At 38.2% G+C, this 144,179-nt stretch overlaps 1 protein-coding gene and 1 non-coding gene across 2 annotated transcripts; both read right to left on the reverse strand.

Moving 5' to 3' along the window:
* Window positions 1–9,850: 9,850 nt before the first annotated feature.
* Window positions 9,851–9,957, reverse strand: LOC139180242 (U6 spliceosomal RNA). Its single transcript, XR_011564578.1, has one exon. It is a non-coding gene; the product is annotated as a U6 spliceosomal RNA (small nuclear RNA).
* Window positions 9,958–27,160: 17,203 nt separating this feature from the next.
* Window positions 27,161–112,716, reverse strand: VEGFC (vascular endothelial growth factor C). The gene is made up of 7 exons (XM_019953582.2): window positions 112,423–112,716; window positions 55,102–55,315; window positions 53,215–53,405; window positions 39,021–39,172; window positions 31,125–31,231; window positions 30,505–30,838; window positions 27,161–27,651 (listed from the first exon to the last, which is right to left on the reverse strand). Exons 1-7 carry the CDS (start codon window positions 112,567–112,569, stop codon window positions 27,537–27,539), a joined length of 1,260 nt encoding a protein of 419 aa, XP_019809141.2. The 5' UTR covers window positions 112,570–112,716; the 3' UTR covers window positions 27,161–27,536.
* Between the last annotated feature and the right edge of the window lie 31,463 nt (window positions 112,717–144,179).

Here is a 144,179-nt window from a genome sequence, read left to right on the forward strand (position 1 = left end):
TTTTTTATTCCCAGTTGACCTAGAAATCACACAGTTCTATCACGCAAAAAGGGTTTAAGAAATTTACTCATGTGTGTGTAGTCGTTGTTCTACAAGAAGCTGGTGGCGAGAACACACCAGGTGCTTCTGAGAGGTTTCTGCTTTGTGGCTGCACACTTAAAAATCAGAGCCAGTTTCCCGAACTTTGAAGCAGAGGCCATGAATCCATACCTGCAGCATCATGTCCAAGGGATTCCCATACCCTTTAAAAAAAATAATTTTGGGCTGTGTGGGGGTCTTCGTTGCTGTGCAGGCTTTCTCTAGCTGCGGCAAGCAAAGGCTGCCCTAGGTGCAGTGCGGGGGCTTCTCACGGCGGGGGCTTCTCTTGCTGAGGAGCATGGGCTGTAGGGTCCGTGGGCTTCAATATTTGCAGCACGTGGGCTCAGTAATTGGGTTCCTGGCTATAGAGCACAACCTCAACAGCAGTGACACATGGGCTTGATTGATCCAAGGCAAGTGGGATGGTCCCAGGGCAGGGATCAAATCCATGTCTCTGGCATTAGCAGGCAGATTCTTGTCCACCGTGCCACCAGGGAAGTCCTCCCATGCGCTTCTTTAATGTGGATCCATCCACTGCTCAGGTTTGAAACATGCTAGTCAGTGCCCATTCAGAGATTTGCCCATCAGCTAGCCCATCAGCTAGCTTTGATGTCTTGCCCCCATCTTTTGGGTCATATGGATCCTTTTAAAGATGTTATCCTTTTAAAGATGTTAAAGTTTTAGAGAAACTTCTGTCTCTCAAACTATCTTCCTTTTTAGAGTCTTTTCTGATTCAGAGTCTTTTAAAAATATTTGAGTATTATTATTATTATATGATAAATTAAATATGTTCTTATTTGGTAATTGTTAATTGTAAATTAATTATATACTAATACTGTAATTAATAAATTATTAATTATTAAATACATGGTTTAGGTGACAGGTTTTCTTATCTGTTTTTCTTACACAAAACAAAATGTCATATAAGATTTAACTAAGTCACTGAACATCAAGTGAATTTGCTTTTATCCCAATAGTTGTAAACAGACAAAAGTTGCAAAACCAAAGTATATTGCTAAGTGTAGACTGATCTCTGTGATTGCATGTTGCACTCCTTGTTCAGTGCTGAAGGGAACACAGAGATGCATGATATGCAGAGAGATAGTCAAGGAATGAGAAGTGAAAAGATATATATTAGCTTGTCTATAATGTGGTATTTAATGGAAATAAAGCTTATGCTATATTATATATAACATGATTTATTTTCAAAGTTTATATCACAGCAAAATTTACTCTGTCAAGGATGTTACATCAAAATATTAACCATGAGTATCTCATGATGACAGGATTAGAATGAATTTAAATTTTATTCCCATGTTCATTTATTTCTGAGTGTTTTAGAATGCAGTTATATTCTTGTTATAACCTGGTTTTATGTGAAAATAGTTTTTGAGAAGTTGTGGTGTTGCTAGGAAAGATAGTGACGTCACTCAGTCGTGTCCGACTCTTTGTGACCCCATGGGCTGTAGCCTACCAGGCTCCTCAGTCCATGGGATTTTCCAGGCAAGAATACTGGACTGGGCTGCCCTTAAAGATAAGCTATCACTAAGGTAAGCAAGAATCCCCAAACAGGAATGTGTAATGGTGGGAAAAGTGAAGGATACTGAGGAGAGTTGAGGTCCAGTCCAAACTTATCAAAATCTGGAAAGTAGTGGAAAAATGCTCTGGGGATTTTTGTGGAGCACTCTGAATGCTAAAGAAATGATTCTGCTTCTGATCTGGTAGGCAACATGGTAAATGCTTAGCAGGTAATATATTCAGAGTAGGGTTTTAGGAATATCAGTCCTAAAACATGGTATGAAATACAGTGAAAAATGTGGGAGAGGAGACTGATCAAATGATGCTAAGTTATTTGTTCTTATAAGGAGAAAAGATATTTAATTATGTGCAAAAACTAATTTGAGAGATCAGTTTTACAGAGGGTTTTGTTGTGTTCAGTTGCTTTGTCGTTTCCGACTATTTGTGACCCCATGGACTGCAGCACACCAGGCTTCCCAGTCCTTCACCGTCTCCCAGAGCTTGCTCAAACTCATGTCCATTCAGTCAGTGATGCCATCCAACCATCTCATCCGCTGAAGTCTCCTTCTCCTCCTGCCTTCACTCTTTCCCAGCATCAGGGTCTTTACTGATGAGTCAGCTATTTGCATCAGGTGGCCAAAGTATTGGAGCTTCACCATCAGTCCTTCCAATGAATATTCAGGACTGATTTCCTTTAGATTGACTGGTTTGACTCCTTGCAGTCCAAGGGACTCTTAAGGGTCTTCTCCAACACCACAGCTCAAAAGCATCAATTCTTCAGTGTTCAGCCTTCTTTATAGTCCAAATCTTACATCCATACATGACTACTGGAAAAACCATAGTTTTAACTATATGGACCTTTGTTGGCAAAGTAATGTCTCTGCTTTTTAATATGCTATCTAGCTCTGTCATAGCTTTCCTTCCAAAGAGCATGCACATTTTCATTTTGTGGCTGCAGTCACCATCTGCAGTGATTTTGGAGCCCAAGAAAATAAAGTCTCTCACTGTTTCCACTGTTTCCCCATCTATTTGCCATGAAGTGATAGAACTGGATGCCATCATCTTCTTTTTTTGAATGTTGAGTTTTAAGTCAGCTTTTTCACTCTTCTCTTTTACCTTCATCAAGAGGCTCTTTAGTTCCTCATCTCTGCCATTAACATGGTGTCATCTGCATACCTGAGGTTATTGATATTTCTCCCAGCAATCTTGATTCTGGCTTGTGGTTCAGCCATCCTGGCACTTCGCATGATGTACCCTGCATAGAAGTTAATAAGCAGGGTGACAGTATACAGTCTTGATGTACTCCTTTCCCAATTTGGAACCAGTCTGTTGTTCCATGTCCAGTTCTAACTGTTGCTTCTTGACCTGCATATAGGTTTCTCAGGAGGCAGGTAAGGTGGTCTGGTATTCCCATCTCTTTAAGAATTTTCCACAGTTTGTTGTGATTCACATAGCCAAAGGCTTTAGTGTAGTCAATGAAGCAGAAGTAAGGAGGGTAAGGAAGACAAATAATATAACATGTAACATCTAATCATACTATATTCTCCCTGAATTAGAGACTTGCCTGTTTCTCTGTGTGCACATGTGTGCTCAGTCATGTCCGACTCTTTGAGACCCCATAGACTGTAGCCTGCCAGCCTCCTCTGTTCATGGAATCATCCCAACAAGAATACTGGAGTGGGTTGCTTCCAGGGAACCTGCCTGACCCAGGGATCGGACCCCTGTCTCTGTGGCTGCTGCACGGGCAGGCGGGTTCTTTACCGCTGAGCCACTTGGGAAGCCCATGCCTGTTTTTCTGTAGACCCTAGGAAGACCACCTTACTTACACAGGAGTTAGTTTCTATCCTCTCAGTTTTCCTTAATAAAGGCTTTGTCAGGTAGAACTAGTTCTAGTTATAAAAAACTAGTAAAACTTCCGTCTTAACTTGTTAATTGACAAAGCATTTGTGACTGTTACTTTGGATTACTAGTGACTTGGAAATTGAAATACAGCTCTCAGACCAGCAGGTCTTATGTAGCTTGAGTTCTTTTACTGAAAATAAACTGGCCAATAAAAAGGAATGAGCAAAGAATCAAAGAGAATTTAGACAAAACATCTAAATAGGAAAATAATTTGCATTTATCTCTTAAAAGCTGATTTAAAATTTTATCTTAACATGTGTGAATCCTCAATCATTTATTTATTCATAATCATAACTCTAATTTTTTAATTCACCTATGTTTCCAAAAGTTAGAAAATTTCCAAAAATTAAAAAAAAACTTTAATTGGGAAATCAAATTTTAGTTTTCCTCAGTAATCTAATTCCAAATCCTTTCAGCTTTTTTTTTTTTCCTTTCCAAACTCCAGTGACAGAAACTAGCTCTGTGCTTCCAAATTTCTGGAATAGTTGCAGATGAGTTGCTATAAATGCCAACTTTCTGGTCTGGTCTAGTATGATAATTTTGGTGGTAGTTTTTCATAGCTGGTGTTTTTGAATCCATTTACAGGAGAAATGTAGCTTTTTTTTTTTGGAGGAAATTGCACTTAAGCAAGGCATGTTTTTCTAAGCATTTTTTTTTTTTTCAGTATCTGTGGAAAAAAAAAACCAAAAAACCAAAATCTAGAAACATCTGTTTTCCTTCAAATCTCTGTGACTTTCCATGTCCATTCCTTAGTTATTACCAACAACTGAGTGTAAAGTGGGTGATTTCTCTAGGATGCTCTGTACAGAAAAACAGGAAAAAATAAACAGGAAGATAATATTTCTGAACCCATAAGATATGCACTTTGGATTGGCAAGCAGCTCTCAGTTCTTAAACCAAATTGTGATCTAGGTTAACTTGCTATTTGAATTTGTTTGGTTCCTATCTCATTTCAACAAAATCTCCATGCATTTTAGGGTAGAAAATTTTGGAAGAGGTGAGACTGACCCTGAAGGTAGTATTATGGCTCATGGATTTGTGTATGCCTTGGGGCTTGCTCTACAATAGGAGATGACTCTTCTGAAATTTTTCATATCCCGCCATTAACTTATTTAGTAATCCTGGAGAAGCTACTTAAATCATTCTCTTAATTTCATCAACAAAATGCGAGTAATTAGACTTATGTACATCATTGAAATTTTCTGAACTATGAAAAATACAGGAATTAGTAACTTACTTGGTGGCTCAAATGGTAAAGAATCTGCCTGCCAAGCAGGAGACCTGGGTTTGATCCCTAGGTCAGGAAGATACCTGGTGAAGGAATGGCTACCCACTCCAGTATTCTTGCCTGAAGAATCCCATGGACAGAGGAGCCTGGTGGGCTCCACTCCATGGGATTGCAAAGAGTCAGACACAACTGAGCGAAAACACTTTGTGATTAAAACCAGAGTCTACTTTCCAAAAAATAAGATTGTTCTATAAGTATAGTCATAGCTCATATGTAGTTTTATAGAAGAAGGGCAGACAGAGCTTGGGGATTTCTTTTGAGTGCTTGTTAGGGAAAAAACATAGGATGAGATCCATTTTACACTTAATTCTCACTTAATTCTCACACAAACACTATGGAATATGTAGTATTTCCTCCTTTCGCCCCCAAATGGAGTGTGATAAATGGATACATCTGCCACTGCAGAGTTGGTCAGAGACAGAAGTGGAACTCAAAGTATGCTTTGACTCTGAAACTCAGAGCCTGTTGACAGGTCACAGTGCCTAAGAGCTGATATTGATAGTCGTACAGGGAGGGCTGAAAGTCAGTTTGAGACCTCCTTTTTTTAGCAATGTGGTTCCACTGATGTTAGGATGACTAATTAGTTCACCTGGAGATAGGGAGATGGTGAAGGTGGCTGAATAGTCACATAAGCTTTCTCAACCTTCTCCAACTGGTTGTAAAAGAGAAAGTCACAGTGATTCTAAATGTGAAAGGGATGCTGTGTGAGGGGAGTTCACCACCCCTGAGAGGAGAGTCCTCTAGAAGGAAGCAAATGCTGCTAGCAACATGAACAGGCTTAGAAGCAGATTCTTCCCCAGGAGCCCTGATGGAGTCCAGCCCAGCCAGCCTTAGGCATCCAACCTGTGGGACCCTGGGTAGGGGACTCAGCCCCTCTGGACTTCTGGCCTTTGGAGTGTAAGTTAATAAGTGGGTGTTGTTTGAAGCTGCTTGCATTCTGATAATTTGTCTTTAAGTAACAGAGACCCAGTGTGCACTTGGTGACATGCTAGTGTTCCTCTCGATACAATTCCTTATTATGAACCTGGCTGCCTCCTTGGATAATTGCATCCATTTGTTATTATTCCTTAGGATAAGGAGGCTTGCTCACCTGGAAATCTTGTTCCCCTTAATTTGAGCAGGTACACGTGTGTCAAATCAGAATAATACACTGATTCTGTCACCTTGTAAAATGCTGTTTATAAAGAGGATATAGTTTGGTCTAAGACCTTGTATTTCTTACGCACAAAGAGTGCACCAAGTTTGCAGCAAAAGATGCGAAGACCTAGTCAGTAGTAGCACACTGTCTGCAAAGGGCGTCCATGTTTTTGTGAAGGAAACATATTATCACAGAAAAAGCATCTTGTGTGCTGTTAGGAATTTAAAATGCTGTGAGTCCATTGGAATATCTGGCAACTTTGCTATGAAGTCTTGTTTTCATTAAAATGGTTTGGGCTGAACCTTTCTTTGATAGTTTAAGATTCCTTTCCATTCTCCCCTCTCCCCACCTCCAACCCCCTCTCTTAAAAATCACTGGTATTTTGGCAAATCAGGCAGACTTAAAAACAAACTTGCTTAACATTTTGCCAAGCATCTCTCTAATAATGACACAGAAACATTGGGGGGCATGCTTCCTCCATGCCGCTGTTGTGCATGTGTTTGGTTTTCGCATGTTAATCATGAACTGTGTATATTGCATGGAGAACTAATGGCCTCATTTATCCATTTCCAGGGCCTTTATATGTCACGAAAGCCCACTTGCTGATGTTGTTGAGGCATGTAAACAAACTCAGTTGTAGTATTAATATTTGTTTACCTCTCCAGCATTTCTTTAGTCACTTCTTCCTTGATTTTGTCCTCTTTGATCTATTCTTGTTTTGGTTACTGTGTAATAAAATATCTGTATTTATTACTGTAAAACTACAATACTTGTATTAAGGTCACTGATTCTACTGGTCAGGAATTCAGATGGGGCAGAGCAGGGATGGCTTGTGACTGCCACATAATGTCTGGGGCCTCCGCTGAGGGAGTTTCAAATATCTGAGGGCCAGAGTCATCTGGAGGGTTCCTCACTCAGATGTCTGGTGTCTGGCCTGGGGTGACTCAAAGGCTGGACTCAGCTGGGACTCTTGATGAGGGGCATCTACCCGATCCTCCTCCATGTGGGGTGGGAGACACATGGCACAGTGGGGAGGTTCTGGAGGAGGACACCGCGGAGGCAGAATCCAGAGAATGAGTCTCAGATGACCTGGACCAAAAGAGAAGCTGGATGAATGAGCCAGCCTCAAGGTCAGGTGGCCGCACCTGCGCTGTACTCGATGGACTGAAACCAGCACAGGCCCATCCAGACTGAAGGAAGAAGAACAGATTGCACTTCTGTTTTCTTTTTCTTTATTGACTTGGCTTAGTTATGGCACGTGGACTCTTTCGTTGTGGCATAGGAACTCTTAGTTGTGGCGTGTGGTGTCTAGGACCCCAACAAGGGATGGAACCTGGGTCCCCTGCTTTGGGAGTTTGGAGTCTTAGCCACTGGACCATGAGGGATGTACTTAGATTGCATTTCTTGATGGGAGTGTCACAAACACATTTCAGAAACACATTCTGTGTGGGATACATTTGGTGCCCATCTTCAGGAAATAGAATATGCTAAATTCACTGTCGGGCTACAAGAGTTCAAATCTCACAGTCTGCAAAATACAGTCACTCTCTTCTGAGACTCCAAAGCCTCACTCTATTTTGGCTTCTATCTCGGGCTCAAGCTCCAGATTCTTGTCATCTAAATCAGGTGAAATGTAGATAAGACACCTTGGATGCAATTCCTCAAGTGTGGTTTCTCTCAATCTGATCTGAGAGTGAAAGAGTCAGGTTATCTGACTCCAGAGAGCAAACATGTGATGGTCAAACAGATTTAGGATAACACTAATAGACTGTCCTATTCAAAAACAGAATCTCCTGTCCCTAGCAATTCTGAAATCCAGCAGGGCCATGTTACTGGTTCCTTGATGAAGGCTCAGACCCACAACCTAAGAGATGCTCTCTGTGGCTTTTGGATTCATCCTGGGCCCTTCATTCCTCTCCCAGGACATTCTTCTTTTTCATAAGTGGTAGCCCACATTTATAGCTGAGCAGATGTTTGTTTATTTTGCTTTCATCCTGTATTTTGTCTGTAGAAGCTTGAGGAGTCAAAGACTCTTCATTTTGTGCTATCTCTGTTGCTTTCAGTTTCAGTGAACACATTTCGTTAAAACCCTGTGGGTTTGCTATATGTCAACTTACGAACCTAACCCTTTAGAGGAAAATCTATATCCACACATCTCTTCTAAATAAGCCCATTTCTGCACTGGGCCACTTGTACAACTTCTGTGGAATCCTTAAGACTGAAAAAAAAAAAAACAAACCTACTTTTCCCCTTAACGGAGGCAGACCCTGAAGAGCATTAGGAAGCTGTCTGCCCATCTGAATGCGTCCGCAGATTATGAACGTAAATCTTTTTGAGGCCTTCACGAAGGCTTCCCAGTCACACATAAAGTTTCATCTTGACATCTCGACTCTGTGACAGTGTTTTTCTGTTAGCACTCTGTTTGATATTTGAACCGAAGATCCTTTCTTATTTAAGGTTTTTCTGTTGTGAACTGCTTTCCTACGGTCTCTACAGTTGCTCTTGAAAACCGAATATAGTTAGTTTTTCAGGTCATTGCTCTGCTGTGACCTTCTACCACAAGCTGCGAGAGAAGCCACGGGCACCAGCTCCTCTTCCAAAGCCTCGTTACCCGGCTTGCTGAGTTCATCAGTGTTTTCCTGATTTCCCCCAGGACTGTTTCCTTTCCTCTAGCTTCCAACAGCAATCTCCCCAGGCCTTCATGGATTGTCTGAGGGCCACCTGCATTCCGATGACTGTGCTAACAAAATACCACAAGCTGAGTATTTAAAACAGAGGTCCATTCTTTCACGGTTCTGGAGAACCAACCTAAAACTGGGTTTTACTGGCAAAACCAAGGTGTCAGTGGGGCTCAGTTCCCTCTGAAATCTCTCGTGGAGAATCTCTTCTTTGCCTCTCTCTCTTCTGTAGCCCTGCCGCCTCACTCGCATCTCTGCTCGGGTTTCACATGGCCTCCTCTCTCTGTGTACAGCCTTCCTCCTTCTCCCTCTAATAGGACACTGTGACAGGCCTGGATAAGCTGTAAATGACCGGTCACAAGATCTTTCATCTTTTCTTCTGCAAGATTACACAAGGTTATATTGACAGGTGTCTCCTCAGGAATGGGGATGTGGGTGTCTCTTGGTGCTCATTTTTTAGTTTACCACAGGCTTTTCAGAGTTCTTGAAGAAGGAAACGGCACCCCACTCCAGTACTCTTGCCTGGAAAATCCCATGGACGGAGGAGCCTGGCGGGCTGCAGTCCATGGGGTTGCAAAGAGTCGGACAGGACAGAGAGACTTCACTTTCACTTTAGGGTTGGTTTTTGACAGTGTTTCATTTCATGACATCCAGTTCTATTTAAATTACTATTATTGCCTAAACGCAGCACCTAAGACTTTGCACCCGTACCCCCCTCCCCCCCAAGAAAAATTCCCAGTAGACGCCTAATTTCTACTCGGTGATATCGGGGGCCTCTGCTGGGGCTGGTCGGAAGGACCGCCGTTTGGAATCAGGCATGTGTCCGCTGCTGGGCTGCGCGCAGTGAAGGCGGGCTCAGCGGGAAAGCGGACGGATCACACGTGCGAGGCTTCTCCGTGTCGCTCAGGCTTCCCGTAGCGTGAGTGCCCTGGGGAGCTGTTCAGCTTACTGTGCTTCACTGACTCAACACAGTCACAGCCCAACCAGGCAGAAGCGGGTGGGACCCTCAACGGGGGCGATCGCACAGCACGGTATGGAGGACGTGGGAGGAGAGAGATTCCCACAGCCGTCTGTGAAAAATGCACACAGGACAAAATAAGAAATAGCAAGTACTGAAAACACAGGTTATGTTATTAACTCAATTTTATTATTATTATTTTTAATTTTATTTTTTAAATTTTATTTTATTTTTAAACTTTACATAATTGTATTAGTTTTGACAAATATCAAAATGAATCCGCCACAGGAAAAAATATGGAACGCTTCACGAATTTGCGTGTCATCCTTGCGCAGGGGCCATGCTAATCTTCTCTGTATCGTTCCAATTTTAGTATATGTGCTGCCGAAGCGAGCACTAATTTTATTTTATTTTTAAACTTTACATAATTGTATTAGTTTTGCCAAATATCAAAATGAATCCGCCACAGGTATACATGTGTTCCCCATCCTGAACCCTCCTCCCTCCTCCCTCCCTATACCATCCCTCTGGGTCGTCCCAGTGCACTAGCCCCAAGCATCCAGTATCGTGCATCGAACCTGGACTGGCATCTCGTTTCATACATGATATTTTACATGTTCAATTTTAAACTTACCTACTCCATGGCTAAGAGGACGCACATCCACACACACAGACACACACACAGTATGTGAGACCTTGAATCACGGTCTCATCAATTCCTTATGAAACAAAGATCTGAGGAACAGCTTGGTGCTGCCAGGTAGAAATGTGTGAGGGCTGTGCATTCATAAGAGGGTGACTTGAAAAGCCACTGAGGAACAAAAAGGAAATATTTTAAGAATACCTGAGTCATAAGTATTTTTTATTTTTTTGTCTCAATAATTCTCTGGAAGCTGGACTGTTTGGGAGGCGGAAACAACTCCCCAAGATGCCTGGAAGAATTCCTTCCACTTCGTTTATTCCTCAGGGTTAACTTTTTAATGACTTTGATGAGTAGAATTATTTCAACCTGGTGTTTTTCAATTGCAACTTTTAGAGAGGGTTTGGATAGTGTCCTCTGTCTTTATTTCCCCTGTGAGTAGTTGCTGGCAGAGAGCAGAGGGGCTTCTTCCATCACTTGGCATATTGTTTCTCTTTGCAAATAGGAAGGAATACTCTTATCATGGAATCAAACTAGAACAAGGCTTCCAACCACTCTAAAAATAGAGTGAAAATTATGATACTGTGAAAACTATTATATTAATGGGATTGAAGAAAAAAGTGCAGAGGGGGAAATATTGGGAAGAGCCATTTTCAGAATTTCCAAATGCAAGGCTTTACACTTTCTGAAGACTTAGATTAAATTTTTCATTTCATAGGAAGCTGGCCTCAAGCTTTGGCACTTGTCACACCTTTATTTCGGCTGGCATCGCTCTCCCTGTGGGTCACTTGGTTGTTTCACCTGTGTGCTTTCTTCATGCAGCCAGAGTCTCTTAGTTTGTTTGGTTTGTTTCCTTCCGTTGACATGTCTGAGTATCCTGATAGCCCTAGTTCTGCTGGGTGGTATGTGACTCTCAAAATGCTATTCGTGTACTTTGCGGCCAAAACACCATGGAGCTGAAACGGAACATTGTTTTTCATGATTTATAACAACATGGGAGGAAGATTAGATATCTCACATAATTATTTTGGATTTGGCAGGTTCTTGAACTGGGTTTTAAATGATTAGAAGAAAAAAAAAGCCCCCTTTGAGCAAAATACTGCTTTGTCATCTTGATTTTAGAGTGTTCTTGCACTCAAAGCAGCGAAATGTGTGGAAATGTAAAAAGGAATACATATTTCTGAGCTTTAAGAAATTGCCTCATTTTTTTTTTTTTTTTCATTTCTATGGCACATTATTGGTAGGTAGGAAGTTGTCTGTTTCTGTAAAAACACCTGGAGGAATTCTACCTTCCCTGGACTCAAGGAAGATTCAGCTTTTCTTTTTTTCACTTTGGGTCAGATCAGTAGTACAGGACTCGGGCAGATTGCCCCACAGGCCTCCATAGAGCCCAGAAATCCAGGCTATTCTCAACATACTCTGTTTTTCAGTATTTGTCTCCAAAGTAGGATGCTACTCTCCAATTTCATGAGTAGTTAAGTGAGAACCCCACCTCTCTACCATTTCTCTCTGCCAGAACCTCCAGAGAGCCAAAGCCTTAATTCCATTCTATTTCATGTAGATCACTGTTTTCAGTTCAGTAGAGGCAAAGAACTTCGAGTTGGAAACAGTCAGAGAAGAGTGATTTTAGATCATCAATTTTGCAGCTAGATGTTAGAGAAAAAAAAATATCTGACCCTTCAATCTTGGAAATAGAAAGTTATAAAATATGCAACATATTGCTCAGCAAAAGGCACTAACCTATTGGTATCACAGCATCTCCACATAAAAGATAGCAGTCTAATTCCCGCTGAAAACAATTCTGAATTAAAGAGATTAAAACTGGAATTTTGTTGGCTTTTCAAAACCTAACATGTAAGGGGCAAGTCAATTATTTCATGTAAATTCCATGATATGGAAAATACTCAATCTGGAGACCTTTTCATCTCAATAAAGTTTTTAATAGCTTTTTAAAAAATGAGGCACCTGTTACATCCTAGGCATTACACTAGGTATTTTACAAAATTAAAAAAATAATTTCTCCCAATTCCTAACATTTTAGTTATAATTGTTCCCATTTCAAGATTTCTCAATTTATGCATAAAACTGCAAGAAAGGACAACCACCTTTGAAGCTTGAATTCTTTGATTGGAAGATCAAGTGCAAAAATATTTCAAGACCCAGAAGAAAGAAAATATTAAAAAGTTGAAAATCAGGATAGAAAGGATAAGGACTTGAAAGGATAAACTTATGAAGCCAAACATGTGACTAATAGGAATTGTAAAGAAGAAAATGTAAAATGGTGAAAATACAATAAGTAACAATATTGTGTTAATTATCTATAATTCCTAAACTAACTTGTCACTCCAGTGATAAAAGATGCTACACGTCAATGCAAGATATTCACACCTCCCAAATAAGAATGGTATCCACTCTCTTTTTCCAGTAGTTGAACTTTCTTATATTCTTTTCTGTGGCTTGAGCTGATATTCAGTTGTGAGAATTTCATTTCTAGCTAAATCAGAATCTGTTACATGCAATAGCTCTATCAAGCAATGTACTGAAAATGTGAAACATTTCAATGAAATCCATCCTTTAGTCAAACAGCTGAGATTTTCATCTTAGATATTATCTCAAAAGTTAACTTATTGAGTTTTCTTGGCTATGGAGAAAACATTACAGAGAATATGCAGTTACATGGACATGTCCGGTTTAATATAAATATAAATAGACCTTTGTGGCACCGAAGCTCATGAGACCACGGGGGCTGAAAGTTATTCTAGAAAAGGAGGCTTGGTCAGACTGCACACAGGAAAGAACAAAGTCAGCCAGAAAAATGTGAGGATTGACAGTCTGGAAATATCCTTGCTGGGCCTGACAGGACACAAGATGGAAAAGGTGCTGTCTGAAATCCTGAAATGGCATTTCATCTGCAATAAACTTACAGACAGAATGAATAATCACATTCCTTTGGTATAAAGGAAAAATTGGCAAAATGTACTAAATATTTGTTAATTGAATAGATAAAATTAACCTTTGAATATTTCAGTTTACAGGACAAGCACAAAAATAAAATAGTGATTAGAGATTTATTAAAAATTATATCTGAAATCAAGCTTGTCTTTGAAATCAAGCTTAAGACTACTTTAAGCAATGGCGCCCCAGCAAATGGATGCACTCTGAGGTGGCTGCTTCTGAAGTTTTCTCAGAAGGTGAAAATGAAAAAAGAGGAAGACAGGCGGGCAGGAGAGAAAATTAAAATTTGAGGTGATTTGTGCTAAGTTTCTTCCTTTCAAATATGACCATTGTTTATAACATTATGTGAAGAAAAACACATGTCAGTCTACCATGTATAGTGTTTTAAATTTACTCTGTTACTTACAACTTATTTGACCTCTGTTTGGAAAAGGTATATTCATTGTTACTGGAAAAACCATTTCCTGGTTCAGAGAGGTCAGAGGTTACATTCCTGTTCCTTTATTATTTTTTATCCTGGGTAGCATTAGCTTTTAACAGGCATCACTCAGCTTTTAAGCAGGCACTTTATTTTATAGTCTCCTAGGTTTGATAAGCTTAGAGCTGCCACTTAGGAGTTGAGGTGAGAGAGTAGGGTGCAGGACATAAAAGACTTGGGAACTAGAGGTTTGAGAGAAAGTAAACATGTTAATCCAGAGCATGCTCCGGGCACTAGAAGTCACCAGAAAGATATAAAATGAGAAAATACAGAAAGACCACTAGCACTTTCAAATTTAAAATGTTAGTTTTATGTTCTCTGCTTACAGGTGCTTGACTTGATGTTCTTGTTTGTATTTCCTTAGGGGCAATCTTTTTGAAGACTGAAAGAGTAATTATTTGAAGCTTCACAGTCCATAGTTCAAAATCTTTTAATCACACAAGTGTCTATTTTAGTTATAAAGGGAATGGCTTTTCTCAAGTTTATGTAATTATATGATCTAAACTTGGTCATCTCCTTATGGTGAATTACTCCATGAAATGAATGAATGTTTATTCAGTGTTTCCAATTAAAAACCATAATATAGGGAAAAATTGTTATGAATTATTAAAAAAAACTGAATGCTTTGGAAAGGCTCAGCCAAGGAGAGTCAGTAAAAAAACAATGTGTCCGTTTAGGTCTGGGAATGCCAACAACGGTCAATGTTTAGGGCAAATGTACCAGAAGAATTTTTTTTTCAGATTGCTTTGCAATTGACTTTCTCAATTCTTTTAATGAAATAAAAACTGCCAAACATACAAAGCATTTAAGGATTTGTATATAAAACTGATATCCAGCTCCAAAGACAAGCTCTTGTTTTTACACCAAAAGCCTAGTGAATCCATGTACATGCATAAAAAAAAAGAAATTATATTTAAGGCACGATTATATTATACTTAATTATCCTCATTCTAACTTTGTAGGTTAGCCAACCACCAACTGTGAGTTATGATTAACTGTGGTCAAATCTTTCCTTCCAATAGATTTCAACCTTGAGGCACAAATTACACCACAGGCAGAATCTAAAAAACTTCCTATTTAATGTCTTTAATTTGTACAATAAAAATTAAGCACCTCATGAATTCCATACCTATTGCTAAAGTTAATGCCAGGGAGGGTGTATAATTTGACAAAAAAGTCTCCGTTGAGATTCTGTTAACATTTTCATCCAGTGAAGTGAAATTTGCTCAGTCGTGTCTGATTCTTTGTGACCCCATAGGGTCAGTGTTTGAATTCTCCATGGAGTGGGTAGCCTTTCCCTTCTCCAGGGGATATTCTCAATGCAGGGATTGAACCCAGGTCTCCTGAATTGCAGAAGGATTCTTTACCAGATGAGCCACCAGGGAAGCCCAATTCATCCAGAGGGTGCCATTTTTCTCACTCTAATTCTCCTCCCACCCAAATTGTTTTTTGCTTTAGCATAAAGATTTTATATATTTATCTAAAGATCGACAACCCAAAATGCCATTAGAGAGGAAGAAGTAATCTTACACATTTCTTAGGAGAAAATGTGTTCACAAGGATTCCTTGACTATTACCTGATTGGTGATGACAAGTGCGGGTTCTGGTCCTGCAACCATCTCTGAGTGTCCCTCCCATTCAGAAGTTGTAAGGCCATCTCCAAGTTCAAGTGTGCTCATCCTCAGCATGACAAGAGGACAGATTGTAAGATGTGACTTCCTCCAATAATCGTGTTCCATAACCATGGTCTGAAGAGGCAGTGGGACTTGGGGTTTAAATGTCACCTGTCCTCTTGGAGTCCATCACTCTTCTCAACTTTGTAATCAAGTTCCTATGAAGACCACTAATGAACGACACATGATAGGCAGTGTCTGGGAAGAAGTTACCCCAACTAGAGGGTTGAATAGTTAGATTTTTTTAAAAAGCTGGTGATCGGCCCAGTCTTTCACCTTCTGAGATAACACAGGCAGGTGGACCTAAATAAAATAGAAAGTCATGCTGTAATTCCTCCATAGAGTGACAGTTAGTTTGAGAGTTTGCTAAGGCACCAGGTAACTCTCCTCTTCTGTCTTGATGCTAATTTTGAAGTGAGTAGGCCAATATTCTCCCCTTGCTCCACCTTCATACATCCTTCTGAGATTATAATTTCCAGGAAATGCCAGTCAGGGAGGTTGTGGGATGACTGATAGTATGTCTTAGGAGACAGAATCCCTGTGGTTTTCAGGAGCTAAGAAAATTAGGCAAAAGAAGAGAAAGAAGGAACATTGTTGTACCTGCTGCTGCTGCTGCTAAGTCGATTTAGTCGTGTCTGACTCTGTGCAACCCCATAGACGGAAGCCCACCAGGATCCCCTGTCCTTGGGATTCTCCAGGCAAGAACACTGGAGTGGGTTGCCATTTCCTTCTCCAATGCATGAAAGTGAAAAGTGAAAGTGAAGTCGCTCAGTCCTGTCCGACTCTTAGCGACCCCATGGACTGAAGCCCACCAGGCTCCTCCATTCATGGGATTTTCCAGGCAAGAGTACTGGAGTGGGGTGCCACTGCCTTCTCCAGTTGTTGTACCTAACAGAGATTAAAAATGTTTCAGGCTAAAATTTCACAGCACTGATGAAAGAATAAAAAATAAGTGGGTAAAAAAATAGACAGCCTTGGAAGCAACCAACAGTACATAAGAAAATAATACAAGGACTTCCCGGGCAATCCAGTGGTTAAGACACTGTGCTTCCAATGCAGGCGGTTGGGTTCCATCCCTGGTCGGGGAACTAGGATCCCACATGCTGCATCCCCCCCCCAAAAAAAAACCCACATAATTGATACATAGAATAAGAACACATACACACACACTCATTCACCCCACATGAGGAAATAATTATTCAAAAATATCAGTAGGGCAATTGACTAAATTATTGGGGCAAAAGTTAAATTAAGCCATACAGTAAAATAAGTTTTTGATGACTTAAAAAGTTAAATTTTGCAAATTCTACCATTAAGGAACCATTTAGTTTTTTATAGGACATTCTTTTTTCTAACGTGAAATAATTAACATTTTATGTCACAGATTCTCTGGCAAATTTATTTGTAAGTTGTTTTTCTCCTTTGAATAGTTTTATTTTCTTATACAGATATTCTACAACTCTAGGGATTTTATATCTTAGGAACAAAGGAGGTTCAATGAAATTATCATTGGGATTACAATTCAAAGAAGCATCTGATTGCTTGACCAGGGCAGTCAAATGACTTCCTTGTAAAACCATGGAAGGAAAAGAGACTTGAAGTTAGACTTGCCTGTAACAAGTTTCCCCTCTCTGAGAAGTAATGACCTAGTTCATGTCCCAGGTTCATTGTTGTAGATGTTCCTTAGTGATACCATTTTCTCCATCATCTTCATAATCGTCAAAAATCTTCTGACTACTGTAAAGGGAAGGAGGCTTAACATAAATGACATGAAAAGAGCAGATAGAAAAAGTGGTTAGACTCCATAATATTTTTGGACAGAGAGACAACATAAACTCCATGACCAGTCCAACAGCAAACAAGGAGAGATATACGTGAACAAGTAGAAACATCAAAATTTAAATAACTCTTTAAAAGTTCATACAATTTGATAAGTAGAGGAACCTGATAAAAATTGATGAAGACTGAAGAGGATTGTCACAGAGAAATTATTTGTTAACATAGGGAAGTATATCCCACCTCACCATTACCCAGCCACCTTCAAACTGAAATATTATCTTCAAGTTTTTGTGGTTGTCTAATCAAAATTTTTTAGATGAGTGTTTTATTTCAAGTCCAGCTTAGTTCCCTGATGTGTGCAGACTAGAACAGTTTACACACATGGCTACATTTTACTGGCTACAGTAAAATAAAAGTATCATCCAAAACTTGAATCTTATTGATAACATTTAGGTTTTCTGAAGATTTGCAGTATTGAATACATGGAGGATTATCTATATTTTTATTAATATTATAGTAGGAGAAGGCAATGGCACCCCACTCCAGTACTCTTGCCTGGAAAATCCCATGGACGGAAGGGCCTGGTGGGCTGCAGTCCCTGGGGTCGCTAGGAGTCAGACACGACTGAGCGACTTCACTTTATTTTTTCACTTTCATGCATTGGAGAAGGAAATGGCAACCCATTCCAGTGTTCTTGCCTGGAGAATCCCAGGGACGGGGGAGCCTGGTGGGCTGTCGTCTATGGGGTCATACAGAGTCGGACACGACTGAAGCGACGCAGCAGCAGCAGCAGCAGAGTCCTATTTTACCTTTTATCACCGGAGAAGGAAATGGCAACCCACTCCAGTATTCTTGCCTGGAGAATCCCATGGACAGAGCTGCCTGGTGGGCCATGGTCCATGGGGTTGCATAGAGTCAGACAGGACTGAAGTGACTGAGCACATTTTTACCTTTTAATTTGCCTATTGGTATTTTTTTTTTAATCTTAACTTTTTAAAAAAATTATTATTTTTTTTTACTTTACAATATTGTATTGGTTTTGCCATACATCAACATGCATCCACCACGGGTGTACACGTGTTACCCATCCTGAACCCCCCCTCCCAGCTCCCTCCCCATACCATCCCTCTGGTAAAATTATATATCACACACTCTTTTTGGTCTGGTGATTTTTATAGTTTTATTTTAACATTATTACCTCCCTTCCTCCAAACTCTCATAATTCTACACTTTAACCTTTCACCCTTTTCAACAAACTATGCTTTCAACAACCTTGATTGAGACTTCTGTTGTTCATCTTTTAGAAGAGGTACTTAGGATTTCTATAGATCTCTATAAATTTATTTTCTTTTGAGGAAAGAAAAAGTAAAAAAAAAAAAATTCCAATCTGCTAGAAATGGATGAGAACTCCCAATATAGTTATTTCTGAGTTTTGGTATTTTTTTCTCCAACAACTGTTTAATAGCTACATTCAATCTTATAAGCAAGTTATATATTAAGGACACATTTTTGCCTCCTTTGTTCAATTTAAAGGACAGGAATTTTATGCATTTCTCAGTGACATTTTCCAGAGCATGTTCCCTTTAACAATGCAGTAAGAATTCTCTAGTTAATGTTTGAGAAGTGCTGATTTAAACTGAATTTCTAAGGTTTATGACTAAGGTTGTTGTTGTTCAGTCACCATGTCATGTCTAACTATTGTGGGAGAAGGCAATGGCACCCCACTCCAGTACTCTTGCCTGGAAAATCCCATGGATGGAGGAGCCTGGTAGGCTGCAGTCCATGAGGTTGCTAAGAGTCAGACACGACTGAGCGACTTCACTTTATTTTTTCACTTTCATGCATTGGAGAAGGAAATGGCAACCCACTCCAGTGTTCTTGCCTGGAGAATCCCAGGGACAGAGGAGCCTGGTAGGAGGCCTTCTATGGGGTCATACAGAGTCGGACACGACTGAAGCGACTTAGCAGCAGCAGCAGCAGCAGCAGCAACTGTTTGTGACCCCCTGAACTGCAGCACTCCGTGTTCCTCTGTCCCCCACTATCACCCAGAGTTTGCTCAGTTTCATGACCGTTGAATTGATGACGCCATCCAACCACCTCATCCTCTGCTTTCCCCTTCTCCTTTTGCCTTCAATCTGTCCCAGCATCAGGGTCTTTTCCAGTGAGTCAACTCTTTGCAGCAGGTAGCCAAAGAATTGGAGCTTCAGCTTTAGCCCTTCAGGGTTGATTTCCTTTAGGATTGGCTGGTTTGATCTCTTTGTAGTCCAAGGGACTCTCAAGAGTCTTCTCCAGCACTACAATTCGAAAGCATCTGATTGTTTGGTGCTCAGCCTTCTTTATGCTCCGATTCTCATATCTGTACATGACTAACAAGGAAACCATAGCTTTGACTATATGGACCTTTGTTGGCAAAGTGATGTCTCTGCTTTTTAACATGCTGTCTAGGTTTGTCATAGCTTTTCTTCCAAGGAGCAGACAACTTTTAATTTCATGTCTGCAGTCATGGTCTGCAGTGACTTTGGAGCCCAAGAAAATAAAATCTCTGTAACTGCTTTCATTTTTCCCCTTCTGTTTGCCATGAAGTGATATGACTGGATGTCATGATCTTAGTTTTTTAATGTTGAGTTTCAAGCCAGTTTTTTCATTCTCCTTTCACGAAAGTGCATTTTATTAAAAATGAAGGAAATTCCTATCTCAATGATACAGGAAATGCTTAATCAAGTAGACATTTGAGTATAAAATTTATTTCCAATGTAATGTCATTAATATTCAGATGACTTTGAATTATTTCTTCTCATTTGTTTCCTTTTTCTTTCTATCTGTATGTTTTACAAAAACTCCCACATTTTAAAATTAAAAATGACCATTTCTCAGAACATTTATCTTGATCTCTCAAAGCTAGCCTCCAGTAAACTCTTTTACATGTTAAAGAGTGAAGGGTTGGAATTGATATATTTAAAGTACAAAGTTTAATAACCTAATTTGACAAGATATATGATTGAATTCTGTATTACAACATTCTTTTGTCACAGTCACAAGTCGTGATAAATTCAGATCCGAAAAGTTTATGCTTGGCTGAATCCTGACATTCTCTCAAGTTTTTGCTCTCTCAGAACTTTGCTGTGATTTTAAAATAAGGTTGAGGGAGGAGGGGGAGGGAGGAGGGAGGAGGGGTCGGGATGGGGAACACATGTATACCTGTGATGGATTCATTTTGATATTTGGCAAAACTAATACAATTATGTAAAGTTTAAAAATAAAATAAAATTAGAAAAAAAAATAAAATAAGGTTGAAGTCTTGGATATTTTAATACTGGTTAAAAAGAGAATTTGACATTGAAAACTACCAAAGACTATATAAATTACTTATTGAGGGCTTACTGTGCTATTCTAAACACAAACATATCTGATGATTTTTCCATCAGCTGGAACCAAGGAATGAAGGAATGTCCCCTTGAAATCACGATTGTCTTGAAATCAGCTTGTGTCTTGTTTGGAAACACCTTTTCTGGATTTGTCACAGTTACCTCCAGATTTCATCTGACAAATTAAGGATGCATGGTGATTCCTGAAAGCAGCACACAGTTGTTCAGAACAAACCCATTACAGTACAAGGTATCTTGATGTTATCAACTCCAGAGGCAGGTGAATTTAAGACCCAAGTTGGGAGCAAAATCCAGCTGATTTCATTATTTTTACTTACACCTCAGTTGCTGCTGCTGCTGCTAAATCGCTTCAGTCGTGTCCGACTCTGTGCGACCCCACAGATGGCAGCCGACCAGGCTCCCCCATCTCTGGGATTCTCCAGGCAAGAACACCGGAGTGGGTTGCCATTTCCTTCTCCAATGCATGAAAGTGAAAAGTGAAAGTCGTGTCTGACTCTTTGCGACCCCATGGACTGCAGCCTACCAGGCTCCTCCATCCATGGGATTTTCCAGGCAAGAGTACTGGAGTGGGGTGCCATTGCCTTCTCCGACACCTCAGTTAGGTAGGCTATTTTTCACAAACTCTCTCAGGTTGAGTTTTAGGTGTAGCTTGAGGGTTCTTGAATTAGTTATTTTCTCTGCCGATCTCCTTTGCTCTCACACCAGCTCCCAACACTGTTAAGGCACTCTATCTGCCTTGAAATAAATTTCTTTGGTGTCAAAATGTTTGATTCACATCCAACTTTTTCTTGCCAATTAAAATTTGCAAGAGAGGCTGCTATGGACTGCACTGTGTCCCCTTCAAATTCCTATGTCAAAATCCTAAGCCCCAATGTGATTACATCAGAAAATAGGGCTGTTAGGGAGGAAATCGGGGTTAAATGAGATCCTAAGGCTGGAGTGCTGATCTGCTTGGTTTGGTGTCCTTATATGAAGAGACCAGAGAGTTCATTCCTTCCACAGGTACCTCGAGGAAAGACCACATAGGAATACAGTGACGACACATGGTGGCAGTGAGGAGCTAGGGAGAGAGATTGCATCAGAACCAACTCTGCTGGCCCCTTGATCTTGGACTTCTAGCCTCCAGAATGGTGAGAAATAACTTTCTGTCATTTAAGCCACCAAGCCTGTGGTATTCTGTTATGGCAGCTGACCAGATTGAGAGGGCAAAGTGTAAAAAATGAGCTGAGTTCATACCAACCTTCTGACAAAAATTGAGCATATCAGATGAGGGATGCTCCATATTTTTGTTTACAGATTCAAAGTCGTTGGTACAACAACTCTTCATAAGGTAAGAGAGAATCAAGCATGTGGACCTGGGCAAAGAATAATGCCTCACAGTTGAAGGTGTGTGTGTGGAGGGGGGCATTGCTTATAAATCCAACCCGGGGATGCTCCAGCCTACCTTTGGTCAAAGGCTGTCCAATAGGTGTAATTATTTTAAAAGCCTGAATGAAAGCCTACCCAGTTTTTCTCATAAATTCTCTCTTGTAAGCTTTATTCAAGCTGGGGCACTTTGCATGGGGGTTGCGAACTCTTTTCCTCTCCTGATAAGAGCACAGTGACCTTTCTTGGTGTCAGCAATCTGTTGGTTGAAGAGGGTTTTCAGAGCTACAGGGTTTTGACCAAAACTTTGGCCACAGCTGCTCCTCTGGAAGGTGATGTCTTTTGCAGAGAGCAAGAAGTTGTTAAAGTAATTCAATAAGGTAAATGTCATATTTCAGAGCAGTAATTTGAAGGAAGAATTTGCAAGGACTTTTATAAAAATTAAAATCCCCAAATGTCTTGACATAAAACAGATAGAAGCAGAGTTGCTCTGTGCAATGAGGCCTGGGGGTCTGGTGTCCAGCCTACGACTTTGTGGAGCACACACTGATTGCTACCGTAGAAGTGAGAAAACCGGTACACTAATGGTCACTTGCCCTGTGCTTTCACATGGACTCAAGAGAACTCTGCAACCTCTAGGACCTCCTCAGCTCCTTGAAGGTCTGGGTACCCCCAGCACAGGAGATGTGGGTCCTTACCACGTGGTACGGATGAAGTAAAATTCTCTTTCCCGCTAGCTCTGTCACTGCCTACTCTCATGAGACAGGGGTCACAGAGCTTGTCATTTCCTCACACAGCACAAACCTGTCATGTAACTTGTTATGAAACAATCATGATGGAATTCTCATGTGATAGGACATTAAGTGCAAAACCATCTGCTTTAAATCCAGAGATGAAGAGATTCTTTCTGTTTCTTCACTGTCTTCTTGAAAGCAAATTCGTCATGATATGATCGCTGGTGAATGATGTGACTTTCAGCATCCATGCCCATAAACAGAGATGGAAGTTATTTCCAGCCAAATGTATTTTAAGTTTTTTTTTTTTTTAATTAAAAAACTTCAGGGAAGCCCCATTCCTCTGATTAGTGCCCTCATTACGAGTAACTATTAATCATTAACAAAATCACAACAAAATTCTCATGTGATTGTTTGAAATGTTTCATGTCAGAAATTGTAAATGAAAATCTTTTATACTATAATTCTAATTCTTAATTACAACTACTTTAGACAACTTAAAGCGTTGCATTTCCTGATTTCTTCATATCAAAGGGGATCACACATGGAGACTCTGGAAATTTTCTTTCAACTGTTGGAAAAGTAAATATCTCAAAAAACAAACAAACAAAAAAACCAAACAAACCCAAAACAAAACCAAGCAACTTTCACAAGAAAGCAAAAATTGAGATTTCCTGTGCACTGCTTCCAAACCTCAGTCAGAGGCACACATACTGTATTTCATCCAGGCAAGGCTGTTAAAGCGAAACTGACTTCTGACAGTGTTTCCATCTGGGATTCTGATGATAGGATTTGATTAGGAACTGGGCCTGTAGTATCAGGATCTGGCATCTACATGTTCGTAAGTCCAGAAGTCAAAACACTTGGTGCTGCCCATGGATTGTCTACAGAGGCAACTGTAAATGTTTTGAGTTGAAAGAAATGGTTGTCTCACAAATCATAGGCGTGGTGCTTCCCTGAAGTTCTTAAAAGTTGTTCTTTTTACCTCCCCTCTGAAGGTAGCTTAGTACAGTGTCTGTAACCCTAGAGTTGGACATAATGCACAATTTCATTCAACTTACTACTTTCACAGATTAAGAAACTGAGACTCAGATTTTGGTGATTTGCTCAAGGACAAAGCAGAAAATCAGGATTAAAAACCTGGCTCACAATTCCCAGTCCAGTCCTCTTTCTGTTATGACATTTTTTTTTTTTTTTTTTAAGCAATGGGTTGTTGGCTATAGAATGAAGAAAAAAGAGCATGTGAAACTTTTTTTTTTGTTTCAAACCATCAAACTCCACCTATTAGTACATGTCTATAAGTTAACAGATAGCTATTCTCTGCCTACAAAATAGCCAATATCTTAAAAATTCAAACACAAACAGATAGAGCAGTACTTACTTTATAACATATGTGCCATGGACTTTCCTAAGCAGTTCTCTGGGTGGACTCGATGCTTCTTTAGGATACAAACATTGCATTTATTCACAACTTTCTACAGTTCATCTAAAAAATCAGACACATCAACACACTCTTCTACTGCAGTGAAGGGAAATACTATTTTTATGTTATACTCTGTTCTAAAGGTAAAATCACTAAAAAGCATCCTTTGAAAAGCCTGCTATTGGGAGCTCAGACCTTGGGGGATGGCACAGAATTGCAGATGAAGTGGAGTCAAGGGAGCTTGGTTCAGTGCTTTGCCCCAGCATTTCCTGGGAAGGCGAATATAGAAATTTGGTTACTTAAGGAGATGTGTAAACCTTAACAAAATACCAAAACAAGTGCTTCGGTATGACCTCCCTCACCTGTTGAATCTGCTGCTTCTCTCTCCTTCACTGAGTAAAATTCCTGCTGAGCAGGGTACCCCTGGAGGAAGCCTGGACTGTGTGGTCAGTGAGTGATGTTCTCCCTTCTCTGAAAGAAGTGCACACAGGGCTCACCACTAATGCTCACTTCTGCTTTGAGCAGTGTGGAAGTGGAGGGCAGAGTTGATTTTTAGAAATCCTAATAATGGAATCTGTTTCCCCCAAGAAGTTAGCAAATGTCAAAAGGTCAAAACCTCCTTCTAAAAAAAAAAAATATGTGGAAGCTAAATCTTGTAACTGCTCACCAAAATACTTTGTTCCTTGAGTCTTTTAAACAGAGCATATACAGTGTTACAGAGAAGGTGATAGCACCCCACTCCAGTACTCTTGCCTGGAAAACCCCATGGACGGAGGAGCCTGGTAGGCTGCAGTCCATGGGGTCATGAAGAGTCGGACACGACTGAGCGACTTAACTTTCACTTTTCACTTTCATGCATTGGAGAAGGAAATGGCACCCACTCCAGTGTTCTTGCCTGGAGAATCCCAGGGACGGGGGAGCCTGGTGGGCTGCAGTCTATGGGGTCGCACAGACTCGGACACGACTGAAGCGACTTAGCAGCAGCAGCAGCAGCAGCAGCATACAGTGTAGGTTTCTAGACATGAAGTTCTGTTTATAAACTTTCCAAGACTTGGATATAGTATTTGTTGCTTCAAGCTTCCAGTGTTCACTCATCTTTATTCTTAAGAGTTGACTGATTGGTAGTTGGAGACTCTTGTAGAATTTATGAACATCTTCACTGTATATTTTAGCTTCTTACTGAATCCTGTTTGTTAATATTAATATTTTAAATGACTGTTTAGCTTGATCTCTAGTCCACTTAACCACCACCACAAAATCTCAATTATTATAATGTAAGGAAGTGAGATTTTTATGGTCTACATAAAATTGTTTGCAAGAATCTCTGGCTAAGTATTGCTTTGTTGATGTTGTTTTTGCTTTTCATCAAAATTATTACACCTCCAGGGACAAATTAAATGTTATTTTTTCTGGCATGCCTTATACTTTATATTTTGGTCTAGTGATTTTTTTTTGACATACTCATATATTCTGAGGAACTAATTGTCAACACATAGTTTAGATTTTTTTAAACTGATAATTTGTAAGGGTCATTATATCAGATTCTAAGATTCTCTCCATGGCTTCAAGGGATTCATTGGAAACTTAGGTTTTTTTTTTTTTTTAAATTAGCTAAATAAATTAACATATTTAAATATATCAGGACTAAAAATGATGAATACCACATCAACATAACAGATTGTATCATGTTGGCTTATATTCTTGGCTGAAATGTGATGAAAAATTATTGAAACTGAATCTCGGATGAATTGTATAGACAGTGACCATGTTATGCACCAAGGGCTGTGGCTCTCTTTCAGGTGGAAGGATGTTATTTATTGTGATTCCATATTTCCTTTTGGTAATGACCCCTGAATTTGTTCTCTTGCGGAAGTTTTGATAAAACTATAGCTGTTGTCAAATTTACTTATATTTTACTTTTGTTTTACTATTATTATTAGTTTGGTTGCTGTTCTCAACTTTGAAAATTACCTACATCTTAGCTGCTTCACAGATGTACAGAACACGTATTTTCTGTCTACAGGCTCCAGATGCATCTTTACTTAAAAAATATAAAGATGATCCATAAATATATAATAAGAGAATTTCAGAAGACTGCCTTTTCTTCCCAATAGATAAAAAAAAGATTTGACTTTATGAACGAGATGTTAGAGTTGTCCAGAATATGTACATGTAATTCAATAAATTTTGGATATAATAGTGTTTTAAAAGTCAGTATTGAAAACAGTGTTTCAATATATTTAGGACATCAACATTTTAATAAAGTATTATAAAAAATAAATTATTTTGTAGCAAAACATATAGATACTAATGTTTTTATTGTACTCAGTAGTCACCTATACCTTTTCATTGTATTATATTTGCAAGTTTTAAAAGACTTATTTTTATGTTCACATAACTCTATAGATTCTTTTTTCTCCTTTTAGGACTACTTATTTTTATGTATTTGCTAGTAGTTATGTGGTTTTTTATTTTTGTTAGGAACCATGTCATACAAGCAAATAATCAATTCTCTTTCAACAAGCAAACCACTTATGTGGTTGTATTTATGTAAGCAAATATTTGTTCTCAGAAAAAAATATCTTAGTGTGTTGCCTTTAAAAAAAATGAAATAAGTACTCTGTGTGACTGTTGCTTTTTAACATATGAGCATTTAAATGTCACTTCCAACTTATATGTGTTGGATAGAAGCACTTCAGCTTATAAAAAGTATTAAGCTAGTCACAAGGAATTAAATATTTGGAAAAGATTATTTTTGAGTAAAATATTTTAAAGCCATTTTAATATTAATACATAGTGATAGCTATTATACCAGGTTAAGTCTGAATGCTCCTGGGGCACTGAATAACTTTCAGTGATATAACCATGCTAAGCAGACTATCTAATAAGATGATATGTTTTCTGTTGATTCATTTGGCTATAAATTCAAAAGTACCATGTGCTAAAACATTTATACTCATTAAATATATTGAGATTAAAAATAAAATGTAATAGCAACTGCTATCTATCTTAAACTTTCTTTTACAGGAACATACTTTTTCTCAGCAATCATAATCTGATACCCAGAGACAAAAAAAAAACAGGGAGGACAGGGGGAGATGACTTTTCACAATCTCAGGTTTTGCTGATAGCATAAGATGGTAACAGATTCAACTTACAGCTTATAATACAGTTTTCATTTTATTTTAAACATATTTTGCATGATATAAAAATATTGATCACAGTGAGCTTTACCAGTTGTTATTGCTATAAAAATGAATGCAGAAACAATATTTTTAGTGGAAATAAATTATATAGTCATTATTCTTTTTAAAAAACAATCACAAGAGAAAACCTCAGCTTTTGGTCATTGGCAGAAAACCAGTCTTTTAAAGAGGTCTTTTGCAGATGAGCTCCAGTCCATTTCTGTAACATTCTCCAGGTGGTTCAGGAAACTGACTTTTGTCTTTGTTACCCGGTCCACAAAGTCTCTGTGTTCATAGTTCTAACATGGCAGCATGGTTTCCCATGAAAGAACAATGACGAACTAGAAAAGATACAATCTTAGTTCACATGTGGTCTTTTCCAATATGAAGGGACACAGCGACATACTTCTTCACTAAATGAAAGTCCCTGTTCACAATGCTTGACTCGATTTGTACATGGTCGTCTGTAACAACTAGAGGAACAAAGAAGGACAGACTTCTGTTAAAGACCACGAGATGAATTTGTTATGCTACAAACGCACGTTCGTGTTTTTCTAAGTTTCAGACTGGAACAAAGTTACTCATTTTATCATAAAACGGTTGTCCAGTTTATAAATTGCTAAAGTTTGTGCCTGGAATTTCCAAATTTAAGAGGGATGGAAAAAGCCTAAAAAAAAAAGTCTTGCTTGCAGAAGTAACAAATGGAAGAATGGGGTGTTGTTAGCACTCATTCTTTTGAAGTGTCTGTGCTCTGTAGTTGAAAGTAACATAAAACAGAAATTTTGAAAGTGAGTATTTACGGTCTGCCGATTTAGCATGATCACATAAGCGTGGCAGAATTCTCAAGAATCTGGGATTTGGTTGGAACCCAGACTTCAGGGAGATTAAACCCAGCCATTCTGGCAGGGCTGTGGTCCACAGGAGGGCCCCACCCTTACTCTTAACTTGGGCTGGCACCTGGCTGCTGCACAAGGGTGGCCAGCCTCCCTCGTCCACCTGGACGCCATGCAAAAGCAGTGTGGGCTGGGAGAAGGGGCAGGGAGGGACAGTATTCACTGTGGGGGAGGTTCCTCTCCCCCCACCCTCAATGTCCAGTTTCTAGCGGTGGTGAAAGGACAAATGACTCAGCAGTCAATAACATCCACAGCCCTGTTGCTCCTGTGAACAGAACATCTTTGAAGGACTTTCTGAGGGATGAGTATACATAATGTACCATGGAGAAAAATGCAAGGGCACCTGGAAATCAGAAATGTACCACAGAAAAACTACAAAGAGGGTTTTGAAATATCATTTCTTTTGCTCCTGAAAGCATATCTAGTTAAAATTTTATTTATTTACTTTCATTTCTAAACACAAATGCATTAGTATAGGGATACTGGTAATCCTTTACTAAAAAGATATGATTTTCAGTAATCAATGAAAGTTGTTGACTAAGGTAATGAATCACAGAATAGGTACTCTGCCCAGTACACTTTTAGAATAAATATGATGAGAAAGTGAGGAGTATGTATTTTTTCAAAATATCAAACTATCTTTTTTTTGTTTCAGTATATGCATAAAATCTGGAATTACATGCTTAGAAAAATGAACATAGAAAGAAATTCAGTAAATAGAAAGCCGTTAAGAAACAATGTATTCTGTGAGGAGAAATACAATGATAGGGACGTTTTTTCTAAGTTAATGTAAGAACTGTGTAGAAAAATATAGTAACTGGTTAGTTTTATGTAAACAAAAATTTCAGGCTTTTCACTGTAAACTGGGTTCACTTGGATTCAATGTGCAAAATGGTTTAATGATCTTTAAAAAGATTTAGTATCTATATTTTTCTATAGTTTTGGTATATCCTTTTGGTAATTAGAATAGGATATGCAAGTAAAATTGGAATATCATTGCTAAAAAATACTCTAAAGAGGAAACATAAGGATTCCTATAAGGTTTTCTGAAATGGTAATGGAAGAAGAGATACCTAGGTTCATGGAAGTCTCCTCATGCAGTAGCTAACATGTTAGTGTGGCTGGATCATCAGAAAGATGAACTGAAATGGTAACACAAGCTCTTGAGAATCAAAAGAAGGACACTGTTTACTGAAGACAAAAGTAACGATTAACATTCATATAGACACTATATTGTAAATAATGGAAGGTAAGTGTTAAGTCCTGTGGGGGTTATCACCATCTGTAAAGAGTTGGTGGAAGAAGAGAACCCAGTGATGGTGACGGAGAACAGGTGGAGAGAAGACTAAAAGGACCACCAGGAAAGCACAGCGTTCTCTCGGCCCAAACAGAAAGCCCAAAGAGAAACTGCAGTAAGACCGGATTGTTTGTGAAATCTGACCATGAAGGGGCTACTGAAACCTTAAACAAAGCTGAATCATGGAGTCCTCAGGGCATAACAGGATTACAGCTGGGTGAATACAAGAGATGAAAGAGGTGAACAGATAAATGCAAAATGACCCATCATGGAGCAACTCAGAAGACAAGGACAGAGATAGTTGCTGAAGAAAGTTCAACATTGCAGTAAGATGCCAATAAAGAAATTTGAGAACGTTTTTAAATTGGAGGGAGAAGACTACAGAGTTGAGGACATTAAAGGTGTGGAAGAGAAGGGGTGTGATTGGTGGAGCGATGCTGAAGCAAAGTGGGAGGCTGTGTCAAACACCTAGAGCTGGCTTATTCTTGGATCAGAGGAAGAAGGTCAGGGATGAACACTGAAAGGGTCTGAGTCCAGGAGACTTTTTTTTTTTTTTTCTGTGATGAAGGAAGCCAAATCAGGTTTAAGGAATGCCTTGAGTAACCTTTAACAATATGTTAATATATTTCTCTAATTCTCATTAAATACTTAGCCTTACTATTTTCATTTCTAGATACAATTCCACAGTAAATGGTATTATCCTGTCCTTTGTGAACTTCGCACAACATTTTCTGCACTTAGAACATTTGTCCAAAATTACATCTGACTGCACTGTCATTTTTGGTGGGGGTAGGTGTGTGCTGCCTGGGTGTATGTTGAAGATGCTCCAGAAATGACTGTCCTATGCATCTGTCATCTAACTCCTGTTGCGAGCTGCTCTCTTAGCCTCTGGGACGAGGACTTAGTGCAGTCTGAGCTTGGATCTCATTTTGGTTTCCAGGGATCTCATCTTGCTTTTTCAGGAGCAAAGAGTCTCCCCCAAATTTAGCATTGTTTACAAAATATCATAATTCATCTTACAGAACTTAAATGGTCCCATTCTAACAAACCAGTATTTTGGCTGAGAAAATTGCTTTGAATTGAGAAAACTATCCCCAATATAAGATAAATTAATACTCTTTATGAAGGTTTCTCACCTGCATGTTTGATGCTGAAACTTCTTTCCTTTTAAGAAGCATTTCTGTGGATTTTCTGTACATTCACAGGCACATTTTCCAGGGTTTAAGGGCTGATTTCTTGGGCAGGTTTTTTTACATATGCACTGGCATGTGTTTTCATCAAATTCTCTGTTGGCCCCACATGAGCTGGGGAAAAGTTTGTTTTTACAGACACACTGGCATGAGTCTCTGTCTAGTTCCTTGTGGGGTCCACAGCTGGAAGCCTGAAGTCCCCCTTTGCAGACGCATTGACAGGTCTCTTCATCCAGCTCCTTGTTGGGCCCACAGATGTCATGGAATCCGTCTGCAGAGTCTAGACAAACACAGTCAGGACAGCTTTACTATCCCTTACTCGGTTCTGGGTGTGGAGTGAAACAATGAAGAGCACTTAGAAGTGTCTTCCTTTCCACAGGTAGCTTCCTTTACAGAGAAGTTCAAAACAATACCAGAAGCAGAAAGTGAAGCAGAAAGTGTCCTATTTTGTAGTGACTTATTTCAAAGCTTGAGGATGAATATTGTACGTGTGATTTTAATATTAGGTATTTGTTAATCAACAGAGAGACCCTTGGCATTTAGTCTTAAAGCATCATTTGGCTTACCATCTCCAGCACTGGGGGAAAAAATAAAATCATGCTGAGCCAGGCATCTGCAGACGTGGTTATTCCAAATGTAATCTGCGGGGCAAGTCTTGTTTGCAGCCTGGCACCTGTGGAGAGACAGGTTAACAATAAGTGGTACACGGAAGGGATCATCTCTTTTCTTACCTGTGTATTACAGAATCAGTGATGCTTATGAAAAAGCATTAAGATGATATAAGAATACATAAAATAAAATGCAAACATTCCCTCTCAAACTACTCCCACCCACAGGTGCTGTCCAATTCTAATGGTTTTATATAATTTCAGATTCATTTTTTTAAGGCAAATACATTTGTATGATCACATACAGTTTTAGTTGATGAGAAAATGGGATAAAGCCTTTCAGACCATTCTGAAATTTCCTTTTTCCATTAAACAATCTATTATGGACATCTTTATATGTCACTTCATAAAATTTGCTCCATTATCTTTATTAGTCCACAAGTGGGTACACTATTACTTATTAATCTCCTGTTGGTAGCCATTGGGGTTTCTTCCAGATTTTGGGTTTCTAAACAATCCTACAGGAAACGTCCTTATACATGCACTTTACTGACTTATTTCTGAAGCACAGATGGCCATAACTGTAAAGGGTCCATTAACACAGAGTTCCCACTCCATACTCCCCAGAAAGGAGTCAAAGATCATGGTTTTTACTGTTACCTGTAAACAGGTATTCCCTTTTTGAATATCATCCATGCAGTTTCATCCTCAACTTTGTCATCCCCGACACAGTCCCCAAGTCACACGCTTTCTTATATTTCTTAAAATATCTTTCCACACCCATTTCTACTGTCTAGGTTCCCACTCATGATTTCTCTCTTGGATTTTTTCAGAAGCTTCCTCTCCACTTTTTCCAACTCCTGTTTTGCTTCTCTGATCCACCTACTATATTGCCACCAGGCCGTTCTTTCTTTCTCTCTCCATAGCCTAGCACTACAGTGGTACCTAGAAGGCACACAATAACTTTTTCATTAAATGACTGAATGAAGCAGAGCATAGTGTATTATATGCTTCTTATACTAGATATATATGTCTTTATTTGCACTCTGGTACATGAGTTACTTTAGTTGAGAAATTATATAATCCATTAAAAATATCCTACATTTCCGAGCACAATGCTATGCACATAGAAGACTCAACATAAATATTCATAAATGAATAAACACTGAGTAGAAAAATCTAGGGTATCACTTTTTAATCATAAATGGCTCCCTCCATTAAAAGAGAGTGTCTATCATTAAAGGGACCCTAGAAATACATGGAATTCAACCTGAAGGAAAATAGAAGAGGAAATAATTGGAAAAAAGAGAATATGAAAACACCAATATAAATATTGATATTTAACCATTTCTGTTAGAGATAATCTCTTCTACCTGTGGAACTTATAATATTTTTTGGTGCTGCTGATATTGAGACTTGAGATCTTTTCGTAAATACTAGAAATGATGCACACTATTGAGGAAAGCATAGAGGTAAGAAAAAGAGACACTTGGCTTTTTATCTCTCTCTGGCACTTCTTTTAAAGCTGTTTAGCTTTGTATATGCAAATTAACATTTCCCAGACTCGATTTTTCCACTTGTAAAATGTTAGTAAAAATAGAAGCCAGTGTTTATTGAATGCTTACTGTATGTCAGGAATTGGGCTAATATTTAATGCAAATACTGATTATAAACATCACTACACATCTATGAAGTAGATCTGTCATCATTATCATCACTGTTATTTTAGTATGCTATGCTATTATAATCTTAGATTAACATGCAATATAGTATCATGTTGTTGAATAGATTGTGAGGATTTGATCATAAATGTTATGCTATATGAACATTTCAATTTAATTTTAAAAGTGAGGAAAATCTGTCACAAAAGTTTTTAGAACTTAGCAAAACTCAGAGAGCTAGTGAGCAGAGAATGAATTTTCAAACCAGGAAGCCACCTGCAGGAAGCACCCTCTTCTTTGGTGTCTGCCATCATGGCAGCCACCTGGTGTCAGGAGTTAGGAGCATGGGCCATGGGTGGCAGATACATGGTGCATGGTAACATTTGGTAAAATTAAAAAAATATCAATGTAACATGCATTGCCCTTTGACTCTGAATGCTCAGAGGTTAGAGGCAGTCAAGCTCATCTTTGTCCTTCTCTCACAGTACCCAGAAGAAACATTCTTTGTCCATTCCAGAGACTCCATAATTAAATTATGAATGACTCATTTTGCAAAAGATTCTTTTAATTAGTTATACTTGTTCACAGATAATGTAAAAAAAAATCTGCTACTTAGTTAACATCATAGTAATGTAAATGTAACACCAAACATTTAGGAAAGACAAGACTTGTTATCTTGCTGGCAGTGGTGGGTGGGAGCCAGGGTGGAGCAGAAACAGGACATTGTTGCATCTGAGCGAAATTTCAGTCTCTGTAGAAAGGAATGCTGGGAAGCCCTCCCTGGAAGGAATCATATAATCTTGACTTAAAGTGTCACCAGAAAGGTTTGAAGACATCTACCACTAATTTAAAAATTATAGTTAATGAAAGGGTCTTTTTCATTTGGCATTAGAAAGAATCAATTTTACTGAGGAATAATTTGCCCACAATAAAATGCCTACATAGCTCCTATTTTAAATTCATGGCCTTTTCCCAAATTTATACACCTGTGTAACTCTCATTAGGGTTTCCCTGGTGGCTCAGTGGTAAAGAATCTGCCTGCCAATGCAGGAGACGTGGGTTTGATCCCTAGAAAGATCCCCTGGAGAAAGAAATGGCAACCTGCTCCAGTATTCTTGCCTGGGAAATCCCATGGACAGAGGAGCCTGGTAGGCTGCAGGCCATGGGTTGCAAAGAGTTGGACATGACTTAGTGACTAAACAACGATATTCCTTCCTCTGAGTCTAGATTATATTCATTTTTTCTAGGGTTTCATGTAAAATGAATCCTATAGTATGCATTTTTTTTAGCCTAGCTTCTTTCACCCAATTGAATGTTTTTGAGATCGGTATGTGCATCCACAGGTCATTCTTTTTAGACTGCTCAGTAATATTCTACTTTATGGATATAATGCAATTTGTTTGTTCATTCACCTTTGATTGATGTTGGTTTGTTCCCAGTTATTGGTTACAGAGCTTATATGAACATTTGTCTACAAGTTATGATATGGAAATATATTTATAGTTCTCTTGGGTAAATACCTAGAAGGGGAAGTTATTAATCATATTGTAAGTGTGTATTTAAGCTCATAAGCATCAGCCAATATATTTTACAAAGCAGTTGCACAATTTTACATATTTATCTGTGATTCCCATTGTACTACATCAACTCAAACACTTAGTTTTCTCTGCCTTTTTCTTTTAGCCATTGTGGTGGTGGTTCCTCTTAACTCTTGTTAACAAAGGTAATGATTTCAAAACAGTTATGTATTCATCATATATCCATGATCACTGTGGTAGTTTTCCAGTTAAATTGTGGGTCACAACTTATAATAGGTTGAGACCAACATTAAAAAAAAGAGAGAACAATAGGAAAAAAGTATTTAAGTGCACCACACGTAATAAGACATGCATTCATAATGAGAAAAATATCATCTGTAAGAGGGTAAAAATTAGGTATTGAGGAGGAGGAATCTTGGATCTGATAACGGTTTCTGGCTCTCCAAAACCAACAAAGTCTCATTCCTTATTATTTAATTTCTATTAGGTTTTATTGGCTACCACACAAGCCTTGGCATGGGTAACATATCTAAAGTGTATACAAAATAAGACTACAAAAGTACAGTGAGTAAATGGCTGTAACTGAAAGAATTCCTCTTGACCTTATCTCAAAGTCATACACTGAGCGGTACCCTGTGGGCTGCTCTGTGGCTTCTGCTTGATCTGTTTTGTGTGAAACCTGAGCTTTGAGAATTAAAGAGTTTACATTTATTAGTTAATTCTACAAAAGTTAATCAAAACATTAGCATGTCAGATGCCAAGAAGAAACATTGTTGACACCCTCTACGTGAGTATCTGGTAGTTATACAGGTTATTATTGTTTTCTCATAGAAAGCAGAAGTTCAAAAAAATTAATTTCTCAAAAAAATTTTTAAAACTTATTTTTAAAAATATTTTACTTTTGCTGGAAAATTATTATTTTAAATGTTTGAAAATTTTTATTTGTATTGTACATTTATATCAGTTGCTACTTTCCATATGTAATTTGATATATTACCATTTATAAGTAAATGTATTACTTTATATGTTTCCCAGCACATAGTTATAAAGTTATATTCAGTATTAACAGATTTTACATTGTTTTTTAACTTTTCACTATAAAATTTTTATTTTGTCCTTTTTAATCCTATACTGAATAAAAAAACAAACCTTTATATTTCCTCTTTAATGTATAAAGGCCAGACATATTTAAGATATATAAAGAGATGTAAATATGTCTGTGGCATTAAAATTTCATGGGGTAGGTAATTAGGAAAAAACGTCTATAAAAGGATCCTTAAGGGATGATAATAAAAAAAAAAAGGTTGAATAATAAAGGAAATAATTTAAAACAAAACTTTGTTTTATTTTTATAGTTTTATATGGCTGCATAACTATAGGTAAAGTAATACAGACATCTACTTTAAAATTTTATATATATTATGAATATCACAAACATATATACACAGCTCAGTTCAGTTCAGTCTCTCAGTCGTCTGACTCTTTGTCCCCATGGACTGCAGCACGCCAGGCCTCCCTGTCTATCACCAACTCCCAGAGCGAACTTATGTCCATGTAGTCGGTGATGACATATACATAATTAGATATTGCTATACACACAGTTTTGTGTGTACTGGCTTGGAATATAAAATACAATTCTTAATTTTATGCAGTAAAACTCACTGAAAAACACAGAGACAAGGAAATGAATTCAACATGAATCTTCATGATGATAATAAATCTGCCCCTTAATGACTATCTCTCAGATGCTAGACACCATTCTCAGCACAGTAGAAGTATGCCGCATTTCCTTCAACCCTTTTTATATCTTTACATTTTATATATAAGCAAACTGAAATTCAGAGACATGAAATGCCCAATCTTAAAACGCTAATTAGTGGCAGACCTCATTCAGCTCTGGTTTACCCCAAGACCCAAGATCTTTTTGCTCTTTTTCTCTCTTCTTGACCTCGAACAGCATGCAGTGTGCAAGTAATGATGAAGAAATGAGTAAAATACACAAATGCTATGAGATATATACAGATGAGTAAGTTATTTAGCAAGCATTTGTTGATGAGTGTAGTATATGTGTTTACAGTCCCCAAGTTTGGGGTGTGATTATCTGCTTCATCGGTAAAATAAGGCTAATCCTACCACCAGCTTCATAGATGTTTTGGTGAGCATTAAGCGAGACAATGTCTGCTCGGACCTGAAGTAGGCATGGCTCAGTGATTCTTAAGTGTTATGAGCTGGACATTATAGAACACATAAACCTGCCTAAAATAATCTCACAAACCAGTTTCACATGCAACTTTTACAGAGCCCTAAAAATCTGTGCAAGGACAGAGTAAATACAGTCATTGCTGTGGGTATTCAAGAAGCAAAAGGTACCTGTGATGCTTGGACAAGACAGGGGCAGGAGAAAGACCACCACCTGAACTCTGAGAAATGGATAGGACTTTGGAAAGGCAGAAAAGAAAGGACATTTATTTTAAGCTAGGCCAGAATAGAAACAAGATACAGAGCAGGAAATGAGCTTGGTCTTCAGGGAATCAGACTTTGTGAAACACAGACTTGGAGAAGAATGGGAAGCAAAACAAGAAAGGAAGGCTGATGCCAGATGACAGAGGTGGAAAATCGGTGTCCAGTTCTTTGGGAAGTTGAAAGTCACCAAAGGATTCTGGTCAGGTGAATGAAATGATGCCTTTTAAAGCTAACTTGTGACATTACTCAGCAACTGGAGACATATTTGGTACAAGAAAGACAGTACTTAAACCACTTCATTAAATCAGAAATCCATGCAGAAAGAAGTAGATGGGATGGCAATGATGGAAATGAAATGGTCAGTTTAGGCTGGAGTGGCTATCTCCCCTCTCCCCCAAAATAATCAATAGCATTTGGATATGATACAAGGAAAAGAAGTAATTAGTGACAACTGTGTGATTCCAAGGCCTCAAAGAATGTGAAAGATCATTACTATGAATAATGTAGAGGTAAATAAACAGACATAATAAATCTTTGATTCTGTACCTATTACATCTAATATGATTATAAATAAACACAGTTACATAAAAGGGTGGCACTGGAGAAGGAAATGGCAACCCACTCCAGTATTCTTGCCTGGAGAATCCCAGGGACAGAGGAGCCTAGTGGGCTGCCGTCTATGGGGTTGCACAGTCAGACACGACTGAAGCAACTTAGCAGCAGCAGCAGCAGTGGTAAAGAACCTGCCTACCAATGCAGGGGATGTACGAGATGTGGGTTCAATTCTTGGGTGGGGAAGATCCCCTGAAGAGGAAATGGCAACCCACTCTAGTACTCTTGCTTGGAGAATCCCATGGACAGAGGGGCCTGGTGGGCTATAGTCCATGGGGTTGCAGAGTCAGACAAGAGTGAAGTGCATGCATGCATATAAAAGGGACTTCGATAAAATATTAACTATAATTAATATAATCAGCAAAATGCTCAGATCTTGCATTGTAATTCTCGAAACCATTAGCACAGAAATTATAACTGAAGTGCTTAGATTAGATGACTTGCCAAGGGATACAAGTGACTAGAATTCCCAGGACTGTGTGAATGAAATCTCTCTACTACTTCAGGGAGCCATTGTCTGTACTTGCATCAGTGTGAATTTATTCACAGATGCCTGTAAGATCTTTTCCTTTCTGTCAGTCAAAGTAGGCTACCCAAGAGTTTTACCTAAAGTGTCTCTGGAAAGGTAAGGACTTCCACCTCTCACACTAAGTAAAGCAGCACAAAGAGATGCAGCAGGGGATGCCATTAGCACATCACGCTTATGGTCAAGTCCCCTAAAAGGGAAGGTTCCTAGAAAAGTTTTTGGTGATGCATATGTTTACTCATCAATTTATTTATACTTTTATTATAAATGTTGGAGTTATACAAGGTTTCTTTACATGCCTGTGCTATATGCCCTGGCCGTCCTAAAGAACAAAGTTCTGGGTTCTCATTTGGGGATAGAAAGTTCCTAGGCCTCAGGTGGCAATGCGTAACAATTCGTTACAAATTGTTCACAGAGGCAATCCATTATGCTCTATCCAGGCTCTTTATAAGATCTAATGAAGCATATAGTGCCGTATATGCTAAACCATAAAACCAACTAAAAAATAGGATGGGAAATTATGTTGAATAACAAATGTTTCTTTGAGAGTGAATATGAAATAATATTAAGAAAAAATTTTTAAAGTATTAATATTTCAATATCCAATCCTTGCTGAAATAATATGAATTGATATGTTGTGAAAAACTAATTGAGATGGAAGAAAGGCAACTGAATTTGCTATAAAAGATATAAAATAATATATTCATGTTTACTTTTTGTTTTGGGCCAAAAATCTTAAGACTCAAATGTTTTTAGTTTTGACATCCATCTATGAATTTGCACACCTGATTGTATGAGTGTTAAATGTTGGTGGCATCTGTGTCTTTCCACAGACAAATACTTACTTTATATGGTAAGCTATTTTGTCTATAACATAGGTTTTCCTGTTTCAGTTTAATTTTATGTTCACAGTGCATTTTCAAATTTGTCTTGTTTTATTTGATAGAGAAATATAGCACATTTCACAAAAATTCTTTTAATCACCTGTGTTTACTTGGAAGTAATTTTATGTTAGTAGAGGATGCAGAAAAAAGCAGATCAAAGTCATACTCACTGTGGTAGTGCTGCTGGCAGGGAGCGTCTAATAATTGAATGGACTTGTCTGTAAACATCCAGCTTAGACATGCATCGGCAGGAGGTGTGATTGGCAAAACTGATTGTTACTGGTTTGGGGCCTTGAGAGAGAGGCACTGTAATTTCAAACAACTACAAAGAAGGGACAAAAAGAAGAAAAATTATATAGATACTGTAAAGCATTTCTGTGGTAAGTGTTGGAGCCCAAAAAGAGCGAGCTTAACTCTTCATGATTAGGGAGTGCCATGTAATGTATGCAGGATGCTAAAGTTTTTTATGATTACAAGTAAAAACTGTTTTGTGTCGAATCAATATCCTGTATCAGAACAGTAAACAGTCCATGTGCTTATCTCATGCCCCTATTATTAAGCATATTAGAATTTTGATAACCAACTAATGATTACAGAGATGTGACAGACCAATGTGTTCAAGGAAGAAAGGATTGTTTCAGTCTTTGATTATTCCAGGGGGTTAAAAAATGGCACAGATATAAATATCTTTGTGGTGTAAGAGCAAAGCTAATGGCCACAAAACCTGGAAATGTTTGGTTAAGTCTTATTTTCTATAACCTGAGTACACACACATAAAATACCTAGGTGTAAAATTGATTTTCATTCCAAATGAAATTTCAACTTCAAACTAGCTTTATATTTTCTGATATATCTAATGAGTTTATTATGTTTAAAAGAAAGATACATTCATTAATAGATAAAGTATCATTTCTGCTGTTTTTACAAAAGCATTATGAAAATATAAGTGTAGAATAGGGTAGGACATCATACATGAGGGTGGATTAGAGTCTCAAATTTTGTTTAAAATCTTATTCTGAATGCCTTATTAATGGAGAAGTTCAGTTTTTCTCTTCCTTCCACAAAAACAATGTTTTAAGTTGAATATACAAGTAAATTAGAGATTAATTAAAACTAAGGATTTAAATCCCAAAGTTTCTTAAAATCTAAATTATGATCAGTAATAATACAGACTGGTTCCAAATAGGAAAAGGAGTACGTCAAGGCTGTATATTGTCACCCTGCTTATTTAACTTATATGCAGAGTACATCATGAGAAACGCTGGACTGGAAGAAGCACAAGCTGGAATCAAGATTGCTGGGAGAAATATCAGTAACCTCAGATATGCAGATGACACCACCCTTATGGCAGAAAGTGAAGAGGAACTAAAGAGCCTCTTGATGAAAGTGAAAGAGGAGAGTGAAAAAGTTGCCTTAAAGCTCAACATTCAGAAAACAAAGATCACAGCATCTGGTCCCATCACTTCAGGGGAAATAGATGGGGAAACAGTGGAAACAGTGTCAGACTTTATTTTTTGGGGCTCCAAAATTACTGCAGATGGTGACTGCAGCCATGAAATTAAAAGACGCTTACTCCTTGGAAGAAAAGTTATGACCAACCTAGATAGCATATTGAAAAGCAGAGACATTACTTTGCTAACAAAGGTCCGTTTAGTCAAGGCTATGGTTTTTCCAGTGGTCATGTATGGATGCGAGAGTTGGACTGTAAAGAAAGCTGAGCGCTGAAGAATTGATGCTTTTGAACTGTGGTGTTGGAGAAGACTCCTGAGAGTCTCTTGGACTGCAAGGAGATCCAACCAGTCCATTCTAAAGGAGATCAGCCCTGGGTGTTCTTTGGAAGGAGTGATGCTAAAGCTGAAATTCCAGTACTTTGGCCACCTCATGCGAAGAGTTGATTCATTGGAAAAGACTCTGATGCTGGGAGTGATTGGGGGCAGGAGGAGAAAGGGACGACAGAGGATGAGATGGCTGGATGGCATCACTGACTTGATGGACGTGAGTCTGAGTGAACTCCGGGAGTTGGTGATGGACAGGTAGGCCTGGTGTGCTGCGATTCATGGGGTCGCAAAGAGTCAGACACGATTGAGCGACTGAACTGAACTGAATAATGGTAAAAGCGAAATCCTGGCCATTACCTGCTTGAAACTATCAGTTTATAGTATTTTAAGTACAGTTACACCATGTGTTACTTGGTATCTTTATGGATGTTTGAGTAGTGCTAAAAAAGACAACACTCTAGAGCCTTGTGAATCCATCTTCTGCTGTAATTTCATGGCAACCATTAAAGATCATGGCAAATATTTAGGGAATAGAATTAGTTGTCCGTTTTGTTCATGCCTAGAGGGAGATTTATTGAAATGAAGTTTGAAGAATGAAATACAGAAATACCTAAATAATAAATGTACATTTTCTTCACTTGAAATGTACTTATTATATATTCATGTAAAACTTCAGCTACTTTCTTAGCATCAGTGCCTTGGGAGGAGTTTGGGCACAGGCTCACATACAGAGAGGGCACTTTATCAGCAACCACACTTATAAGTTGTGTGATCTTGGAAAAGTCATTTAAGCTTCTCGAAGCTGAGTATTTCTTTTAAAATCAGTCAATACAGGACATTTCACCCATTAATTCATGGGACTGTTTTAAAAATTATATAAGCTCATGTACATGATTGTGATACATATTTTGATTGCTCTGTAGATGGGAGTTATTTCCACACATTCTCAAGAATTTAGATATTTTCCAGAGTACTTTCTATTCTGCAGAGAAATCTCAACATACGATCTCAACATATCCTAGTATTATAATTTTGACCAGTTTCTTCTCTAAAAAGACATTTGTCTATGTAGTTTGGAGGAAACCTCTTTTTTTTTTTGGTAAAATACCACATTGGCAGAAATCTTTTGCACTATGCCTAATTATTTTAAGAGAATATAATTCTGTACTATCTATATATACTATAGTTTTTCTACTTCTTATAACGTCTCTGGATCCTACATTAGGAAACAGCATCATAGAAAAAATATAAAGTGGTTTAGAAAATAAGCATTTTCTAAACTCATTTAATTTTATTTAATTTTTATATTTACAAATTAATTAAACCCTGTCATAGTGGAAATGATAGGAAGATGTATAGGTCAGCTCACAAAAACCTAAGAATTTATGTCTAATTCTTCTGTACCCAGATATATGTACCCAGAGCTTAGGAGAGCCACTTAAAGGCCATTGGTATTAAGACTGGAATTAAAGTCTTGGACACTGATGACATTACTTGGTGAGATCATTCTGAATGAAAACAGAACATGTCTAATAATAGAAACCTGGGCAACAGGGAACATGTAAAAGATGAAGAAAGATACATGAACTAGTAAACACACCTGGGAAGAATTATGACCTGACGTGGAGAACCAGGATAGGGTACTGTTGAGTGGAGGGAAGAGGACCCTGTGTGGTCACAGGGTCACACGTCCTCAAGTGTGATAAGGACTGAGTGGAGATAACTGGGTAACAAGGCAGCTCTGTGGGCTGTAGCAGGCAGGGGTCAAAGGGCAGGATCAGGTGGGGATGGAGAAACAATAAAGGTTGCCTCATATGATTGGGGCGGGAGGGATCAGACATTTCAGACCACAAGGGCATTTCTGCATATAAAAAACACTGCAAGATCTGGCATTATCTCAAGTGACACAAGGCAGAACAAGGCCTGACAGTGAAGGATAAGGCCCCATTTGAGATAACAGCTATTGCAGAAGAGTGCATGATGGTTTCCCACCCCCAGAGCTCAGCTGCATCCTTCTTCCATTCAATGATTATTGCAAAACCAGGTTCCACCCTGGCATGACCTCCAAAGGGGAGACGGCACAGTAAAGGAGCATGATCAGTGATCACGTACAGACTTCAGCCATTCCTGGGTGGATAATGTCCACAATCAGGACCCAGCACAAAGCACCAGGTGTGTACCAGGGAACAGAAGTCTGTTCTGGTGAGACAGAGATCAGTAAAATGCACATTGAGAAGCATATTCCCAGTGAAGTAAGCCTGGCCCTATACTTTCAAAGGGTGGAAGGGATTCTGGTTGGTGAATAGACTAGCTATAAGGATAAAAGGACAGGTGAAGGGGCACTAAAAAAAAAAGTCACTACAGAGAACTGTGTATTTCCTGTAAATTAAACATTTTCATAAGCATTAGAACTGTGGAGGAGTTTAGGAGAAGAAATTATTTATAAATAAGGGAAATAAAAATTTAATTATTGATATTATAGGAATGTTTCTTGTTTGAGTCTACGTAGGTAATTGGCCAGGTGAATTAAGTTAATTTGATCAAAAGGAAGAAATAGGCTGAAAATTAAAGTAAAACACCTTTTCTTCTCTTGAAACACATTTTCCACCTCCAAATTTTGACCTGAGAGTTTTCAAGTGGTTTCCTTAATTCTCTACTTGACTGTGCCAGCGTGGAAACAATTTAAGGGCCCAGAGAAAGATGGCTCTGACCAATATTAAAAGGAGAAAGATTTTTGATAATTAGTTTTAATCATCCATCAACTTTAGAAAAATTAGAAACATTCACTGAGATGTGCTGTAGGTGTGGGCATTAATGAGTAATTGTACCTATGTCAGCTGAAGATAACAGTTTCATCAATCAATGACTGAAAACCATAGTTAAGTAAAACTAACAATAAGAGCGAATTTGGAAAATAAATCTCTGTATATGTATAATGAGATTAGGTTAGAATTATAAACATACCAAATAATTTACCACAAATGCTGCTGGTAAACATGAACCTGCAGTTTAATTCCTTTATGGACTCTTTGCCTGCTATTTACATAACGGCTGAAACCCACACAGTGACTATAATTTTCTTTCAAAAGAGTTAAGGTGTAGCCAAACATATTAGTGTTTCAAACAATAGATTCTTTATACTTTAATACAATAAAAATCTTTGTACTATCGTCAGATTGTTTAATGTGTGCACAACAGTACTTTCTACTTTAAATTTAAACTCATAGAGTGCAAAGTTTATGCACTGTGTTCAGTTTTAGCTAATAATTCTATGAATATACATATACCTAGTAAATACTAATTGATGATGATAATTATAATTTGATATTTTGGACATGAGTTTCCCAAAATAGTTTGATGTCATACAGTGAATTGTTCTTGAACAATGGATGTTTAGCTTGTATATAATTTCACATCTAAATAATAATAAAACTCACCATGGGGATTGATGCTATACTATCAGTATATGCCTTTCATTAAGAGTCACGGGTTTGAGAAGATGAAAAGAATTTACATAAAGATGGCATTTAAACATGGATGGAAATTGAAAAAACTTTTTTGATTGCGTATTCAGTAAAACTGTAATAGGAGGAAATGACAAACATTTCCAACTGAGAGGTCCTCATTTGTTATCAACTGGAATTCTTTAATAAGAATATTTAATGGTCCATTCCCACCAACAAGAATGGACTTCAAATAAAGCTTTAAACAATAGGTTGTTTACCCCAGCGTAGCAACAGTTGTAAAGCAACAATTCCTTTTTCTACTTCTCTTGCAGGCTATGTAAGATAAAGGTATGCTGCTGCTGCTAAGTCGCTTCAGTCGTGTCCAACTCTGTGTGACCCCATACACGGCAGCCTACTAGGCTCCCCTGTCCCTGGGACTCTCCAGGCAAGAACACTGGAGTGGGTTGCCATTTCCTTCTCCAATGCAGAAAAGTGAAAAGTGAAAGGGAAGTGCTCAGTCGTGTCTGACTCTTAGCGACCCCATGGACTGCAGCCTACCAGGCTCCTCCGTCTATGGGATTTTCCAGGCAAGAGTACTGGAGTGGGGTGCCATTGTATAGGATTTCCTTTTTTGAGAAGATCCTGGATTACAGGTTAGTACCAAATTCTAAAGAATGTTTGAATATTTAGCTACAGATATGACACACACAAAAAATGCCTTTCTTTACAACATCCTTTTATCTCAAAATATGACCAGTTTTTCTTCAGAGACTAGTATCTCACTACCGGATTTAATTTAAATATTCCAACTTTGAGCCTGTTAATTAAACGTAGACACAATGTGTAGCCCCAGAAAGCATGGCTAATAACTGCAGAGAAAGTGAAATGAAGTTGCTCAGTCATGTCCGACTCTTTGTGACCCCATGAACTGTAGCCCACCAGGCTCCTCTGTCCATGGGATTCTCCAGGCAAGAGTACTGGAGTGGGTTGCCATTTCCTTCTCCAGGGATCTTCCCCACCCAGGGATCAAACCTAGGTCTCCCGCATTGTAGGCAGACGCTTTACCGCCTGAGCCACTAACACGGCTTAAAGACTAATAACTGCAAAATCCAATAGAAAAATGACACAACATTTAAACAAATCATCCTCCAAATGGGAAAGAGGAAAATTGAGGGTTTATTTTTAACCTTTCAACTGAGTATATTAACCATATGGCCAGGTATCAAGAGGTTATGGAACTTAAGTTAGGTCTGGGAAGACAGCAGGTCCTTATTAGGACATCTGATATTGAATTCATTTTACATGTTTTTATACATAAAATGTACATACAGTAATACAGTTAAAATAAAAATGCCAATTCAGGAGTTTTAGAATTAATGAATAAAACTTGTGGACATGATCAGTACCTTAAGTCGGAAAAAAGTGTTATGTCTAATAGATGCATTAATTTTCTTCTGAAGGCAAATGTTATTCTTAAAGAAACTTCTGATAACTGGTATTGGTCTAGAGTTCTTTTCCCACATCTGGAAAAAACCTGATTTCCAACAACTGTTCTTGCCAAATACTACTTAGCTAAAGATTCAAAACAAATTGCGTTCCACTTGTTAAATGCATATGAATGTAATAAATGAATCCTTCAGACTGCTAGTGTTCTGTTTAATTAATGGAAGAACTATCCCTGTCAGCAGTGCAAAATAATCCTCCTAAGTTTCACTCCACTGCTGCAGTTTACTTAGGATTAAGTGCCTTTTGCAGTGAAAGACAATTTTAGGAAACATTTACTTGAACTCCAACATATCTGTAGCAGTTTTGCTAATCTGTATGCTTAATTTCCTTATAAAATAACAAAAAAATAGAATGGCTGTTTCTTTTTAAGATGGCAATATGGAATTTTAAATAATGTGGTTCTTGTACACAAGAATGAGGAAAGGAAGTTTAGCGCCCAGACTGAGCCGCTTCTTCTGTCAGCATGAATGAACATGCACTGTTTCTTTGGTTCTAACTCCAAGATGTCCACGGGAAACCCATGGATTTAGCAATTCTTTTTTCATTCCCATCTTCAGTGAAGCTGCTTAATGGCAATACCAACATTTAAATAACTTTTTATTCAAATGTTGGCTCGAAAGCAGATGCCTTCTGTTTCTGCCATCAAATAATTTACATTCCTCAAAACCTACTTTCTGCTTTTTGGTTATCTGTCTTAAACATACAACTTCTCATGAGAAAATACACTTGAAGCATATGTTTAGGAACGAGGTCAGGAGGACATCCGATCTGTGTGACTTTTCAAAGTTGCTTAGATATTGTTTGGGGAGGACTTTGAAGCAGTTGTTGTCGATTAGCTCACTCTGGAATGCTTAGTGCATGTGGTTTTACTTTGCAGCTCACGGCTGGCTTCCTCACACATGCTGATAACCTGCCCCCTTCGTGAAGCACCATAAAAATGCTCTGTAAATTTCTACTAAAAACTTGGGTTGTACATTACTTAAGGTACATTGTCCTTACAGTTTATATGATTCTAGTTGGTGATTTGGTGCCAAAAGATGTCTGGAATTCCTGTAACGAAACAAAACCTTTTTTTTTTCTTCTTCAGAAAATATCAGTAAGAAACTTCCTTTTATGTTTGAAAACAATCATCACATGCTCCCATTTATACTACTCTGAAAATAAAACAGATAATTATATTAGGTCAAATGTCAAAGACAGAAACAGTGCCTTCAGCAGTTTCATGTCTTGCTCTCCTTGGTTTGTGAACCTTCTTGATAGGCACTGCATAGTAGGTGCTTCGCCACACTTGCTTAATTGAATTCAAATTCAAATTCTCCCTTTTCCTATAAAAAAAAATCTGAGTGGATTCTTCAGGTTGGAGAAGGGCATGAAGTTACAAAACCAAAGAGAGAAACAGATGGGACTATCAACGACTGAATGTTGGCCATCCCTCAGCATTGGCTTTCAATCGTCCCTCCTGATATGAGAATTCTCTAAGCAGTAACAACCACATCAAGGCTCCAAAAAACCATTCATCAATGTGAGGTTTCTTCCCAGATCTATAGCTGAAGATCCAATCACTGCTGTAGGATTCTAAAATTATGTGCCCAATATTCCTCTGGTTGGAGAAGGAAATGGCAACCCACTCCAGTGTTCTTGCCTGGAGAATCCCATGGACGGAGAAGCCTGGTAGGCTGCAGTCCATGGGGTCGCACAGAGTCGGACATGACTGAAGCGACTTGGCAGCATTCCTCTGGTATCTCCACCTACTTACCACTCAGATGATTCAAAATCAGCCTATTTAAAACTCTACCTTTGACCTCAAATCTGTTCCTTTTAATCTAAGGATTCATTCTATTTAGTGCCCAGTGTTTACTGTGTACCAACTACTGCACTGTTATGCCCCATAGTGATAACCAAACACAGTCTTTGCTTTCTTAGGGTTTAGAGCATGGGAAGTAAAATGATCTGACTGGTAAGGTGATGATGCTATGTTGGATGAGCAATAAAGACTGCTACTGAAGCATAGGACAGGATGCTGTGAAGATGACATTTATGTCCAGGCTTGAGGACGAGTAGAAATTAGCTAGACAAGTGGGGATATGGAGTGGTGTGTAAGGAGATGTTTCAAACACAAAGACAAGTTTACCTACACATTTGCTGTATGCTGGCTCAGTGTCAATAGGCAATGTTACTGGAGAGTTTTGAGCAGTGTCAGATTTATCATTTAGAAAGAAGAAACACTGCTATAATGTGGCAAAGAGATTGAAGGGAAGAAGGAAGGGGGCTTTGACATCAGTTTGCAGCTGGTCCATGCGTAATGGTCCTGGTAATGGATGGATGTGGTCCAGACCAGGGTGAGGTCAGCAGATTAAAGGCACTGATGGATCCCAGAGATGTTGGAAAGGTATTGGGCTTTTAGTGAAAGGAAGAAAAATCAGATCAATGGACTAATAAAAGAATGGCATTATTTACTAAGACTGAGAATACTGAAGAAAGAAAAAGATTTATTTACTTATTTGTGAGGATGTGATTGGGGGCAGGGATAGGATGGGATCTAGTGTGTGAGGGATGGGATAGGATGGGATCAGACTGACTCTGACTGTCTGGGGGAAGCCCAGTCAGGAGGTTGAGTAGGTTGTGGGGAAACCACAAGAGAAGTCTGAGGTGGAGATGAAGACTTGGGGGAGGGATCCCCAGAAGAGCAGAGAGAGAAGTTGAGGAAGGAGAGCATGTGCAATCAGAGGAGGGTGCCCAGGGCAGGACCTAGAAGACTAAGTGCCTCCTTCCCAACTGACTTCAAATTTTTAATTGTAAACTCCTGAAAATCTTTTAAAAATTGAAGTACTAAAATGAAAACTACCCTACTATTTATAGTTACACAGTTAAAAACTGCTGCTTTCAGATCAGAATTTATAAGAACTGTGAAAAGTGATTATTGTAAGTATCAAGTCTATTGAAAAGGATCCAAACAAAATGGGAAAACAACATAAACCAACAACAATAAACCAGACAGACATCTAAAATGGTGCAGCAAATTCCGATTGTTTTTCTTGTGAGCAGATAATAGGGAGGAAGCAGGTAAAATGAATAGTAACATCATCATAAATGTATTGTAAAATAATCCTAAATTCTGTGGTCTTGAGGTGAAAGAAGGTGAAATACAGCCAGAACTATTTCCATATGATATAAAGTAGACTTAATTTTCTTCCAGGAAAAAGATACCACATTTGATGTTTAAGTACTGAGGCTACTGGATCAAATTCTGTTTTACTTAAACATAGCACTTAAACTGGAGAAGGCAATGGCACCCCACTCCAGTGTTCTTGCCTGGAAAATCCCATGGACAGAGGAGCCTGGTGGGCTGCCATCTATGGGGTCGCACAGAGTCGGACAGGACTCAAGCGACTTAGCAGCAGCAGCACTTAAACTTAGCACTAAATGCTCTTAGCCCTGGAGACTTAGAATTTCTGAAGCCTAAACCCCTTTAGCAATGGAACCCCACTCCAGTACTTTTGCCTGGAAAACCCCATGGATGGAGAAGCCTGGTGGACTGCAGTCCATGGGGTCACGAAGAGTTGGACACGACTGAGCGACTTCACTTTCATTTTTCACTTTCCTGCATTGGAGAAGGAAATGGCAACCCACTCCAGTGTTCTTGCCTGGAGAATCCCAGGGACGGGGGAGCTTGGTGGGCTGCCATCTATGGGGTCAAACAGAGTTGGACACGACTGAAGTGACTTAGCAGCAAACCCCTTTAAGGCCTCCAACATGGCAGAGCAGTTTGTATGCTGTGTTAATACTTGTCCGTACATAAAAACCTTCACTCTGATACCAATTAGGTGAATATGTGACCTAATTAGACCAGTGACCTAATTAGAGAATAAATATGCAGCGGTCACAGAAAACTACTAATGGTTTGTTGAAGACTAAATATGTTTGTTTTGCTTACTAACAAAGAACTGATTTTTTGTTTCTCAAATTCAGACTTTTACCTAAGGGACTCCAACTTAGCACACATGTAAACACATATTTAGTAAGCTGATAGTAAGAGAAATAGAATGTTGACTTTTGCTTGTATTAAATATAAATGGGAAAAAAAGGAAAAATTTATTTTCAATTTGTTAAAGAAATATATCTTTTTAAAAGATGGAACTGCGGAAAAAAAAAAAAAAAGATGGAGCTGCACTTTATAGTATACACTTTTGGTTGGTAAAAGAATCACTTAAAAATTACACAAGTGAGTTAATCAACTGTTTTAATATTATTAAACATTAAGAAATTGTTTTAAAGTCTGATTGAACACTTAAGGATTAAGGGTCAGAGAACCAACTCCCTAAAACTGTAGGGCAAACACTGTGGGTGTGTCTGTATTTTCATTTCTTTTCTGGTGAGAGGGTCCATGGTTTTTTGGGGCTCCTATAAGGGGGTGTGCACTCCTTCTGTGGCGGGCACCTGGATGATTAGTGCTGTGGACGTGTCTATATCTTCATCTTTTTTCTGGTGAGAGGGTCCACGGTTTTGGGGGGTCCTATAGGGGGGTATGCACTCCCTCTGTGGTGGGCACCCGGATGATCAATGCATGAAACAGACCTGTTCTTCCCTTTGTGGAGGTGATAGACATTAATCAAATAATAATGACCCTATATTATGAACTCAATTATTATAAGGTATAGTTGTTGCTTTGAAAGAAAAATATTAGAAACCACAAAGAATTTTCAAGAATACTGAGTGTAAACCAGTCATAAAAATCTCCCCCAGGACTTCCTGGAGCCACGCGATACTTGAGTTGAGGTCTGAGGAGCTGGATCTTAGCAGGAGGAGACTAGAAGGCCAGGACGGCTCAGAGGTGTGTGCAAAGGTCTGGGGTGGAGGGGGAACTGAAGGAAGCCGAGAACACAGGGACTAGAAAGAGGGAGGTCAAGGGAGAGTCGTGTTAGAGGATGCGGTGGAGGAAGGCAGAGGTAATGATAGAGAATTTGGTCTCATTGTAGGAGCAACTGGGAATCGCTGAAGGCCTCTTACTCTGGAAACCGATAGCATCAGTCTTATGTGTTTGAAAATATCCTCGGGGGCGGTGTAGAGGATGGTTACGAAGCAGGGACGGGGAAGCCGGGAGAGCAAGGAGGATGGTGTTTCCTAAGTCGGAAAGTGCATCAGAAGCGTTTTGGATGACAGACATGGTGCTGGACATGGGGATTCGAGACACTTAGGGGATAAAATTAACAAATTAACATCTGATTTGGTGACAGTCCCGTTAGAGACGATTTCCTTCTTTCTGACTAGAAATGACGTCATGCAGTAAGAGGGAAAACTAGAAGGTGCTTTTTATGGTGGTGGTGGTGTTTGGGCTTTGTTTGATGTCTCAGAGAAAAAGCCTGACTGAGGAACTTTACACAAAATGTTGGGCATCGGTATCTAAAGGATATATTTTGAATTACTTAATGTAAATATTAAAGTAATCATTAATGTTACTCTATAAAGCTTGAGACATTGTAAAACCAGATTCATTTAAAACACTCTCTAATTAACACACAGTAGAAGAATTTGTGGGGATTAGTAATGAAACAATAATATGAAACAACAGACTGGTTCCAAATGGGGAAAGGAGTATGTCAAGATTGTATATTGTCACCCTGCTTATTTAGCTTATATATGTGGAGTACACCATGAGAAATGCTGGACTGGATGAAACACAAGCTGGAATCAACATTGCTGGGAGAAATATCAATAACCTCAGATATGCAGATGACATCACCCTTATGCCAGAAAGTGAAGAGGAACTAAAGAGACTCCTGATGAAAGTGAAAGAGGAAAGTCAAAAAGTTTGCTTAAAACTCAACATTCAGAAAACTAAGATAATGGCATCTGGTCCCATCACTTCCTGGCAAATAGATGAGGAAACAATGGAAACAGTGAGAGGTTTTATTTTCTTGGGCTCCAAAGTCACTGTAGATAGAGACTGCAGCCATGAAATTAAAAGACACTTACTCCTTGGAAGAAAAGCTATGACCAACCTAGACAGCATATTAAAAAGCAGAGACATTTCTCTGCCAACAAAGGTCCATCTAGTCAAAGCTATATGGTTTTTCCAGTAGTCATATATGGATGTGAGAGTTGGACTATAAAGAAAGCTGAGTGCCAAAGTATTGATGCTTTTGAACTGTTGTGTTGGAGAAGACTCTTGAGAGTCCCTTGGACTGCAAGGAGATCCAACCAGTCCATCCTAAAGGAAATCAGTCCTGAATATTCACTGGAAGGACTGATGCTGAAGTTGAAACTCCAATACTTTGGCCACCTGATGTGAAGAACTGACTTATTGGAAAAGAATCTGATGCTGGGAAAGATTGAAGGTGGGAGGAGAAGGGGATGACAGAGGCTGAGACGGTTGGATGGCATCACCGACTCAATGGACATGAGTTTGAGTAAGCTCCGGGAGTTGGTGATGGACAGGGAGGCCTGGCATGCTGCAGTCCACGGGGTCGCAAAGAGTTGGACACGACTGAGTGACTGAACTGAACTAAGTAATGAAAAATATCTTTGGATGTTGTCAACCGTTTACTTATTTTCGCCAAGTAAATAAGTGAACTATTGAAAACACAGGAATTTCCAGAAATGAACAATAAAATTCTAATACTACAACAGCTGTCATTCAAATCTATATGATATAAGCACTTAAAAAATAAAATTTCATCAACTAAATCCAATAAGGCAGTTCTAAAATGATAAATTATGAGCTCTTAATACATTTTGTTTTATTTGGTAAAATAATTTTTCAAAAATCTATCCTTTGAGTGTATTGCATATCATCCTAATTTTAAAAGAGACATAGCCCTTTATTCTTTGGAAAACTCAATTGGTATATCTATGCCTTTAAAAAAAAATCAATGCAAGTTGATATTTCATTGAAATGAAGTACCACAGTAATAAACAATATTGTCTAGGACGCATATCACACCACTTGACTGAAATATTTTTAAATATACACAACTAAAGATATTAAAAAAATGTATTTTACAATAATTCCTAAATTCCTCATGTTTATTTTCTGTAACTTTAAAAAAAGTCAACGTTTTTTTCATCAGACTCAGAATACCAAAATTCCTTTTAAATAAGAGTTTAACTTGAATATAAAAACAGCATTATTTTTAATCTTAGTATCTTTTAAAAATCAATACTACCTTTTGGAGAATATGATACTGTCATTAAGTTTTTCCATTTGATTTTTAAAACGTGGCTTTGATGCCACTATATAAACAGAGTTCACAAAGTATCAGTTACTTTTTTGGTGATAGTCTCTCATCAAAAACACAACTATTGAAAAATTAACTTCATTCTTCACAGACAATAGAAGCAGCTCTGAATTGAGCTAATTTATTTTAAAAATCTTTTTCTTTTGATGTGGACCATTTTTAAAGTCTTAATTGAGTTTGTTACAATATTGCTTCTTTTTTTTTTAATGTTTTAGTTCTTTGGCTGCAAGGCATGTAGGGTCTTAGGTCTTCGACCAGGGACAGAACCCACGCCCCCAGTATTGGAAGGCGGAGAGTTGCAACCACTGGACTTCTGGGAAGTCCCTGAACCAGGGCTCCTTGAAAGGGAGCAGAGGTGAAGCCGGGCCGGGGAGCGCCCTGCCGGAGCCGCGCACCTACCGTCTTGCTGAGGTAACTTGTGCTGGTGTTCATGCACTGTTGCCCCTCGCTGTTGCAGCAGCCCCCACATCTGTAGACGGACACACATGGAGGTTTAAAGAAGGTGTTTGTTGCTGCTCCAAACTCCTTCCCCACATCTATACACACCTCCCGTGGCATGCATTGAGTCTTTCTCCACTCATTATCAATACCTGTCGGGTCACAGGGAAGGCCGTAAGTTACTCAGATGCCAAAGTGGAAAAACCCACAGCAGTTGGAAGTCACTCACAATGGATTGCAGAGTTAAGATTTAGATATATAATACTTTAAAGAAATAGTTGACGGGATCCTACATTGCCTTGTGAGCTGGAATAGGATATGGTCTTTAACAGAGCAGCTAAAGGTATTTTCTATTAAAAAAAAAACAAACAAACACTAATGTCTAGTACCATGTAACAAGCTACATTAGTGTTATGCTTCCTTACAATTAGAATAATTCTACCGTACAAATATCATAGATTCTACAAGACAATTAGAATAGATTCTACAGTACTTTACTTGTCCATGTGTGCTCAGTCATGTCCGACTCTTTATGAATCCATGGACTTAGCCTCCAGGCTCCTCTGTCCATGGGTTTTTTTCCAGGAAAGAATACTGGAATGGGTTACTATTTCCTCCTCCAGGGATCCTCCCAACTCAGGGATCGAACCCTTGTCTCTTGGCTCCTGCACTGGCAGGTGGATTCTTTACCACTGAGTCACCTGGGAGATCCCTGAAAATTTAACATGTAGATGCTTATAAAACCCATGGAGATAGAATCATGCTCATTTGCTATTATATGTAGTATTTTTAATGTTGCAAAACAAATATAAACAACATGTTTAATTTCTCTTTTTAAACTGAGTTGTGAATGAGATGATGGCTTTGGTTTGGAAACTCATTTTTAGGCTGGTGACCATGTCTTGGTGATAGCTACTTGAAATGAGAAGGTATTTTCTAGCAACTGGGACATGTATCCTGAACAAAGTTTTTTTTCAGGGAAGTCAAAACTTCCTATTCCTTTCACGCTTTCTCTTGGAATTCTGTTTCCAGTGAGTTGGTGTATTACCTATGGCACTGTTGACTCTTTAAAGACCTCATTACAGATGATGTACTTCTTACATGTTCTAGTTTATTTTTCTCCTATTTCCCCTAATATAAAGTTTCTAGGAAAAAAAGATATAAACTGTGGGTTATTCAGTCATGAAGCCATTTTGTTTGTTTGCTTTTGTTTTCAAAATAATTTGCAATCTCAAACCGTTATATCAGTTAATATCTAACAACTGAAAGGAGTTATTTTTTAAGTAGCCCAACAACAGACCACCAGGGGGTCTATGCCACTTTGTGCAACACCATAATTTTTTGTGACTGCTGCTTAGAGATGTCTCATTAACTTTACCAAAGTCTAGCTCTCAAGTTAAGTTCCATCCAAAGCAACAAGAAACAAATAGCAGTTGACAAGATGATTTTGGATGATGTGGAAAGTAAACATTTCTATATCCAAAGCAAAAGAAAAGTTATGTGCAATTATTTTTTGTGATATAGAATGTTTAAGTGATTGAAGTGTTATAGTGTATAAAATTTGTTTGTATGTTTTAAAATTTTTCTGATGGGGTATCATCTCAATTAAAAAAAAATTAGTGTGCTGATATGCATGCACTTGTCTTTATTTTTTAAGAAACCACTTTAACCACTCACAGTGAAATCTTAAAGTTCTGTATTTGGAAAATAATTCTTTATTTTCTGTTTTACTTTTGGCCTTAAAGGTATTCAATAGTACTACAAATGCTGAAATTAAAGGATCAGAACGGCAATTTGCACTGGGTTGACATATGAAGCTTATTATATATTTTCTTTTCCCATACTTACTTCTTAAGATCTCTGTATTATAATGTGCTGCAGCAAATTTTAGAGTCTCTCCTGTCCTTATGTTGGTGTTAGCCTGTTCTGTACTATGTTGCCAGCCTCCTTTCCTTAACTGACACTTGTACATTTTCCAATATTCAGGGTAGAGCACAGTCATGAGTTCATCCACACTGGACACTGACCGCAGCTGCTCCTCCATTTCTTTGCCTGCATAAGCCTGTGGAAGAAGAATGCAACATAGTACTTCTCAGATTAAGGAAACAGATGCACTAGAAAACCTTCAGGCTTGTTTGATATAAATATGTATATGTGCATATATATATAAATACATGATAGATTTCTATTAAAATATTATTTTCCCCAAATTGCTTAACTTTTCTTGGTAAAATTATATTCATCTTTTGATTTGAATCAATAACACAATTTAAATTAAATATCACAATTAAAATATAAAATACACATTTGGTCATTAGGATAGAAAATTTTGAGACACAATTTTTAAAATAATTTCTAAAGTAGCTTATTTTATTTCTCATTGTTTTACAAAGTTGATGAATGTGTAAGTTTAAAAGTTATCTAAGCTTCTATTACCCTCCAACATAAATAAGATTAGATAAAAATCCAGTCTATGATAATTCTTTGTTTCACTTTTAGTAATTAACACCAATAAAATATAATTAAGCAGGATGCCTGAAATTAGGAATTTTAGTTTATGAAAACTATTTTAGAACAAAAGATCCCATTGATTTTAATAACAGAATCACAATAAGGTTTACATTTTGGTGGAGCCTTCCAGTATTTCCAAAAAGTCTGATCATCAAGATTTATTCTGCCAGTAAAAAGACATGCTACAATAGCTCAGAGAACATGAATTCTGCTAATTAGTTAACGGTCTATATTGGTGTATTCAATTAAGTAGAACATTCCAAGTTATACTGAAGTAGTTACCATATCTAAAAAAAATACATTTTTTTTTCTAAATTATACCTCGAAACTATGGTAAATGGGACATTGTTTAACTTTATATGCAAAGTGAAATACATCATCAAATGTTTATTTTTATATTTCCATGATTATCCCATCTTAAGTCTAACTATAGAAATAAATACTTTGGACATTAAGTCTCAAAGAGGTGTTAAAAATGCAGATACTTGCCCCCTACCTCCCCTGCCAGGTATCTTGTATGACATCAGGAATCTACATTCCAACAATTTACAGATTTCCCTTTCTAATTTCTGAAGTACAAAATTCATTCATTTGCTTTAAAAATCAAAATACAGTTAAAATGAAAGTCTTTCCACCACACTCCAAGTCATTCTGATGTAGGTGATTTTTGTACTACATTTTGAGAAACATAATCTAAGATAGTTTTCTTACATTATCACAGAGCCTCCTAGGCAGTAGCTTATGAAACGGGTTCCTTCCTATTAGATAATAAAACTGGCCGTGCAGTTCAGCATTTCCCTCTTCCTCACTGTTGTGTGAATTGAGCATATGGATTCATCTCTTCAAGCCTGGTGTTGATAGTAATCCATGGTTTTCTTGAAGATTACAGGATGATACACCAGGCAGTTATACAAAATACTACTCTACTGAATACATCAAGAGTCAGGTGGACAGGAGATCTTAGCTTACACAAAAGTGACAAAAAAAAAAAAAAAAAAAAGTGACAAAATATCCTCTCACAGTCTCCCAATTAAATGTGTATGAAATATCTTTCTCAGGAAAATGGCACATGAGACACAAGATTCAAGAATCATCAACACTTCAGAATCTGAAAGGATTACTACTGAAGAGAAAGATGGCAAAATGCATAGGTGTATCTGTGTCACTGCCACCTGGAGGAACATGTCATGGGTGGGGTTCTGTTTGCCTGTTTGCATGACTAGCCCTTGAATACCAGAGTAATGCGAGACTGTGTAACTGGTGGGTCCCTGGGCCCTGGGGTACTACTTTCCCCCATGACTCAGCTGGAATCAAAGCCAGGTTTTGACCTAACCTGATCACATGAGTCTCACAAGAAACAGGCAGGAATGTTCTCTTTACCAAAAGGAGCAATACAACACCAACATTGTGTGACACGGTGAAAGGTACACACCAAACTATTGCTTGAGAAGGCTGTTGGTGAAGAGGGCTTTCAGTTAAGTATTATGTGAAGTTTCATGGCAAATCACTTTTGTACTTTAAAATTTAAAAAGGAAAATAACTCTAACAATAATTACATCTGTAAGAGAAAACAATTGATTACCCAGTAGAGAAACAGAAGAAAAACATAAGCATATAAACTCACAACAGAGAAAATGCAGTATAAAAAATGAAAAAGATACTAGAAAATAAGTTACGCTATTTATACTCTTAGATTGAAAAAAGGCCTTTCTAGAAGTGAACAGGAAAACAAAATGTAAACTATTTTTATGGTAGAAAACACTAAACAAAAGACAGACAATAAAGTAGAAAAATCACTGGCAATACACATGACAGATAGAAAAGGGCTAATATTCTTAAAATATTATATGAACATATTAAGAAGATATAAGCAGACACTTCAATAGAAAACTAGACAAAGTGCTTGAACTGCATATTCACAGAGAGTAAATACAATTCATGTGTACTTGACAGCAGAAATGAAGGAAACTAGCGTCCCTTTCAGTCCTGGTGAGAGTATAAATTTGTATAGCTATTCAAGGAAAATGTGCTATTTCAACTTAGAAGGCCTTAGAAACAAGCTCCATTTTAGACAGTGAATGCACTTTGGAATTAAATTCCCTATCTAACAGGAGTGATAATATAATTATGCCAGAAATATGTACATATTTATCATGAGGCTGTCTATGATAGTGAATATAAAAAACAGCTTTACATACAATAATTAGGAATTGATTGAATAACGTACAATACAGAAACTAGCGCAGAAAGTAATGCCACTATAAACTGATGATATGAATATGTAATCTAGATGTGAACAGAGGCTCATAATACAGTCTATGAAAATGGAGAAAACACAGCTTATATATACCTCTATACACACTGTTCATATATGTACATATAGGTACAATTTTTATTTCAGAAAACAATATATCTAGACAGATTGCATGCATGTGTGTATGTGTTCTCAAGAGTAAAATATATGTGGCAAAAAAGTTATCTTCTTCAAGTTGTAAAATTAAGTTAATTATTATGTTCTTTATCTATTTCTATGGCTTCCCAGGTGGCTCGGTGGTAAAGAATACGCCTGCAACGCAAGAGACATGAGTTCAATCCCTGGGTCGGGACGATCCCCTGAAGTAGAAAACGGCAATCCACTCCAGTATTCTTGCCTGGGAAATCTCATGGTCAGAGGAGTCTGGCTAGAGTCTGTGGGGTCACAAAGAGTCAGACATGATTTAGGGACTAAACAACAACAAAAATATTTCTATATCTTAAAATTTAAATGTAAAGCTTTATTATCTGAATAAATATGTAACAGTAATCATCTCTAAGCATGTTGGAAGGCTACAGTATTTGCTCTCATTTCAGCCTTTCATTTACTTCACTCTTCTTATATCTGCACAGACCATGCCTTTGATATACTATTTGATTTAAAACAAATCCACTTCTGGGACTAGAGCCCCTGAATAAATAATATAATTTTATAAGACCAAAAAACCATTGGCAAAAGCAGAAGCTATCACAGGCAAATGTTATAAAAAAGCTTGATACTGAGTAATTTACTTATTCCCACTAGATTTTAGTTGCCATATTTGCATGGAAGAAAAATAAGCTGTAGTATCAAAAGATCCAGATATTCATGTTGGCTGCAGACCTTTTTGTTATTGTAAGTTAAAAAAAAATAATACATATATATATAGTTAATTGATTGATGACTGCTTTACAATGTTGGTTTGCTTTCTGTCATACCTAACATAAATTAACCATAGGTGTACACATGTCCCCTCCTTCTTGAATCTCCCTCCCACCTCCTGCCCTTTCCCACCTCTCTGGGTTATTACAGAGCCCCAGTTTGAGTTCCCTGAGTCATACAGTAAATTTCCATTGGCTACCTCTTTACATATGTTAGCGTATATGCTTCCATGCTGCTCTGTCCATTCAGCTTACCCTCACCCTCCTCTCCCCTACCACTGTCCATCAGTCAGTTCCCTATGTCTGCATCTCCACTGCAAATAGGTTTGTCAGTACCATCTTTCTAGATTTCATATATATCCATTAATACATGGTATTTGTTTTTCTCTTTCTGACTTACTTCATTCTGTATAATAGGTTCTAGGTTCATCCACCTCATTAGAACTGCCTCAAATGTGTTCCTTTTTTATTGGCTGAGTAGTATTCCATTGTGTATATGTAACACAGCTTCTTTATCCAGTCACCTGTCAATGGACATCTAGGTTGCTTTCATGTCCTAGCTATTATAAATAGTGCTGCAATGAACATTGGGGTACATGTGTCTTTTTCAGTTTTGGTTTCTTCAGGGTATATGCCTAGAAGTGGTATTGCTGGGTCATATGGTGGTTTTATTCCTAGTTTCTTTTTTTTTTTTTAAAGAATCTCCATACTGTTTTCCATAGTGACTATATCAATTTACATTCCCACCAACAGTGCAAGAATGTTCCCTTTTCTCCACACCCTCTCCAGAATTTATTGTTTGTGGATTTTTTGATGATGGCCATTCTAACCAGTGTAAAGTGATATCTCACTGTAGTTTTGATTTGCATTTCTCTAATAATGAGTGATGTTGATCATCTCTTCATGTGTTTATTAGCCATCCATATGTTTTCTTTGGAGAAATGTCTGTTTAGGTCTTTTGCCCACTTTTTGATTGGGTTGCTTGTTTTTCACTATTGAGTTCTATAAGCTGCTTGTATATTTTGGAAATTAATTCTTTGTCAGTTGTTTCATTTACTATTCTTTTCTCCCATTCTGAGGGTAGTCTTTTCACCTTGTTTATATTTTCCTTTGCTTTGCAAAAGCTTTTAAGTTTAATTAGGTCCCACTTACTTTTGTTTTTATTTACATTATTCTAGGAGGTGGGTCACAAAGCATCTTGCTATGATTTATGTCATACAGTGTTCTGCCTATGTTTTCTTCTAAAAGAGTTTTATATTTTCAGGTCTTACATTTAGGTCTTTAGTCCATTTTGGATTTATCTTTGTACATGGTGTTAGGAAGTGTTCTAATTTCATTCTTTTACATGTGGTTGTCCAGTTCTTCCAGCACCACTCATTGAAGACACGATCTTTTACCCACTGTACATTCTTGCCTCCTTTGTCACAGATAAGGTGCCCATAGGTGTGTGCGTTTATCTCTAGGCTTTCTATTTTTTTCCATTGGTCTATATTTCTGTTTTTGTTCCAGTACCATATTGTCTTGATGACCATAGCTTTGTAGTATAGTCTACAGACTTAATTGAGTAACATCAGATTTCATTCCTCTGAACCTCATTTTACCCCATAAATGCCAATAATGGTATCTTCCTCATGGAGTTTTTGTGATGATTCAAATAGACCTTTAATATGAATGTATATTATACATTTCATAGTTGGGAGTGGGATTACTTGTCATTTTACCATCTTTGGGGAGCAGAAGCACAGTACGGAGACTATGGTTTTAGATAAACTGTTTCAAACTGTAACTCTGAGTACTGTGCCAGCTCTAGGGCAGAACTTCTTTAGATCTGCCTTCTGCAATTTTGTTCTAAATGAGCAGTGATCTAGATACTGAGTTGTTAAGCATTATAGTGCTTTCTGTAAATCCAGGAAGAACAAAATCTTGAGAATAGGTATTACCTGCTAACCATGGCACATTCACATTGATAGTTTATTTTCAAGAAGTAAAAGAGGCTGCAGCAACCTAGAATGAGTTCTGAACCAAGGAAACACTAAATTCCTTCAAGCAGAAGTTCTATCCATATGAAAAGCTGGTCCTTTGTCAATGCTTTCTTGAATCTTTACTTCACCAGTGTTTTCCAGAATGCTGAGGTCATTTTCTTGAATATTAATATATTCCTTTTATTTTCCAAAGGGATTTGGTGTGTCTTAAAATAGTGTCTTACTAATGGATATTCAACTGTAATGGAAAGCCTAACATAATCTAAGAATGAATCCAACTTTGCATTCTGTCTTGGAGGGATCAATTAGGAGAATACTGTAATTACTCCTTTGTATCATCAGCAAGTATACATTTGTAGACTATAACCCATGTGACAGTTTTTGGAAGATTTTGAGATGCTGTGGCAATAAAAGCTGAGAGTGCAGTGTTGAAAGCAGAGCTACAACCAAGCATAAACTTCCTACAGCCAAAACACACCTCCTTCTTACTCTGCCAAGAGCCAGATGAAGCAAGATCTCTGATTCTAGAAGTTACATGATGAGAAAGAGCTTTGGGATTTTACCCACACTCTACAATTCTCTGTAACATAAGAATCATAACATGAAATGAACACCTGAGATGATATTGAAAGTAGGCTCTGATCAACTATATACACATAGTTGGTAAAAACTAGTTTTCCTCTTGCTGCTCTGTGATCACTAGGAGTTGTTCAGAGGTAGGAAGAAGACCCAAGTGCATGTAGGCTGCCCTTCCTCCAAGACCTGAGTGATTCCAGAGAGTCAATGAGAGGTGAAAGCCATGGCATTCATCTAGGATTGTTGGCAGTGGTCCTAGATTTGCCAGTGAGTAGAAATTAGCTGTTAATAAAACTACAGTCCCTTTGAACAACAATCTTAAGTTAATTACTATGCTGTATATAAAGTAGGCATTTATTTAATACTTTTATGAAGTTAAAAATTCATGGGGAAATGCACATAATTAAATTATGGAAAATTTCCTTTCACCTAAAAGCATATACTCTTATAAGATATTCACAATCAGAATCAAAAGAATGGCAAGAGTCCACCAAAGAAAGTTTTGACCATACTACTACTACTACTACTACTACTACTACTGGATTTTCATGAAGTGACCATAAAAGGATCATAGGTAAATCTGATTAGCTGTTTAATATATCTATATTGGGAAGACAGGGAGAAAAATTCCTTAATGTTCAAACTAGAAAATAAGGGATACATATTTCTTCTTAAACTGTCCATATGTCATTTTTAAAAGTCTGGCTCAAGTAAAATTTTATATTTGAAATAAGTGTATGTTTTCATAGACAAATTCATAAGATAAAGCAAAGGGAGGATGATATGATTAAATTACCAGTTTAATAAGAAACCAACTAAAAAGTTTGGAAAGGAATTATTTGTCATATTAGTAATCATATACAATCATCTGTTTGTCCTATGAAACCAAAATAGCAAAAAAAACATAAAGCAGTTATCAAGATAAACAGCTTTACACTATTATTCGGTTTTCTTCCTTTCTTCTTTGAAAATAGGGTATAATCAAATCAGTTGAATAAGTGCTTGTATGGTGCATGCTAAGTCGTTTCAGTCGTGTCCGACTCTTTGGGACTGCTAGGCTCCTCTGTCCATGGAATTCTCCAGGCAAGAATACTAGAGGGGGTTGCCATGCCTTCCTCTAGGGGATCTTCCCGACCCAGGGATCAAACTGGAGTCTCTTATGTCTCCTGCAGTGGCAGGCGGGTTCTTTATGACTAGTGCCATCTGGGAAGCTCTAGAATAATCTGTTACTGAAGTTATTTATTCTGCCCCTAAAATAGCAAAGGAACTTGCTTATGCAATCTTTCTTATCTAATTAAGGCATTTATTAGGACAGGTGAACGTGTGGATCATTCTGTTTTCTTCAGGTAACCACCCACTGTGGTCAAATTTATAAATTGTAAAAGTATGTTCTACTTATTTAAAGGCTTTAAAAACAAAATTTGGGCTAAGTGGCATCCTGGAGAGGGTTTAGATTTGAGAAATTGTCCAATACATAGTTATATAATCACATTAAAAATCATCCTTTGGTAAAAATCACAAATAATTCCGGAAAATCAAATGGCATCCTTCTAAGGAATAAAAGTTTGTAGATGTTTTACATAACCTTAGCAAATCATGTTACCTAATGTCTCAGTGAAGGTGTCAGGTCGGGATTCTCTTTCCCACGGGTCACCCATCATCCATGTCTACACCAACCTGATGTGCCACAGATAGGTAACCCTGGAAGCAGGTATTTAAATTTGAGTTTAACACTAGAAGTTACTAATTGGAAGTTTTAAATTTTGCCTAATCCTCTGACCTTTTTATTGTAAGTGCTGAAAAACAGTGCCATAAAAAGAATGCATGCATGTCTGCTCAGTCATGTCCAACTCTTTTGAAACTCCATGGACTGTAGCCTGCCAGTTCCTCTGTCCATGGAGTTTTCCAGGCAAGAATACTGGAGTGGGTTGCCATTTCCTTCTCTAATAATAAAGAATGGATTCTTTAAAATCCATTACAAGTAGCATAAGCTTTTTTTAAAAATAAAAATTACTTTTCTGGTTTACCAAATATATGACTTAAATAAAAAGTCAAATATGTTTCATTAAAATCTAAGTTAGACTCTTAGAAAATATTTTAAACATTCATTTTTAATCATGTTATTTTTGAGACAACTTTCTCATGTCAGTGTAGACTGACAAGTCTGCATTATCAGCGCAATGGATATGATACTCTGTACACATATCCTTGCACTGAACACTGAAAACCTCTTACTTGTCTTTTGTTCTCAAATGAAATTGACTTTTTCCCCCTTAGGATAGTGAAAAGATTGCAAAAATATTAATTCCAACACTAATAGCAACAGGTAGTTCACGTGAAGCCATAAATAGTGAATGCATTTACTGACTACTAAAGAAATGCCAAAAAACTAAAACTTACTATTCAAATAGGGCTTCCCCGGTGGCTCAGAGGTAAAGAATCCACCTGCAATGCAGGAGACACCGGAGACATGAGTTCAATCCCTGGGTTGGGAAGATCCCAAGGAGGGGGTCCTGGCAACCGACTCCAGTATTCTTGCCTGGAGAATCCCATGGACAGAGGAGCCTGGCAGGTTACCGGCCAGTGGATTACAAAGAGTTGGACATGACTGAAGTGACTGAGCACACACCCTATTCAAATATTCTTATATACATACTATAGAGAGTAGCTTTCAGCCAGGAATGATCTCCCCTACCCCAGCGTTATTTGGCAGAGCCTGAAGATTTCTTCAGGTTTTGGTAAATAGGCCAGTGTTTGTTTATAGTAAGTTTTTAATAAGTGTAGAAAATGATATTAATAATATCCCAAGCCTGTGGTTTCCCATTTATAAATGTAGATAATAAAATGTGTTGTGCAAAGATTCTCTGTGTTAAGAAGACAGTACTTAGAAAGGTGAAGTACAAAGGAAGAAGGCTGGTATACTAAGCAGTTGCTTGTCCCTAATAAAATATTTTAAATAAATAGCAAAGAAGGGAAAATTTTTATGATTTTAAAAACTTTTATTGAATGACTCCTATGTGCCAAAGAACTGTTCTAGGCATGCTATTTATAACCAAGATTTCTTCTTTTTTTGAGTCTACATGCTAGAGATTATAATTTTTAAGAGATGAGCATATTAATTGTAAGATTCTCAAATTTGTTTTTGCCCAAAGAATTTGCTAATGTTAAGGCGTACCTATTTTGTATGTTGCAATTAATTCCAGACGAATTTCTGGTTCCTTATGTACTTCTATGTCTAAAAGATTCCAGATTATTTACCAAAGTGTCAGGGAGGGGAATTTGTTGCTATGAAACAATGTTGAGTAAAGTAAAGTTGAATTATTTAACCAGAAGTACTGTGTCTGAAAAACACAAAAATTTCATTTTGCATTTTCACTAACCCTTGAGCTGCTAAATTCTTTATAATTAAAACCTATTCAAGGATTTTTTTTTAAATAGCAAAAGCATAAATTCTATGCATTCTTTTATTTATAAATTCATTTACTCAAATACTTATCTCCTTTGGTACTGATTTTGGACCACAATTGAATTCTGGCTCTGGAAGGGGGTACATGTATGTGTTTGTGGTGGGTGGTTAGAGTATGCAAAGGATATACACTCAGTAAATAACCAAGTTAGAGAAATGATGACAGTCTGTTGCCAAATCTAATGAAATAGGATTTGGAATGTTTTTCTGAGGGCGGTATCTCTGAGCTTTGGGGAAACCACAGCCACTTCTTATCAAGACTTACAGATCCCTCACTGCTTAGTTCAGGAACAACTTGGCTTGACCCTGATCAAGTCCTGAAGAATAATCTTCCTTCCTATGCATTTTAACAAGTGTGAGAATAATTTTTTCTTTATCAATGCTCACCACCGGTCCATTTATCACATGCCAATTTATTTCCATGCTAATTTCAAACCGTTTTCTCAATCTCGCATCCAGTGGACAAACAGCAATTTATATACAAAATGAATAAAGCGCTTCTCCTCATCCTCTGCAAAGCCAGTAACTCTGCAGGGCCTTGGGTTCATCTTTGTCTAGGAACGCATCTCCTCACGTTAAGTCTTCCTCTGTCTCTCTCTCCTGTAGTGTTCCTATTAGCTTAGGCAACTGTATACAAAGAAAGCTATCAAAAGTAGACGAAAATGCTTTTTAGGCCCACATCTCTGCCTAGCTGCTGTCATTTTTCTGCCCTCGGTCACGGCTTCCACGTTGGAGAGCGCTGTCTATATCTGTGCTATTCTTTGTCTCACCTGTCAGTTCAGTTCAGTTGTTCAGTTGTGTCCGATTCTTTGCCACCCCATGGACCACAGCACGCCAGGCCTCCTTGTCCATCGTCAACTCCCACAGTTTACCCAAACTCATGTCCATTGAGTCAGTGATGCCATCCATCCAATCATCTCATCCTCTGTCATCCCCTTCTCCTCCCACCTTCAATCTTTCCCAACATCAGGGTCTTTTCAAATGAGTCAGCTCTTCGCATCAAGTGGCCAAAGTATTGGAGTTTCAGATTCAGCATCAGTCCTTCCAATGAATACCCAGGACTGGTCTCTTTTAGGATGGACTGGTTGGATCTCCTTGCAGTCCAAGGGACTCTCAAGAGTCTTCTCCAACACCACAGTTCAAAAGCATCAATTCTTCAGTGCTCAGCTTTCTTTATGGTTCAACTCTCACATCCATACATGACTACTGGAAAAAACCATAGCCTTGACTAGATGGACCTTTGTTGGCAAAGTAATGTCTCTGCTTTTTAATATGCCGTCTAGGTTGGTCAAAAATTTCCTTCCGAGGAGTAAGCATCTTCTAATTTCATGGCTGCAGTCACCATCTGCAATGATTTTGGAGCCCCCCAAAATAAAGTCAGCCACTATTTCCACTGTTTCCCCATCTATTTGCCATGAAGAGATGGGACCAGATGCCATGATCTTAGTTTTCTGAATGTTGAGTTTTAAGCCAACTTTTTCACTCTCCTCTTTCACTTTCATCAAGAGGCTTTTTAGTTCCTCTTCACTTTCTGCCATAAGAGTGGTGTCATTTGCATATTTGAGGTAATTGATATTTCTCCCAGCAATCTTGATTCCAGCTTGTGCTTCATCCAACCCAGTGTTTCTCAACTGTCAAGGCCCCCACAGTCACTACACTGGAACTGAGTCCCCACAACTTCTGTGTGAGCCCTTGTGACCTGTCACACTTCACTTCTGTCTTGGGGATCACCCTGCTCTTATTCCATCAAATGTGTTCTTCTCCTCCCTGAGCCATGCTCTTCTGCTATTCCTTCTCCCTTACTGGCAGTTATTATCGGTGACCTTTGCTGACTTATCTTGTACATTATCCTGAATGTCTGAATTCTCAGGGCTCAGAAATAGTTTTCCTGACATTCTCCTTATACTTCTTTCCAAGTATCCTCATCTCTCCCCAACCCTGAAAAACATGATCAGATTTCTCAAGGTCTCATTCTTAACATAAGTAAAATGGAACTAGGCTTCCCTGGTGGCTCAGTAATAAAGAATCTGCCTGCAAAGGCAGGAGGTGTGGGTTTGATCCCTGAATTGGGAAGATCCCCTGGAGGAGGAAATGGCAACCCACTCCAGTATTCTTGCTGGGAAAATCCAATGGACAGAGCATCCTGGCAGGCTACAGTCCATGGAGTCACAAAGAGTTGGACAGGACTGAATGACTGAGCACACGCAAAACGGAACTGATGAATTTCCTCTCCAAATGCATTTCCTCTTGGGCTTTTCCCAGTTCATTAAAACTTACTAACCTGTTGTTTAGTTAGGAGTCTGGGAATTAACCCTTATTTTCATTCCTTCCCTTACTTATATCATATTAAATATGGTCTATCAGCAAGTACTAATAATTTTCCTCTAAAATACAGTAGTTTTTCTCCATGTTCACTGCTGACCTCCAAATTTAAGCTGCCAATATCTCTCACCTGATTTATTGCATTACCTTCATAACTGATCTGTTCCACTCCTCTGTTTGCCCCTCCAATTGACTCTTCATCCACAAATCACAAGAATCCTCGATAAACACCTATTGATTGAATGATCCCATACACCTGTGTTTCAGTGGCTTAGACTTCAAATAAAACCCAACTCTCCTTCAGATAAAATCCAGTCTAAGGCGATGAGTGATATGACTCCCATCAATGCTCCAATCTTATACCCTTGCCACCTTAAGTCATAGAACATAGATATCTTCACAATGTCATGATGTGTTCAAGTTTAAAACCTTAGACAACTTTATTCCATTCCTAGAATTGTATGTCTCGGCACTATACACAGCTGGTGCTTTCTCTTTATTAAGACATCAGCTGAAAGGTCACGTAATCACTGCAGCTTTCTATCCACTGTAGTTAAATAACCTGATTGACATATGCTTAGCAACTTTTTGTTTCCTTCATATTTATTTCAGACATTGTAAACACTAGCATATTTATTCTTATTTACTCCCTATCATGCCTATTTTATTGCCTACCTTTTGCAGAATATCTGGTATATGGTATTTAGTCAAAGAATAAATGAAAGAGGATGGAATAAAAGCAGTTTCCTATCATTTTTCATGTCATGGAAGAACTCTACAAATAAGGCTTGCCTAAAACCAAAGAGAAACATTAGAAAAATATTTAAAGGTAATTCAATTGAAATCTTATTAAAATAGTCCCAATGTAATTATTGACAATGATATATATTTTTTCTTAAGTGACTAAGGTATCATTTAGGAAAATGTTCCTGTTTAGTCTAAATCAAGGAATAAGAAAAAAAACACAATTTTCTTTTAAAAGTAATATTGAAAAACAGTACATTTTAACTATTTAAACATGCTGACAAGGTTAAGTCAATGGTTAGACAGTAAATATAAGAAATCCATACCCTTTTAATCTGAATTATTTTCCTCTATTTTATTTTCACATTCAAAAATCAAATACAGACAATCAGTGCTTAGGGAAAAATTTAAAAATCCAGAAATAAGAAAGAAAGAAGGAAAAAAGAAAGTCTGATTCACACAGATCTCATAAAAAGTTACAAAAGAAGTGATTATTCATGCCAAGATTAATAAGTGAAAATTGGATTAATGAAGATCCCATTCATTTTATATTTTAAGTGGAAAGTTTTTTAGCACTTGATTGCATTTCTCCCTTGAGATGATGTAAGGTGAATTAAACCACATAGCCTCAAAAATACATTCTGAAGTCAGTAGCTTGGGGCATGAATAGGAAAGACAGAATTATGTTGCAACTGAAATATTACACTTGTAGCTCCTTTTTCCCCCCACATTACCAGTTCAGTTCAGTCGCTCAGTCGTGTCTGACTCTTTGCAACCCCATGAATCACAGCACGCCAGGCATCCCTGTCCATCACCAACTCCGGAGTTCACTCAAACTCACATCCATCGAGTCAGTGATGCCATCCAGCCATCTCATCCTCTGTCGTCCCCTTCTCCTCCTGCCCCCAATCCCTCCCAGCATCAGAGTCTTTTCCAATGAGTCAACTCTTCGCGTGAGGTGGCCAAAGGACTGGAGTTTCAGCTTTAGCATCATTCCTTCCTTCCAAAGAACACTCAGGACCGATCTCCTTTAGAATGGACTGGTTGGATCTCCTTGCAGTCCAAGCGACTCTCAAGAGTCTTCTCCAACACCACAGTTCAAAACCATCAATTCTTCGGCGCTCAGCCTTCTTCACAGTCCAACTCTCACATCCATACATGACCACTGGAAAAACCATAGCCTTGACTAGATGGACTTTTGTTGGCAAAGTAATGTCTCTGCTTCTGAATATGCTATCTAGGTTGGTCATAACTTTTCTTCCAAGGAGTAAGTGTGTTTTAATTTCATGGCTGCAATCACCATCTGCAGTGATTTTCGAGCCCCCAAAAATAAAGTCTGCCACTGTTTCCCCATCTATTACCCATGAATGATGGGACCAGATGCCATGATCTTAGTTTTCTGAATGTTGAGCTTTAAGCCAACTTTTTCACTCTCTTCTTTCACTTTCATCAAGAGTCTCTTTAGTTCCTCTTCACTTTCTGCCAAAGGGTGGTATCATCTGCATATCTGAGGTTATTGATATTTCTCCTGGCAATCTTGATTCCAGCTTGTGCTTCTTCCAGCCCAGCATTTCTCATGATGTACTCTGCATAGAAGTTAAATAAGCAGGGTGACAATATACAGCCTTGATGTACCCCTTTTCCTATTTGGAACCAGTCTGTTGTTCCATGTCCAGTGCTAACTGTTGCTTCCCCACATCATAAAGGTTATCAAATGCAGACTCTGTAAGACTACCATTGATTTACTGCATTTCCCTGAAACTCAGGAATTAAAAGTCCAGGATCTTGGAGAATCATCTCCTTTCCCTGCCTTGATGTCTCTAGTACACAGAGCCTGACTGGACCGTCACGTTTCCTGTCTGGCCCCAACCTCTTATTAGCTAGTAAAAGTAACTATCCCCATTATATCAGAATGGAAGTCTTGCCACACCACAAAATAAAGGTGAAAAGGACATAAAGATAGAGGTGGCTACAAAAAACTCAAAGCAAAAGGGTACCAAATGAGAAAGCAAAATCAACAACCACAGGGTTCACAGAAAATTTGGGGGTAACAATCATGAGTTCAATATCAGTGAGAATTAAATATTTAATTTATCATCCTTCCCTTTGTGATGATACATCATGATGGACATAACATTTCTAGTGTGTCAATTTTTAGATCAGTTGACGAGCAAAAGCAATCATGGGTCATGACAAATGTATGCTGCTGCTGCTAAGTCGCTTCAGTTGTGTCCGACTCCGTGTGACCCCATAGACGGCAGCCCACCAGGGTCCTCCGTCCCTGGGATTCTCTAGGCAAGAATACTGGAGTGGGTTTCCATTTCCTTCTCCAGTGCATGCATGCATGCTAAGTCACCTCAGTCGTGTCTGACTCTGTGCGACCCTATGGACAGCAGCCCACAAGGCTCCTCCATCCACAGGATTCTCCAGGCAAGAATGCTGGAGTGGGCCGCCATTTCCTTCTCCAAATGTATGATGAGGTACTAACAATATAAAAATCAGGTGTCTAGTTGCTTTTACTTTTTCCTATAGAACAGATGCTTCTACATGCATTTTTTTCAGTTTATTAAGAATATTCATTGGAAACAGAGCTACAACCAAGTCAGTCATGAATGAAAAATTAATCTTTCAACTTCAGTTAAATTTGGCAAATTTAAGTCAAGTGTATAGCTCTGCTTCCTCCCAGAACTTCGCTAAAATAGGGGTAATGTATCATTGCCACAGAGGTAAAAAGAACAGGATAGGAGAGAATAAGAGATGAAAGAAAGATACTGTTTTTTTTTTTTTTTTTTTTAAGAAATACATAGAGGTGTTATCAGAGGAGACAGAGCTGAAAACCATGCTGGGAATAGCTGGGGATGGCTAGAAGAAGCAAGTCATTTTATGCCTCAGATCCTCAAATAGAGCTACGCACGGGTACTATGCAAAATGGAGGTGAAGAAACAGATAAAATGGACAGACGGGTTTTAAACATAAAGACCAAATTTAACCCTCAGATTCTCCATTTACGAAGTGTATCCAGTTAAGCAACTAACCTTTGAAACCCTAGCCTGATCCAGAGGCTCATTCCAGGGTCACCAAGTACAGCAAAGAGCAGGACAAGACTTATGAAAGCATAAGGGGATGAAGAAAAAGCCTGCACTGAAAAAAGTAAATTTTCACGTTTCTTACTTTGCTTGGTACCATGCTAGCTAGGACCTCAACGGCCCTCCACCACTACTCACGCACACCTACTTCCCTCCCCGAGTCACAGAATGCTTTTTCTCTGTAGAGTCTTTGTGGCCACAGGGAAAAGATATATATTATATATATATATATATATATATATATATATATATATATATATATATATACACACACACACACACACACACAGATGTTTCCTCCAGTGGGAAATTAAAAAAAAACAAAACAAAAAACCAAAACCAGATCTCTATCCACTTGCTCTGTATTAAATCCTATCTACTGACTAGTTCTACAATCCAGAATGAACTTCTATTGATTTCTTTCAGTGATTCAACCTTAAGAATAAACAAAAACAACAACAAAGGATGATAAGAAATTTGAGGAAAATCTCTGAAGTAAAAAAGAGAAAAATCAAACAAACAGAATCTAACAAAAACAGGAAATATGGGAAGTAAAACTCTTAGAGAAAAACCCTACAGTATTATTAGAAATTGTTAGAGAAGAATCACACTTATGAAACATTAACATCAGAAGAAATAATACCAAACGTACACAAACACTTTGAAGAAATAGTGTTTTTTTTTTTTTCTAATTTTATTTTATTTTTAAATTTTACATAATTGTATTAGTTTTGCCAAATATAAAAATGAATCCGCCACAGGTATACACGTGTTCCCCATCCTGAACCCTCCTCCCTCCTCCCTCCCCATACCATCCCTCTGGGTCGTCCCAGTGCACTAGCCCCAAGCATCCAGTATCGTACATCGAACCTGGACTGGCAACTCGTTTCTTACATGATATTTTACATGTTTCAATGCCATTCTCCCAAATCTTCCCACCCTCTCCCTCTCCCACAGAGTCCATAAGACTGTTCTATACATCAGTGTCTCTTTTGCTGTCTCGTACACAGGGTTATTGTTACCATCTTTCTAAATTCCATATATATGCGTTAGTATACTGTATTTATGTTTTTCCTTCTAGCCACTATGGAGAACAGTGTGGAGATTCCTTAAAAAACTGGAAATAGAACTGCCTTATGATCCAGCAATCCCACTGCTGGGCATACACACTGAGGAAACCAGAAGGGAAAGAGACACGTGTACCCCAATGTTCATCGCAGCAGTGTTTATAATAGCCAGGACATGGAAGCAACCTAGATGTCCATCAGCAGAGGAATGGATAAGAAAGCTGTGGTACATATACACAATGGAGTATTACTCAGCCATTAAAAAGTGTTTTTTTTTTTTAATTTTTAAAAAATATAGTACGAAAAATACATGACCTACTTTATTCAATGAGACCATTATTACTGATACTAAAGTGAGATTAAACACATACAAGCAATTTCTTAGAGGCATTTTTGTTTTCTCTAGCTATTTAAGCAATATTTTTAAGTTCATCACTTGGCTCTTGCTTATCCACTTTTAACAAGGGATCAAATTGTAGTCATCATCGTTCAACAAGTACTTAACGTCGCCTTGTGTGTGACAGACTGTTCTCTGTGTGGACGTGGAGTCTGGTAAACTGTGGCAAACCTCAAAAAAGTTTGAGGGCTACTGGGTACTAAGACCTAGAGTATTTGGTTTATATTTGCACAGTGAGAAAGAGGGGAAAATGTCCCTGTGAATACCAGTTTCTGGTGTGCGTGACACAGGATGACTAGAGAACACTATGGGGGGATGCGTTTTGACTAGGGGAAAATGATTTATTTTAGACATGTGAGAGTTGGGGGCATTTAAGGCATCCATGTGGAAGTGAGGAAGCAGGATATGTGGTTCTACTGATCAGGAAAAACCTACTTGACAGTTGTCTGTGTGTCTGGTTGGAAAATGAAGCCACGTGTGCAGTTAAGAAGGCACAGCGTGAGCAGAGGGCAGCACAGAACCTAGGCTGGGGAACTATAAAACCTGACACTCAGAGTCCTGGGGGTGAACCAGCGACACAGCCAAGCGAGAGGCAGAAACAGGCATTGTCATGAAATCTGCAGGTAACAGAGTGTTTCTGAAAGGAAGGAGTGGTTTGAAGTCTAGTTCTTCTGCACACCCTGTAAAATGAAACTGGAAAGTCTGGTCACTGGGCACCTGAGCAAGGGCAGTGACTGATCCAGGAGGGTGCAGTGCAGGTAATAAAAAGGTGGTGACTCACTGACAGGTGACTTACCCGAGAGATGAGGATTTTCCTAACCAGTTCTTGCTAATTTGCCGAAAGAATGAACTTGGGTTTGGGGATTTCAAAGACATAGGTTTGAGGAATCCTAACTAGAAAGAGACTACTAAAAACACAGCAGCAGGAGGTTTTCAAGGGAGCGAATGACTAATAACAATCACAAAATCCAAGATCTGAGACTCTCCAGTTATTGAGAATAGATTTCAAAACCATCTGGCCTTTTAGCGGAATCCATGAAAGTGGATGAAAAAGGCATGAACAGCTAACTTAAAACATATCTGATAAAACTTGTTTCCAAAATATAAAGGAACCTTGATAAAATAGGTGATTGCATGTTTTATGTTAACAATTTAAATTTCAACATTATAGAATAACTTACATTATTCAGAACAGTGTAAATCTGTCCAGATTTGGGGGATAAAAAGAGAATTCTGACTCACAGGTATTCGACCCAGTTCTATTTTTTATATATGATAATACAGAAAGGAAAAGAAAAAGAAAAAAGATATTCGTTGATATATATAAGACCTAAATCAAATCCCTTATGATTATACAGTGGAAGTGACAAATAGATTCAAGGGACTAGATCTGATTCAGTCCTGAAGAACTGTAGACTTAGGTTTGTGACATTGTTCAGGAGGCAGTGATCAAGACTACCCCCAAGAAAAAGAAATGCATAAAGGCAAAATGGTTGTCTGAGGAGGCCTTACAAATAGCTGAAAAAAGAAGAGAAGCTAAAGCCAAAGGAGAAAAGGAAAATTATACCCATTTGAATGCAGAGTACCAAAGAATAGCACAGAGAGATAAGAAAGCTTTCCTCAGTGATCAGTGCAAAGAAATAGAGGAAAACAATAGAATGAGAAAGACTAGAGATCTCTTCAAGAAAATTAGAGATACCAAGAGAACATTTCATGCAAAGATGGGCTCAATAAAGGACAGAAATGGTATGGACCTAACAGAAGCAGAAGATATTAAGAGGAGGTGACAAGAATACACAGAAGAACTGTACAAAAAAGATCTTTGTGACCCATATAACCACTATGGTGTGATCAATCACCTAGAGCCAGACATCCTGGAGGCTGAAGTTAAGTGGGCCTTTAGGAAGCATTGCTATGAATAATGCTAGTGGATGTGATGGAATTCCAGTTGAGCTATTTCAAATCCTAAAAGATGATGCTGTGAAAATGCTGTACTCAATATGCCAGCAAATTTGGAAAATTCAGTAGTGGCCCCAGGACTGGAAAAGCTCAGTTTTCATTCCAATCCCAAAGAAAGGCAATGCCAATAGCGCACAACTGCACTCATCTCACACGCTAGTCAAGTAATGCTCAAAATTCTCCAAGCTAGGCTTCAACAGTACGTGAACCAAGAATTTCCAGATGTTCAAGCTGGATTCAGAAAAGGCAGAGGAACTAGAGATCAACATTCCTTGGATCACAGAAAAAAGCAAGAGAGTTCCAGAAAAACATCTACTTTTGCTTCGCTGACTACTCTAAAGCCTTTGAATATGTGGATCACAACAAACTGTGGAAAATTCTTCAAGAGATGGGATTACCAGACCACCTGACCTGCCTCCTGAGAAATCTGTATGCAGATCAAGAAGCAACAGTTAGAACCAGACATGGAACAATGAACTAATTCCAAATTGAGAAAGGAGTACATTGAGGCTGTATATTGTCACCCCACTTATTTAACTTATATGGAGAGTACATCATGTGAAATGCCAGAATGGATGAAGCACAAGCTGGAATCAAGATTGCTGGGAGAAATATGAATAACCTCAGATATGCAGATGACACTACCCTTATGGCAGAAGTGAAGGGGAACTAAAAAGCCTGTTGATGAAAGTGAAAGAGGCGAGTGAAAAAGCTGGCTTAAAACTCAACATTCAAAAAACTTAAGATCATGGCATCCAGTCCCATCACTTCATGGCAAATAGATGAGGAAACAATGGAAACAGTGACATGCTTTAATTTCTTGGGCTCCAAAATCACTGCAGATGGTGCATGCAGCCATGAAATTAAAAGGCACTTGCTCCTTGGAAGAAAAGCTATGACCGACCTAGACAACATATTAAAAAGCAGAGACATTACTTTGCTGACAAAGTTTCATCTAGTCAATGCTATATGGTTTTTCAGTAGTCATGTATGGATGTAAGAGTTGGACCATAAAGAAAGCTGAGTGCCAAAGAATGATGTTTCTCAGCTGTGGTGTTAGAGTGCCTTGGACTGCAAGGAGACCAACCAATCCATCCTAAAGGAGACCAGTCCTGAATATTAATTGGAAGGACTGATGCTGAAGCTGAAGCTCCAATACTTTGGCCACCTGATGATGCAAGGAACTGACTCATTGGAAAAGACCTTGATGCTGGGAAAGATTGAAGGTGGGAGGAAAAGGGGACAACAGAGCATGAGATAGTTGGCTTCACTGACTCAATGGACATGAGTGTGAGCAAGCTGTGGGCATTGGTGAGGGACAGGGAAGCCTGGCATGCTGCATCCATGGGGTTGCAAAGAGCTGGACATGATTGAGCGACTAAACTGAACTGAACCACCACCACCTTTTCTTTTTGTCAGCACTGGATGCATTGGACAGAGGCGCTTAGAGGAAATCTTCCAAGAAACTAAATTCTTATCTTTGCCTATTCAGTGCATAGGAACTCAATGGAGCAAGAGATTGTGAAACATGTAGGAGCTTGTAAATGCTTTCTTACAACTGCTGATGGTTTGAATAGAATACTGCAAGGTTTAATCCTGGAGGACCTAATACTGACCTGAAAGTGTGAAGGGACCTTGGATCAACTAGCATCACAGGTACTCTTCAGGAGCTGCTTGCCATTTGGCTCAGTTCCAAAATTATTATTTGAAAGGACTATAAAATTGTTTCTGTGAGGTATGTAAAACTCTTTCTCATAATCTTTTGAAATCTATCTTATATAACTGGCACATTTAAATAGCTTTCTGTAATATCTAAAATAGCAAAGGCTTTGGAAACTAATTGGCCTTATTTGAAAAAGGTGTACTTGTTTATTCAAAAATGAATTTACTTATTTTCTGCTAGAGAACAGGCACTAGCTCTACCCCAAGCAATATCTCCCCAAAGAAGATTTACACCTTTATTTTTGTAAGCAGAGAATTTTCTAAGGGGTCCAGTGCTGAAAATCATTTCTTGAATAAGAAGAAAACTATTGGAATAATTTGCACCTAAATTGCTAATACAAAAATAAAAGGTTGCATGCTTTTGGACAATGGATAGGTTTTATTATTTGTTAACGTTCACCCATATTTCAAGCAAACTTTTCAAATAAAGTGACTATATTTTGTTTAATGAGCCAATAGTTAGATTTTCTGGTGTTTTTCTTGAATTTTAACTGCCAATAACCATTAGTCTGTCTATTCACTCAATATATAAAAGCCTAGAGTTTTAGATCTAGCCTCAAAAATTAAAAACTTAGTTGCATCTACATTATTTAGTCTTTCTGTGCCTCAAAGTAGTTTGAAATTGCGTCAGCATTTTTCATATTCCTAAATAGGGTAATGTTCACCAAGTTAAAAACAATTCTTAGCTAAACACATAGAGATAGAAGAAAACTATAGACTAAATATTTATCAATGAACTACATAGTGAAGCATAACTCATTTTATTTTTAAAGATGCATTTTAAAATGATTCTTCTAGCTCAACAAATAATTGTTTCTTAAAAAAACTATTTTTAAAATATCTAATGTATCAGTATACAAATTCTAGTTACACAAAACATGCCCCATTTACAAATGTAGTAGTATTAATTAAAAGACCACCCACTTTGTCACATTAACTACTAATCCACCCTTACATAAAATGTAATTAACATAGAAAAACAAAGGTAAATGAACCTAAAAAACGCACTAAGGAGGTGGGAATTATTATAAAAGAAATGTGTTTGAAAATACTCTGTGATTGTTAGTGTAACACAAAAATGTTAAATTTCAAATGTTTTTCAGATCACTAAGATATAGACTAATTCAGAATTTATTCGAATTAAAAAATCTTTTAGTATTCATGTAATGCTAATAATTAAAAAATATTTGAAAAGGAGTAATGTCTTTTTTTACCTCATAAAAAAAGACCACAAGTAGCAATATAAATTAGTGTTCTAAACAGAATAATCATAGTTTGGTTATAAAACTTTTGCAGGATAACTTCACTTTTTTTCCCCAAAAAAACACACTCTAGAAAATCATACCAATTCCTCATAATTTATTTTTTCACATTTCTTAGTGACTATATAAAAATAATCCATATTTCCCATGATATGAAATTAGAGCCTTTTACCAAATTTAGTTCAAAATACATTACTGTATCTTTATAAGCTGCAGATGCATAAAGCAAAAAATGAGCAGAATGTTTTGCAAACTTTGAAACTGTTCCATATTCTGTCGTTGCTGAATAAGTTTCTTGGTTATGAGGATGATAACAAAGTCTCTCTAATGTCTACTTGCACTTGGCAGAATAAGATGCTAGTTTCACAGGAGTTTTCACCAGTTCAGTTCAGTTCAGTCGCTCAGTCGTGTCTGACTCTTTGCGACCCCATGAATCGTAGCACGCCAGGCCTCCCTGTCCATCACCAACTCTTGGAGTTCACTGAGACTCATGTCCATCGAGTCAGTGATGCCATCCAGCCATCTCATCCTCTGTCGTTCCCTTCTCCTCCTGCCCTCAATCCCTCCCAGCATCAGAGTCTGTTCCAATAGCACAATTAACTACATGGTGACTTGGTAGTTTCCACACCGATTTACAACACTATCCATTTGTTTATAGCTTGATGATGATGAATCAGCTCCTCAAATAAATTAACCCCACGGTCCCTTAATCTTGTGCAAGAAAATGTAAGAAAGCTTTAGGCTAGGAATAGTGTTCCTCCACAAGAAAATTAGAGATACCAAGGGAACATTTCATGCAAAGATGGGCTCAATAAAGGACAGAAATAGTATGGACCTAACAGAAGCAGAGGATATTAAGAGGAGGTGACAAGAATACACAGAAGAACTGTACAAAAATGATCTTCATGACCCATTTAACCATGATGGTGTGATTACTCACTTAGAGCCAGACATCCCGGAGGCCGAAGTTAAGTGGGACTTAGGAAGCATTGCTAAAAACAAAGCTAGTGGAGGTGATGGAACTCCAGCTGAGCTATTTCAAATCCCAAAAGATGATGCTTGAAAGTGCTGCACTCAATATGCCAACAAATTTGGAAAACTCAGCAGCGGCCCCAGGACTGGAAAAGGTCAGTTTTTATTCCAATCCCAAAGGAAGGAAATGCCAAAAAATGTTCAAACTACTGCACAATTGCACTCATCTCACATGCTAGTACAGTAATGTTCAAAATCCTCCCAAGTTTGGCTTCAACAGTACATGAACCAAGAATTTCCAGATGTCCAAGCTGGATTTAGAAAAGGCAGAGGAATAAGAGATCAAATTGCCAACATCCACTGGATTATAGAAAAAGCAAGAGAGTTCTAGAAAAACATCTACTTTTGCTTCGCTGACTACTCTAAAGCCTTTGAATATGTGGATCACAACAAACTGTGGAAAATTCTTCAAGAGATGGGAATACCAGACCACCTGACCTGCCTCTTGAGAAATCTGTATGAAAGTCAAGAAGCAACAGTTAGAACTGGACATGGAACAATAGACTGGTTCCAAATTGAGAAAGGAGTACGTCAAGGGTGTATATTGTCACCTTGCTTATTTAACTTATATGCAGAGTACATCATGTGAAATACTGGGCTGGATGAAGCATAAGCTGGAATCAAGATTGCTGGGAGAAATATCAATAATCTCAGATATGCAGATGACACCACCCTTATGGCAGAAAGTGAAGAGGAAATAAAGAGCCTGTTGATGAAAGTGAAAGAGGAGAGTGAAAAAGCTGTCTTAAAACTCAACATTCAAAAAACTAAGATCATGGCATCCACTCCCATCATTTCATGGCAAATAGATGAGGAAACAATGGAAACAGTGACATGCTTTAATTTCTTGGGCTCCAAAATCACTGCAGATGGTGCCTACAGCCATGAAATTAAAGACGCTTGCTGGAAGAAAAGCTATGACGAAGCTAGATAACATATTAAAAAGCAGAGATGTTACTTTGCTGACAAAGTTTCATCTAGTCAATGCTATATGGTTTTTCAGTCGCCATGTATGGATGTGAGAGTTGGACCATAAAGAAAGCTGAGCACCGAAGAATGATGTTTCTCAGCTACGGTGTTGGGGAAGACGCTTGAGAGTCCCTTGAACTGCAAGGAGATCCAACCAATCCATCCTAAATGAGATCAGTCCTGAATATTCATTGGAAGGACTGACGCTGAAGCTGAAGCTCCAATACTTTGGCCACCTGATGCAAAGAACTGAGTCATTGGAAAAGACCTTGATGCTGGGAAAGATTTAAGGCTGGAGGAAAAGGGGACACAGAGCATGAGATAGTTTGTTGGCTTCATCAACTCGATGGACATGAGTGTGAGGAAGCTATGGGAGTTGCTGATGGACAGGAAAGCCTGGCATGCTGCAGTCCACAGGGTCGCAAAGAGTCAGACACAATGAGCGACAGAACTGAACTGAGTGTTCCTGCTCTTATAATTTGTCTGGGGAATTTCCCTCAGAGTCTGAAAAGGGCTAGGAACAAGTGACAACCATCGATGTGAAAATGTTTTCAGAACGCAAATGAAAAAATTATCTCATCACTTTATAGTTACAGAGGTACTTTGATCAAACCTGTAGTAATTGGCATACTCACAGTATTTAACACCCTTGGCTCCAAATAACCTGGCAATTATTGTATATGGCATCATTTAGATTATTGAAAAGAAATAAACTGCTATAGGCATTGGAGACATTTTCAAAAGTAAATGTTCCAAAAATGCCTTAAGCAAAAGAAAACATCTCATTTGTTCCAACTGCAGGTAATTTTTTTCTACTGCCCCTTAAATAGTTCTTTATATACAGTAGGGCCTCATTTAAGTAGCACTTACTCATTTAAATAACTCAATGACTGATAACTGAACAGCAAGTGCTCAACAAATGTTTGCTGTATCCAGTTATTAATCCATTAATTAATCTCAATCAGAACTCCCTGAATTTGGCAGATAAACCAAAAACATACAAAGAGCTAATAAATATTTTGTTTTTCATTCTTAATTTCTGTCACTATCCAATATCTTTCATAATTTGATGTTTTTGACACATGGAAAAGTCTTCATTTTTAGACCAGAATCTTCATATGTTGTACTATCTATGTCAAATCATCATCTTACAGTAAATTGGAAAGTTATAGAACATAGGGAAGGATGTATTCATTTGACTTCAATCCTAAATCTGTAGCATGAAAGCATTCGTAATATAAGAAACCGAAAAAATTCTTATACTAAGTCCAGCTGTTTTAATTGTTGGAATAATGACTTAGTTTATGTAAATCACTTTAGTGCCCAGGACTGCACCAGCTGAACAATCAGTGTGGATGAAGATCATACTGGGACCCTCTGCAGGCACATTAAAATGTGAGAAATCCAGGCTGTCTACTCTGGGGCTTGATTTATCTGGCATGGTTATCTTTAGTATCACAGCAAACTGGGAAACTGCCAAATTGCTACTGAATTATGCTGTGCATGTGATGACTTAGACCTCTAGCTCCTAATTTTAAACTAATAAGAATGTGCACTGTCCCAGACATCTTAAAACACACTATGCTGTGAAGAATAAAAAAGATAAAGTGTAACCTTTACTTGAAAAGTTGTTCAATGTGTATTTTAAACTGAAATGTTTAGTGCAACTGTTACTGATCATACTGTTCATTCAGTTCAGTTCAGTTCAGGCACTTAGTCGTGTCCGACTCTTTGTGACCTCATGAATCGCAGCACGCCAGGCCTCCCTGTCCATCACCAACTCCTGGAGTTCACTCAAACTCATGTCCATCGAGTCGGTGATGCCATCCAGCCATCTCATCCTCTGTCGTCCCCTTTTCCTCTTGCCCCCAATCCCTCCCAGCATCATTAAAGGATAAAAATTATGGACTGTACCCAAGATCTCCATAATGGGAAAAAAAGGTGAGCCAGAGTGATCATTATGTTTTTCCTTGACATAAAACCACCATATTTAGGAACAAAATCTATACATGATGTAGGATCAAATTGATTCTCTTATTTAGTGAAGTGTTCCTTCTGTTTTCTTCTCTTTCTTCCTTATCTTTAAGTGCATGATGTAGGGGAAGATCATGAGTTTGGGATCAGATATATCTCAGTTCAAATACCAGTTTTCCTACTTACTTTTTGATTTATCTCCAAATCACTATTAATAACCATCCTGAGTCTTACAGTTTTATTATGTCTAAATGTTTCATAATAACTATCGTCTGGGCTGTTCTGAAGATTAAATGCTCAGTGTGTTCCATAACTGTGTGTCATCATCCTCATGCATTTTCTTGGCACTAATTATTGTTGCAAAATTTTAAAAACAACTCTACTCTTAGGAAGTTCTATTCAAATTCTTCCATGATAGGCAGCATAAGTTTTGCCTATAAAGATGTGAAGGGCCAAACATTAAAATTTGTTCCAATAAATATTTATTTGGCAAGAATGGGGCCAGGTGCTAGAAATGGCAGGTGGTGAATGTCTCTTAATTTGAGACCGCAGTGATACCAGCATAAGAGCAATGAAGTCAGCTAACCCATGATCCACCCGTACGTTCACCCTTCTAGGAATTCCAAACTTATAAAGAAAATATGGAGGAGGACAGTCTTTGGAACTGAACAACTGGAATGTAAATATATCAGAGAAAGACATGACATTCCACTGCTGAGACCAAAAAGCAGGCAGGAACCTTCCAGAATCTTGATCTTGCAGTTTTTACTTGGTTCTCTGCAGTACACCAGTAACAGGTTTTTTAAGGGGGGGAAAAATCCCTTTTAACTAAGTTTAAGTTAGCAGTTAGTAAGATTCAGTTTCTGTTACTTGTTGAATGATATCCTTTTGAAAACCTCTCTCTCCTCATCATCATTCTTATATTTCATTGACTTGTTTTCCCTCTTGGTGCTAATATTTTGGAAAGTTGTGCAAGGTAGAGTATCTGTGTTAAAACTGAAGGCTTCACAGATGCTGTGATTTCCAGCATGAGTAAAGTACCAAGAGAATGCTGATTACAATATCAAAATCCACAACAGCACACCAACACTATGGATCCACTACTGAAATTTTGAGCAATCCCTCAATTATTAAAGGTCACCAGACATTATTAATTATAATCATTAATTATGACTTTATTCATATAAAGTCAGTAAAGTAAGGCAGACACCAGATGCTGACAAGCTCCTGTTTGCTTAATTTATGAACCAGACACAGACATTTACTCTCTGCTTGAGTGCTTAGCTTCCAGGGAGACATGCACTTTGAGAACATGTAGATGGGGGACACACGGCACCACCTCCCTGTGCAGCACGCTGCACAGCACACATGCAGAGTAAGGCATATGCTTCTGCCTCATGGTTCCCGGTTCATAACTCAAGGCTTTGGCATCATGAAAATGTATCGTGGGACTGTATCCTGTGACAGTGTGTGTGAAATTCGACACCATGGTTGTGTATGCTTTGAAAGTGGAAGCATAGGGACGTGTGATGCACTTTTTAAAAACTAATCAAGATGGATTCAAATTGAAGTTTTGAGTCGAATAGGATCTTCATGAGGGCAGTGCACTAAAATAGACTGATTTGAGTGACACACACAGGAATGATGACAACAGTCTTATTTTCAATAATTAATGACAGCAAAAATAAAAGGAGAGATAAATTAGCTAAAAACAAATCCACTATTTTTTAAAGAAATATCATAACCTAGTCTTCCTTCAAAAACTTTCTGCCAGCCTGTTCAGTGAATGGGTTAGTTACATTTATTGATGAAGGGCCGGGACTAAACACATGGAAACAGGTCCAACACAGCTGACTGATACTGACTGCAATGAACTCAAATCCATAAGAAGGAAAATTTTCTACATACCCTGGCCTTCTCTGCCTCTTGCTGCTGCCTCCAGCCCATCCTGCTGAAACACTAAGTGACAGGTGTGAAGCTGTGGGTCACTAAGGGCTGTCTGATGGTCCTGCTGTCTAAAACTCAAACAGCAAGTTGTTTATTATTGTTTTGTTTCGGGCGTGCTTTTGGTAGGAGTGGGAAAAGGCAGGACATGTCAAAGAATAATGATGCGTTGCCTACAGGGTGAGAAAAGCTGAGCACCAATGCTCTCTGTCTAGGACTGAAGAAGCAAGAAGCCAGCAACCGCCCCTCTACTGTCCGCTGGTGTGTGTGTGTTCCTCACCTCTGGGTCCCTGTCTGTCTGGAGTCTGTGCGAAGCTGCTCAGCAGGCAGCTCTGTTGGTCTGGCAGCGAGGATGACCCTTTCATCAAAGACAGTTTGTTCTTTCTGTGCCCCCAAAGAATTTCTGCTAATGTTAGGATAGATGCAAAGGAAGACTCAGAATCTGATTTTGCCAAAGTTTTAGAAAAGCTATGAATCAGAACCCAATCTTATAACCCCTCCAAAGTAGATGATGCAGAGCTCAGTGTCTGATAGACTGCTGAGATGCTTTTATTCCTACGTTAATGAATTGGTCTGAAACGTTTCTAATGAAGGGATGGAAAAAATGCAATTTTAAAATGTATAATAGAAAAATACGTGATTTTTCACTCTCCTTAAATAGCCAATCTTTTAACATAGTCATTGCTTATTCAGTGTAAATATAATATATACTTGCCATAGTTGTTCAGAAACACTAAAATCATGTATCTTAACTTATATTTTTTGTATTTTGATTTCTGAGATTCTCTTTGGCACTACCATTTGGAGTAAAGACAATTAAGACTGCATGCACTATTTTGTGGTCTAGTACGTACTTTCATGTCAATTGTCTAAAGTGATTCTTACAACAAACTCCTGAGAGATGCAAGAATATTACTGTCACCAGTTTCCAGATGATGAACTTAAAGCGAAGAGATATTAAACATTAACGGAGATCAAATAAGAGAGTAATTAGGCAGAATTCCAAACCAGTTCTGCTTTCTTAAAATCCAAATTCTTTCCAATATTCAAAACTCAGTATTTACCACCACAGATATATTTGGAAATTGATCTGATTTTTGAAATGCAGGTCAAATTTTCTTTACTCAAGGTGACACAAGCAGCCATGTGTTAGATTAGGTAGCACGTGATTTTCCCATTGCTGGTGGGGTAAATCACTGCTCATTTTAGTGCATGTTCTACACTGTTTCCCAGAGTTCCCCAATGGAGTTAAACCCCAGACGCTCATAGCAGTAGCTTCCTTGATAAAGGGCCATTTATTGGACCCTCTCCTATCTTGTCTCTTCTTATCATTTCCTTATCAGTGTGCCCTGGGATGATCTCCCAAATAAACTCCTTGCCTCAAATCCCCATCTCAAAGTCTACTTCTCTGGAAGCCCAAATTAAGACAGTTAGAAATAATGTGATTCCATGGATATACACATATTCATAGTCATGTAACTATGAAAAATCCATAAAAGTGAAAGCTTAATTTCCCTGGACATTGTATTTCATAAATCTGAAATTATGTATTCCACGTCTTGGCACTATCACATGGCCATTGCTAGAAGAGACCCTGGGTCTTGCATGCATTAGTCTTGACTGGCATTTTCTGGCTGCTGTCCCAACCTTTGTAAGGTCATCCCACAGTTGTCCAAACCCAGTGATAGGACAGCCAAGATAACTCCTGTTCAAATTCATTGTTACCGAATTGAATTATATTTTAAATTCGCTAGAAGAATTTCCTATTGAAATGATTAAGAGGCTTTCTGAAAAGCTAAGGAACTCCCTCTGAAAGGACAGTTTTCAACGTTATGAAAATTATCCACCTTTCTGAAAGAGAAAGCCAGTTCACAGTTTACAGCTGAACTGAAAAACTTTATAAATACAGAAAAGCTAAAATAATATCTCATCAAAGTAAAAACTCAATAACTATAATGTTTTTTGAATTTTAGAACTGTCAGGATAAATATTTCTCAATTTATATTTAGATATTAAATTTAATAGGCTTCTCTTTGGGAAGATTTATTACATCTGGTATTTTTGGGGTTGAGCCAATTCACTTAGTAGAGTAAGGGAATAAAAGATATTTGTGGAAAAATCTAACCACTAGGATATTTTATTTTAAAATGAGTGAAGCGTTTGAAACAGTTCATACATAGATATGTTTTATTTTCACATTATAATCTTATATATGACATATACAGATGTGACTTGAGTATATATTTTTAACTCCATTCCTCTAAGATTCTCACTGAATGTAAATATAGAGAGAGGGAGTTTTAATTATATAAAACAAGGGACAGAAGCTGAAAGAATTTAAAGCTCTTACAGCTATGTTCTTGTTTAACTGGGCCTAAAATGTTCTGTTTAACAGGAACTCATATATCCTCTAACAAAAGCCACCTCAACTTCCATTATGGGTTAATTTTCATTCATTTATACGCTGAAGATTAGAGAAAATGATCAGCTGTGAAATTACAAAACAGCTTCAAAAAATTCATTTTGAAAATCAGACTAAATGACTTTTTTATAAAGCTATACAACACAGGAGATTATTTCAAAATATCACACTGTCTCCACAAAAAGGGCCCAAAGTAAGATAATTGTCGAATTGCTTAATTCAAAATCACTAATGAGGCATTCTGTGGGGGGAAAAAAAAATCAGTGAAGTAAAAATAATCCTTGCAAAGTCTTTCAAAATTAAGAGGAAAACGGTGAATTATAAAAATAAGGGAAAAAAATAGAAATATTATAAACAATTCTAGGAGAATTGGGAATTCCATAGAAAAAGAGGAGTTGGAGATGAGGCATCATTTGAGGAACTAATATTAAAGTTAATAATAATATCATAAACAAAACATTTAAGTAGAAATGAGGTAATGCAGTCATTAAAATTCTTATTCTTAAGGAATAGTTCAGGATATGGATAATAGTGAATATTATACTTTAAAAGTGGGCTATGAATTAATACTTTAAGCATGAGTTTATTTTCTCTGAATACAGCTTGAGAATATGTAGGCGCTAATGGTAATGTTACAGGTAGTTATTTTAATATATTTCTGCTTTTAAAAAATTACCTACAAAGACCTTATATATTTTCTATATTTAGGAAAACCATTTAAAGTCAAGGCTATTTTTAATTGAATTGTATGCTGACATTTCAACTAAGTTACTAAGCACTGGGCTTTCTCCAATAGCTACTTCCAAAGAATAAAAAATTTCTCCAGACAAAACCAGATTTTAATGCCTGGTAGGATTAATCTGATTAAAACTAGCTAACTGTCTTCTGATGATTATAGATTACACTGTCTATACATTTTTAATAAACATTTATAAGCCAACGCACTTTTAAAGGGTACTCAGAGTAGTGCGTCAGAAGGAGCTGTAACAAGAATTCCACACTATAGCAAGTTTTACTGTGTCCTTTTCTTATCCAGCACTTGAAAACAAGTCTACTTTGGAAGTTTTTCCATATAACCTAAAGTTTCTGGATGAATATGGAATGAAAGAAATATTTCTTTCTCTGGACAACATTTTTCCCATGCATGAGCTTTCAAAAAGTTCTATTTATTACCCAGAAACATGCCATTCATTAATAATCTGCTGATTTCAAAACAAAGAATATTTTATTTATTATATATTTATTTTTAAATAAATTTATTCATTTTAATTGGAGGCTAATTACTTTACAATATTGTAGTGGTTTTGCCATACATTGACATGAATCTGCCACAGGAGTACATGTGTCCCCATCCTGAATCCCCCTCCCACCTCCCTCCGCATCCCATCCCCCTGGGTCATCCCAGTGCACTAGACCCTAGCACCCTGTCCCATGCATCGAACCTGGACTGGTGATCCGTTTCACACATGATAATAATATACGTTTCAATGCTGTTTTCCCAAATCATCACACCCTCGCCCTAGAGTCATATTTTACAGCATTGAACAAATGCCACATTGAGGCAGCTGCAAGCAGCATCTATCTTGGTTGAGATGTCATTTAAGCTTAATATTACAGGACCAGTACCAGTACCAGTGGTTTGCATATGACAAAAATCACTCAAGGTCAGTATAAACAAGGTTGGAATTGTGTAAGTCCAGCCCAATGAGCAAGGTCAGGGATCCTAGGAATTTAGGATGATTTGTTCCCTAAAGTGAAAGTATCCTGCTATTGATCTAACAAAAGCAAATGACAATTAAAAACAATAAAGAAAGAAGTCTTATGACTACTGACCTATGGAATTGTCCTATAATTGCTTGCAAATTAATACAATTGATAAGCAAACATACTTATTTCTTCTTGTTATACCTTTTCCCTCAAATATCAGTGGACATTCTAATATAAGTATCTTTAATCTACTGTCAGTGAATATGATGATATCACATAAACTCTTTAGTAACATATGCATATGTTAGTTTTCTGGGAAACAAATATACAGTTTCTACAGGTGTTAACTAAAAAATGAAAAAGCAACCCCCCAAACTCTCATAGATTTATGAAGATTTCAGGATTTGTAATGTTGAATATTGCATCAAGGACAATAATGAAAATCACTGTGTGTGTGCGTGCAGTCTCTGCCTTGGTCAATCAGCTCCTCCATGAACATTATATACAGCATATGTACCAGTAAAAAAATAAACATACTTAGCACCAATGTTACTTATATATTACAGGACACAAAAGGAAGAACTTGCAAGCTTCTCTTGGACAGATGAGAAGATCGAAGCAGAAGGGCATGGAATATAAAATAAGATGACTGTGGGTACTAGAATTCAGTCCGAATTGGAAGAAATAATTGGGAAGAAAATCTGGTCAGAGGAAGATAAAGTTGAGAAAGTGATAGGGAGTAGACTCAGCTGTCTCTGACCTGTCTATTAGTTTTATTTAGCATAAATTCACCACAACTAAGCAATCTCCCACATTTCCCGTGCATTTGGGCCAACCAAGCTCAGAAAGGAAGTGATAATCTTCTATTTCACACTATGTCTATGATTAAAGATGCTCAAAGCTGTGCAGTTGGCATCTGCACACTACAGTTGATGTCAGAGGCAGGCTCTGGGTCTTAAAGTCAGCAGATCATAGGAACAATCCTAAAATCTCTTGTAAATTGGTTACTTATGTTTCTGACAGATTGGTAGAACAGATTATTTCTGAAAAAGTAGATCCATCCATCTTTCTGTCTTCACATACATATACACATATATACATATATGTGTATATGTATGTGTCTCCTTAAATAGTGAATATCTAGTAAGAAAGTGAGTGTTTTTAGGAAGCAAAAATTGAAATTAAAGAGGGAAATCACAGACTACATAAGCATGCAAGTCATACTCACCTCGGACAAAAAATTATGTCCATTTTTTCCCAATTTAGTCTCACAAAAATCTAAAAAGGTCGGTTTTTTAAATTACAGATGATAAAATTGAACTTTCAATGGGTAAACATCTCAAACACAGTAAGTAGAATTTAAACCATGAACCTATCAAAAACCTTGTTCCTTTAGTCATTAAGCCATACTAACCTCACGATAATTATTAAGATGGCTTACTGAGTGAATTCCACTTCTAACCATGGTCAAAACCCTTGTTCCCTTAGTCATTAAGCCATACTAACCTCAAGATAATTATCAAGACGGCTTACTGAGTGAATTCCATTTCTAACCATGGTGGAACAGCTTGTGACAAAATGAAAACTAGAAAATGTGAGATAAAATTAAAAACTACATATACCTACTTGAAGATAAAACTGTGAAGGCACTTGGGCTTTAGTGGCCAAGATTTTCAGGGGGGAAAAATAGCTGAGAGGGGTGAATGGACATTTTAAGGGCTACTTTCTCCCTCAGGTAACATGCGGTCCATGAATGCGAAGAAGTTTGAGAATCCAGGCAAAGAACAAAGACATTATTAAAAAAAAAAGTGAGACTTGTGGCATTCTGTCTGTCTGGCACAATATCTACTTTGACTAGAGAGACAGAACAGTGACATTTGAGGCTGCAGTCAGGATTTGAGGGGCTCAGATCCTGGAGAGAAGGTGAGATAAGAGATGTAAGTCTGAAACTTATGGTCTTTTCTCTTGAGGCACTGGCTTAATTTTTGAACTGCTTATGGAAAGAAGCAAAGTAGCCATGTAAAAATCTGAAAAGAATAAGAATGTTTTCATCAGTATCACTGTGCTGAGGAAACCAAAATCGAAGCTCAGGACTTGGCCAGGAAGAGGGAGTGTATAAACCCATGGGCTCTCACGTGGTTCTTCTGCATGACAGCTCCCTAGGATGTGGGGAAATGGGAGCAGAATGACCCCTGCAAAGACTAGAGACGAGCCTCCAGCCACATCACACTCTGACTGGAGTTGTCTGTCCCTAACCTACCTGATGATCAGTGTGCCCAGTGAAAGTCTCTCAGTTGAGTCCGACTCTTGGTGACCCCACGGACTCGACAGTCCATGGAATTCTCCAGGCTAGAACACTGGAGTGGGTAGCAGTTCCCTTCTCCAGGGGGTCTTCCCAACCCAGGGATCGAACCCAGGTCTCCCGCATCGCAGGAGGATTCTTTACCAGCTGAGCCACAAGGGAAGCCAACCTGATGATCAGAGGATGCAGTAAACCCTCTGTGGGATAAAAACACTATTTTATGACAGTTAAAACTTTTCATGTACAATGTGAGACACTTAGTAAAAATTTCAACCATACTACAAACAAGACCAAGAGGAAAGAAACCTAGAAAAAAAAAAAGACAGTACAAATCAAAACACAGATAAGTCAGATATTGAAACAGGTACTGTAAAACATGGTGACTAGTATGCTTAAGAAAACGGATGACAAAATGAAGAATGTTATCAAAAAAACTGAATTTACTGAAAAAACTGACATTTGAAAACTGTAAGATGCAATAACTGAAAGTAGATCTCAACAGATTGGATTGATAGTATTAGGGGAAAAGAGAGGATTAGTGAACTGATATGTAGATCAGTAGAGAACATCCTGAGAAAACTAGAGAAAAAGCGCAACAGACACAGACCACACAGAACAGGGCACAGAGGGGACAGCGGAGAGGACCAATGGACATTCAATTGGAGGGTAGAGACTGGAGGGCAGAAGAGATATCGGAAGAAATAATGGCATTTCTGTCCCAGTAAAGGCTGCGGTCTCAGCTTTCCCCTCACCCCTGCTTTCTGCCTCTTCACCAGAACCTCCCCAGGACCCCTTCCTACTGGGAGGACAGACTTTGTCTTCCTGTGCCTCTCATGTGACTCCTCTTGTGGCCCCACACCTGATGGACCATTGTGTAAACCAACATGGAATGTGGAGTTCTGATCACTGTACGCTGGCTTTGGCAATGGGGAGGTCAGTGCTATGTTGAAAAGAACAATGTGTTATTCGTATGTAATTAAATAGGTATTGAGCTAGCAGATAGTACATTAATAAACGGATATTCAGATGAACTTTATTCCATCTGTGGACATGATTCACCAAACCTTAGATGAAGACCCTGAAGGTAAGAGTGGGGATCACACTGAGGGATTTAATAATTTTGACAGGCCCCGGATAGAGAACTAATACTTTACCAGTAGCTAATATGAGGCAGTGTTTCACCTGAGTTTACAAAGCTAGATGGTATACACTCTTTCCCCCAGTTTATAGGTGAGAAACTGACTCAGAAGTGTTGGTATCATACACCTCCTAGTGCAGTGCTAGTTCAAATCCTATACTGACCCCAAAGTCCATGATGGCTCAACTACCCTATGCTCTCTCTAAAGATAAAATAAAGTAGGATAATCAAAGCAGGCATACCATCTGGGAAGAAAATATGGGCCCTACACTCCCTGGAAATACTGTTTCATGATAACCCTAAATATTGAAAGTTCCAATATTTGTAGGTGAGTCTTATTCCTCTTCTCCCATTAAACTGGAAATGGTTAGAAATGTTAACATGAACAACACCAAATTAACTTCTCTTACAGCTACCGAAGCTACCTAATGATTTCGATCAGTAGTATTGCTTAAAATTAATACGCTATGTTTAAAAAAAACTTTATATTAGTAAAAATCTTTTCTAACCACACTTAGCAAGTACATTTGGCTGCCCACAGAGTCTCTTTTCAGACTTGACAAGTCACTTCCAATGCAAAATGGTAAATCCTAACATGATCAACATTGTTATTGTGGAAACAGTTTAAAGTATTAGTCACCAGATTTTCTAAATTTATTTAGCAGTTTTTTGGCTACAAATGAAGTCTCTTTTCAAATCTGACATGTTATTTCCAATGACCTGAACAGGCTATTTCCCTGAGGAAGCAGAATGGAATAAAGTCTCAATGCAGGCTTTCCAAAAAGAGGATAAAATAGTATCTAATATATAGTCAATGTTGACATTATCTATTTCGATTATCGTGCTTTCTGGCCCATGGCCCCTGAAAAATAACTGAGTTCCTCTTTTAGCAACAGATGCTCCCTGAGTTGGTTTAAAGTGATCATCCTGAACCCCTCTCCCCGTACCATCCTTCTAGGTCGTCCCAGTGCACCAGCCCCAAGAATCCTGTATCATGCATCGAACCTGGACTGGCCATTCATTTCATATATGATATTATACATGTTTCAATGCCATTCTCCCAAATCATCCCACCCTCTCCCTCTCCCACAGATTCCAAAAGACTTCTATACATCTGTGTCTCTTTTGCTGTCTCGAGTACAGGGTTATCGTTACCATCTTTCTAAATTCCATATATATGCGTTAGTATACTGTATTGGTGTTTTTCTTTCTGGCTTACTTCACTCTGTATAATAGGCTCCAGTTTCATCCACCTCATTAGAACTGATTCAAATGTATTCTTCTTAATGGCTGAGTAATACTCCATTGTGTATATGTACCACAGCTTTCTTATCTAGTCATCTGTTGATAGACATTTAGGTTGCTTCCATGTCCTGGCTATTATAAACAGTGCTGCGATGAACACTGGCTTTTTCAAATGATCATCTTCTCCGCACCCCTCCTCCACCCTCAGAGTGGCTGAGGATGACGGGCTTCTGAGGCACCCATGAGAATACCCCTTCCTTCATCCCCTCTGCCCTAGTGCAACACACTTTCATCTTTCATCCAAATGAAAGTGCAAATAACCAAGGAATTTGCAAAACTTACTGCTCTCAAGGAAATTTAGTAAAAAACCCCAAAAAACAAGAATCAGTGCTTGGAATGAAACAATTAAATTCTAATATGGACTACTTTGAAACATCATCATGTATGATGATTGCCCCTAAGGCAGATTAAGAAGACTAATTCAAAACATTAAGGATAAATAATCCAGTTGCAGGGGGAAAAGTTTAAAATAATACAAACTTGTCCAATATTGTTATCAGATGTATCAGATGTATCTTATTATCAGTGTATCAGATGATGATTTATGGAAATTAAACAAGGTAAATACTCAAACTTCAAACATTCTTACAATAGTTGTTTTCTTCTCTGTTTGAAATATCTTTTCATGTCAAATTCCCATTACATTTGATACATGGTCTGCTTATGAAAAAAAAATGTGTTTAACACTTAAAGAATTACAAATTTGAATAACAAAATCAGTGGGGTGAACTATTAAAGCTAAAGAGAAAAAAACAGAGAAATGCACCCTAAGTTTTCATTAGCATCAGAAATGCACTAAATACGTGCTTATGAGCTTATGTTTCCTGTTCTCCTTCTTAGTAAATGTGTAAGACACATGAAGAAGGGCAGGCAGAAACTAGACCACACATGAAGAAGATTCTTGTACCTTGGTCATGACACTGTGGACACTCCACCAGGGAGAAGTGATCCCTGTGTTCCTTTGTGAGGACAACACAGCTGAATCTGTGTCTGGTGTTTTATTGATAATGTGAAGACATTTTAAACTTGCTAATTTTCTCAAGTTTTCCCTTTCTGTTACTACATCTACTTTTGATACAAGAAAATTAGCAAGTTTAAATTCTCATTTTCTATAAATGTTTCGTGTATAAGAAGTCTTTCTCCAAATTAAACTTTAAATGTTTTGCACGGTTGAAAGGTCTTATATGATAACACTCATATAACTTAAAATTCAATCCTTCAAAAACAGTAGTCATTCACATGAGTATGTACAAGGAAGCCACCAAGTTTGCAAGCATGAGAAAAAAAGTGAGATAGTATGGGAAAAAGAAATCAAAATTAGAAATTATGCTGATACAATGTTACAAACCAAACAATGCTACTCAAAATCCATTTTCCTTTTCTTCCATAAAATGGGATTTCAATCTTGTTTGAAGTTGCCTGTTTTACTTTTTGGTTTCTCTTGCAGCTAGGGATGCCCATAAGGCAGTTTTGTCCAATAAGAGTAAGTGCAAATCTTCTAGATTTAAGAAAGCTTCGTTATTAAGGCACCAGACTTCTATCTCCTAGTTCCTCCTTCCTCAAGATCTGACATAATGTGATAGAGGAATCAGTCTTGTTGCAACTTTGGGGGAGAAAATGTGGGAGAGCCTGGGACACTGATAACCTAAGAGAGTTGCACGTGGCACCAGCCCTTAACTGCCCATTGGCATGAAAAATAAACTCAAACTTGCTTAAGCACTGAGGTTAGATTCTTGTTTCATACAGTTAAACCCCATTTTAAATGATATTCTCTAAGTAGTTGGTGAGATCACCAACGCTGAAATGACATTATTTTATGATGAGGCCATAGCTATAAAAAACAAACATTTCTCTAGCATCAAAGGACAAAAGTATAGGAGAAGCCTTGGGGAAAGGGGACAAAAGAGAGAAGAATAAATGCAAATTTGTAAAAAGTGCAAAAGCAATTTCACATAGCAGAGGTGGTAAACAATGGTGGTAGGAAGAGAAGAGGCAACATGCAATAAATTTTGTTTGATTATAAATGAGTCATTAAGATGAAGTTATGTATAATTTTATCAACACAATAAACTTGACTTACTATACTTATAAATGCTAACTTTCAGGAGTCCAGAAAATTCACTTATGAAGACATAATTTATTTGGACTACTGAATAAATGTCAGTGCCTTTTAAAATAAAATTGATAACATATTATATACAGGTGATTTAAGACATGCCATTATTTGCAATTCTTGGCTAATTTAGCATGTAAGTTTGAATAGAATGAAATTGCATATTAAGTAACAATTCTGATATTCTGAATTATCAAACAGCAATAATTGTGAAAAATTAGCTAAATGCATGTTAGATTTTATTTTTAAATTTTGTATTCAGGTATAGTTGATTTACAATGTTGTGTTAGTTTCAGATGTACAACAAAGTGGTTCAGTTATATACACACATATATATCCATTATTTTTCAGATTCTTTTCCCATATAGGTTATTACAGAATATTGAGTAGAGTTCCCTCTGCTAAACAGTAGGTCCTTGTTTGTTTATCTGTTTTATATCTAGGAGTGTGTGTATGGTAATCCCAAATTCCTAATTTATCCTTCCCCTCTACCACCTTTCCCATTTGGTAACCATAAGTTTGTTTTCAAAGTCTGTGAGTCTGTTCCTGTTTTGTAAATCAGTTAATTTATATCATCTTTTTAGATTCCACATATAAGTTATATCATGCTATTTGTCTTTCTCTGGCTTACTTCATTTCATAATCTCTAGGTACATCCATGTTGCTGCAAATGGCATTATGCCATTCCTTTTATCGCTGGGTAATATTTCATTGTATATATATGTGTGTGTGTGTTAGATTTTAAAATATGATAGAAAATTATACATAGGTACTAATAACTTCAGAAGCTGAAGTCAAAGAATTATTTCAGAAGAGTGCTTATGACTTAACTGTATTTGGTTATACCCAGTAGTCTACATGTGAGGAGTTTACGGAACACTTACTTTCATTGCAAAAAAATTATCTTTGCTTATGTAAAATGGCTACAGCATGTAAAACACAATATGAAACAGAAAATTTAAATATCAGAGTCCAAAAATGAAAAAAATATGACCAATTTTAGAAATCAAAATGATCTCACATAAATGCTGTATATAAAATTATATATACTTCACAGTCCAGATTATGTCTTAAAGGAATACATTAGGACATATTGTTTTACTTAACATTGCTTCTTGCACATGACATGTCTTGATTTGTATTCTCTAGATTGCTCAGTGCCTCAGTACCAAACCATGATTGATCAGGTTTCAAGAACCGATATGGTCAAAGACAACCTCAGATGTGCAGATGACATCACCCTTACAGCAGAAAGCGAAGAAGAACTAAAGAGCCTCTTGATAACAGTTAAAGAGGAGAGTTAAAAAGCTGGCTTAAAACTCAACATTCAGAAAACTAAGCTCAAGGCATCCGGTCCCAACACTTCATAGCAAATAGATGAGGAAACAGTAGAAACAGTGACAGATTTTATTTTTGGGGGCTCCAAAATCACTGCAGATGGTGACTGCAGCCATGAAATTAAAAGATGCTTGCTCTTTGGAAGAAAAGTTATGACCAACCTAGACAGCATATTAAAAAGCAGACATTACTTTGCCAACAAAAGTTCATCTAGTCAAAGCTATGGTTTTTCCAGTGGTCATGTATGGATGTGAGAGTTGAACCATGAAGAAAGCTGAGCACCAAAGAATTGATGCTTTTGAACTGTGGTGTTGGAGAAGACTCTTGAGAGTCCCTTGGATCTCAAGGAGATCCAACCAGTCCATCCTAAAGATCAGTCCTGGGTGTTCACTTGAAAGACTGATGCTGAATCTGAAACTCCAATACTTTGGCCACCTGATGCAAAGAGCCGACTCATTGGAGAAGACCCTGATGATGGGAAAGATTGAAGGCAGGAGGAGAAGGGGATGACAGAGGATGAGATGGTTTGAAGGCATCACAGACTCAATGGACATGAGTTTGAGTAAAACTTCTGGAGTTGGCAATGGACAGGGAGGCCTGGAGCGTTGCAGTCCATGGGGTCGCAAAGAGTTGGACACGACTGAGCGACTGAACTGATTGATTGACTGACTGATAGTCAAAGAGCCTTGGGCAGGAGGAGTGTACTGTAGGAATACTGTTCACCAACAGAGAATCTAACAATCCACCATATGGAAAATAATGTGGCAGAAGAGAATTTAAGACATTTATCCTGGGGTTGAGCATGATAAATCCACAGCTCTGAGGGAAGCAAGTAACCCTCGGGGAGAAGACTTGTCAAGTATAAAATCTTTAATCATTCCAGATTACTACAGCTCCAAAATCTTGTAGCTGAGGAAAAAAAGATATATCTAACTGAAAGAAAACTGTGTTTATAAATAAACTATTAAGATAAGCAACTTAAAATAAGGTTGCTGCTGCTGCTGCTGCTAAGTCGCTTTAGTCGTGTCCGACTCTGTGTGACCCTATAGACAGCAGCCCACCAGGCTTCCCCGTCCCTGGGATTTTCCAGGCAAGAACACTGGAGTGGGTTGCCATTTCCTTCTCCAATGCACGAAAGTGAAAGGGAAGTCGCTCAGTCGTGTCCAACTCACAGCAACCCCATGGATGGCAGCCCACCAGGCTCCTCCATCCATGGAATTCTCCAGGCAAGAGTACTGGAGTGGGGTGCCACTGCCTTCTCCTAAAATAAGGTTATATATGCCTTGTTTATTATTTGATGGTGAATTTTCCTCCCAAAGGTTAACGTGAAACTCTTCATTAGTATTAAAGGGGCTGCATCAATTAAAGTTTGTGTTGGACAGAGTATTTAAGAACCAGTACTCTGTTAGCCAATCACCTCTACACATTCCACTGAGATTTATAATTGCAGTTAAAATAGCTCATGTGGCATCAGTAAGCACTTGTTGCTAGATGAGAAGATTATCATACATACCATGTATTGTATTTCCAGCTGTTTTAAATTTAAATTAGCATTCTTTCTTAATTTCCCATCTTGATGCTATGATGACAAATTCAGGCTTGTAAAAGCCTAGAATTAAATACAACTTTTAAATAGTCTAGGTGTTTATTCATTAATCTGAAGACAGGAAAATATATTCTTGGTTGCACATTTTTTTCTGTCAGTTCTGAGACTTCTCATCTCTAACTTCCTCTCTCTCTAGATCTTTTGAGAATCCTCTTTCTCCCTGTGTTTCCTCCAGTTACCACTATCCAAACACTTAGTGTTGGTCTGTGGTCATTCTCAACGTATTACACTTTTAACAGCAAGAAGGGACAAAAGATAAAGCCTTCTTAACAGAATGTTTTTTTATTTGGAATGTGGTTAATAAATACAGCTTCTTAAACTTTGTACAAAACATAAGCATAACATTTTAAAAGAATCCATCAGCAAGGCAAAGATTGTTAGATACAAAATACAGATTATTTTGAATCAACAGATTAAGAACACAAGTTGATAACAGCAACTAAACAACAAGAAATTTATAAAGTCCCTCCATAGCCACAAGCTCATATTAATAATTATAAAAATTTCAGTCCACTTGAAAGTGTTCTTTTGATAAATATAATTTTTTAATTATAAGGGATTTTCTGATTTCCAGGGGAGAAAATAAAACGGGAAGACAGGCAGTACCTTATTACAAAAGCGAAAGTTTTCCCTTAAATCCGCACTAGCTTCTGTCTTCTGGATTTCATTGGCCAATTGGCTAGGGTGTGCCAGCTGCAAAGAGAGCTGGGGAAAAAAACTTTTTTAAACTGGATACAGGAGACCTCAAACGCAGTTGGGTCACAACTACATTTAAAATTTCCAGTTAAGCATTTGAATGACACGAAGAAAATGAATAAGCAGGAGCAGGGCCTAGGCATAATGATCAAGTCTGAGAGGAGAAAAGAGCTGTACTTATGCCCCCTGCCATGTTTCATAGATACTGTGGAGGCCACGTACAGACCAGTCTTCCAAGAGCTGCAGCAAGAGGGAAAGGAAAGAAGCAAGACAGAGAAGATCACCCCTGCCTGATCCTGAGCCCCTGAATCAAGCCCTGGATAAAGGACTGGTAGTAAGTAAAACTCGATGCTATGATCCAGTGATTAGTACTGTCATTAGGTTATTTTTATCTGGGTTTTATCATATTTTGTTTGACTTTGTCTTTTTTTTAATATATCAAAGTGAACAACTTGGATTTGTTGTTATAAGTTTCATAAAGTGTTACTATTTGGAATTATCAGATTATGTACTTTAATTAGTCTCTAACTGTGGACAACACAGTATTGTTCATTTCATTAAAAAATATGCCATACTTTGCTACTTATTATTTGGCATTACTGGACAGGAGGTGTTTTAAATTCACTGAATTTTAAAAGGAACTGTATGGGCACTGTAATAGATAACTAGTTGTCACTTTTCACAGAAGTCTAATTTCTTGTCTATATTTGTCAAAAAACAAGTCACTATTATACACACATAAAACTTGTAATGATATGAAATAGTTTATACTTTGAAATTTTATAGAATTGTTTTCCTTAGACTTTATTTAATACACAGAAAGCAATAACTGCTTGATGAACAAATTAATGAATCTTAGAAAGTGACAGATACAGATAAAAGCTACTCTTGGTATACATAAAGTATATATATTTTGTAGTCAAAATGTGCCCAGAAATCTACTTCTTTAGCTCATCTTGCTTTAAGTTATAATCATAGTCTAAATAAGTCTTTAGATCTAAGAACTTGATGTCTTTTCTATTTGTAATTCAAAATGAAATAGATTTTCACTTTGCCTACAATTATAATCAGCAAAATATTGAACTTTAAACAGAATAATGCACGAATAGGCACAAAATGGCGCCTGGGGAACAGAAGACATTGTGTCTTCACGTGTTGATGGTCTGCTGCTGCTGCTAAGTCGCTTCAGTCGTGTCCAACTCTGTGCGACCCCATAGACGGCAGCCCACCAGGCTCCGCTGTCCCTGGGATTCTCCAGGCAATAACACTGGAGTGGGTTGCCATTTCCTTCTCCAATGCAGGAAAGTGAAAAATGAAAGTGAAGTTGCTCAGTCGTGTCTGACTCTTCGCGACCCCATGGACCGCAGCCCACCAGGCTCCTCCGTCCATGGATTTTCCAGGCAAGAGTACTGGAGTGGGGTGCCGCTGATGGTCTAGTTGTGGCTAACTCAGTTTTCTCACAATACATGCGTTTGCTGGTGAGCGTTGATGACTAAACCAAGCTAGAAATTACAAAGCATTTCTATTGCAATTTGCTCACAGTCATAATTGGAAGCAATAAAGATAATGCCAAAAGTAAAGAAAAAATATATTTAGGGAAAAAATAAAATAATAAGACCCTCTTCTAAAAAAAAAAAGAAGAAAAAAAAAAAAAGACCCTCTTCTGTTATTCTATTATTCAAGAGACAAAAATGCTACTGGAGGGAAAACTGTCCCTTAAGATGGCCTAATAAATGAAAAAATGTATTCTTTCTCCAGCAATAAGAACCTGCAATCCCAAATTATTTAGTCCTATGACATTTATTATAATCAAATGTTGATTAAGCAGGAATTACCTAATTAAATAATTTTGATTAAATCATCTGGCCTCAAGAGCAAGTCATTTTGTTGAACATCTAAAGATTTACAAGGGCTATTATAAACTATGTCCATCTTTTAATTATCAGTCTCACTGCAGTCAGGTTTTGATAACTAAACATAACTCAAATGTATTTTAACCATGCTTCAACTCTCTGCTGCAAAATTTTTCTCTGATCCAAAACACCCTCTTCTCTACACACACAGTAACTCACCTTATCAATTCCCCAAGAGTGCCTCATTTTCACATATTCTTTCTCCTCATAAACTCTAGATCGATCCCCCACAACTTCCTGATTTCAAATTGTAGCAATGAAATGAGTTAGCTTGACAAAATTATTATACATTTTACATGTTGGCAAAGACTGACTTCCCTCCCTACCACCAGAAACATAAACAAAAAAACTGATGAGTATGGAAAAAATTCTGGTTCTTCACACTAAATGCCATAGATATACACACACACCACACACATACACACACACTGTGAATTTCTATATTTATGGGTGCAATGTGTTTATCAAGCCATAAGCTAGCAATATTATATTAAAATTGAAACCACCATAATATAAAAGCATAATTTATGCATCAAAATAGTGGGAAGATGTATTGAGGTAAAATGACAATAGAGACTGTAGAATCTGATTTTGAAAAAAAAAATTTAAGTCTACTCTAAGAAAATCTGACGTCACTGTTCTTTGTAGCATGAAATTTATATACTGTACCACAAGGTGGATATATCACAGAGGATGGGATGGTTGGATGGCATCACCGATTCAATGGACATGAACTTGGGCAAACTCTGGGAGATGGTGAGGGACAGGGAAGCCTGGTGAGCCGCAGTCCATGGGATCGCGGAGTCGGACACAACTTGGTGAATGAATGACACTATCACCACCACCACAAAGTGGTATAAACGATGAATAACTCCTGACAGTGGTGGGCATTTATTTTTGTAATGAGCAATAGTTGTTTATAGTGTGTTCAAAAATATTTATGTGCAAAATATCATATGAGTAAAAATATGGAAGAAATGGAAAAAAAAGAATGTGTAATTTACATTGAAGGGTATGTAACGCAAGTCTGAAACTTTAGTGTTATCATATCTATCAGCACCCAAGGGCATGTCATCAAACTGGATGCTTTGGAGTGAATACTGATTTCTAGATCAGGAGTCTTTTTGACCTTCAAGATCACGATCGTGGAGTTACTGTACATTTTTTTCTACTGTACATAGGACACAACAGATCACATCCTTGGGAAAGGAAAGCACCTAGATAGTTTTAAAAAATGGATTTAATGAACAAAGTGATAATAGTTTAGTTTTAGCAAAACAGAAACTGTTCTGAAAAAAGATTGAACCTAAATATGATTAGATTGCAATGTTCCAGTGAACTATGGTAAAAATCATATAGCTTCAGAGATTTATATACCACTAGGTCCCAATGAAACTCATAGTAGCACACACTGAAATCCATAATCATGTCTTGGTGAGAATTTATTAAAAACTGAAAAGTTTTAAACATAAGTATATTTAATGGGAACTCTTGATGTGCAGACTAATGGCACCTGACAGGCTGGCAGTTTTCGGAGCTGCCTATTAAAACTCAATTATAACCCATTCACTAAGCACATGCCACACAGCAATGCACATGGTGGAGCGTACGCTTCATCTGAGTGTCACAGATTTAATGTTTGATTTAATATCACGTTAGCACATCCCTTGGCTTCCCTGACAGTGCAGTTGGTAAAGAATCTGCCTGCAATACAGGAGACCCATGTTCGATTCTTGGGTTGGGAAGATCTGCTGGAGAAGGAATAGGCTACCCACTCCAGTATTCTTGGGTTTCCCCTGTGGCTCAGATGGTAAAGAATTTGCCTGCAATGCGGGAGGCCTGGGTTCAATTCCTGGGTTGGGAAAATCCCCTGGAGAAAGTAAAGGCTACCCACTCCAGTATTCTGACCTGGTGATTTCCATGGACTGTATAGTCCATGGGGTTGCAAAAAGTCAGACATAACTGAGCCCCTTTCACTTCACTAGCACATCTCTTAGTTTATGAGTTACCATTCCAATGTTGAAGAGAAAATTAAATTTATGCCAGTCTGAGTTTCAGTCCTGGGAGGAGGAAACCCACATTCAGCCCTAAGAGGAGGAGAGCAAATCAGGTACATGAATCTCCTCCTCTTGTCACTACAGAGGTGTCAGAAAGTGAACATCAACATTAAGGGAAACTGTAATTTTAAAAAACTGACATATGAAGGCAAAATTAAAATCTCAGTGTTTTCTGATAGAGGAAGCTTGAGGGTCCCTAGTGTGACTATCCCCATTGATTACAGAAGAGCCTGTACTGTCAAGAAGCATGATACAAAAAGGTAACCCCGATTCCAAATGCCTTCATCCTGAATTCAGTAAGTTACGCGCCATGGTATGCCATGTGACAGTAATGTAACTACCCATAGCCATCCCCTGGTATCTGGGGGCGTGGCTCCAGCTCCCTAACAAACACCAAAATCCACAGGTGCTCAAGTCCTTATTCTATAAACAGCATAGAACAGTTGGCTCTCCTGTATCCAACCACCTAGTGGGACTGACTCCTCAACTGTGATTCAGACGCCGGGGGTCAGATGCAGGGGTCCAACTGTATGCTATGCTCATGTCGCTGTGACCCAAGAGCCTGTATTCCTAAAGCAACACTGAATAGGTCTCCAACAAGTAGGCCTCACTGCTACCAATGTTTAGGGGGGGAAATCATTTGCACTAATTTATGACATCATTATTTGCTTAATCTGTGTATCTAAAGCAGCTTCCAATTACCCAACTTTAAGTGTAGTGGTTATGACTCATGAATAATCTTGACCTTGATAAAATTCTAATTTGGAATGGATGGACATCCAAATTAAAAGACTTAGGATTCAAAGAGAACAAACAGTGAATCACTATCAGCCCAAAACTAAAATTTTGGCTCTGAGACACAAGAATTAGTTTGTTTTTTAGGGAAGTCATAAATGTCATGACCCATAAGCAAACATGTATCTACATAAGTGCTCCATTTTTCCAAACATAAACTGGGAAGAAGACTTTCAAAAGGATAAAGTAACTAAATACAAACAACAGACACAAACAAAAAAGAAGGAATTAAAAATATTCCATGTGGGCAATGCTATTGTAGTAAAGTAAACCACAGTGGTTTGAAACAGCTTCACATTTGGTATTTGATATTAACGATTTCCAAGGAACTTTGAGTAAGAGGAAATAATCTGTTTTACAGGTTATAGGAGTTTAATCATATAATTCATGGCACCTGGGTGGTCATTCCAATTAAAAGAAAATCAAGATCCTTTTCTTTACTATTTTGGTCTAATGTAATTTGCCAATCTCATCCATTTTTGTTCGGACTTGCAGAGGAGATGGTTTGATATTGGGAGGAAGAAAAGACTCCATTTAAACATAAACAAGGAAGAGAAAAAATGCACTATTTTCTTGAGGAAAGGTTACAGGGCTATCACCAACACTTCTTTTTAAATAAGGTAATTATTTTTGTCATCTCCGAAAAAGGTATTAAACCTCTGAGCGCCAGTTGGCTGAAGAGGTGATAAATGGCCTACTTGTCCTTCTCCCAGTCAGTCCCAGGAGGGAGTAAGCATTGCCTGTCTCCAAGTGGCACCAACTCATATTGGAGAATCTTTCTAAAACACCACGTTTTTTTTTTTTTGTTTTTTTGAAAGAAATTTTTCACCCATTTCAAGTATTTAAGCAGACTGGAAGCAAAAATATTATTAATTTCATGAACACTGCCTCTCCTTATAAAAGAATATCTAAAAAGTAATGTTATTTTAATCTTGTTTCTGACCCCCTAAAATAAGCATAGCCCTTTTACTAGAAAAATAAATTAGAATGAGAATGGAAAACTGCTGTGAAGAAAATTACATTACATTTTAAAATTGCATCCTATAACTGAAGAAATATATCAGCACTTAAATATAGCTTCATTTTCTATAATTACAGTTTTTCAAGTCCTGAGATAGAAATATGAAAAGCACTTTAAAAATAGATCATCTCAGTACCTGCATGTAGATTTGTATGGATAATGTACCTGGATATGTGTAGATATGTTTAGATAATGTATTCTCTAATTCTTTATTCATGTACATATTGGTTGAGTTATCTATTTAGTGTTAAATCCTTCCTTCCAGATTTAGTCAGCAAAACTTCCTCTGCTTTGAAATATGGTATCTGATCAAAAGTTCCTAAAATATTCCAACTAACATCTGTACTGGAATCCTAAGGAAGTGGATACTTTCAAAATGTTATTAAGTAAAAACATGTTACTATCTCTTGAAGAGCTGGGAGCTGTATCCACCACTTACTCTAAATTTCCTCTTTCCGTCTGTTTACCACTTACAGTGGCACCCCCATCACCATCAAGTGTTCAGTGCCAGAAATCCATAGTTTCCTCAGTGTCTGGAACTGGCAGACAGAACCATCAGACAAAATCCACTCTCTTGAGCCAATCAGGGAACTGAGATAACCCAGCCTCACCCTAGGAGAAGGAAGGTATTTACTCTGAGATTCATCTCAGTGACAGCACAGACTGGATGCTTTGCGGTTGTCATTTCAGAAAAGCACCCCCAAAGAGGCAAGGCAATCATACTTTCTGAACAAATTTACACAAATTTAACTCTTTTTAATGCTTTTTTATGTATACCATTTTTAAAGTCTTTATTTAATTTGTGGCAATGTTGCTCTTGCAGGGTGTTAGTTTGCTTGTTTTAGCTGTGATGTATGAAGGTTCTTAGCTCCTTGATCAGGGATCAAACTTGCTTCCATCACACACTGGAAGGTGAAGTCGTAACTACTGGACCACCAGGGAAGTCCCTTAACTCTTGCACATAAGCTTCTACCATTGTCTTTTCATTAATTTGGTGAAAGTATATTTTCATCTTTTAGCTATTCTGGGATGATTTCACTATCATGTAGAATGCATATTTCTATCTTGTGCAAATTAATAACATAAAGATGAGATGTCTGCACATTAAAGTAGCAACAATAGTATGTTTCTTTAATAAACATCAAAGTATTTGAGCTTTGAAAGTATTCAGGATGAGTTCATGTGATATTATATGGCATTTTACCCAGTGACTTAGGTATGGAGTTTAGGGAACGACCATCATGCCTTGGTGGTCTACGGCTAGATATGTCCCCTCCAGGGACAGACACAAACTTGGCACACAGGACAGGTGGAAGCGTATTATAAGCAGGTCTACAATACATAATCTTCCTACACTGAATGATCAAATACCTTGGATTTCCCCCAACTGTCTCAAAATCAAACATCCATGTAACATCCTGTTCCCATACTACAGAAATCAGGACAATTGCTAGTAAGCTTATAAAAAGAAAACATGTAGTAAATTAGGTGGGAAAGAGCTGAAGAATCACGCTAAAGAATATCACTGTTTCTTCATATGCCGAGGTATTTTGAGGACCAAGTTTTAAGGTGAAATAAATTACAAAATAAATGGCTAATTACAATCTTTACAAGTATAGAAATGGTAAATTACATCTTCCTGGTTTACTCTAAAATATTCATCTCCTCCCGATCTATCCAAACCAGGACAGTACTGAAGTTGACCTTGCTGAGAAGTCTGACTTTTAAACTCTGAAGCATTGCTATTTACAGAAGGGTATGCATCTGAATACCTCTTTCATTACATCCATTTTATAATAACTGACTTTTGGGTTTGAGTAAATTTTCTGCTGCACTAAAAAATTAAAACAGCGAGTACAAAGTAATTGTGTTATTTACGTGATAGTTCATTGCTGCCCCTATTCTGGTCTTACTTTTAATAGGGATACTTGTAAACAGATTGAAATGAAGGAATTGCTAGGACACTTTAGGATTCTCTCTCTCTCTTTTAATTGCAAGCTTATTGGAGAATAAGTGTATAAACAATGGAAAATCCAATCTTATATAAGTTTTTTATATATTATTTCAACAGACTGTCTAAAAATATTTAACTTGGTAAGAAAGAACATGTAAGCCATTGATGGCAGCTTGAAGAACCATTAAGAGGTGAATGTGTACGTCTGTGTGTGTGTGTCTGTGTATCTAAGCATGACCACTGTTTACACTGCTTGTTCTGCTTGGAATCTAAGCCAGAAGAGCCAAGATGACTGTTATTAGTGTATTTTATAAATGCTTCTGAGTAGAACAGTGATGAGCGCTTACATAAGTTAAGTGGTCATCACTATCATCATAAGTCCAGAGCATATAGAGGAACTCAGACAACATGTATGGGTGGTCAACAAATGAGGACAGCAGGTACTCTGAGGAAGTCTGAAGTTTCTACAATATTTCTGTTTCTCATGAAGTTCTGGACTCTCCAGCCAAATGGGTCTGCTCCCAGTTGCCCAAACACCCACTGACTGCATTGGCATTACTAGCCTCTGTCCTCTGCTCTCACACTTCAATATCCAAAATATCCCTCCCACTCTCCTTTCTGTAACCAGCATTTAACCATTTTTCACAGCTGACTCAACATCACCCCATCTTTCCCGTGACTGCCAATGCATCCCCCAGAAGCCTAGCCACTGACTTCTGGTAAAGCAAGAGACTCTTACAAAATGTCTTATAATTGTCTACATTTATAGATTAACTCATTTCTGGTATTTTTAATGAGTAAGTTTCTGGTTTCTTAAAAACGATGATATACTTGTTATAGACAGGAATCACTCACTCTACATTTTTTCCATCACTCACTGCACAGTAATTTCCTGTTTATAACTGAAGCTGCCACTAGTGAGGATTAATTAAAACATCCCTGAATTGAAGTAGATTTAAATATGAGACTTTGGAGTAAAAAGTATATAAACCTGGTTCTAATGGGTAAAGTAAGAGGTAGGGGTGTCCATAGGGCCTTCTTCTTGAGTCTTTCAATTTTCCTTCTAGGCTGTTATGAGGCAACAGGTGACTGAGGAAGAAAGCCCTTTGGAAGAAAATAGTTCTCCATTCCAATCTTTTACCACAAGCCCTGCGGATTACATAAATGCAGATTCCAAAATTTTTCAAGAAACCCAGTACATATGTATTTTAATTCTCCCTCCACACCCAGCACGGTCTGTGGCAGCATCTCATAAATAAATATATTACTGTTTCTTCAATGAAGCTTAGATATATTCAAACATAGAGGGTAAGTAAAGACTACATGTAGCTTTTTGTCAGATCAGGTCAAGGTTATAGAACGAAATAAATGTATGAAAATGAGCTCTGGGGTTTCAGAAATGCAGAAAAGGAATCATCAGGGATCCCTTCTAACACTTGACAGCTACTAGAGTGCTATCAGTACCAGGAAGGGGTGAGAGCCCACAACAAAAGGTATTCTAAGGCACCTATTTGATTCTGTGATGGATGCCCAATAAAGCAAATTAAATGAATGCAATTTTTCTCTAACAGTTAAACTACAAATTAAGTAAATCAATTGTGGATAGGAGCCTCCTGAATAATTTGCATTTGAGTAAATTTCAGAAGAAAAGATGACACTGACAAATCTAAAATATTTACAGTAAATTTTAGCAATATAAATCAATCATTATCTCTTACTGTTTAAAGTTCTCTGCTACATTTATACTTCCAATGTGAAAAATCAATGATACCTTAATTCACAACTATTAAAATTGGTGTTCTGCAACAAAAAGTAGACCTTTGAAGTATTTAGAGAATGTAGCAGGAATAATGTAACAGGTAAAAGGGGCTACAATGTAATGTTTAGAAGTTGGAGGACATTATCATTCCTCTGCAACTACTAAAGTCTGTTCTTTCAAACCCTATTATTTCTGAAAGGTCACATAGGTAAGATCCCTGTATTTCACTGAAGTTATATTAGTGGAACTTAGAAACAGGAATTATTTCTAAGTTGTACAGTTAGTGCAACTTAGAAATAGTAATTGTCAGAAATTGTTGTTAGGCCTCTAGCTCTGCAGCCATTCTTTTGACAGTACTATGGATTAGGCCATTATGATCCACCTTTAATCAGAGAGCATCTTGGGATGAACCCTGGAAGAAAGTCCCAGTTTCTTTCAGATTGTTCCATTGTGGGGAATGTAAGAGGGGATCCTGGCTGCAGAGCAATGCTTCCTCTGCCTCCTTGCATACTGGTCCACTTACAAGAGGAAGAGAGTAATAGGCCTTTAGCAACCCTGAAGGCTCTAACCCATTACCACGCTTTTCTAAACTATATGCTGCAAAAGTTTTTTTTTTTTTTTTTTAAAGGAAAAAGCTCTATTCTTGCTCCTGGTTAAATCATTTGAGTCTTAGATTCATCATCTTTAATAAAAAATATAACACCCATCTCACGAAGATGTAGTGGAAAACAAAATGAAATAAATGTATAGGTAATCACAACATTGCAGATATAACCTAAACACGTGTTATTTAAACACCTACTCTCAGTGTAGGTATGCATGGTATCCAGGGGGTGATCTGAACTTGTGAAGACCTCTATGGTCACCAAAAAAGACAGCAGTGCTGAGACACAGCAAGTCCTCATTCTCTCACACCTGCATTTATTGAACTCAAAAATATATATAAGGATCTAGGTATTTAAACTGTCTAACCCAATAAAATACTTCTATTTTTTGAAATGAAAGTGGAATTTCATGATATGAAGTAATTCTTCCTTTTGTTAATCATAAATCAATTTTTATTTATTTATTTTTTAAATTATTTTAAATTTTATTTTTAACTTTACAAATTGTGTTAGTTTTGCCAAATATCAAAATGAATCCGCCACAGGTATACATGTGTTCCCCATCCTGAACCCTCCTCCCTCCTCCCTCCCCATACCATCCCTCTGGGTTGTCCCAGTGCACTAGCCCCAAGCATCCAGTATCGTACATCGAACCTGGACTGGCAACTCGTTTTCATACATGATATTATACATGTTTCAATGCCATTCTCCCAAATCTTCCCACCCTCTCCCTCTGCAACAGAGTCCATAAGACTGTTCTATACATCAATGTCTCTTTTGCTGTCTCGTACACAGGGTTATTGTTACCATCTTTCTAAATTCCATATATATGCGTTAGTATACTGTATTGGTGTTTTTCCTTCTGGTTTACTTCACTCTGTATAATAGGCTCCAGTTTCATCCACCTCATTAGAACTGATTCAAATGTATTCTTTTTAATGGCTGAGTAATACTCCATTGTGTATATGTACCACTGCTTTCTTATCCATTCATCTGCTGATGGACATCTAGGTTGTTTCCATGTCCTGGCTATTATAAACAGTGCTGCGATGAACATTGGGGTACACGTGTCTCTTTCCCTTCTGGTTTCCTCAGTGTGTATGCCCAGCAGTGGGATTGCTGGATCATAAGGCAGTTCTATTTCCAGTTCTTTAAGGAGTCTCCACACTGTTCTCCATAGTGGCTGTACTAGTTTGCATTCCCACCAACAGTGTAAGAGGGGTCCCTCTTCTCCACACCCTCTCCCGCATTTATTGCTTATAGACTTTTGGATCGCAGCCATTCTGACTGGTGTGAAATGGTACCTCATACTCAACTCCATAAATCAATTTTTAAAAACAAACTCAACTTCAACTACAGTGAACTCTTATCTAATCTCATGTTGGCAAATAATTGTAGTTAGTAATCTAGTGCTTTTTTTAGGTTTTGCAGGTTTTTTTTTTTTTAGTTTGCTTGTAATTTTAAATATTTCCTTATTTTACCCCAACATGTCTAGTTAATTTAAATTACATAATTAGGTAAAACTACCTGCCTTACTTTTCTGACATTGACTTGCTTGTACTCACATCCTTGGGAAAAACAATTTAGAAGTTTTTAGTAAATCATACAACCATACATGGGCTTCCCTTGTAGCTCAGCTGGTAAAGAATCCGCCTGTAGTGCCAGAGACCTGGGTTCGATCCCTGGATTGGGAAGATCCCCTGGAAAAGGGAAAGGCTACCCACTCCTGTACTCTGGCCTGGAGCATTCCATGTATATTCCATGGAGTCACAAAGAGTCAGACATGACTGAGAGACTATCACTTCACTCACAACCATAAATAATTAGAAAAGGAACCTAAGTCTAGGAACAAAGAGATCTTCTTTCCATTTGTGATTTTACCTCCCAATTTTTTGTGAAGATCCCCTGGAGAAGGGAAAGGCTACCCACTCCAGTATTCTGGCCTGGAGAACTGCATGGACTATATAGGCCATGGGGTCGCAAAGAGTTGGACATGACTGAGTAACTTTCACTTTGGGGCTTTGGGGGTGAGGTGAAGGATGGGATAGTTAAACATGATTCACACCTTGTGAGCTGTCTTCTATTTTAATATTAAAAAAATAATTCTGAAGTGTAAATTAACAAAAATCTGCATTTCTTGGGGATTATGTATATGTAGAGTCTTCTATTAACCTTCTGAATTCTCTTCTTAAGGTTTATGTAGAGCACAGAAAATTAACAGTTAGCTCCTGATTGTTATCAAGGCTTATATCCAAATAAGGCACTTGTTTTGTCCACTAGGGAGAGACATGGAGTCTTTGGACCATGTCTCTTGGCATTTTCACGGCAAGGATACAGCAGCTCCGCTGAAGGCTCTCTCAAGCTTATACTCAACCGCTGGGGAACACTTCAGTGAGGGAATAATACTCTGCTTTATGGATGGTCAACCATGAAAAGCCAACAAAACTCATAAAGGTTTTCACAGCAAAGGGAAAATTTAATTAAATCACCAATGAAGACAGTTTTGAAAATTAAGAATAAATTAACTCCAACCAACAGAGAAGTATATAAATACATGCACATGCACACATATGGTCCCCTCCACTCAAGATCCATCCAACAGAGTTAGTGACTCTTACACAGGCTCTTGGCTTATCAGGATAGGCTTCTAACTGGACCTGCTATTTCACAGTTTCTTAACTGTAAACCAAAGTAAGTTATCCTAGGCAGTAGAGAGGAATTCTCTTCCTAAGTCATACTTTTAAGAAATAGTTTAACTCTGAGGAAACAGAAACTGAATCAATATCATGAAATCCAAGGCATTTAAGCTGCAGGAAGCATTAGTGGGTCTAAGACCACATTTTCTTGTGGCATCTGAGGACAGGAAGACATTCTTATGGCAGTAATTTTACCAATGTAAAGATCTGTGTTGAAAATTATTTTACAAGTCACATAAAACACCCTTTTCTGCACTTTAGTGTATATGTTTTTACTCCATAGTTTTTTTCCTTGACCCCACTGAATGACAAATTCCAACATTTAATTTTTTCCCCCAAATTTAAGTACAAAGGTATTTTTTTTTAAATCAGTCTTCTCAATCTTAAAAGTGTGTTTCAAAATAAAACTGGGGAGGCAATTTAATTTGTACACATTCAATATATGCTAAACAGTAAAGCAAACTCAAGGTTAGCAGTTACACAAGCCCAGCACTACTCCTGCCATCAGATGAAATAAATTGCTGCAATGTAGTTCCAGCCACGGAGAAGGCAATGGCACCCTACTCCAGTACTCTTGCCTGGAAAATCCATGGACGGAGGAGCCTGGTAGGCTGCAGTCCATGGGGTCGCACAGAGTAGGACACGACTGAAGCGACTTAGCAACAGCAGCAGCAGCAGTTCCAGCCAGGGGATACAGCAAAGTGTGTGAAGTGAGACTTCCCATCTTATGTGGAATAGGAAATTTTTTCATGAATTCAAGAACTTTATTAAACATATTCTCCATCCTTATGTCAGATCTGAGCTCTTAAGGTAAACATACATTTTTTTTTAGAAGAGCAGACACAAATAATATATGACATTTGGGAATCAGATTGTCCCCAAAGCATCTTGGCAACATTTTTCAGGCAAAGAGTTAAACATCTCATTGACAAACAAACAAGAAAATCCACCTTACTTTTCACAGTTCTTGACCACATTTCAGAAATGCAGCGTTTACTAAGTCGAAAAGCCATGCCTGATGGTGATTTGAGATGCTCTTGTATCTCAAGTTTGACCAACTTCTCCAGGTGAATCTGAAGTCTGATGCCCTCAAGCCCAATTACTAATCCCACAGAAGACGAACTCTCCAGAAAAAGCAGCCTCGGATGACTGGTCATCCAAGCCCTGGGAGCTGCTGAGGTCCCAACTCACTTGCTAGGGAAGAAAAGAACCCTCCCGGCGGGTTAACCCGGGCTCCAGCACAGCTCGGCTCCCCGGCGGGGACCGCTCTCCAGCCGGTAGGTTATTGGAGCGCGGTCACCAGCCACCTTCCAAGCCCTGCACTCGGCGTAAATTGCTTTCCTATTTAGTAACAACTTTCTGTGGAAAAAAAGGAGAAAACTTTTCTCTCAGAAACTCTACACTCAGCTCAGCAACTTGGGATCCAACGCACACAAGGTGAAACACAAGCCCATCCTTTGCACAGGTTCTGGGTCCTTTGAGACCCGAACCCCACCCCCTCCCCGGGGTCCCTACGGTCCCCGAGGCCCCCACGGTCCCCGCAGAGCGCACCCACCTTGTTCTCGCCCGCGTCCGGCTCCGTGTCCGAGAAGCCCAGTCCCGACTCGAAGGCGGCGGCGGCGGCGGGCGCCCGGCGCGGACCGGGGAGCAGCGCAGCGGCCAGCAGAGAACACGCCACAGAGCAGAAGCCCAGCAAGTGCATGGTGGCCGGGCCACGGGCGCGGGGGCCGGGCGCCCCGGCGAGGCTGCCTCGCGGCTCGGCCCTGTCCCCGAGGGCCGCCCGGGACCCCGCGGAGCCGGGGCGGCGGCAGCGGGTCCGGGCTCGGTGCTCGCGACGCTGCGAGCCGCTCTACCGCCTGCGCCCGCGAGCCGAGGGGTCAGGGCAGCGCCTCACAGGAAACCGGACATCCGAGCGCCCGCGACCGTGGCCCGCGAGGTGAGGCGAGGGCGCGGGAGGACGGCGCCCCGCTCGGCTGCTCGGGGAGCGAGGGATAGCCGAGCCCAGACGCCCCGCGAGGCTCGCGCCCTGCGGCGCCCCCGGGGCCCGCGAGCCCCCGCCTCCCCCTCCCCGCGGCGGGGCGAGCCGGGTGGCCGGGCGGCGAGAGCGGCGGCGGCGCCGGGCGGCGAGGCCGGGGAACGCGGGGCTGCGCGGCGGCGGCGGCGGGCGCAGGGGCAGGGCATGGCTGACGCGCCCTCTGCCTGCGCTTATGTGAGAGAAAGCGGCCGAGGGAGGGCGCGTGCCGAGCCCGGCCGCCCTCCCCGCGCGCCGGCCTTGGCGGCGTCTCCCGGCGCCCGCGCCGCCCCTCCCCCGCCCCCCGCGGCGCGAGCCCCCCGCGGGGTTGGGGGGGGCGGCCGGCGCGCGGGCTCCGAGGCGCCGGGCTCAGGGGGCGCAGGCGCCCCGGCTCCGGCCCGAGTTCCCCTTAGACTGGCCCCCAGCGTCCCCGCTCGAGGGGCAGGGGAGCTCCAGATTCTAGAAGGTGCGAGAAAGTCGGCCCGGGGCAGAGAGCCCGCCGGGCTCCCTGTTTCCCCTCGTTGGGCGACTCGGGGCTCCCCACCCCCCCGGGGGATGGGAATGTGGGCGGACTATGGGGCGAAGGCTCTGGAGCGGTTGGAAGCTCGGGCCTGTGGCCTGTGGGGCCGCCGGGCCGGGCGCCTCAGGAGCGTGGGGGAGTGGGTTTGAAGGAGGAAGCAGGAGGCGGGAGACATGTGTGAAGCTCGTTGTCGGACGTGAAGTCTGCAGAAGCCAACGGCTTCTCCCAGTCGGAAAAGTCAGCACGGGCAGAGCGCCCTGCCGGCCAGCGCTCACCTTAGCTCGGGTGGCCTGAGTGCAGACGCCCCCCGCGCTCAGGGTTTCCTTAGCGCCCCCAAAGTGGGAAAGCCCCACATTTACCTGGGGCGACGTTTCAATACACAGATCATAAAATCTCAGGTGATGAGACTTTGAGTCCACCCATAAGTTCTGAAACTCCCCTCAAGTAAATCCCTGATTTACTTGAAGCCTCAAATCTCAGTGACCAGGAGTGACCCACCCCACCACCACCCCGCCCTGCGTGGCCGCCCATCGTCGTTAACATTTTTGATGGTCAACGTCACTGAAAAGTGTTTTCTTCCACCTATCCATTGCTTTGACTTCTGGACTTGGCTCCATAAATCAAGTCTAACTTACTTCTGTGAGCTCTTCAAACCATTGATAAATGTCTGTCATAGTAACCCTCCCTGCACGCCTCTTTTTAAAGACCCCTTAAAGTTCCCTCTTCAACTACAACCTCATTTTGCATGTTCTTCAGCTAGTATACTCCCCAGAACGTGACTCAGTACTTAAAAGTATTCCAGCAAGCTTGAGAAAATGGCCTTCCTTGCCCAGATATCCTACATGTGTTGATGCCGCCTTGGATGGAGTTTACTTTCTGGCAGTCAAATCAGTGTTGAGTCACGTTACACTGAAAATCAACTAAATTTCTCAAGTTTTTTTTTTTATCCGTGTACTGCTGTGTAGTCATGTTCACGGTTCCCTACATTTGTGAAGTCGGTAGACGGTGCCCAAGATTTGAGCTTTGTTGTTTCTCTTATTAGACGCTGTCCTCTCAGACTTAGTCCATCATTGTAGCTTGTTGAGATATTTGGGAGAGCTGAGCCCACCGGCGTAGTAGTTCTTTCATTATGTTCCTGCTCTTTGCCTTTTTGATTAATTTGCTATGTTTGTCTTCAGATAAAATATCTGAAAGGGAAGAGCTAAGGACAGACCTGGGTAGGATTTAAGTAGATACTGGAGCTTCCTTTTAACCATTCTAGTAATTCTTAACTTTGACTGCACCTAGAATACCAAAAGATTTCAAAACCACACCTGAGTGTGTTTGCGCCTGTGTGCACCATCATGAGACTCTACTTAATTGGTCTAGGTTAAGACGTGAGCCTCAGGATCCTGTTAGGCAACCAAGTTGAGAATCTCTGGCATCTCCAGCTGGAGCCCGGCTTACCCCTGAGGACTGTGAAATCAACAGAATTGAAATATAGTAAGTATATTATTTGTTTTATTTGAAATAGAGCAATAATCACCGGATTCCCCCCCCCCCCCCCACCTTGGAAAATACTATCTTCCTGCTATGGTTATTAAGTACAGGAAATGCTGGCAAAATGTATACTTGAGTGAAAAAGAAAAACAAAATCGATGATTTCAGAAAACAATCCCGCATTAATCATTTCAGGGCTTATCTGTTTCCCTGTTTGTATGTTTCGGTTTTGCTTGCTTACCGTATGGAAAATTCTTTCTACCACCAGCCCACTTTGAAGTGTAAGAAGTGCATTTTTCCTGGCTTGTGAGTCCTTTATTAGTTTCAGACAGCACCTGTTTAATAACAGGGCTTCTAAATAATGATTTTCCAAAAAGTGCCCCCCAGGGGGAAGAAATTGAGAAGGGGAGTTAGGGAGCAGTGTTCCTGTTGCCCTCTCCCTAGAGCCCAGCTGGAGTGACACCTCTTGTCTGATTTAAATATTGGGTTTCTGTTTTGTTTGAAGGCATATAATGATTATAGTATCTTCATTCTGTGTTCTCCAGTATCCATTCTGACCATCTTTATTTCTGATTTCAGTTTTTCTTCATTTTTGCTTCTTTAATTTTACTTTGCTGATCTATTTCAAACGTCTTTAGCTGAATGCTTAGACTAAAGTTTGTCTTTTGTCTATTTTCTGATGAACTTATTTAAAAAACGTTTCCATCTAAATTTTGCTTTACATATATATTTGCCACTTTTGTTGTGCTTTCTTTGTTGAGCAGTTGTAAATTTATCTTAATTTCCCTATGACCCTTTTTCTTTACCTGAAAAATTATTTCATTTTTGTACTTTATAGGCTTATGGAATTTTTGTTATTAATTTTAATTTTATTTAATTGTACTATAAATGATATTGATTTTAGAAACTCACTTAAGCTTTCTTTGTGTCTTTGTACATGGTTGATTACTGGAGCTAATTCTTTGTGTGCTCTCTTTTCTTGGATATCAAGTTTGAGCTTATTAATTTTAGTATTCAAATCTTGGTTGGAAGTGAGTTGTTAAAATCTCATTAGAATTATTGACTTTATTTTCTGTTTCTGACTGTAATTCTTTCAGTTTTTCTTTATATAATTTGATGCTGTATTGCTAGTCTGAGATGTTCATGATGATATATTTTTAAATCTAATTTTCCTTTAGTGTATAATGTCCAGTTTTGTAACTTCTAATGATTTTATTTGAAATTCTGCTTTCTCTAATATTAAAATCTTAGTCTTTGAGAATTGAGACCATTTGTGATTATGACTTAGATAAAATGATGGACTTATGTCAATGTAATTTAATTGTTCCTTCTAGAAAGCTTTAAAGCTTTAGCCTGAGAAAGATAAGATTGTAAACTAATAATTAAGTCCACTTGTGCTTCAGGAAGTGCCCACAAATCTATATATTGAAGACAGCAATCTCATGCTGCCAAACAGCCTGCTTATCAATGACAGTTTGCTGATCAAGACCCTCACTCCCCTATGTCAGCCAACCCTAAACTACTGCCTCATGAACTTTGCCAGCCCTACTTAGTTCTGCACTTTTGCAGACCTACTTTATCCTACTTGAGTCCCCAAATCCTACAATTATTCTGTTTCTGACTTAACTCTCTTGAGACACCTTTTTAGGCTCTGTCAGATAGTATTCTCTCCTAGTGCTGTAAGTTCTACTAAATGAAATGTAACTTTTGTTTGTTTAAAGGTTTGCTGATGATATTTTGAGAAGTTCAACAACCTGGATGTCCTACCAAGATCCTGTTGATAGTTCTGTGGCTCTTGAAGCCCAGGACTCTTAATTCAGAAACAGGGAAAACAACTGAGGCCTTCGGTGATGGGGTAAGTCTCACAGTGAATCTCAGTTCCAATTTCTCTTCATTAGGCTTCCAGATGCTAAGTGTATTGTGTCCCTTAATATCCCTTTTCAGGAATGCTTTGATCAAATTTGAAAGCAGTGTATCCCTGGTGGAAAGCTGCCTGTTACTAACAACATTGCTTTTTGTCACTGCTCTTCATTATTTCCTGTTGTTGGTTGACAGCAGGCAGTTCATGTTCAGACTGTGTGTTCCACCCCAAGGAGGACAAACTGAACACTGTGCTATATCAGCATTGTTGAGAAAATTGCCCTGTATAAGCATAACCTCAAAAGTTCTTGGCGGGGGTGGGGGTTGAGTCGAGTTCAGTCCAGTCCAGTCAAGATGGGTTGAGTTGAGTTGCATAGCCATCATTGCTGCTATGTCAGCCAGTAGAGAGTAAAGCATGTCTGCCTTGCTGCTGCGAATGAAGAATATTTGCGTTCTTAACTGCTCTCCACATTTTATTCCAGCCTGACTGCTTGTCTATCTTGGGTTCAGCGAACAGTTTGCACAGTGAAATACAGCTAGACAATTGGCGTAGTTGGGAATGAACAGCAGGACAGTAGGGTTCTGAGGGTAGCAAAAAGTTGCGTGACTTTGTGTTTCCAACCTGGAGAATTTCAACCTCCCTTTGCATGAACGGAGGCACTCATTGTCCTGGGATAGTTCCTGGAGGACTTTGTGCATCCTTGATGTTTACTCAGAAGTCCTATCGTCCTTGTCAGTTCCAATCCTCATGAAAAGCAGAGAAAGTCAGTGGTATTTTTAAGTTCAAATGAGGACTCACTGACTCTCATCATAAAAGCACGTCACAGGTCTTTGTTTAAGGTGGTGTATTTCTCCCCCAGTTTTGGGGCTCCACCTTGAAGATGTGACAAAACTCTGCAAGGGCTTCCTGCAGTATAACTAGTTTTATCACCATCAGGTATGAGTTGCATTTCCTTCATATTCTCGAAGTAGCTTCTACATGCCCTAAGAAATAGAGACTTTGTCATCTGGGAAAGACACCATGAAAAGAAAAAAAAAGGCCTAGGACCCACAATGGAAGGGAACTGTCAGGTAATTTTGACTGCTACAATAGTAGATAAACTTGAGAAAGTGAAAACCTACATTCGTGTGTCCCAGCTATAAAAGACACAGGGTTTAACTCACTGACAACAGAATTAACATACCTTTAGGACATTTAAAATGAGAAATTCTTAAGAACTTTTTAGAAACAGGTGGTCTTTGGATGGAAAGAACTTCCACCAGTGAGCTTTGTGTCAAGATGGAGTTTGCAAGATATGACCAGCTTCCACCCAAGCCTACAGAATTAGAATTAGATGACTGTGGCCCTGCTTGCATCTGCATGCTTGCTTTCTTAACCTGTTTTTCCTTAACTATTTTCTTACATGATTGTAGCCTTAAGGTTCTGAGTAGTTAACCAGCCATTGTTATTTCTTAGGGCTTCCCTGGTGGCTCAGATAGTAAAGAATCTGCCTGTAATGTGGATGACCAGTGGAATATCATAGTCTCTAACTTTAATATTATTTCCTCTCTCTTTAGTTCTTCCTTGCTATGACTCACATACCGGAGAACATGCATGCATGTTTTGTCCAAAACAACAACAACAAAAATAAAATTCTATGTTTTTTAAAAAACTTTTCTGGTGGCTCAACAGTAAAGAATCTACCTGTAGTGCAGGAGACCTGAGTTCGATCCCTAGGTCAGGAAGATCCCCTGGAGAAGGAAATGGCATCCTGTTCCAGTATTCTTGCCTAGGAAATCCCATGAACAGAGAAACCTGGCAGGCTACAGTCCATGGAGTTGCAAAGAGCTGGACATGACTAAGCGACTAAGCAACAACATAGTTGATTTACAATGCTGTGTTAGTTTCTGCTGGACAACAAAGTGAATCAGTTATACATATACTTACTCTTCTGAACTTTCTTTTTCCATTTAGGCCATTACAGAGTACTGAGTAGAGTTCCTGGTGCTATACAATAGGTCCTTATTAGTTACTAAAGCTCTGTGCTTTGCACACATTTCCCTGTGAGGGCTAGCCAGCTAGTGGCAATCTTTTGTTAGGAAGTATTTGGTTTTATCCATAATTGTACTCAACCACAAATTTGCTTTTTGTGTGAAAGAGAACACTACAGCACAGGTAACCAAAATTAAAAACTCCTTAGAAAGAAAGGTTTCTGCCTCCATTGAAAGCGCACTCAGGGTCCATTTCTCAGAGATAACGTCTATAAACAAACTTTCATGGAAGAAAGACTCAGAAAGGGAATCAGTAACAGATGGTTTATATTTAAGACCTGCCTCACATTTACAGATCTTACACAGAAGGCTTACTGTGGAGGTAACCCTTGACTGCCTGACAGTCTACCCTGAGTGACCCTTGGTGAATCTCTCTTTTCCACATGGGGCTAATATGAATAGTATATTAGTTAATACATATATAAAGAGGGGCTTCCCAGGTGGCACTAATGGTAAGGACTCCACTGAGCAAGGCAGTAGACATGAGATGAGTCGGACACTACTGAAGCAACTTAGCATGCACGTGTGCATAAAGAACTTAGTAATAGTTGGCATTTAATAATCCCTCACTAAATTTTGGATGGAGCATGAATAATAGTTACAAATTAATGTATAAATTATTATGTCATGTCTGATATATTTAGCTTGATTTCTTTTTATATTTATTATATTTTTTTCTGTTCTTCCACCCATGTGTTAAGATGATTGTTAAAATAGATACAAAATTCTAACAAGCACCATTGTCTCTTAAGCAATTTGAAAATGTTCTTCTGTGGTACTCCTCCATCAAATATTGCTACCAAGAAGTCTGAGAATAATAATTTTTTATAGCTGTAAAATGCCTGCTAACATGCCTGATTGTATTTTTATGTGTCTCACATATTTTAGTATATTTAGTACTTCTAATAATCTTATTACATAGAAATTATTATTATGATATTTATATAGATGAGGAAACTGAGCTGTGGAGAAGTTACATATCTTGTCTAATTTTAGAGCTAGAGCTAGTGTTGGCCAGACCCTGGATTCAAAGACCTGTGGCTCTAGCATCTAGATTATCGAGCACTACATCCTACTGCCTCCTAAAGAATGTTGTTCGAAGTTTTAACTGGTAACATGATCTGCCATTTATTGTTGTGAAATTTTAAAATGCTTTCTTTGTCTTTGATGTGACTCAGTCCAGTTCAGTTTGTCACTCAGTTGTGTCTGATTCTTTGCAAGCCCGTGGACTGAACACACCAGGCCTCCCTGTCCATCATCAACTCCTGGAGCTTGCTCAAACTCATGTCCATCGAGTTGGTGATGGCATTCAACCACCTCATCTTCTGGCATGCCCTTCTCTTCCCGCCTTCAATCTTTCCCAGCATCAGGGTCTTTTGCAATGATTCTAAGTTCTTTGCATCAGGTGGCCAAAGTATTGGAGCTTCAGCTTCAGCATCAGTCCTTCCAATGAATATTCAGGACTGATTTCTTTTGGATGGACTGGTTGGATCTCCTTGCAGTCCAAAGAACTCTCAAGAGTCTTCTCCAACACCACAGTTCAAAAGCATCAATTCTTCTGTGCTCAGCTTTCTTTATATATAGTCCAACTCTCACATCTATACGTGACTGCTGGAAAAACCATAGCTCTGACTAGAGAGACCCTTGTCAGCAAAGTAATGTCTCTGCTTCTTAATATGCTCTCTAGATTGGTCATAGCTTTTGTTCCAAGGGGCAAGAATCTTTTAATTTCATGGCTGCAGTCACCATCTGCAGTGGTTTTGGAGCCCAAGAAAATAAAGCCTGTCACTGTTTACATTGTTTCCTCATCTGTTTGCCATGAAGTGATGGGACCAGATGCCATGATCTTCGCTTTTTGAATGTTGAGTTTTAAGCCAGCTTTTTCACTCTGCTCTTTAACGTTCAACAAGAGGCTCTTTAGTTCCTCTTCACTTTCTGCCATAAGGGTGGTGTCATCTGCATATCTAAGGTTATTGATATTTCTCCCAGCAATCCTGATTCTAGTTTATGTTTCATCCAGTCCAGCATTTCGCATAATGTACTCTGTGTATAAGTTAAATAAGCAGGGTGACAGTATATAGCCTTGACATAATCCTTTCCCAATTTGGAACCAGTCTGTTGTTCTGTTTTCAGTTCTAACTGTTGCTTCTTGACCTGCATACAGATTTCTGAGGAGGCAGGTCAGGTGGTCTGGTATTCCCATATCTTGAAGAATTTTCCAGTTTGTTGTAATCCACCAAGTCAAAGCCTTTGGCATAGTCAATAAAGCAGAAGTAGATGTTTTTCTGGAACTCAGTTGCTTTTACAATGATCCAGTAGTTGCTGGCAGTTTGATCTCTGGTTCCTCTGCCTTTTCTAAATCCAACTTGAACATCTGGAAGTTCTCAGTCCACATACTGTTGAAGGCTGGCTTGGAGAATTTTGAGCGCTACTTTGCTAGTGTGTAAGATGATGGTAATTGTGCTATAGTTTGAACATTCTTTGGCATTGCCTTTCTTTGGGACTGGAATGAAAACTGACCTTTTTCAGTCCTGTGACCACTGCTGAGTTTTCCAAATTTGCTGGCATATTGAATGCAGCACTTTCATAGCATCATCTTTTAGGATTTGAAATAGCTCATCTGGAATTCCATCACCTCCACTAGCTTTGTCCCTAATGATGCTTCCTAAGGCCCACTTGACTTTCCATTTCAGGATGTCTGGCTCTAGGTGAGTGATCACACCATCATGATTATCTGGGTCATGAAGTTCTTTTTTTGTACAGTTCTTCTGTGTATTCTTGCCATCTCTTCTTAATATCTTCTGCTTCTGTTAGGTCCATACCATTTCTGTCCTTTATCGAGCCCATCTTTGCATGAAATGTTCCCTTGGTATCTCTGATTTTCTTGAAGAGATCTCTAATCTTTCCCATTCAATTGTTTTCCTCTATTTCTTTGCATTGATCACTGAGGAAGGCTTTCTTATCTCCTCTTGCTATTCTTTGGAACTCTGCATTTAGATGCTTATATCTTTCCGTTTCTTCTTTGCCTTTAGCTTCTCTTCTTTTCTCAGATATTTTTAAGGTGTCCTCAGACAACCATTTTGCCTTTTTGCATTTCTTTTTCTTGGGGATGATCTTGATCACTGCCTCCTGTACAGTGTCACAAAGCTCCATGCATAGTTCTTCAGGCACTCTGTCTATCAGATCTAATCCCTTGAATCTATTTCTCACTTCCACTGTATAGTCATAAGGGATTTAATTTGGTCATACCTGAATGGTCTAATGATTTTCCCTTCTTTCTTCAATTTAAGTCTGAATTTTGCAAGAAGGAGTTCATGATCTGAGCCATAGTCAGACCCCGGTTTTCTTTTTGCTGACTATATAGAGCTTCTCCATCTTCAGCTGCAAAGAATATAATCTGTCTGATTTCAGTAGTGACCATCTAGTGATGTACATGTGTAGACATTGGGCATAGACTTGGAATTACTGTGATACTGACTTGTTTGCCTTGGAAACGAACAGAGATCATTCTGTCATTTTTGGGATTGCACCCAAGTACTGCATTTCAGACTCTTGGTGACTATGAGGCCTACTCCATTTCTTCTAAGGGATTCTTGCCCACAGTAGTAGATATAATGGTCATCTGAATTAAATTCACCCATTCAGGTTTTTTTTTAGTTCACTGATTCCTAAAATGTGGATGTTCACTCTTGCCATCTCCTGTTTGACTACTTCCAGTTTACCTTGATTAATGGACCTAACATTCCAGGTTCCTATGCAGCGTTGTTCTTTACAGCATTGGAGTTTACTTCCATCACCAGTCACATCCACAATAGGTGTTGTTTTTCCTTTGGCTCAGTCTCTTCATTCTTTCTGGAGCTGTTTCTCCACTCTTCAGTAGCAGAGTGGGCACTTACTGACCTGGGGAGTTCATCTTTTAATGTCATATCTTTTTGCCTTTTCATACTGTTCATCGGGTTGATGTGACTAGAATTTTGCAATAATATGTCCATTGTGATTTATTTATCACTTCTTTGCACACTTTGGGATCTTTCAGTCTGAGTTCATGTTTGCTTATGTGTGTTTGTGTGTGATTATTGATGTTATTCAGTGACTTAGTTGTGTCCAACTCTTTTTGATCCTTTGGACTGTAGCACTCCAGGTTTCCCTGTCCTTCACCATCTCCTGGAGCTTGCTCAAACTCATGTCTGTTGAGTTGGTGATGCCATCTAACCATCTCATCCTCTGTTGTCCCCTTCTCCTCCTGCCTTCAGTCTTGCCCAGCATCAGGGTCTTCTTCAGTGTGTGATATAGCTGTGAAATTATAGGTCACATGTCTTCAAATACCTTATGAAAACTGATACATTGTCTCCATATATTTTTCTAGAACTTATTGCCTATAGACATTGATATTTTTACCTTTATTTTCATATGTGTTAACTTTTCTTGTATTCATTCCACCTATTCATCCTGTCCTCATGCATTCTAGAACTTTTCATATGATTTGAAACACCTCACATTGTTTATATCAATGATTCTTCTCTTTCTATGTATATATACATACATAATTTTTCTGCCATAGTATATGTTTTATAATTCACTTTTTTGACAGCTTTCTGTGCTTATTAAAGTATTTTGAAATTCCACCTCTCACCAATTGTGATTGTATACATCCTACTTTCACACTCATTAGCGAATATTGGAAAATCAGTTATTGAATATCATGTTATGATAGAGAACATTTTGATTGACTTTTTAAAAGCATAGTTTATAAGCATGAATAATGTAATCATTATAATTAGCACATTATTGGGTTTAATTATTAAATAATTAATTTTATTAATTATTATAAATATTATTTAAATAATTAAATTATTATTATTAAACCCAATAATTATTAAACCCACAACTGATTAGAACAGTTGTTGGTCATGCTACTGTTTTAAAATATCCATGTTCTTATTTAATTGGTTTCAAACTGCTTCCTGTGGGAGGCAGTTTCTTTCACAATATTATCACCGCCCCACCTTTCAAGCTTTATTTCCAGTTACTTTCCTTTTATGTGTCCTATTTGCCAACACTGGTTTAAGAATTTTCATTCTCCAATCACAATAGATAAACTATCTCAGATATGGGAATTTTTTTTTAATGCCATTTCCATGGTAGGAAGAATTCTTTCCAGTCTTGATGTTCATTGAAATACTTTTGTTAAGGTCATGGTCAAATGTTCCTTTCTAATCCGTCAATGAATTCTTTTCTCCTTTTGTCTCTGAGCACTCAAATATAAATCTTAACTTTTGTTTTGTATTTTGTCACCTACATGCATGTTTATCTCTTTGTGTGCTTACTTCTTAGGGGTATTTTCTCACTGATGAGCATATGGCCTGGGCTATTATAAACATTTCATAAATGCTTGAACAATGAGTATGTCTCTTATTTTTCTGATTAACAAAAGCACAGTTGTTTCTTCTCATTGTCTTTCTTCTTTGCTCTTCCTCCTCCTTCCCATCATTATTCTCCACCTTCTTCTCCAAATCACACTCTGATAAAAATTATATTTGCCCCTGTCTTACTTAGTCCTTGTGTTTAATTTTAACCAGTTTAAATGTAGAACTGAATCTCACTCATCATTTTCTTCCTTGTAGCATTAGTGCAGTGGTATGTTGAATGTAATTAAAAGTAAGCAAGTAATTTTAAATAAAAACTTATTTATCTGTTAATGTATCTATCACTTGATTGATTCATTCATTTATTATTTTGACAGGTTTTTTGAAATATAAGTTAACATACTATAAATGGCACATCTAAACTATGCACGTAATGGAAACCATGCAGTATGTACTCTTTGGGGTCTGATCTCAGCATGGTTATTCTGAGATTCATCCATGTTGTTGAATACATGTAAAGTTCACTCCTTTCATTACTGATTAGTATTCTGTGGTGTGGACAGAGACACCACTCCTTTGTCCCTTCACCTGCTGATGAACATTTGTGTTCCAGTTTTTGGCTGTTACAAGCTAAGTTTTTACAAACATTCATATTCAGATCTTAGTATGACAAGAGGACAAAGCTCTCATGAGATGATCAATATGGTTTTTCTTTTTTAGCTGCTTAATATGGTGAGTAACACTGATTAGTTTTTAGGTGTTAAACTCACTTTTTGCTGCTGAATAACCCCAAGAGTTTGTATAGAATTGGTATTTTTTTTTCTTTATTTAATGTTTGGTAGAATTAACAGTTGAAGCATCTGGACCTTGAGTGTTCTTTGTGGTAAGATTTTTAACTATAAATTCAATTTCTTTAGTAGATGTAGGTCTATTCAGATTATTGATTTATTTTTGAATGAGTTTTGGTAATTTTTACCTTTCAAGGATTTCTTTCATTTCACTTAAGTTGTAACACATACACTGACATAACATTTTTAATGTCATATTTTTCCTTTTTAAATATGTATCATCTATCATGATGGACTCATTCCTGATATTAATAGCTTACACTTTTCTTTTTCCTGATCTGGCTGGCTAGAGGCTAATCAATTTCATTGATTGTTTCAAAGAACAACCTTTTATTTCATTGATTTCTCTCAATTTTTTGTATTCTATTCCATAGATAACTACTCTTCATTATTTTCTTCCATCTAGGTTGGGTTTAATGCATTAAAAAAAATTTCCTAAGGTAACAGATGTCCTTAATTTGAGATTTGTCTTTCATAATATAAAATTTTAGTGCTATAATTTTCTAAGTACTATGTTAACCATCTACCACAAATTTTAATAGGTAGGGCTTTAATTTTCATACAGTGAAAGTTACTTTCTAATTTGTCTTTTGATTTCTTCTTTGACACATATTATTTATAATTGTGTTTTATAATTTCCAAATTTTCAGATATTCTGGAGTTCCTTCTATTATATCTAATTTACATTATGAACAGAGAACATATTATGACTTGAATCTTTTTAAATTTATTAAGCCTTGTTCCTCTGGCTCAGAATGTGATCTACTCAGGTAAATGCTCCATATGCACTTGAAAAGAATACATATATAATTTTTTGTGGTAGGGTGGAATTGTCTGTAAGTGTCAATTCAGTCAAGTTGATTGATGGTGTTGTTCAGTTGTTCTGTATCACTTCTGATTTTTGGTCTACATGTTCTATCAGTTATTGAGAGAGGAGCACTAGTACCTCCAGATGGGTTTGTCCATTTCTCCTTTCTCTCTCCAGTTGCATCAGTTTTTTTCATATATTTTTAATCTCTCTTGTGTATGTTATATTTTATTCAAAAAAAGGATCTTTTTGAGAGTGAAAAGGGGCTCTGATAATAATTACACTGTAACAATAGACATAAATCTCACTTGTCCTGGAAATACTGGTACATTTATTCAATCTACTTAAAAAGTGGCAGAGATCTGTTTTTTCTGATGTAATATGAGTCTGTAGGTAAGAAGTACTGGACTCATGTAGTGGCTGCACTTCCACCAAGGTCAGAGCTGCTCTGTCTCTCTGCTTTGCTCTCTGTCTCAAGGCTCCTATCTCAAGGTTGTCCTTTTGCTCTTAAGATAAGAGCTTGAATTTCATGCTCAAAGCCCTGGATTTCTCATTCTCACTGGTCATTAAATTACAAAGTTCTGCATATTTTCTTTATCCAAACTAGTGCACTGAACAAGAAAGATTCACAGTGTATAATTAGAAATCCCTATTATTTTTTTCACTAGTACCTGCTTAAACTTATTGCTGGCAGTTGCATAAAAATTAAGCCAGTGTCAACGAGTTTTCTGATCATTGTTAGACAATAGTCTTTTAATTTCTTCTAGACATAGAAACAGTCTGAATTTTGTAATTTATTACTCTAATTCAGTTTCATAATCATATCTGAAAAAGAGTTCCTGTCTTTGTTAAAATTGCAGCCTTCCTCCACTACTGGTCCTGTTGCAGTCTCACTACCAGTGGCAGGAAAGGGGTGGATAGAGTTGCTCTGTGTTGCTGCTCCTCAGCCCCTGTCTTGCTAGCTGCAGTTTTTGATACTTTGAAGTCAAGATAGGGAAAGGGAAAGGAAAAGAAGAGGGGTATGGGGAGCGAAGGAAGAAAATCAGCTCTTGATTTTTACTAGCCTGATAGCCTACCTGCAGTATTCTCTGAGCTTGGCCGATGTGCAGAGCAGATCCCTTGTACCGATGCAGGTGTTACACCTGCAGTTTGCCTGAACGGCATGAATTTATTACCTTTCCAGCTGACAGCTTTAACTTAGTTCTCAGCCAGATCCTGTAGTGCCCCGTAGGAATTCACAGTGATGCAATAACAGCATTATATTTCTGCTTTTAAATCTGTACTACAGTGCTGAAAATGGAATGGAAGAGTTTATGAGCAAATAAGAGTCAGGATACGATAATGAGAGTTCAGATAGGCTATAAGTCGAACCGTGATGGTAGAAACAGAAATGGAAATAGCTGGATTCATTCAAAAAAGTTAAAGTTTATAGAACTTTGTATTTTCTTGGACATAAGAATGAGCAACAAGAAAGTTTTAGAGCTAAATCTCAGGTTTGGGCTTTTATGATTGGATTGATGATGGTACATACAGCAAAATATGAAAAGCTGAGTAGGGTCTGGTATATGCAGGAAGATTACAAGTTCCATGTTGGATCCATGGAATTTTGGTTACCCATGATTCATCCACGTGGAAATGATGAATATTAGTGAGAATGCGAGATGAGATCCCAGAAGAGAAGCTTGGGCTGGAAATATACATTTGTGAGTCAGCAGTGTGTGATCATTAACACTGGGAGGTGAAAGTGACCACCTCCAGAGAAAGTATTACATGTGAATGGAACAGTCTGCGACCAGGTGCAGGTGGTCAGATCAGATCAGTTGCTCAGTCGTGTCCGACTCTTTGCGACTCCATGAATCGCAGCACGCCAGGCCTCCCTGTCCATCACCAATTCCCGGAGTTCACTCAGACTCACATCCGCTGAGTCAGTGATGCCATCCAGCCATCTCATCCTCTGTCGTCCCCTTCTCCTCCTGCCCCCAATCCCTCCCAGCATCAGAGTCTTTTCCAATGAGTCAACTCTTCGCATGAGGTGGCCAAAGTACTGGAGTTTCAGCTTTAGCATCATTCCTTCCAAAGAAATCCCAGGGCTGATCTCCTTCAGAATGGACTGGTTGGATCTCCTTGCAGTCCAAGGGACTCTCAAGAGTCTTCTCCGACACCACAGTTCAAAAAGTGCAGGTGGACGCTATGGTAAAAAATCAAGAGGAGGAGGAGCCTACAAAGGAGCACAGGGAGTGGCCTCTGAGTTGGACGGAGAGCTAGGAGATGGGGTTGTCAAAGAGGTCAAGAAAAGAGAGTGTATTAAGATAGAGGTATCCACTGGCAGTCAAAGGCTGGCAGGAGAGTAAGTAAGGTAGGCTCTGAGCATCGTGCACTGGAACACTCTGCTGACTAATGGAAATTTTGGTGTAAAGTTGGAAGTCCAAGGCTTGTTCCAGTAGGTTGAGAAGACGGAAGGAAACAAGGAGATAGACACAGTGAGTGTAGAAGATGTTTCGAAAAATGTGCAGAGGAAGGGTAAGAGAGAATTCAGGGGTAACCAGAGTAGGAACTAAGGTCAAATTTTGCTACATTAGTCTTAAATGAAATATTATGTATGTGTTAGAATCATGTTGTCAATGAATCTGGAATTTTTATGGACAAATTTTCAGGATAAAATAGAAATAAAATAAGACTGTCATATATACAGTCATATACCACACAATCAACAGTTTGTTGAGTCTAAAGAGGGAGGGCCTCACATGCGGAGGAACCTCAGATAGAAAGGGCCGACTGTAAAGTTATAGGACTGCTCTGCAGGCTGGCATCCCAACCACCACATCGTTCAAGGGTGAGGACTGTGTAACTAACGTGGAGATGACTTAAAGTATATGGGAAGGTGTGTGTAGGCTGTGTGCAAATACGAAGTTCCTTTATTTAATATATAAGGGTCTGGAGCATCCATGGATTTTGGGACCTCAGCTTCCTGGAACCAGTCTCCTTCAGCTACTCGGGGATGACTGCAATTTTTAAATGGCATTTCTTGAATCCAGTCCCAAGATTTTATTACCCAAAATTATTAATGAAAATTCCTTCTTTCTTTTCATCTTTCCTTTTCCCTTCCTCCCTCCTTCTTATCTTCTTTCTTCTATAACTTGTCTCTTATCTATCTCTGTATTCCACACATTTAGATAAACATTCATCTATCCATCTATTATCTGTTTTTCTCCCGGGGGAAAGGGTAGGGGATAGATTGGGAGTTTGGGGTTGATGTGTGTATACTAATATACAATATTGAAAATAGGTAATCAACAAGGACCTACTGTAGAATACAGGGAACTCTGCTCTATATTCCGTAATAACCTGAATGAGAAAAAAATTTTAAAAAGGAAGGAAACGTTTATATGTATAAGTGAATCACTTTGCTGTACACCTGAAACTAAAACAACATTGTTAATCAACTATGCTCCTATATAAAAAAAAAAAAATTTTTTCATTTCTCTTTTTTGCTACAGAATTTATGTCAGTTTGTAGTAGTGCAACAGTATATAATTTAAGTCAATTAACAGGTTAATAAGCTTAGGAAAATATAATGAAGAAGGACTAAAGAGTAAAGAATAAAAATACGTGAATAAGTGTCACATATAGCTGAATTGCTCTGTCAGTGATCATTATTTGTAGTCAGTCAAATAGTCAAGTGGCTGTTTATGTATAAATACAACCTTAAATTCATTACAGAATATATTTAACTATTCATTTTTTCACAGGTTATTTTTGAGGTTTTGTTTTAAAGAAAACAAGATTATTTTAGGAATTTCAATATAACAAAATGGCATGCACACAAATATATAGTTGTTTTAGAATTGGAATGATTTCATCCATAGTTGTTATGTTTTAGGATACAGATAAGGTGCAAAGGAAATAACAGGAAATGCCTCTTTTCTGAACGAACACTGTAAAATACTACAGATAACATCACTTGCCATTTGCGTTGAATAGGTCCTTTAGAGTTGACAGCGTACATGAACAATTACAGTGTACTTTATTTTTCCTACAGTAATCTATTGTTTAGTAAAATAACATTTATTTTGAGAGAAATTCACATAACATTGTCATGTTTAAAAATGATCATATCTAAGAAGACATTAATAATTCTGCATTCGGAATATCTATAAACTAGTTTAAGCAAGTCATGCTGGCAAATGAAAATCCCTTTCAGATTATTGATTGGCAGAAAATATGGCATGAGTTTCTTAATTTTGAATTAATCTTTTAAGCTTGTGCCTTTTCATTTCTTTTCCGTGTATAATCCAAGCTCCTAAACTCATCTAGATAGAACGAAAGAACACGTTGTGGACAGAAGTACAGGTGGAAACTATAGATGTCACAGGCACAGAGTCTGGGAAAGCCTATATTCAAATCATTTTGAAATTAAGATACATAAATACTTTGCCTCAGAAACAACCTTGATAAGCTTTTTTCATCACCATCTTTGAGAAAAATTGTTTCTTACATTTGTCTAAAATAGTTTATCAACATCTCAAAGTAAATTTCACCTTGAATCTTCACTCACAGACACTCCTTTAAAGAAAGTTTACTCAACTTACTCTTAATCACCAGGATAGCTTATATTCAGCTTCTTGTTAATTATAGTCTCTTGAATGTATTATTTTAGTTGATCCTTCTATATCTTTATTGGGTCTTTATTTTTTATTTTTTGTATTTATGGCTTATATCACTTAAACTTTTACAAGTTAATTCAAAACTGATCCTACTATTTTCATACTGACCAGAGCAACTTTTATTTCTAATAAGACAGTAACTATAGCATTATTTAACTCTGTTGAGACTTTAAGTCTCTCTAGGACAGTGGATTTCAAAGTAGAGTCCCCAGACCAACAGCAACAGCATCACCTGAAATCTTCTTAGAGAAGATTTCTTCTTAGAAGTAGATCTTCTCAGCCCAGCTCCAGAAGTCTACTAACTCAGAAACTCCTGGAGTGGGGCCCAGCAGTCTTGAACAAATCTCAGAGGTGAATCTGATGGACAGTGAAGTTTGAGAACCACTGATTTAAAAATCCCAACATTCAAGATGAACCCCAGACCAGTTATATCAGAAACTCTAGGGGTGGGGATTGAATATCAATGTTCCTTAAAATACTCCCTTGTCATTTATGTGCAGCTTTGATTAAGAATCACTACTCCAGGAGGTAATTCCCTAAGTCTGAGATACTGCAGTTCTGATCATATGATGTATCTGTGTTCCTGTGTGCTCAATATCCTCTGTACCCAGCGAATGGCAGGAGCTCTTGTTATATAGGTCAAGGAAATGTACTAGCATGTTCAGACAGTTGAAACAGTAAAGCTTAGAAGGAACAAATACTCAGAACCTGTTAATTTTAATGATCACTTTGGGATCAGTACCTGTCATCAGATCACTTTTGCTTTTGATACCCAAATCAGTCCCCAGATTCTACCTCCTACTTCTCTGATTTCCTCTTCTCCTTTCCAAAACCTGTATGAATTCTATTCCTGCTTATCTTTTTACCCGTAGGTTTTACTCTATAAATTCCTTTATCCATACTATTAGTCTTTCAAAAATTCATATCAGCTTATGTTTCTGTTTTGCTTAAATCCCATCAGCAGCTCTTCGTCGGAGATAAAAATGCATGTGTATCTGTTTTTCCATAGATTGCTCTCCAGCATGGCCAGTCTTCTAATGATATTAAATCACTTGCAATTCTTTGAATAAGCTTTGCCTTTGATAATGTATAACACATTTTTTATTTCTAATAGGTATTTCTTTAATGAATGGGTAAGGCCACCATTTAGTGTATTACAATATAAACATGGGGGTTTTAGCTTCTGGTAACTATGGACTAAGCCAGCTGCAGATAACAATTATACAATCTGTCTCATTCCCTTACTCCCTCAAAACTTCCAACTATTTGAAGTCACTGAGCACCCTGCCAAAATAAAGTGGAAACTGGAGGAGTATCTACTTTCCAAAGACAAAATGAAACAAACCTACACTATAAGAAATGCTAATAGAAGCTTGTTAGGCTAGAAGGAAATTAAACAACAGATAGAACTTGGCTCTGGAAACGAATGGCAATCACCAGAACTATAAGTATGTAATTAAGTATTTTTTTAAAATTAAAAATCTGTAAATGCTCACCCATATTCATATTCTTAGAGAAAACAATAATTGTAATATATTGAGGCATTTATAATGTGGATAGTTGTAGCATATTTAACAAGGAAAACACAAAGAGTAAATGAAAATATAACTGTACTATAGCAAGCTTCCTTTATTTTATATGAAGTAGTACAATATTAACACTAGGTAGATTGTGTTCATTTAAAGATGTATACTGTAAACTCTAGAGCAACTACTTTTAAAAATGCAAGTTCAGTTCAGTCGCTCAGTCATGTCCGACTCTTTGCGACCCCATGAATCGCAGCACACCAGGCCTCCCTGTCCATCGCCAACTCCCGGAGATCACTCAGACTCACGTCCATCGAGTCAGTGATGCCATCCAGCCATCTCATTCTCTGTCGTCCCCTTCTCCTCCTGCCCCCAATCCCTCCCAGCATCAGAGTCTTTTCCAATGAGTCAACTCTTCTCATGAGGTGGCCAAAGTACTGGAGTTTCAGCTTTAGCATCATTCCTTCCAAAGAAATCCCAGGGCTGATCTCCTTCAGAATGGACTGGTTGGATCTCCTTGCAGTCCAAGGGACTCTCAAGAGTCTTCTCCAACACCACAGTTCAAAAGCATCAATTCTTCAGTGCTCAGCCTTCTTCACAGTCCAACTCTCACATCCATACATGACCAGTGGAAAAACCATAGCCTTGACTAGACAGACCTTTGTTGGCAAAGTACTGTCTCTGCTTTTGAATATGCTGTCTAGGTTGGTCATAACTTTTCTTCCAAAGAGTAAGCGTCTTTTAATTTCATGGCTGCAGTCACCATTTGCAGTGATTTTGGAGCCCAAAAAAATAGTCTGACACTGTTTCCACTGTTTCCCCGTCTATTTCCCATGAAGTGATGGGACCAAGTGCAAAGGTGCACTGAAATACCAATGTAGAAATCAAAATGAAATACTAAAAAATAATTTAATTATCACAAAAGAAGCCAGAAAATGAGGAACTGAGGAGCAGAAATCAAATAAGATCAAAAGAAAACAAATAGTAAAATGGCAGATCTAAATCAAATCAGAATAATAATTATATTAAAAGTAAATGATTAAATATTTTAGTTAAAAGGCAACAATTTTCTGACTGATTAAAGAAGCAAGACCCAACTGTACATTGTCTATAAGAGACATACTTTAATTATAAAAACACAAACAGGTTAAAATTAGAATTTAAAAGAAAAAATGTCATGCAGAATCTAATAATAAGAAATCCAGAGTGATTGTATTGTATTAAATGTGGGAGAAAAACACTTCTAAACAACAAGTTTTGCCAAAAGTAAAGAGGGATATTGATAAAATTATCGATATATCAGGAAAACACATGTTATACATATGTGTGATACTAATAACAGAGATTCAAAATACATGCAGGAAAAACTAACAAGATGAAATACAAATAGATGAATCCACAGCTATTGTTGGGAACTCCAACACCACCTTTTTAGTAGAACAAGGAAACAAAAAAATTCCATAATGATATATAGGATGTGAATTACACCATTACTCATATTGGCCTAATTGATGCTACTAATCATGTTTATTAATCATGTATGTGTGTGTATGTGTGTGTGTGTATATATATATATATATATATATATATATATATATATATATATACACCAAGCCCTAAAATTTGCCCTAATACATTTCAGTTAATTCTCAAAAATTGAAACCTTCCAGGGTATATTTTTTGGCTGTGATAGAATTAGATTAGAAATCATTAACAGTCTGATATCTTAAAGTAAAAAAAGCCAAACTATCTGGTTATTTTAAAAGGAATACATTTCAGAATAACTCATGAGTCAAAGAGAAAATTAAAGGAGTAATTAGGAAATTATTTGTTGTTAGGAGAATGGATAAAAAAATTTTTAGTATGTTTGTATGATAAGATTCTACTTATTAAAAATGAGCTACTGATAAATGGAACAGTATGCATCATTACTATGGAAAATTCTGAGAGAGATGGGAATACCAGACCACCTGACCTGCCTCTTTAGAAACCTGTATACAGGTCAGGAAGCAACAGTTAGAACTGGACGTGGAACAACAGACTGGTTCCAAATAGGAAAAGGAGTACGTCAAGGCTGTCTGTTGTCACCCTGCTTATTTAACTTATATGCAGAGTATATAATGAGAAACGCTGGGCTGGATGAAGCAAAAGCTGCAATCAAGATTACCAGGAGAAATATCAAAATAACTTCAGACATGCAGATGACACCACACTTATGGCAGGAAGCCAACAGGAACTAAAAAACCTCTTGATGAAAGTGAAAGTGGAGAGTGAACAAGTTGGCTTAAAGCTCAACATTAAGAAAAATAAGATCATGGCATCCGGTCCCATCACTTCATGGCAAATAGATGGGGAAACAGTGAAAACAGTGTCAGACTTTATTTTTCTGGACTCCAAAATCACTGCAGATGGTGATTGCAGCCATGAAATTAAAAGATGCTTACTCCTTGGAAGGAAAGTTATGACCAACCTAGATGGCATATTAAAAAGCAGAGACATTACTTTGTGAACAAAGGTCTGTCTAGTCAAGGCTATGGTTTTTCCAGTGGTCATGTATGGATGTGAGAGTTGGACTATAAAGAAAGCTGAGTGCTCAAGAATTGATGCTTTTGAACTGTGGTGTTGGAGAAGACTCTTGAGAGTCCCTTGAGAGATCCAATCAGTCCATCCTAAAGGAGATCAGTCCTGGGTGTTCACTGGAAGGACTGATGTTGAAGCTGAAACCCCAATACTTTGGCCACCTGATGCGAAGAGCTGACTCATTTGAAAAGACCCTGGTGCTGGGAAAGATTGAGAGCAGGAGGAGAAGGGGACAACAGAGGATGAGATGATTGGATGGCATCACTGACTCAATGGACATGGTTTTGGGTGAACTCTGGGAGTTGGTGATGGACAGGGAGGCCTGGCATGCTGCCAGGGGTTGCAAAGAGCAATTGAACAACTGAACTGAACTGAATCAGTCATTATCTTGAGCACTCTAACCTAGTGTGAAATAATTTTGAAAAAAATTATATTTCATTTATATGAAATTCTAGAACAAATAAAACTAATTTAAGCAGAAAAATTTTAGAACAATGTCCTTGGCAGTGGGAGCAAGGAAATAAGAACATTTTATTGACAAATGGAATGTTCTGTATCATGTTGGGTCTGGGTTGCATAGCTGTATTCATTTGTCAAATCTTACTGCAAAGATTCCAGTGCCTTTTTGTGTATCTTATGCCCAAATTAGACCTATAATAATAATATGAATATGAATAGTCCTTATTCACACCCACAAAGTGATTGTCATTATCATTATTATTGTTGTTGATAGTATGAGTGGAAAGTAGGAAATCAATCAAGGTATAGATGTAAGAAAGACAGTTCTGTAATTATTGCAGCTGAGTAATGGAAGGTGGAAATTCACTACATTTTTTTTTGTATGCATATGATATTTTCTGTAATTTAAAGTAAGATAAAACATGAACAGTGATCATCTCAGATGTTTTGAACACCATTCAGTAATTAGATCATGAGAAAGGTATTCTCAAAATCAACACGAGGAAGCATTAATGGTCCTTTTCCTCTAAATTTCTTCTGTGAATATTTTTCTGTTTTGTTTCAGGAAGCTGTTTTGTTACTAGGGATTTGAAGTAAAATTCTAAGTGGTAACAATAAAAAATAAAATTAATAACCTAAGGATTAGCTGTCCATAATTATTATGTTGATACAGTCCAGAATAGACCACATACGTATTGTATATAGATCCATCTTTGCTTCACTCAACATTTTATAAAGTTAATCTGACCCTTGGGGATGTTCTGGAGTAAACTTTTTTTCCCATTTTTGTGGAGACTAGTATATGATACAGAAACATTACATTGTGAATGGTTATGTAAGAATTACTAAATTTATATCCATCAGTCAAGCTGGGGGCTTCATTCTATTATAAAAGTGAATTAGATTACACTGACTTTGTTGTTCCTCACAATTTATAATGATTGCTGCCCAGTATATAATTCTATTAAAGATCATGTAAAATTGAATCTATAATTTCTGTTTGTAAAATTTGAGAGTATATTTTATGGTTTTTGATTTCTAGTGTTTTAGCCACAATCACTATTTGATACCTTTTAACTCAGGGATTGAATTGTAAAGTTACCTGTCAATGACCCACCTTAGGCACAGGATGGAATCAAAAAATAAATTGGCATGAAATAGTACCACAGAAGACCAATGGGTCCTCATTTCATGACACAATGAGTCATGATCATTATTTGTCACTTTCCCCTTTTCTCTGCACTTTGTATTTCTTTTGCCCTCAGGTAGCATGCCAGCTGGTCAGAATTTGTTCAGTTCAGTTCCGTCTCTCAATGGTGTCTGACTCTTTGTGACCCCATGGACTGCAGCACACTAGGCCTCCCTGTCCATCACCAACTCCTGGAGTTTACTCAAACTCATATCCATTGAGTTGGTGATGCCACCCAACCATTTCATCCTCTGTCATCCCCTTTTCCTCCCGCCTTCAATCTTTATAACCTAAACTTTTATTCCCGCAAATCCTGAGCCCGTTTTGGTTCTGCCTCTGTGTGTTGCAGTAGCCTTTAATAAACTTTTTCTTTTTGAAAAAGTACTTTATTTTTAAAAAAGAGTATTTTTGGGGTATGTAGTAAAATTGAGAAGAAGTAGATAGATACATTCCCCATATACATCCTGCCCCCACACATGTATAGCATTTCCTGTTATTAACCTCATTCATCAGAGTGGTAATTTTTTTTTTTTTTTTTACTAAGGATGAATGAACTCAATTGACACATCATAGTCACCCAAAGTCCATAGTTTACTTTAAGGTTCAGTTTTGGTGTTATCACTTTATGGGTTTAGGCAAAATATATAATAGCATATGTCCATCATTGTAATACTGTACAGAGTATTTTCACTGACTTAAAAACCCTCTGTGCTCTGCGTGTTCATCCTTATCCCCTCCCTACTCCTGACAACTGCTGAACTTTTTACTGTCTTCTTAGCTTTGCATTTTCCCAGAGTGTCATATAGCTGGAATCATACAGTATGTTACCTTCTCAGATTGTCTTCTTTCATTTAATGTTATGTATTTAAAATGCCTCCACATCTTCTTAGCTTGATAGCCTACTTCTTTTTCACACTGAATAATATTCCACTGCCTGGATGGACCACAGTTTGTTTATTCGTTCACCTACTGAAGGGCATCTTAGTTGCTTCCCAGGTTTGGAAATTATGAATAAAGGTACTATGAAGATCTGTGGCAAATATCTGTGTAGATATAAGTTTTCAGCTCCTTTGGGTAAATACCAAGAAGTGTGATTATAGATTGTATTATAAGAGTATGTTTCAGTAAACTTCTTACCACTAGATAAGGCATTATCAGGAGATGCCTTGCTAATCAAAGGGTGGTCTTCCAACCAATAACCTGAGCATCACTGGAAACTTACTAGAATTTTGGGGTCCAGGGCCCAACTGCAGACTCACTCAGTCTAAATCTGCATTTTAACCAGATCCCCCAGATGATTCATACCATGTTAACTGTTTCTTAAAAGCCCCCTAGAGAATCATGAGAGCTCTTGATGAGTTGCCTGGCTCCCCTATGATGCACACCCCTCTCTCCCCTTCATCATCCTTATGTATCCTCACCAACATGATACCTCCCAGTGATGGCATTGAGTTCATATGTCTGAGATACTTTATACAGCATTGGAATTAGGGGTGCTTCTAGTCAGAGTAACAGCTCTCCAAGTGGAGGGGATTGAGGGGTTAATAAGCCCCAGATGTCTCCACTACCATTATTGGAGTTTGGCATCCCTTTTATTTAAACAGTGGTGTTGAAACCATGCTCTGTAGGTGCTGGTGTCCTACTGAGGGTCACAGGCATAGCTGAGGCAGGCGGCTCCCTGCTTCACCCTGGGCAGCTCCTTCTGTGCCCATCTGATATATTAGAGTTCCACTTATGCTTTTTTTGGGGAAAAAATACTAGTTTCTGCTAAATAAAGGAAAAGGTTAAAAATCTGTAGTGTGGCAAGTAACCAAAAGCTGTTAAATTACATATAGTTCTCAGGAGAGGTAACATATTAACCTATTATCCCTTATTGCTTCCAGGAAATAGTCAGTTTTTCAGATTCACCTCTTAGATCAGGGTGCTGAAAAATTAGTTTAGAAAGTTAATTTTTAATAGGAAAAACCATGATAAGACTGGCCCAACTCTGATATGTAGTAGAGAAACCTGAACCATCAGAGAATTATCTATGGGGCCAGGTAAGGATAAGGAAAAGGTTAAGGGAGACGTGTGTGTGTCTGTGTGTACGCATAAATACAGAGATTCCATTACAGAATTTTTAAAAACTAAATTTCCTCTTGGACTCAATAAACAACATCACATAGTATGTTCCTTTTAGAGAACCACAGCCGGAAGTTTTCTTCAGGCTCACTCTTACTAACAGACACGGTTTGCCAAAGTAACTGGCTGATTCTTACCCTTTGGTCACTATGACTAGTTCATCAGATTATCTTTCTCCCTTTTCTCTGTCTAACATAAAGCTCATTGCCAAATGTTTAGCCTACCTCCTGCAATGATGAAGTAAATTAAATAGTATTGACCCAGCTTTTCCTTAACTGCATATTATTTCATTATTATTGTTTTCTCTGTGGCCATTGGTCCTTCTTGACCTGCTCTCAAAGTCACACTATATGTTACTTTAGATTTTTACCATGTCTTATTTTTGTCAATATTTGTCTCTAAAGAGTAACTATGTCTAAAAGTTTTTTTTTAAAAAAGGTGACTGCTTCTAAGAAAATATTCTGTGAAATTATTATTTTTACAAACTATACTTTCATGCAAAGATGGGCTCGATAAAGGACAGAAATGGTATGGACCTAACAGAAGCAGAAGATATTAAGAAGAGATGGCAAGAATACACAGAAGAACTGTGCAAAAAAGATCTTCATGACCCAGATAATCACGATGGTGTGATCACTGACCTAGAGCCAGACATCCTGGAATGTGAAGGCAAGTGGGCCTTAGAAAGCATCACTACGAACAAAGCTAGAGGAGGTGATGGAACTCCAGTTGAGCTATTCCAAATCCCGAAAGGTGATGCTGTGAAAGTGCTGCACTCAATATGCCAGCAAATTTGGAAAACTCAGCAGTGGCCACAGGACTGGAAAAGGTCAGTTTTCATTCCAATCCCAAAGAAAGGCAATGCCAAAGAATGCTCAAACTACCGCACAATTGCACTCATCTCACACACTAGTCAAGTAATGCTCAAAATTCTCCAAGCCAGGCTTCAGCAATATGTAAACTGTGAACTTCCTGATGTTCAAGCTGGTTTTAGAAAAGGCAGAGGAACCAGAGATCAAATTGCCAACATCCGCTGGATCATAGAAAAAGCAAGAGAGTTCCAGAAAAACATCTATTTCTGCTTTATTGACTATGCCAAAGCCTTGGACTGTGTGGATCACAATCAACTGTGGGAAATTCTTCAAGAGATGGGAATACCAGACCACCTGATCTGCCTCTTGAGAAATTTATATGTAGGTCAGGAAGCAACATTTAGAACTGGACATGGAACAACAGACTGGTTCCAAATAGGAAAAGGAGTTCGTCAAGGCTGTATATTGTCTCCCTGTTTATTTAACTTATATGCAGAGTACATCATGAGAAACGCTGGACTGGAAGACAACACAAGCTGGAATCAAGATTTCCAGGAGAAATATCAATAACCTCAGATATGCAGATGACACCACCCTTATGGCAGAAAGTGAAGAGGAACTAAAAAGCCTCTTGATGAAAGTGAAAGAGGAGAGTGAAAAAGTTGGCTTAAAGCTCAACATTCAGAAAATGAAGATCATGGCATCTGGTCCCACCACTTCATGGGAAATAGATGGGGAAACAGTGGAAACAGTGTCAGACTTTATTTTTCTGGGCTCCAAAATCACTCCAGATGGTGACTGCAGCCATGAAATTAAAAGACGCTTACTCCTTGGAAGGAAAGTTATGACCAACCTAGATAGCATATTCAAAAGCAGAGACATTACTTTGCCAACAAAGGTTCGTCTAGTCAAGGCTATGGTTTTTCCTGTGGTCATGTATGGATGTGAAAGTTGGACTGTGAAGAAGGCTGAGCACCAAAGAATTGATGCTTTTGAACTGTGGTGTTGGAGAAGACTCTTGAGAGTCCCTTGGACTACAAGGAGATCCAACCAGTCCATTCTGAAGGAGATGAGCCTTGGGATTTCTTTGGAAGGAATGATGCTAAAGCTGAAACTCCAGTACTTTGGCCACCTCATGCGAAGAGTTGACTCATTGGAAAAGACTCTGATGCTGGGAAGGATTGGGGGCAGGAGGAGAAGGGGTCGACAGAGGATGAGATAGCTGAATGGCGTCACTGACTCGATGGATGCGAGTCTGGGTGAACTCCGAGAGTTGGTGATGGACAGGGAGGCCTGGTGTGCTGCGATTCATGGGGTCGCAAAGAGTCAGACACTATTGAGCGACTGATCTGATCTGATCTGAAACTTAGTAATATATAGTACTTAAAAGTTTAGTTTTTTTTAATGGATATATCAATATTAAAATTATCTGTAACATGTTGTATGACCCAGGTTGACATCCTCTTTCTAGGTAAGAAATAATCAAAGTAGGAACTTATTTGAGGATGGAGAAGCAGGAACAGGATTTGGTACAATAAAGTTAATTATAGTTTTACTCTCTGATTTTATAATACTACCCCAATCCAAACCCTGAATCTGGGACAGAGTGGGCCTGAAATTTATCCCCAACATGCTGCCCTAGCCAGCCCTCATCTACTTTTAATAACTTTTAATTTTCTTAATAAATTATAAGGCTACATATCAAAATTACGTAAATAAACTAACCCTGGCTTTTTCACGTATCAGCACTCAGTGAGAATAAAGAATAAAATGATTACCTGAAGTCATTAAAATTCTATATCAACCCTTGTTCTTAGAAATATAATGTAAGCCACAAGGATAATTTTAGATTTTTCTCATAGCCATCTTATTAAAAAAGCAAAAGTATGTGAAATTAATTTTAATAATATATTTTACTTTATTCAACACATATAAAATATTCTCATTTCAACCTGAAATCTGTAAAAAGTTATTAATCAGATGCTTATTTTACAGCCTTTGTATCACACTAAAGTGAAGTGGAGTCACTCAGTCGTTTCTGACTCTTTGTGACCCCATGGACTGTAGCCTACCAGGCTCCTCTGTCCATGGGATTTTCCAGGCAGTAGTACTGGAGTGGGTTGCCATTTCCTTCTCCTTGTATTGTACTAAGTCTTCAGCATCTGGTGTGTATTTTACAGTTACAGCACATCTCAGTTTGGACTGGCTGCATATCAAGTATTCAGTAGCCACGTGGCTGCCATAACCCAATTCACATTTTTCATCCCTCACTTTAACTCTGAAGTAGCTACAAGATTTCAATGTTTCTATTCCTGAGCAACTCACATTCCAATTTTCGGTTCCTTGGTTTCTTCAAATCCACTCATTTCATCTCTCCTCAGCTTTTCAGTTCTCCCTGAGGGCTGTGCGGTGGACTGCATTCACTGAGACTTCACTCCTCTGAGGTCACGCTTGGCTATGCTCTTCTCAGGCCCATCTTTTCCACTTGGCTGGTGCCTTGTCTTTGCTCTTTGACCACGTGAAGAATACAGCCCTTCAAACCCTCCACTTCCTCCTTTTATTCCCTCTCTTCTGCCTCATCACATTTATTTATCAAGCCTGGGTGGTCCAAGTTCAAAGAGCCAGGTCTGAGGATGGTCTAAGGAACAGATGTCTCGCAGGACTAAGAATTGCCTCTCTTAATGTGGCATTCCCTCAGAATGTGTGCTTTGCCTGTATTCTCTTGTTTCCTCTTTACTGACAGACCCTTAATAGACCTGTCTACACTGTTTTACTTCAAAGGTGCTCAGATATCTCCACATGCTAGGATTAGCTCAGCTTCCTTTCAAGCTGCCACACGCCTCCATAACCCTTTCGGGGTGATTTCATCAGCTCCAAGGTTTTAAATATTACACTTTCTGCTAGCTCGAGTGTCATGGTTTCCAGTCCTATCTTATCTCTTTAGCCCACATAGTTTTGTGTCCTCCTTGATTTTTCCAGTTATTATCGCCTTCTCTGTTCCTTGTCTTGCATTTTCTCTCTGGCTTAATGTCTTCCCTATCAGGCTCCCCAAATAGAAAACTGGGAGTTATCCTTTGACAACTGTGTCCCTTCACCCTTGATCTTATGTCTCCTTGCTAGTTTCAACTCTCTGACTTTCAGTCTGGGATCTCCCAAGAGGAAATCTCAGTGATCGGTCCTGCCTACTAATCTCTGGGGATTTCCTCTAAAGGAAGAGGAAATAGAATCTTGATTGTTTCTTTCACAGGCAGCTCCTTGCTCTTTAGCAGAGTGTCCCAGCTCTTTCCCAGAAAATGTCAGGATACCAAAGAGTGGGCAGCCAGCAACCTCTGTCAACACCCGCAGTTTGCTCCTGTGGGCAGATTACAGGTATGACAACAGTAAGACAGCTCTTAAATGAAGTGACCTATCAGTCACCAAGTTCTGGTACTTCTACTTCAGAAATCTCTCTTGAATTTCTCCTCTGTTCTCTCCATTCATAGGCAGTGTCTTGGTTCAGGTCCTGACCTGTAGACTATTACAAATGACATCAGTACTGGTTGTTGTGGGTTGTTGTGGGTCCAGGTGACAGACCACTTGCCAGGCTGCTGTGAACACACCTCTTTGTAAATTATAAAACTGATTCTGTTATCCTCATGCTGGAAGCAGTTTATTAGCTCTCCATTGCCTATATAAAATTTTCACAGGCATTATTTTAAAGTAGAACACATTTTAGAAACATTTTTAGAAATTAGCAGTTATTCTCAATATACAAAGGAAAATAAATTTATCAAGGAGCCTCATGAGAGACTGAATTTGTCAGAATCTAGCCTTGCTCCATTTTTTTCAGAAGGATTGTACCTGAAAAAGACTGTGATTCACTGAAAACTTCCACTGATGCTTTGGAAAGAGGGAAATACAGGGACCCTAGAATCAGTGAAGAAAATTTCACTCAGAGGGATGAATGCAGGACAATTGAGCCTACTTTTCCTGGAAATAACATGTAATTTTAGGTCTTCTGTAATTTTTTGGTTGAAAAGGAAAATATGACTCTCCTAAATGAACTGCCGGGAGCTAAGAGGGCTATGAAAGCTTACCCTGTAAGAAGCAGATCCTGAAGGAATTCTGACCCCACCCTCAGGAGGCCATCCTGCTATGCTAGGAAAGGATTGGTGAAACAGGTGTAATGTTAAACTTTAAAAAAAATAATTCATACTTATTTTTAGTAAATATTGAAATTATTTTAACTCCTCATAGTCTAAGAATATTTCAGGTTTGTTTATTCTTTGAAAAGATTTTGAGAAGCATCACGTCCCAGATAATCACGATGCTGTGATCACTGACCTAGAGCCAGACATCCTGGAATGTGAAGGCAAGTGGGCCTTAGAAAGCATCACTTCGAACAAAGCTAGCGGAGGTGATGGAATTCCAGTTTAGCTATTTCAAATCCTGAAAGATGATGCTGTGAAAGTGCTGCATCAATATGCCAGCAAATTTGGAAAACTCAGCAGTGGCTACAAGACTGGAAAAGGTCAGTTTTCATTCCAATCCCAAAGAAAGGCAATGCCAAAGAATGCTCAAACTACTGCACAATTGCACTCATCTCACATGCTAGTAAAGTAATGCTCAAAATTCTCCAAGCCAGGCTTCAGCAATATGTGAACCGTGAACTTCCTGATGTTCAAGCTGGTTTTAGAAAAGGCAGAGGAACCAGAGATCAAATTGCCAGCATCTGCTGGATCATGGAAAAAGCAAGAGAGTTCCAGAAAAACATCTATTTCTGCTTTATTGACTATGCCAAAGCCTTGGACTGTGTGGATCACAATCAACTGTGGGAAATTCTTCAAGAGATGGGAATACCAGACCACCTGATCTGCCTCTTGAGAAATTTGTATGCAGGTCAGGAAGCAACATTTAGAACTGGACATGGAACAACAGACTGGTTCCAAATAGGAAAAGGAGTTCGTCAAGGCTGTATATTGTCACCCTGCTTATTTAACTTCTATGTAGAGTACATCATGAGAAACGCTGGGCTGAAAGAAACACAAGCTGGAATCAA

Source organism: Bos indicus, chromosome 27, assembly GCF_029378745.1.
Source record: "Bos indicus isolate NIAB-ARS_2022 breed Sahiwal x Tharparkar chromosome 27, NIAB-ARS_B.indTharparkar_mat_pri_1.0, whole genome shotgun sequence".
Classification (NCBI taxonomy): domain Eukaryota; kingdom Metazoa; phylum Chordata; class Mammalia; order Artiodactyla; family Bovidae; genus Bos; species Bos indicus.

Coding starts and splice junctions, on each gene's coding strand:
- VEGFC (XM_019953582.2), bottom strand. CDS start 112,569: ATGCACTTGCTGGGCTTCTGCTCTGTGGCGTGTTCTCTGCTGGCCGCT. Junction 53,406..55,101: donor TAATACAGAGATCTTAAGAA/GTAAGTATGGGA, acceptor GTGACCCGACAG/GTATTGATAATGAGTGGAGA. Junction 27,652..30,504: donor TTTCAGCATCAAACATGCAG/GTGAGAAACCTT, acceptor TTGTTCCTCTAG/TTGTTACAGACGACCATGTA.